The sequence below is a fragment of the Ranitomeya variabilis genome, chromosome 3 (genome assembly GCF_051348905.1).
Source record: "Ranitomeya variabilis isolate aRanVar5 chromosome 3, aRanVar5.hap1, whole genome shotgun sequence".
NCBI classification, from domain to species: Eukaryota; Metazoa; Chordata; class Amphibia; order Anura; family Dendrobatidae; genus Ranitomeya; species Ranitomeya variabilis.
In genome coordinates, this window is record NC_135234.1 from 750,587,916 (window position 1) to 750,732,094 (window position 144,179).

Sequence of the window (144,179 nt, forward strand, 5' to 3'; positions counted from 1 at the left end):
CATCATGCTTACTACCCTTTGTAAGGGTGCGTTCATACTGCGTTTTGGCACCCATTCGTTGGCCCCATTGTTGCTTACATCCGAACCCCCGACCCCTGCAAAACGGGATTTGGGTGTAGAATATAATGGTTCCGAAAGTGAGTGTGTCTTTTGCTGTTCATCATTTTCAGGTGTGTACACCTACAGGAGACGAACACCCAAATGCAATCTCCTACGTCTGAGTGTCGGCCTCCAGTAGGCGTACATGTCCGAAAGTGATTCATGACAGAGCGCACGTTCACGCTGTCCACACCATTATAGTCCATAACCCTGTCAGCACAAACGACCAAATCCCGTTCTGTGGGGGTTTCGGACGTAAGCCCTGACAGGACGAATGCCAAAATGTAGTGTGAAAGAACCCTATTTGGAAGATGTCCAGCAGTGCCATCAGTTCAGAACTGGCAGTAATCAGTGGGACCCAACTACACCCATCTACAGTTCGGAGAAGTCTGGCCAGAAATGGTGTTAATGAGAAAATTGCAGCCAAAAAGCCATACCTTCCACATGGAAACAAGACCAAGCGACACAACAATATACGAAAACATAGGAGCTGGGCTGCAGAAAAATGGCAGCAGGTGCTCTGGACTGATGAGTCAGAATGTGAAATATTTGGTTATAACAGGAGACAGTTTGTTCACCAAAGGGCTGGAGAGCGGCACAATAATGAGGGTCTGCAGGCAACATTGAGGCACAGTGGAGCGTCCTACAAATATGGGGATGCATTTCAGCAACTGGAGTTGGAGATTTGGTCAGGCTTAATGGTGTCCTCAATGCTGAGAAATACAGGCAGATACTTAGCCACCATGTAATACCATCAGGGAGGCTTCTGATTGGCGGCTCCAAATGTGTTCTGCAGCTGTACAAAGACCCCAAACATTCAGCCAATGTCATTAAGAAATATCCTCAGCGTAAAAAAAGAACAAGCAGTCCTGGAAGTGATGATCCGGGCCACAGAGCCCTGATCTCACATCATCCAGTCTGTCTGGGATCACATGAACAGACAGAAGGATCCGCACAAGCCTCATAGTAGTAGTAAATCCTTTTTCTTTTATCCACTGGTATGGCAGATACATCGACGATACGTTGATTATCTGGAAGGGCGATGTATCTGCCATACAAAAATGTGTGGATTACATTAATAATAACGATTTCAACATAAAATTTACGTTTGTGCATGCAGTTTCCAAAATTTCATTTCTTGATTTGGAATTGACAGGGATTCCTGATGAGTTGGTATCTACACGTACGTTTACAAATCCAATGGCAGGGAATACGGTGCTCCATGCAGCCATCCTAGGCATACAATCAAAGCCATCCCCGTGGGGGAATTTACCAGATGGAAGCGTAATTGCAACAACAATAGTAATTTTAATAATTATTTATTTCAAGCAGGGAATAAATTTAGAAAGCGGGGGTACCCTAACTGGATGCTCAATAGAGCATTAAATGTTGCCAAACAGAAGAATCAGTCAGATCTTTTAGATGTGGAATCTAGCCGTAAGAAAAATAAAAACAAAAATGACATCCATAAAAATGTGGCAACTAAGCCATATGTCTGTCTACAATTTAGCCCGCAATTTAATGAGATCAAAACAATTATTAATCGGGCTATTCCAATTCTTTTTGAAGATCCCACTCTTGCTGTATTGTTAAATAATGGTTGCAACGTTGTAGCAAGAAGGGCACCTACGCTAGGTAACATATTATCCCCTAATTGCTTTATGTCCAAACAACCTAATAGCACCTGGCTTAGTTGTACGGGTTGCTATAAATGCAATATCACTAATTGTACTACCTGTAAGCATTTAATAGTTACAAAATTGATTGGTACTAGGGGTATGGAAAATAAATATAAAATTAAAACTTTTATTAATTGTAACACACGATTTGTAGTATACAAAATAGATTGCATTTCCTGCGACAAATCATACATTGGTTGCACAATCAGAAAACTAAAAAACCGCATCTCTGAACATTTGTACGATATCAAATGTACAACTAACAGCAATCGTACCGTTTCCTCAGCAGCGAGACATTTCATTGAAATGCATTCACGCAGTACTGATTCCTTAAGAGTAACGGGCATTGAAAAAATAAAAAAACCTCCGCGGGGAGGAGACATGCATAGGTCTTTACTCACACGGGAAGCCTTTTGGATGTTTAATTTGGGTACTAGATTTCCGCATGGTTTAAATAAAAAAAGTGAACTTATGTTTCACTATTAGAGACGGTAAATTGCAGTGCAGGCATAGATTCATGTATTTATAAATTGCATGTTTTTTAGCCCTTTTTTTGTGTTTTTTCTGTCTTTTTTTTTTTTTTTGTATATATGGGATTTATTGTATCTTACCATTGTATATGTATATATATATTGTTTATATTTTTTAGAATATCTGGCAATGATCTATATGTGTTTGTGATTCAAAGTACTGTTGGTCAGGCGAGCTCCTTTTTTTTTTCTTTTTTTTTTGCTTTACCTTTCCATTGGTAGGTCAGTCCTTCTTATACCGGATGGACTGCTAAGTAGATCAGCTGTGACAAAGGCCATATGGTCGAAACGCGTAGCTTTCTTCACTTGTGATATGGCATTGTCCCAGGAGTGTGTCCTCTACTATTTTATATGATGGATTAAAGTTTTACATTTTATCTAAGAAGCTGGAACATTTTTCTCTTTTACTTGGATTTGCATTACGTCGAGTCAGGACGAAGTTCCGTGCTTCTTGCATATATCGGTGAGCTGGCTTTTTTTCTTTCTTTGTACTTAATCTCATACACAGAAGACCTGGGGTCAGTTCTTCAAGATGTTTGGAACAACCTCCTATGGAGTTTCTTCCAAAACTGTGCAAGTACAAGTGACTGAGAAGACCTGATGAGGCTGGGGAATTCACTGTGACAATCCATGTCAGAATGGCAGTACATTCCTGATGTCAGGATAAGCATTTTGTGAGGTCAGTTCATAAGTCTAAGTGTATTCAGTATCTGCTCGCCCAGTCTAAATGACAGAGCTTGTACTGAACAGTGTGAGTTCTCGGATCAGCCAGAAGGAGGGACACTGAGGAGCAGTCAATCCAGGTAGGTGGCTGGAGATTCCGCAGGGAGGAGGGACACTGAGGAGCAGTCAATCCAGGTAGGTGGCTGGAGATTCCGCAGGGAGGAGGGACACTGAGGCGCAGTCAATCCAGGTAGGTGGCTGGAGATTCAGCAGGGAGGAGGGACACTGAGGAGCCATTAAGTCAGCTATGTGGCTGGAGTTTCAGTAGCAGCAGGGAGGATGATAAATCAGGGTATGTAGGTAGCGATTCAGCAGCAGGGAGGAAGTGACACTGAGGAGCCATTAAGTCGGCTAGTTGGTTGGAGTTTCAGTAGCAGCAGGGAGGATTATTAAAGTATGAAGATAGATATTCAACAGCAGGGATGAGGGACACTGTGGAGCAGTCAATCCAGGTAGGTGGCTAAAGATTCAGCAGGGAGGAGGGACACTGAGGAGCCATTAAGTCATCTAGGTGGTTGGAGTTTCAGTAACAGCAGGGAGGAGGATTAATCAGGGTATGTAGGTAGAGGTTCAGCAGCAGGGATGAGGACACTGAGGAGCTGTCAATCAGGCTAAGTGGGTGAAGAATCAGCAGCAGTAGGGAAGAGGAAAGCTAAGGATAAGGAGCGGTCAGTTAGGCTAGGTAGGTAGAGATCTAGCAGTGGGGACAAGGGACACCAAGGAGCTGTCAATCAAATAAATAATTGAACAAGCATTTTGATGTGGATTTTCAAATTAATTACACCAGTCTCTTCATATCTACCAGATCTTTTTTTTAATGAGGTATGCAGTTTATATTGTCAAATCTGGTGACAGATCCGTTTTGAAGTTACATATACTATAAAGTCAGTCCATGCCATTGTGGTGTAGGTCACTGGGCAATAAAATTGCACATTTCACATTTTGATGAAAAACAAAGTGGACACATACGGCGGACACCTTGATGAATTTTGAGCTACTGCCTTATAATAGGTGCTGGTACACTAAATCGATACGTCCCAGCATTGCAAGTGATAAAACCAACAAAACCTGCAGTGAATTGTTTCCTGAGCGTCCTCTACAGACAAAATGCAGTACTGCATGCTGGACATTCAAATAAAAGCGCAATTATACTGTACTAGATTGTGGCCCGATTCTAACGCATCGGGTATTCTAGAATATGCATGTCCCCGTAGTATATGGACAATGATGATTCCAGAATTCGCGGCAGACTGTGCCCGTCGCTGATTGGTTGAGGCAACCTTTATGACATCACCGTCGCCATGGCAACCATTATGACATCTACGTTGATACTGTGCCCGTCGCTGATTGGTCGAGGCCTGGCGGCCTCGACCAATCAGAAACGCGGGATTTCCATTATGACATCATCGTCGCCATGCTATGCCCGTCGCTGATTGGTCGAGGCCTGGCGGCCTCGACCAATCAGAGACGTGGGATTTCCAGGACAGACAGACAGAAAGACAGACAGAAAGACAGACAGACGGAAAAACCCTTAGACAATTATATATATAGATAATACACGTACTGGTTGTGTCCAACAGATTGAGAGCTACTCTTATCGAAAGGACCACCAAGTAGTGGACCCCCTTTATTGCATCAATATGCATTGGGGCACAGGGTCCCTTTAATGCCAATTTTCCAAATTTGCCAAATTCGCGGTTTGTATAAACAGCGGCTACTATAACTTTAGGAATTCTCTCAATGTTTGTATCAATCTCTACATCCAAGTTAACAAATGCAAAAGGGATAAAAAAAAAAAGAAAAAACACTTTAAAAGGCTCATAAATTCGAAATCTGCCTGAATGCACAAAGGGACAGCGTCAGATGTTAAATATATGCAGGGAATGAGTGTTTGGTGTCTCATTGCCATGCAAAAAGCTTCTTTTCCACCGGGGATAAATGGAAAATTGTTGCTGTAATTTGCATACGTCAGTAATTATGTTGACAAAGTAACAAACACGTCATCTCTAAATCCCAAACCTGTCACAACCTACCTCTTATATCACTCTGAGGTACACACCGGCTATTTGTGCTATAAATCTGCCCAAAGATCCAAAGAGGAGAAAGCTACGAGTGCGGCAGACATTTCCGGAAAAAATTTCTGTATCCAGCTTAAAGCGCTGTCCCATAGACAGGAAGGGCCGGCTGTAGACAAAGTGTGGACCTGAACAAAAAAAAAAAGGTGCGCCCCAAATTCTGCACTCACATTGTGATATTAACAGTATGTCCACTAACCGATAGCCTCTATAATAAGACATACCGGAAGATCATACGTACCACCAGGAATGTGGAGATGTGAGTCCAAAAAATAGGTAAGCGCTAAGCACCAAACACTAACATCAGTGTGAAAATAAGATCTGCCCAATAAAGGAGGATAAAGCGGGCGCGGTGCTCCGGAGCAGATATAGACAAAGTGTAATAATGAGAGAAGAAATAGATAAATACATGGATAGATACATAGAAATATAGATAGATAATGGATTGATAGATAGATCTTACCCTATCCCTAAATAGGTAGCCAGCAAGAAAATTAACATTCATTATACACTGCTCAAAAAAATATAGGGGACACTAAAATACCACATCCTAGATATCACTGAATGAAATATTTCAGTTGCAAATTTTTATTCATTGCATAGTGGAATGTGTTCAGAACAATAAAACCTAAAAATGATCAATGTAAATCAAAATGAATATCCCATGGAGGTCTGGATTTGGAAATATACTCAAAATCAAAGTGGAAAATCAAATTACAGGCTGATCCAACTTCAGTGAAAATGCCTCATGACAAGGAAAAGATGCTCAGTATTGTGTGTGGCCTCCACGTGCCTGTATGACCTCCCTATTGTACAATGCCTGGGCATGCTCCTGATGAGGCGGGGGATGGTCTCCTGAGGGATCTCCTCCCAGACCTGGGCTAAAGCATCTGCCAACTCCTGGACAGTCTGTGGTGCAACGTGATGTTGGTGGATGGAGTGAGACATGAGGTCTCATATGTGTTCAATCAGATTCAGGTCTGAGGAATGGGTGGGCCAGTCCATAGCTTTAATGCCTTCATCTTGCAGGAACTGCTGACACACTCCAGCCACATGAGGTCTGGCATTGTCCTGCATTAGGAGGAACCCAGGGCCAACCGCACCAGCATATGGTCTCTCAAGGATTGCATCTCGGTACCTAATGGCAGTCAGGCTACCTCTGGCGAGCACATGGAGGGCTGTGCGGCCCTCCAATGAAATGCCACCCTACACCATTACTGACCTACGGCCAAACTGGTCATGTCGAAGGATGTTGCAGGCAGCAGATCACTCTCCACGGCGTTTCCAGACTCTGTCACGTCTGTCACATGTGCTCAGTGTCAACCTGCCTTCAACTGTGAAGAGCACAGAGCGCCAATGGCAAATTTGCCAATCCTGGTGTTCTGTGGCAAATGCCAAGCGTCCTGCGCCGTATTGGGCTGTCAGCCCAACCCCCATCTGTGGACGTTGGGCACTCAGACATCCTCATGGAGTCAGTTTCTAACCATTTGTGCAGACACATGCACATTTGTGTCCTGCTGGAGGTCATTTTGCAGGGCTCTGGCAGTGCTCTTTCTGTTCCTCCTTGCACAAAGGCCGAGGTTGTGGTCCTGCTGCTGGGTTGTTGCCCTCCTATGGCCCCCTCCACATCTCCTGGTGTACTGGCCTTTCTCCTTGTAGCGCCTCCAGCCTCTGGACACTACGCTGACAGACACATCAATCTTCTTTCCACAGTTCGCATTGATGTGCCATCCTAGATGAGGTGCACTACCTGAGCCACTTCTGTGGGTTGTAAAGTCCGTCTCATGCCACCACGAGTGTGAAAGCACAACCAACATTCAAAAGTGACCAAAACATCAGCCAGAAAGCATTGGTACTGAGATGTGGTCTGTGGTCCCCACCTGCAGAACCACTCGTTTATTGAGGGTGTCTTGATAATTGCCAATAATTTCCATCTGTTGTCTATTCCATTTGCACAACAGCATGTGAAATTGATTGTCAATCAGTGTTGCTTCCTAAGTGGACAGTTTGATTTCACAGACGTTTGATTTACTTGGAGTTAGATTCTGTTATTTAAGTGTTCCCTTTATTTTTTTGAGCAGTGTATATACAAGTGATTCTCACTAAATTATAATATCATGAAAATGTTAATTTATTTCAGTTCTTCAATACAAAAAGTGAATCTCATAGATTATATAGAGTCATTACAAACAGAGTTATCTATTTCACGTGTTTATTTCTGTTAATATTGATGATTATGGCTTACAGCTAGTGTTGAGCGATACCGTCCGATACTTGAAAGTATCGGTATCGGAAAGTATCGGCCGATACCGGCAAAGTATCGGATCTAATCCGATACCGATACCCGATACCAATACAAGTCAATGGGACTCAAGTATCGGACGGTATTCCTGATGGTTCCCAGGGTCTGAAGGAGAGGAAACTCTCCTTCAGGCCCTGGGAACCATATTAATGTGTAAAATAAAGAATTAAAATAAAAAATATTGCTATACTCACCTCACCGAGGGAACCGGCAGCGTTGTTTGCTTAAAATGCGCGCTTTTCCTTCCTTCTTTGACGTCACGGCTTCTGATTGGTCGCGTGCCGCCCATGTGGCCGCGACGCGACCAATCACAGCAAGCCGTGACGTAATTTTCAGGTCCTTCTAGGCATTCAGTATTTTAAAATTACGTTCCGGCTTTGTGATTGGTCGCGTCGCGGTCACATGGGCGACGCGACCAATCACAGCAAGCCGTGACGTAATTTCAGGTCCTTCAGGATTTTAAAACTACGTTCTGGCTTGTGATTGGTCGCGTCGCGGTCACATGAGCGACGCGACCAATCACAAGCCGTGACGTCACGGGAGGCTGGACACGCGCGCATTTTAAAATGCGCGCGTCTCCTGCCTCCCGTGACGTCACGGCTTGTGATTGGTCGCGTCGCCCATGTGACCGCGACGCGACCAATCACAAAGCCGGGACGTAATTTTAAAATACTGAATGCCTAGAAGGACCTGAAATTACGTCACGGCTTGCTGTGATTGGTCGCGTCGCGGCCACATGGGCGGCACGCGACCAATCAGAAGCCGTGACGTCACGGAAGGAAGGAAAAGCGCGCATTTTAAGCAAACAACGCTGCCGGTTCCCTCGGTGAGGTCCAGGCTGCGTCGGAGAGGTGAGTATAGCAATATTTTTTATTTTAATTCTTTCTTTTACACATTAATGTTGTTTCGATACCAATACCCGATACCACAAAAGTATCGGATCTCGGTATCGGAATTCCGATGCAGCAAATATCGGCCGATACCCGATACTTGCGATATCGGAATGCTCAACACTACTTACAGCCAATGAAAACCCAAAATTCATTATCTCAGTACATTAGAATAGTTAACACCAAACACCTGCAAAGGCTTCCTAAGCCTTTAAAAAGGTCCCTTAGGCTGCTTTCACACTAGCGTCGGTACGGGCACTGTTGTGAACTCTGTTTTCGGGCTCCCTCTTCTGGTCACAGGTGGTATTGTGTGATTTTTTATTTTTGGGCTCCCCCTGGTGGCTTTGTTTGTTATCCTGCGGGTCTTGGCTGGATCAGCTGCCTCGTTATTCTCTAGGGAGGTTCCTATTTAGCTCTGCTACACCTTCACTTTTTGCCGGCTGTCGATGTATTCAGTGCTATTCTGATTACTCCTGACTATCTTCGTTTTCAGTCTCTTCATGAGAAGCTAAGTTTCTGTTTGATTATTTTTTGCTCATCAGTCTGCAATATGATTTCTGTGTATGATGAGTTTAGTCCAGCTTGCTAATATGGGATTTCTTTCTGCTGGTAAGCTCTGGGGTACGGAGTTGCTTCCCCCGCACCGTTAGTTGGTGCGGGGGCTCAAGCAATCTCTGCGTGGATATTTTGTATAGGGTTTTCTATTGACCGCACAGCTCCCTTCCTATTTTCTGCTATCTAGTGTTAGCGGGCCTCATTTGCTAAATCTATTTCATCTCTGCGTTTGTGCCTTCCCCTTAACTCACCGTTAATATTTGTGGGGGGCTTTTCTATATCTTTGGGGTCATTTCTCTGAGGCAAGTGAGGACTTTACTTTCCCTCTAGGAATAGTCAGTTTCTCAGGCCGTGAAGAGACGTCTAGGATTTCCAGGTAACGTTCCACGGCTACCTTTAGTTGTGTGCGGATAGGATCAGGTTGCGGTCAATCTAGTTACCACTTCCCCAGAGCTAGTCATCTGTTTAGTTACTTAGCTAGTCAGATTTGCGATCCTTGCCACTAGGATCATAACAGTACAGCCGGCCCATAAAGTGTTAATTGCATGGCAGAAGCAGGAGAAGAGAAGCCTTGAGAAATATTTTTTTTTTCTTTTTGTTGCCGTGTGTCTAGCTGCTGTGTGTCTAGCTTCTCTCCTCCTCTTAATCTTGGTGTGGCTCTGAGTTCAGCTGCTAACATGGATATCCAGAGTTTGGCCTCCAGTGTAGATCATCTTGCTGCAAGGGTACAAAGTATTCAGGATTTTGTTGTGCACAGTCCTATGTCAGAGCCTAGAATACCTATTCCGGAGTTGTTTTCTGGAGATAGATCTAGGTTCCTGAATTTTAAGAACAATTGCAAATTGTTTCTTTCTTTGAAACCTTGTTCCTCTGGTGATTCCGTTTAGCAAGTTAAAATTATTATTTCTTTCTTGCGTGGCGACCCTCAAGATTGGGCCTTCTCATTGGCGCCAGGGGATCCTGCATTGCTCAGTGTGGATGCGTTTTTTCTGGCCCTTGGATTGCTCTATGAGGAACCTAATCTTGAGAACCAGGCTGAAAAAGCCTTGCTGGCCCTCTCTCAGGGGCAAGATGAAGCAGAGGTGTATTGCCAGAAATTTCAGAAATGGTCGGTGCTTACTCAATGGAATGAGTGTGCCCTGGCTGCAAATTTCAGAAAAGGTCTTTCTGAAGCCATTAAGAATGTCATGGTGGGGTTCCCTACGCCTGCAGGTCTGAATGAGTCAATGACTCTGGCCATTCAGATTGATCGGCGTTTGCGGGAGCGCAAACCTGCGCACCATTTGGCGGTGTCTTCTGGACAGACACCCGAGTCTATGCAATGTGATAGAATTCTGACCAGAAGTGAACGGCAAAATTATAGACGGCAAAATGGGTTGTGCTTTTACTGTGGTGACTGAGCTCATGTTATCTCAGCATGCTCTAAGCGCACAAAAAAGATTGATAAATCCGTCACCATCGGTACTTTACAGCCTAAGTTCATTTTGTCTGTTACCCTGATTTGTTCCCTGTCATCTTACCCGGTTATGGCTTTTGTAGATTCAGGTGCTGCCCTGAGTCTGATGGATTTGTCATTTGCCAGGCGCTGTGGTTTTGTTTTGGAGCCTTTAAAATTCCCTATTCCACTAAGGGGAATTGATACTACACCATTGGCTATGAATAAACCTCAGTACTGGACGCAAGTGACCATGTGCATGACTCCTGTTCATCAGGAGGTGATTCGCTTTCTTGTACTGCATAATTTGCATGATGTTGTCGTGTTGGGTCTGCCATGGTTGCAGACTCATAATCCAGTCCTGGATTGGAAAGCAATGTCTGTGTCAAGTTGGGGTTGCCAGGGAATTCATGGCGACGCTCCTGTGGTGTCAATTGCTTCGTCCACTCCTTCTGAAGTCCCTGCGTTTTTGTCGGACTACCAGGATGTATTTGATGAGCCCAAACTCAGTTCTCTACCTCCTCATAGGGATTGTGATTGTGCTATAAATTTGATTCCTGGTAGTAAGTTTCCTAAGGGACGACTTTTCAATTTGTCAGTGCCGGAGCATGCTGCTATGCGGAGTTATATAAAGGAGTCTTTGGAGAAAGGACTTATTCGCCCCTCCTCCTCCCCTCTTGGTGCGGGGTTCTTTTTTGTGGCTAAGAAGGATGGTTCCCTGAGACCTTGTATTGATTATCGCCTTCTAAATAAAATCACGGTCAAATTTCAGTATCCTTTGCCATTGTTATCTGATCTGTTTGCTCGCATTAGGGGGTCTAGTTGGTTCACCAAGATAGATCTTCGTGGTGCGTATAACCTTGTGCGTATTAAGCAGGGTGATGAATGGAAAACTGCATTTAATACGCCCGAAGGCCATTTTGAGTACTTGGTGATGCCTTTTGGACTTTCTAACGCTCCTTCTGTCTTTCAGTCCTTCATGCACGACATCTTCCACGAATATCTGGATAAATTTATGATTGTGTATCTGGATGATATTCTGTTTTTTTCTGATGATTGGGAGTCCCATGTTAAGCAGGTCAGGATGGTGTTTCAGGTCCTGCGTGCCAATGCTTTATTTGTGAAGGGCTCAAAATGTCTTTTTGGAGTCCAGAAGGTTTCTTTTTTGGGTTTCATTTTTTCTCCTTCTACTATTGAGATGGACCCAGTCAAGGTTCAGGCTATTCATGACTGGACTCAGCCTACATCTGTTAAGAGTCTTCAGAAGTTCTTGGGTTTTGCTAATTTTTACTGTCGCTTCATCGCTAATTTTTCTGGTGTTGTTAAGCCTTTGACGGATTTGACCAAGAAGGGTTCTGATGTTACTAATTGGTCTCCTGCGGCTGTGGAAGCCTTTCGGGAGCTGAAGCGCCGGTTTTCTTCGGCTCCGGTCTTATGTCAGCCAGATGTCTCTCTTCCTTTCCAGGTCGAGGTTGATGCTTCTGAGATTGGAGCCGGGGCTGTTTTGTCGCAGAGAAGTTCTGATGGCTCTGTGATGAAGCCATGTGCTTTCTTTTCAAGAAAGTTTTCACCTGCCGAGCGAAATTATGATGTTGGTAATCGGGAGTTGTTGGCTATGAAGTGGGCATTTGAGGAGTGGCGACATTGGCTCGAGGGAGCTAAGCATCGTGTGGTGGTCTTGACTGATCACAAAAATCTGATTTATCTCAAGTCTGCCAAGCGGCTGAATCCTAGACAGGCTCGTTGGTCGTTGTTTTTCTCTCGTTTTGATTTCGTGGTCTCGTACCTGCCTGGTTTGAAGAATGTGAAAGCTGATGCTCTTTCTAGGAGTTTTGTGCCTGACTCTCCTGGAGATTCAGAGCCGGCTGGTATTCTCAGAGAGGGGGTGATTTTGTCTGCCATCTCCCCAGATTTGCGACGAGTGCTGCAAAAATTTCAGGCGGATAGACCTGATCGTTGTCCTCCAGAGAGACTGTTTGTCCCAGATAGATGGACCAGCAGAGTTATTTCCGAGGTTCATTCTTCGGTGTTGGCGGGCCATCCTGGAATATTTGGTACCAGAGATTTGGTGGCCAGGTCCTTTTGGTGGCCTTCCTTGTCGCGGGATGTGCGTTCCTTTGTGCAGTCTTGTGGAATTTGTGCTCGGGCTAAGCCTTGCTGTTCTCGTGCCAGTGGTTTGCTGTTACCTTTGCCTGTTCCGAAGAGGCCTTGGACGCACATTTCCATGGATTTTATTTCAGATCTCCCTGTCTCTCAGAGAATGTCTGTCATCTGGATGGTTTGTGATCGTTTTTCTAAGATGGTCCATTTGGTGCCCTTGCCTAAGTTGCCTTCCTCCTCTGAGTTGGTTCCGCTGTTTTTTCAAAATGTGGTTCGTTTGCACGGGATCCCTGAAAATATTGTTTCCGACAGAGGATCCCAGTTTGTGTCTAGATTTTGGCGGACCTTTTGTGCTAAGATGGGCATTGATTTGTCTTTTTCGTCGGCCTTCCATCCTCAGACGAATGGCCAAACCGAACGAACTAATCAGACCTTGGAAACCTATTTAAGATGTTTTGTTTCTGCTGATCAGGACGACTGGGTGACTTTCTTGCCATTGGCCGAGTTTGCCCTTAATAATCGGGCTAGTTCTGCTACTTTGGTTTCGCCTTTTTTTTTGTAATTCGGGGTTTCATCCTCGTTTTTCCTCGGGTCAGGTGGAGCCTTCTGACTGTCCTGGAGTGGATCTTGTGGTGGATAGGTTGCATCAGATTTGGAATCATGTGGTGGACAATTTGAAGCTGTCACAAGAGAAGGCTCAGCGCTTTGCCAACCGTCGTCACTGTGTGGGTCCCCGACTTCGCGTTGGGGACTTGGTGTGGTTGTCTTCTCGCTTTGTTCCTATGAAGGTCTCCTCTCCTAAGTTCAAGCCTCGGTTTATTGGTCCTTATAATATTTTGGAAGTCCTTAACCCTGTGTCATTTCGTTTGGACCTCCCAACATCGTTCGCTATTCATAATGTGTTCCATCGGTCGTTGTTGCGGAGGTATGTGGTGCCTGTGGTTCCTTCGGTTGAGCCTCCTGCCCCTGTGCTGGTTGAGGGAGAATTGGAATACGTGGTGGAGAAGATCTTGGATTCTCGTATTTCTAGACGGAGGCTTCAGTATCTGGTTAAGTGGAAGGGCTATGGTCAGGAGGATAATTCCTGGGTTGTCGCCTCTGATGTTCATGCGGGCGATTTGGTTCGTGCCTTCCATGTGGCTCACCCTGATCGCCCTGGGGGTTTTGATGAGTGTTCGGTGACCCCTCCTCAAGGGGAGGGTACTGTTGTGAACTCTGTTTTCGGCCTCCCTCTTGTGGTCACAGGTGGTATTGTGTGAGTTTTGTTTTTGGGCTCCCCCTGGTGGCTTTGTTTGTTATTCTGCGGGTCTTGGCTGGATCAGCTGCCTCGTTATTCTCTAGGGAGGTTCCTACTTAGCTCTGCTACACCTTCACTTGTTGCCGGCTGTCGATGTATTCAGTGCTATTCTGATTACTCCTGACTATCTTCGTTTTCAGTCTCTTCATGAGAAGCTAAGTTTCTGTTTGATTATTTTTTGCTCATCAGTCTGCAATATGATTTCTGTGTATGATGAGTTTAGTCCAGCTTGCTAATATGTGATTTCTTTCTGCTGGTAAGCTCTGGGGTACGGAGTTGCTTCCCCCGCACCGTTAGTTGGTGCGGGGGCTCGAGCAATCTCTGCGTGGATATTTTGTATAGGGTTTTCTATTGACCGCACAGCTCCCTTCCTATTTTCTGCTATCTAGTGTTAGCGGGCCTCATTTGCTAAATCTATTTCATCTCTGCGTTTGTGCCTTCCCCTTAACTCACCGTTAATATTTGTGGGGGGCTTTTCTATATCTTTGGGGTCATTTCTCTGAGGCAAGTGAGGACTTTACTTTCCCTCTAGGAATAGTCAGTTTCTCAGGCCGTGAAGAGACGTCTAGGATTTCCAGGTAACGTTCCACGGCTACCTTTAGTTGTGTGCGGATAGGATCAGGTTGCGGTCAATCTAGTTACCACTTCCCCAGAGCTAGTCGTCTGTTTAGTTACTTAGCTAGTCAGATTTGCGATCCTTGCCACTAGGATCATAACAGGGCACGTCGCAGTGCGTCGGGCCGACGTACCGACACATGCTGTGAAAGAAATGCCCGACGTGGGCATCGGAAGCAGTCTTACGATGCTTCCGCTGCCCCATTGCAAGGTCCGGGGAGGAGGGGGTGGAGTTTCGGCCACGCATGCGCGGTCGAAAATGGTGGACTCGATGCACAAAAAAAATTACATGTAACTTTTTTGTGGCGGCGGTCCACCGAAACACGACGCAACCATCGCAGGACGGTTGCAACGTGTGGCACTGCATCGCAATGCGTCGCTAATAAAAGTCTATGGAGAAAAAACGCATCCTGCGGGAAACTTTGCAGGATGCGTTTTGTCTCCACAACGACGCATTGCGACGTGCAGTGCCCGACGCTAGTGTGAAAGTAGCCTTTGTCTGTTTCAGTAGCTCCACAATCATTGGGAAGACTGCTGACCTGACAGATGTACAGAAGGCAGTGACTGACACACTCCACAAGGAGGGTAAGCCACAAAAGGTCATTGCTAAAGAAGCTGGCTGTTCACAGAGTGCTGTATCCAAGCATATTAATGGAAAGTTAAGTGGAAGTAAAATGTGTGGTAGAAAAAGGTGCACAAGCAACAGGGATAACCGCAGCCTGGAAAGGATTGTTAAGAAAAGGCCATTCAAAAATTTTGGGGAGCTTCACAAGGAGTGGACTGCTGCTGGAGTCATTGCTTCAATGGCCACCACACACAGACGTATCTAGGACTTGGGCTACAAGTATCCCATTCCTTGTGTCAGCCACTCATGACAAATAGACAATACCAGAAGCGTCTTACCTGGGCCAAGGAGAAAAAGACCCGGACTGTTGCTCGGTGGTCCAAGAGTCTGGAGGAAGAGTGGAGAGGCCACAATCCAATCTGCTTGAGATCTAGTGTGAAGTTTCCAGAATCAGTGATGGTTTGGGGAGCCATGTCATCTGCTGGTGTAGGTCCACTGTGTTTTATCAAAACCAAAGTCAGCACAGCCGTCTACCAGGAAATTTTAGAGCACTTCATGCTTCCCTCTGCTGACAAGCTTTTTGGAGATGGAAATGTCATTCTCCAGTAGGACTTAGCCCCTGTCCACACGGCCAAAAGACTGTATCACTGTGCTTGATTGGCCAGCAAACTCGCCTGACCTTAACCCCATAAAGAATCTATGGGGTATTGCCAAGAGGAAGATGACACCAGACCCAGCAATGCAGATGAGCTGAAGGCTGCTATCAAAGCAACCTGGGCTTCCATAACACCTCAGCAGTGCCACAGGCTGATCACCTCCATGCCATGCCGCATTCATGCAGTAATTGATGCAAAAGGAGCCCCGATAAAGTATTGAGTACTTTTACAGAACATACATTTCAGTAGGCCAATATTTCAGATTTTATACAGTTCAACTACCTTTTCCCATAGATTCTTTGACAATTCTTTTGCTTTCCCAATGACTCACAATCCAGAAATGTCAGTGGCTGATGAAAGATGCAAGAGTCTGTCTGGATCCCAGAAACTCACTCAGCTTTTAAGCACACTCACTGACTACAAGAAAACAGGTCACAGGTGAGGATGTTACATTTAGGAGCCATTCACACCCATTTGTGTCAACTTCTGTGCATGTCATCAGGCCAAAATCACCAGGGGATGTGAACTTTTGATCAGGGTCATTTGGATGTTACAGAAATAGAAACAAATATTAAAATGTGTTCCAGTACTCCCTTGAGGTCATAATAAAAAAAGAGGTGTAAAACAGACAAGTACTTTATTTTTCCACTGACATTGCCTGACATAGGCCAAAAGATGAAAACATGAATAAAAGATGCAAAAACTATTTGAATATTTGAATGAGGAAACATGTGCCCACGGTCAGTAATTGGCAGCGCTTTGGGCGCAGCACGCGTCCGCTGCATCCAAAGCGCTGTCGACTTTTGAATGCAGGTGAATCGGCATGTGATCATTGAATCGTGTGGATTCACCGCGTCCAATACATTGGACGGGTGAGATTTATCTTGCGAAGGCTCGTGTCTCCGCAAGATAAATAGACATGCTGCGGTCTGGAGAGAAGAGCTGTATGTCCGTCTCTGCAGATAAGCTGCCGGCGTTTGTGCCCGCATAGTAGGCATAAGATTTGAAGAAATCCCATCCACTATGCTGTAACATCTGGATGCTGCACAATTACGCAGCGTCCAACCCGCAGCATTTACTGACCGCGTGCACCTACCGTTACAGTTCTCTTAACCGCATGTACCAAAAAAATAAAATAAAATGTGCCTGGGGCTAAATTCCCAGTCCTGGTCTAGTTGAATCTGTATTGTAAATATGAACACAACTTTTTGGTAAAAGAAATAAAAAAATGTTGTTTTACATGACCCAACATCATGTGAACCAGAGAGATCTCGATCTACAACTTATCTTGATGCAATGATGCCACACAAGCTTCCGTTTTCTCTGATCTCTCTGCATTTGTCTGCACATTTGTGATAATTTGAGAACCTCCTCGACTCTTTTCCTGACTTTTCGACAGTTGCTTTTTTTTTCCCTTTCAGTATCCCTTGTATTCCATCAGTGCTGTTCCTTCATCCCTCCCCCTTTCCATCCTCATGACCCTGGCAAGAATTTGCTACAGAGCATGGGATTAGTCTTTTGGGAGTTTGGGAATCAAGATGCACAGCCATAACACGGAACATCTCTACAAGATCCTGGTCATTGGGGACCTGGGTGTTGGCAAGACGAGTATCATCAAACGCTATGTCCACCAGAACTTCTCGCCACATTACCGTGCTACCATCGGGGTAGATTTCGCTTTAAAGGTGCTCAGCTGGGACTCCGATACCGTGGTCCGTCTACAGCTATGGGACATTGCAGGTTAGTGGAGCAATAACAGGTTTTGAAATTCTGGAATTGTCACCTGGTTGAGATTCGACACTTTAGCGGGGTTTTGATCCCACGTGAGCATCCGTACGGCAGTGCCGGGAAATCCAACTTGTCGCTCTCCGGGTTTGTAAAACTACAACCTCCAGTGTGGTGCAAGCTTTCGTTTCCTAAAAACTGGACAGTGACAGGTTGATGACCATTGTAGTATTGTAAATCAATCAGGAAAACGGGCCAAGATACAATTTTTAAGAAATATCAGTTTTGGAATTCCAGAGATCCCAGTCTTTTGACATGTAGTGAAAGGGTGATTCCAGGTAACAAGAATAGAGGTGTTGGGGGACGGCTGAGAGCCTCAAAAAGGGAACTTGATCATTATTTTTTATTTTATTTCATGACCCACAATTTTTCATGAGCCGAAAAACCTTTTTTAATTTTCAGCTTTTGGGGTTTTTTTGGACTGGTTTCTATACATCCGGCGATTCGTTGCCTTTTCTCTACTCCACGGTAGCAAAACATCGGAGAAACCGATGGCTGAAGTGATCATACATTTTTCATTCTGAGTATATGGCTCATCAGGTTTGTAGCCGAATTAAAACATTTTTTGTGTGCATCGTTTATTTTTTTGGGCTACGGACACCAGATCAATGCACATCGGGGTGACTGGATGTAAGAGATCAGTTCTGTCCCGCGCTGGTACAAACTGGGACAGTACATGGGAGCCAAGCCTCATGCCATGTTTTCACGACGTGGACAAGTTGTTGTTTTTTTAGTGAAAATTTCCAAAATTGTGGTAAAACTACGTCGCATTTTGCAGCAATTTTTAAAAATCTATGCAGAAACCTATTTTAACCGAAATTTAAAAAAAAAAAATACTACGTGAGTGCATTGTATGAATATATTGTGACTCAGCAAATCCTATACAAAAATGTTAACTGTTTCTTATAACAATATTAATAGAAAATTCTTTACAAATATTTGATTATTTTTCATATTATTCGACTTTTAAACTGCCGTTGCAGTAAATCAAATTTTCAGATGAGGTTTGCGAGAAAGTTCTGTCCTAAATTTTACCCGTTAAAAGAGGTATTAATGCAATGTCCCTTTAATAATTTACAGTAACATTTTGTCAATGTAGCAGAGCTGGAATTGTAATTAGCTCCGCATCATTATCCAGAAAAATGGATTATGCCGTTTTAATGATTCATTAGGAAATCCTTCAGGCTCCATGATGAATCCGTTATTTGACCCCTTTATTAAGGCATCAGGACAATTCATATCACGGTGACTCGTGCCTAGTGTGAAACTCAGCTCTGCTACATACGAATGAAGCTAGTGCAGAACTCCCGCTAGTAAATGTATTAACATGGGTATGCCAAATGTCACACAGCAAGGATAAAATGCAGTGCAGTTCCTGAATTTACTTTAATCTGCAGTAATTACTAGTATGGAAAGTTAAAATGTCTTTGATCGGATGTAGCAGAGTGGAATTTGCTTTCGGTTCATCATCAGTTTTTCTGAGTTTAGGATGTGCAAGATTTATATTTATATTAACTACATAATCAACTCAGCTCTGCTACATCTGCAGCCTAGGGAAAAGAGAATAGCAACTATTTTTAGAGATAGTCCATGCAACTACTGTGGGGCCCATCAGAGGTATAGCTTGAAGGTCAGGGGCCCCAATGCAAAAAATCTGTAAAAGAACCCGTACCTAGAGTCCTATACGCCATTTCTAATCCCGCCAAGCTGTTGCTGCACCTTTTATGGTATACTTAGCATCAATATAATGCCCCAAATGGGACATTTAAACCTCAACCCTGAGATCACCCCTAAAAGGCTCGAAAGGAAGAGTTTGCAAGGCCCTATACGGTAAAATAGCCAGGGTCGCACCGGTGTTTCCTAACTTTTAAGGGATTTGACCCCTGAGTGTTCATGGTTATGAATGGAAGTTGGATTGCGACTTTTAGCATTTTGTGTATACAGCTTCTATGCAGATATATGTGTCTCCATGGTTACAGACTACAAACAAACTCTGTGTAGTCAGTGGTCTCACCCTACTGTACTTCCTGTGCTGCCATGATGTCGATCCTACCGAGGTTATCCGTTTTCGCTATGAAAAAAAAAAGCAGGGTGGAGGGGGCAGAAAAAAAAAGCAGGGTGGAGGGGGCAATGGTAGCTGTGAACATGCAACCCGGCACTAGAACGGGTCCCCATTTTGATACCGACACAAAAAAGAAGGTAGAATAAATGTTACACGGGGACATTAACTTGAAAAAGTAACCCACCCTGTGCTGTGTTGTTGCCACCATTTTGTGAAGTGTTTAAGTCCCCAACACCAGTCATTTTGAGAAAGCCTCTAACCTACCCCCAGAACACACATTTTGGGGCAGGATTGTAATAAACCTCGTCCCCTTTGAACCATGAGCCCCAGAAGATCCAGGACAGGTGGAAGCTAAGTAATAATATATTTTGGAAACTGTGCATTTCTGTCAAGTTGCCGTACTATAATGATGTAATGGTGGAGTGGGCCGAGGAGCCATGATTGTGCCATCATTTGTGGGGCAGGTTGTACTGCAACACTGACATTCTGCTCTAATAGCTTTGATTAAGACCACTGAACCCCTTAGATGCCCAGGACACAATCAGAACTGTGAGGAGCCATTGGTTGCTATGGTATACAGACACCTAACGACGGCCCACAGGTCAGCCATTTTGGAAGGCCTTGCCAGAGGCCGTACCTGATAGGCCGCAGTGCTCGTCAGGGTTACATGTGATGATTTCAGTGCAAGTCACAAGCAACTTGCGTTTGACTTATTATTATTATTGTACATTTTTATAGCGCCATTTATTCCATGGCGCTTTACATGTGAAAAGGGGGCAAATATAGACAAATACAATTAAACGTGAGCAAAAAACAAGGCACACAGGTACATAAGGAGGGAGGACCCTGCCCGCAAGGGCTCACAGTCTGCAGAGGATGAGGATACACCAGGACAGGGTAGAGCTGGTTGTGCGGCGGTTCAGTAGGTTGAGGATCACTGCAGACTGCAGGCTTGTCGGAAGTGGTGGGTCTTCAGGTTCTTTTTGAAGGTTTCTATGGTAGGCGAGAGTCTGATGTGTTGTGGTAGAGAGTTCCAGAATATGGAGGAAGCAAGGGAGAAGTCTTGGATGCGGTTGTGGGAAGAAGAGATGAGAGGCAAGAAAAGAAGGAGATCTTGAGAGGATCGGAGGTTGCGTGTAGGTAAGTACCGGGAGACCATGTCACAGATGTATGGAGGGAACAGGTTGTGGATGGCTTTGTATGTCATTGTAAGGGTTTTGAACTGGAGTCTCTGGGTGATAGGAAGCCACTGAAGGTCTTGGCATAGGGGAGAGGCTGGGGAATAGCTGGGAGACAGGTAGATTAGTCGGGCAGCAGCGTGTAGGATGGATTGGAGTGGTGCCAGAGTGCTAGAGGGGAGGCCATAGAGTAGGAGGTTGCAGTAGTCAAGGTGGGAGATGATAAGGGCATGCACTAGTGTTTTTGTGGTGTCGCGGTCAAGGAATGCGCGGATCCGGGAGATATTTTTGAGTTTGAGATGGTAGGAGGAGGCAAGGGCTTGCATATGTGGCTTGAAGGAGAGGGCAGAGTCGAGGATCACCCCGAGGCGTATGGGACTGGGGAAAGTGAGCAGCCACTGACATTGATAGATAGGTCTAGTGGAGGGGTAGAGTGAGATGGAGGAAATATGATGAATTCTGTTTTGTCCATGTTCAGTTTTAGAAAGCGAGCAGAAAAGAAGGCCGAGATAGCAGACAGACAGTGTGGGATTTTGGTAAGTAAGGAGGTGAGGTCAGGTCCGGATAGGTAGATCTGCGTGTCATCGGCGTAGGGATGATACTGCATACCATGGGATTCTATGAGCTGTCCTAGGCCGAAGGTGTAGATGGAGAAGAGTAGGGGTCCTAGAACAGAGCCTTGAGGAACACCGACGGACAAGGGGCGGAGTGAGGAGGTGGTGTGGGGAAGGGAGACACTGAATGTTCGGTCTGTCACATATGACGTTATCCAGGATAGGGCCAAGTCTGTGATGCCAAGAGATGAGAGGATCTGTAGGGAGAAGGGAGTGGTCCACAGTGTCATAGGCAGAAGACAGGTCCAGGAGAAGGAGGACAGAGTAGTGTCGCTTGCTCTTGGCAGTTAGTAGGTCATTGGTGACTTTAGTTAGGGCAGTTTCGGTTGAGTGATGGGGTCGGAAGCCAGATTGTAACTGGTCAAAGAGGGAGCAGGAGGAGAGGTGGGAGGACAGTTCAAGATGGACATGTTTTTCCAGTAATTTTGAGGCATAAGGGAAAAGAGATATCGGGCGATAGCTAGACACAGAGGATGGGTCGAGGGAGGGCTTTTTGAGGATGGGTGTGATCTTGGCATGTTTGAAGGATGAGGGGAAGACACCTGACTTATCTGTGATTTGGACATTTTTTATACATTAAAACCACAGTTCTAAAATAGACACACGACAGAAAGTCAAAGATAAGATGTACGGATGATGGTTTTCAGTCACGCGACTTGTTTGAGAATTGCCGTCACGCAACCCATGATGCTGTGTAGTCGGGACACACATAACTACAGTATTACCTGAGGAATCAGAAGATTAGACATGCAAAACCCCTAGTGGGACTAAGAAAAAAAATAGATTAAAAAGTTTTTGAAAAATAAAAACAAAAGAATAGTAAAAAACACAAAAAAAAGTCTTACAAAAAGTCCTTTACTAAGTAACATGTTAATAAAATAAATGCATTGGCCGCAATTCATCAAGACTGGAGATTTTTTTCTCTCGAGTGTGATGAGGGGCCGGGTCTCCTGATTCATGAAGAGAAGCCTCCGTGGGACACGGCACAAATCTTACCTTTAGCGAATGACACAGTTCGTCATGAATTAGACCAGCTGCGACATCGCGCCCCTGCCACGGTATTTTGGCGTAGCTGGGAAAAACTGGTGCGGAAATACCAAAAGTTGCAAAATGTTTGTGCCATAATTTTACGACTTTTCAAACCAATTTAGGGCAAAAAATAATTTCTTTGCTGAATAAGGGCCATTATTTATCAGGCACTTTTTAAAAAAATCATGTTTTTTTTTTTTTTTGTCCATCCAAACTCCCCTCCCCCCAAGAAAAAAACCCTGAATAAAAAGTGTTAAAAAAATAAAATGAAACCCAAAATGGCACTCAAGTAAGAGTCGTTTCATAGGAAACAAATACGTCAAACGAAAAATAAAATTTCTTATGGGACTTGAAATGTATCAGTGCAAAAACAAGTTTTTTAAGGAATTACCAGGGGACACAAGGAATTGTAAGAAATTACCATGCTGAAGGTTTTCCGTAAATTTTATAAAGTCATTCATAATCGTGCGACATGATAAAAATTGTGCAATTACAATTATCCCTACGCGTTTTTCTCCTCTGACCAAATTCCATGGTGTCTTGAATCGTTACCATTTTTGTCTGATTTTTTTCGTCTATGTCACATTCATAACTGCTGTATAGTTGTTAAAAAAAAACTGTCACCAGGCCAAAAGTGGTCATATTTTGCTCTTATTTTATTCCCGCTGTTCTTCTGAGTATTCTGTTGTTTGTTTGTTTTTAATCCGCCATATGGTTCCAGAGATACAAGTCTTTTTATTTGGTCCTAATTTTTAAGGCCTTTACCAGAGGGGCGTGGCTCACATGATCCTCTGGGGCGTGTCTTTAGGCTGCTCTTCATAGGTAGTCTGTGAGCCACGCCTCCTATGTAAAGACCATACAAATCTGCACTAAATTTAAAGGCCCATGTCTCTAGGATCGTAAGGAGATTTGAAAAAAAAAAAAGAATATTCAGGGGAGAAGTGGAAATAAAATAAGAGAAAAACTGCCAACTTTTAACCTTGCGACAGGTATGCTTTAAAGGGGTCCAAAATGAGAAAAAAATAGCTTCTGTGAGTGCTGTGTGTGCAATTTTGACAACGCTTTTTTGATGTGACGCCTTCATCAGGGTTCTTTTCATTTTATTTCCCACCCCCTGAATATGAAATTGGGCATCGAGACAGCTGGTAGGCCTTGGACAGCTGAATTCTCTAAAGATCTCCAAGACCACTTGCCTGTAGCTGGTTTTTCTGCCTCTCTCCACCCAGCAATTTCTAATTTCACCCCTGGTGGCTCAGTGGTTAGCACTGTTGTTTTGCAGCTTTGGGGTCCTGGGTTCAAATCCATCCCACCAAGGACAACATCTGCATGGATTTGGAGTGGGTTTTCTCTGGGAATTCCAATTTCATCCCAAGATATACTGACAAGAATGTGAGTTGTGAGCCTAATGGGGGCAGTGATGACAATGTCTGCAAGGTGCTGTGGTATATGTTGGTGGTATATAAGAAATAGAGGATACGCTGCCCATCTTTGAGACAACCAAGGATGACAGGAGTCACCTGGATGCCAATTAATGACACTTTCTGCTGAAGATACTGCTCCATAAACTTCAACCCCATGGCCATATCTTCCATATATTTCTATAAGGGGTCCAAATTTAGAAGTTGGTATGCCACCCCCTACTCCCAGATGTTTCACCCTTGAGAGGGAGAGTCCTCTATATAGTCACAAATAACATGATTTTTGCCAAATAATTCAGGTTTGCTACATCTTTAGCTATAAGAAATGATGGGATTAGGAGGGTAGGGGGGATATGTGGCTGCACAATAATGGGTTTGTTACATTTATTTACTCACAAATATTCTAAATATCCCGTAAATGTTTCAGCTGATTTTGCCTCTCCAGCTTCGTGCGGCCGCGCAGTGACACAGGAGCGGGCGCAGATCGGAACGTAATGAGAGATAACATCTTACACAATGCGAGCTTGTGTAAGATGCTGCAGGTCATGTGTTGGCAGATCATATGATGCCGCTTCCTGCAGAAGAAACCAGAAAATGAGCTGAAATTCTCAGCATTTCCAGAGCATTTCACTGAGAGCACCGTGGAGGGAACATTCCGCCATCCCAGAAAAATCACAATGATAGACGGGGTTCAGAACACAAAACAAAAGCTTTTAAAAGAGTAACTAAACTTTCTTCTTTTTTTTTCACCAATTTGTCTAATTCCCCAGACTTAATGACACAAGTGCTGAGTTGGCCCATCACTGCCATCATCGGTACTCCAGCTAAAGGCAGGCAAATAAACGGGAGGAAACGCAGAGATTTAGAAGCCGCTTACATGCTATTTGTGTACAGGAATGAAGAAAAATCCCCTAATTTTCTCTAAATTTATGCTTGAACCTCTCAATTTTTCTAAAATCTAATTTGATTCCACTGACACCATGCACACTCTTCTATGCCCCTCACACACATTGCACACATACTAATTTTTCATTTTTTTTTTTTAGCGTCCTTCACCTCGATTTCAACCCATGTCGACTTGATTGATGAACAATCGTTAAGAAGATTGATCTTGTGCAAGACATACTCAAATTAAACAAATGTACACGTACGGTGCACTAACATTAATACATTACACAGGTGGCGTTATTGAGATCCTTATACCCCAACCACACGTATCTATCTATATAATCGTCTAAGGTCCACTTCCATCTGTTTGTCTGTCTTTTTGTCTGTCACGGAAATCCCGCGTCGCTGATTGGTTGTGGCCGGCTGGGCGCGACCAATCAGCGACAGGCACAGTCTGGCCACAAATTGGCCCCTCCATACTCCCCTCCAGGCGGGGCCCTCTCCATACTCCCCTCCAGTCAGCGCCCACATATCGTTTTAGCACTCCGTTAACGCTGCTATTAACCCTGTGTGACCAACTTTTTACTGTTGATGCTGCCTATGCAGCATCAATAGTAAAAACATATAATGTTAAAAATAATAAAACAAAAAAAAATCATTATATTCTCACCTTCTGGCATCCGCGGCAGCCTTTCCAGCTCTTCGTGACGCTCTGGTCCCAAGAATCCATTGCGGCAACGACCCGTGATGACGTAGTGGTCTCACGAGATGATGACGTAGCGGTCTTACGAGATGACGACGTAGCGGTCTCACGAGACCGCTACATCATCAGGGGTTATTGCCAGAAGGCATTACTGGGAACGGAGTGTCGCGAGGAGCATCGCTAAAGGCCTGGGCTGGATCCAGGGGTTGCCGGAAGGTGAGTATATAACTATTTTTTATTTTAATTCTTTTTTTTTAACAGGGATATGGTGCCCACATTGCTATATACTACATGGGCTGTGTTATATACTATGTGGGCTGTGTTATATACTACGTGGGTTGTGCTATATACTACGTGGGCTGTGTTACATACTGCATGGGCTGTGCTATATACTACGTGGGCTGTGCTATATACTACGTGGGCTGTGCTATATACTACGTGGGCTGTGTTACATACTGCATGGGCTGTGTTATATACTGCGTGGGCTGTGTTATACACTACGTCACTGTGCTCTACACTACATGGGCTGTGCTATATACTACGTGGCTGTGCAATATACTACGTGGCTGTGCTATATACTACGTAGGCTGTGCTATATACTACGTGGCTGTGTTACATACTACGTGGCCTGTGTTATATACTACGTAGGCTGTGCTACGAATCAGCGACAGGCGCAGTCCGGCCACGAATTTGAACCCCGCTTCGCTAATTGGTCGCGCTCGGCTGGCCGAATCCTGTGTATTCATTGCATTATTCTGAAATCTTCATAAATAAACTACATACATATTCTAGAATACCCGATGCGCTAGAATCGGGCAACCATCTAGTAGTAGTATAAGAAAGCACTGATGTTATCCTAATGCTACGTTCACAATTCCGTATGTTCTGTTCATTCTGTTTAGAAGAACAAATGGAATTTCTGTGCAAAAGTATCCATTTATATCAGTAATGCACATGGAAGGAGCAGGAGCACCCCACTCATTGTTATAGGGTTCATTTTGGTTATGTTTTGTGACATATTTTTTTTGTACAGAAAATATTTCCTCTCCTAGAAACCAGCAACTCATTTTTAGTGTTGTCCTATACAGGCCACATGGTTTCAAGTGCAGAACCTACAAGGATTGTATCCAAACTACTCCAGGCTCCTAACTGACAAATGTGCCTTTTTGGACAAGAATTGTTTCTCATATTAGAATTAAAAAATATACCTTATTTTTCTGGATTATAAGACGCACCCCAAATTTTGAGAAGAAAAATAGTAAAAAAAAGTTTTTTTGAATAAAATGGTGGTTCTTATAATCCATGCGCCTTAAGCTTAATGGGGGTGGTGGCTGTGGTGAAGTGGGGTCTCAGGGTCTCTGGTGCTGCGGGGGACCTGCCGACATTTTGTCAAAGACCAGAGCCCCCCACAGTTCCATGGTTTCAAGTGCGGTGGACTTCGGGAAAATGGCCGCCGGGGGGCGGCGCATGCACAGATGGAGATCTCGGCACCAAGATCTCAGGAGATGAGATCTCAGTGCTGAAATCTCATCTGCTGAGACTGGTCAAAATGGGGGTAGGGCGTCCAAGGTCCAAAAGGGCATGGGAGGTGGTGTCCAAGGTCCCTACGGGTGATGTTTGCTGAAGGTGCCACGGCGCAGGCCATATAGCCGCCTGTTGTCTTCTGATCCCTGAGCAGATGGACTGCAGCATAGAATGCTGATGTTCATATAATGCGTATCCGGCCTGCAGTGTGAACTGTCCCGCCAGCACCGGGCCTCAAGTGTGTCCCATGAAGGTGAACAGGAGGGAGGTAACAGCACTGCTAGACTCCGGAAGTTTAGTGACCCTTGTGAGAGCCACCCTTCCTCTCCAACTGATCCTGGGGAAAAAGTCGGTGTTCAGTGCATACATGGTGATGCTAAGGACTACCAGATTGGACATTGAAACGGCCCACAGTACTGAGTCCTATGAGGTCGCCATAGTTCGGGACTTGGTGCACCTTATTATTATAGGCCGGGACATTTGTCTGTTTTGGGATCTGTGGGGGAAGGGTTATGAGTTCGCTGGCACAAAGAGGGTATCACCACACCCAGAGTCAGATGGAATTCCCTTTTGTGTCCTTGTGGGGGATGAGGAGGAAGTGTCCCCTGAGTCTGACGTTGCGGAGTTAGGGGTGACCAGTGAGAATTTTGGGTCTGCCCAACATAGGGACCTAACTTTGATGGAAGCCTTTAATAATGTCACCTTCATAAATGGGGCTGCACAGGAGCCTGAGGCTGACACAAGGTTTTCCTATTTTATGATGAGTGGGGAGTTGTTGTATCAGGTCACGAAAGTGAGGGAGGAGCTGGTGGGACAGTTGATATTGCCGGATCCCTATAGAAAGAGGGTGTTGGATATGACCCATTCACACATCTTGGTGGGACATCTGGGAGAGGAAAAAATGCACAAACGGTTAGTGCAGAGGTTCTATTGGCATGGTTGTCACTGGAAAATATTAAACTATTGCAGGTCCTGCCATAGGTGTCTGTTAACCTCTCACTTTCGGAGTCCCCTTGTGACATTGCCCATTTTTGAAGGGCCATTCGAGAGAATTGCTATGGACTTAGTCGGTCCCCTGGTTAAATCTGCTCATGGGCATCAATACATATTGGTCATCCTGGACTATGCCACACGCTATCCTGATCAATTCCCCTGAAAAACTCCTCCGCAAAGAGTATAGCCAGCGAATTGGTCCATTTTATTTCCCGGACAGGTTTACCAATGGAGATCCTGACCGACCAGGGAACACCTTTTATGGGTAAGGTGATGAGGGAGTTATGCAAGGTCCTGCAAATCTCCCAGTTGAGGACTTCAGTGTACCATCCTCAGATAGATGGCCTTGTCAAAAGGTTTAATAAAATGCTGAAGACTATGCTGAAGAAAGCCGTAGAAAAGGACGGCAGAGACTGGGACTGTCTCTTATCATATCTGTTGTTCTCCATCCGTGAGGTTCTACAGGCCTTTACGGGTTTCTCGCCATTCAAACTTCTGTATGGCTGACATCCGCGAACTCTCCTGGATATAGCCAAGGAAACCTGGGAAGCCTAATTCATGCCCCACAGAAGCATCATCGAGCATGTGGCACTGATGTAGCAGAGGTAATGCCCATCGTAAAAGGACATATCCTCCAGTCACAAGAAGCATAGGACAGGGTCTGCAACCGATCAGCCAGAGTAAGGCAGTTCAATCCAGGAGACCGAGTCCTTATGCTAATTCCTACTGTGGAGAACAAGTTCTTGGCCAAATGGCAAGGGCCATATGAGGTGGCGGAGAAGCTTGGTGATGTAAACTATAACATTCATCAACCGGGAAGACGGAAACCATATCAGGTCTACCATGTCAACCTCATCAAGCCATGGCAAGACAGAGAGTCGGCTGCAACTCCATGCTTGCTGGACCAGCCAGAAGGCGAGGTTGGAGGTGTCACCATAGCGGAGACGCTGTCGAAGGCCCAAAAACAGCAGTTCCGGGAGTTGCTCCAGAAGATTAGGGACCTGTTCTCAGAATTGCCGGGGTGCACAAAGGTCATAGAACATGAAGTTCTGACGGAGTCACATGTGCGTGTAAACGTGAAGACTTATCGAATTCCGGAGGCCCGTTGAGAAGTGATCTCCAAGGAGATGCAGATGGAAAAGGTCCAGAAGGTGTATGATGCTCTAAGGTAGGTGTGCTTTTCAATAAACTCGAAGAAATGTGCCTTGGGGAAAGAAGCCAAATACATGGGATACGTAGTGGGTAGAGGCGAGATTAAACCCCAAATCAGTAAAGTGGAGGCAATCTAAACATGGCAGAGACCGCTGCCAAAAAAACTAGTTAAAGCCTTCCTGGGGATTGTGGGATACTACAGGAGGTTCATCCCGATCTTCGCCATGATGGCCATTCCCCTGACTAACCTCCTTAAGGGGACGAAATCGGTAAGGGTCAAATGGTCTGAAGAAGCAGGGACGGCGTTTCAAAAAATGAAAGGGGCTCTGTGTAAGCAACCGGTTCTGGTGGCCGCCAAGTTTAAGAAAGAGTTTATACTCCAAACGGATGCCTCAGATGTTGGTTTAGAAGCAGTCCTTTCCCAAGAGATACACAGGGAGGAGCACCCTTTTCTCTACCTGAGTAGGAAGCCATAAAGGGGGCGGTGGACACATTACGGTACTATCTGGTAGGATGTAAGTTTAGATTGGTATCCGACCGTGCCCCACTCAGATGGATGAGGGAAACAAAGGGTAAAAATGCTAGGGTCACCCTCTGGTTCTTAGCCCTACAAGATTTCAACTTCCATGTAGAGCATAGAGCAGGGAAGCTACATGGTAATGCTGATGACCTCTCGAGAATCCCTTGTCTGGTAGTAGAAAGTGCCAAGCCCAAAGGCAGATGGGGGAGGTATGTAGTGTGGCTAATGATCGCATACTCGATGGGAGATATGTGTTGCAGAAATGGCTTGTCTCTGCGATGTAACCCAGAGTATTTTCTCTAGTGCATGAAAGCACTAAAAGGTTTGTTTGTTGCACTTGGGAACAAGTTACGGGTAGCTGTTGGAGGTGAACTGGTCTGGCTACCCATATACCTCACCTCTGGGTGTGGTTAACAGCCTATATAATGGAGGCTGTTTGGCACATGGTCTGTATATTGGGAGGGAGAATGTTTCCTGTGTGTTTTTGGCTCCTAACCAAGCCTGAATACTAGATGCTACCCCAGCCTGTTTGCCCACAGGCCTGGCAAAGCAGAGCCTTGCTGTGGAGATTTGTATTTTTTATGCCTGATCTGAAGGATTTTTGTTTTCTATTTGGCTTCTGGGTTGATGAAGCAATAAACCCATATGAACTTTTACTGGAACAAGCCTCCTGTCTTCCTTCTGACGCACGCAAGTGAGTACAACACCTACAATATATATATATATATATATATATATATATATATATATATTCCTCTCTGTGTCTTAGAAGATCAGCTATGTCCATGTTGCCTTCCTCCTCACCCTCACTGTCCATCGTCTGGCTGTAAGACGACAACTTTCTGCAGCAGGAGCCTCTCCCCGTCTGCTTAAACCCCGCCCCTTCAGCAGTTCCCAAGCTAAGAAGAGAAGATATTAGTAGGGAATCAACTTCTGCGGGGGATTTACCAAACTGTATTCTACCGTATACCTCCATATAAAATTGCTGAGCGAACGACTAAAGTAGTCACCCAGCTTTCCGCAGCTCCTAAACATCATTAAATCTTCATGTTTTATTTGTACTCTCTCTTTAAGAAATAGTATCCAGCATAATCCCAAGTGTGATAAATCCCCTATAAACACAATAGTGCAGTGTTGTACAGTGGCCGAATAACCTTCCTTATAAAACTAAATCTACAATTACAAAAATGGCAGATTTCCACTACTAGAGGTCAGGAAAACTTGTGAATGGAGGCGGCTGCCGGTCAGACAGATTAGCACAGGTTTTTCTTTTTCTTTCCAGACTTTGAGACATTTTTTTGATGGATTATATTAGTTTAAGCAAAGAGCTAAAAGTGCGTTACACATTTGTTTTGCTACAATGAGTTACTATTGGGAGAGAGATTACAGGGCTCTAAACTGATTGTAGGTACCAGTTACTATAAGAAAGTGCTGTTCGGTTGATGTGATCTGCCTTTTTACTAAGCCACAATTTTCAGTTTGTTATTACTTTTTAGTTATATATATATATATATATATATATATATATATATATATATATATATATATATATATATATATATATATATATATATATATTCATACATAAAGTGATCTAGATCATGTATTACAATTATTAAAGACACAGGCCCCAAATAATACTGGCTTATAGTGACCTAATAATATTTCCATACAGTGCTCAAATACTACCTCCATACAGTATTTAAATACTAAAATATATGGAAACGTGATTCCAGCTCACCTAGTAGCTCTATGCTCATCCACCTGGGGCTCAGACACCGGCCTCGCCCTGGCCTCACATCAAGGAAAATAGAAAAAAATTGCAGTCCGGCTCAACAGGACTGGATTTTCCTTTTCTTTTTATTTTTCAAAAGAAAATATAGTGCGTACAAAAGAAAAATTTACGTGGTCGACATGACCCAGTCGACTGCACTAGGCAGTCTTACTCATGAGTACTGCCATGCAGTATTTAAAAAAATACTAAAATACCTTGCTCAAATATTACTGCCATACAGTAGTCAAATATTACTGTCGTACTATACCCAAATAATATGGCCATAAGTTATTTAAGCCATACTGCGATTCAGTGCTCACGTAATACTACCATGCGGTACTCAAATAATACTGTTGTAACCAAATAATACTGCCATATAGTACTCACATAATACTACCATGCAGTGCTTAGACATGATTGTTTTACAGTGCTCAAAAAATACTGCCTTACTGTGACAGAATAATACTGCCATACAGTATTTAAAGGGAATCTGTCACCCCAAAAATCGTATATGAGCTAAGCCCACCGGCATCAGGGGCTTATCTACAGCATTCTGGAATGCTGTAGATAAGCCCCCGATGTATCCTAAAAGATGAGACAAAGAGGTTAGATTATACTCACCCATGGGCGGTCCCGGTATGATGGGTGTTACGGTCCGGTCTGGGGCCTCCCATCTTCTTACAATGACGTCCTCTTCTTGTCTTCCTGCCGCGGCTCCTGTGCAGGCGTACTTTATCTGTCCTGTTGAGGGCAGAGCATGGTACTACAGTGCGTAGGCGCCGGGAAAGGTCAGAGAGGCCCAGCACCTGCGCACTGCAGTACTTTGCTCTGCCCTCAACGGGGCAAATCAGTACGCCTGCGCAGGAGCCGCGGCAGGAAGACAAGAAGAGGACGTCATTGTAAGAAGATGGGAGGCCCCAGACCGGACCGTGACACCCATCGGGCCGGCCCGCATCGGGACCACCCCTGGGTGAGTATAATCTAACCTGATTTTCTTACCTTTCAGGTTAATCCGGGGGATTATCTACAGCATTACAGAATGCTGTAGTTAAGCCCCTGATGCCGGTGGCCGCAGCTCATATACGATTTTTGGAGTGACAGATTCCCTTTAAATAATACAGCTGTGCTCAATTTAGTGCCATACAATGCCCCAAATTACTGCCATAGATTGATGAGAGATGAGTTAATTGATTTTGAGAACCTTTGTCTAATGGCCCGGTTAGTACTCACACCGCCTGCACACCGCGTCCTGCTGGCATCTTCAGCCGTTCTCTTGAAAAGCCCTCTCGATGTCATCATTGCCATGTGATGCACACACAACGTCGTGCCAGGGCGCCCAATCAAAAGAGGAGCCAGGGACGTTGGCAGGTAGGAGGCGCTTCACAGGGCTCGCGTCCTGCGGTCGGGTAATACTGACCTGGCAACTGGACCTGGGTTCTGCGAATGTATTCTTTCATTAGTGACCAACTGATACTACTATACAGTGCTTAAATATTATTGCCATACAGTACTGAAATAATCAGAGACTAAATAATACCGCCATATGCAAGATTAAAGAATACTACCATACAGTACTCAAAATATGACTGCCATTCTAATGCCGATAAAATACTGCCAATGTATAAACAAACAACAATTATACGAGAATTAAGCAGCCAAAACCCAAATAATAGTGTCATATAACTCACAAACATCTGCGTTCAATAAACTACCACATAGTGCCTATGTAATGTGCCGCTATACACTGGCACACACAGTCCCTATAGTGTGGCACCATATGGGATACCTGCTCGTGGTTCTCTTTATTAGAGAGGTAACAGACTTTTGGCCTTTTTTGACCATCGCTGACTGACGTCACTGCTGCAGCCAATACACAGAGACTGAAGCAGCCGCGGAGAGCCGGCGTTGGAACGAAGGAGAGTGAGCACTATCTGATTATTATGTTAACACAGCCCTGTTCACGCACCCTTAGTCCAATGGTGACACTCCACCGCCGCTCCAGTCTCTGCGCACTGACTACAGCATTGACATCACAATACAATACTGGCGGACGGTGATGGAAACCTTAGCTGCCACCTGTGGTGGTGGAAGCCCCGATGACTGATGGTTACCAGTGGCGTTAAAGGCCCTGGCTGTTATCAGTGAAAGTTCTGGTTGTTATCTTTGGTGAAGTGGCTGCTATTAGTGTTGGTGAAGGCCTTGACTCTTATCAGTGGAGTAGTTGTTACCTATGATGGTGCAGACCCGGCTGCTAAAGCCCCCGTCTCACTAAGCGAGATTGCTAGCGAGATCGCTGCTGAGTCACAAGTTTTGTGATGCAACGGCGACCTCAGTAGCGATCTCGCTATGTGTGACACGTAGCAGCGACCAGGCCCCTGCTGTGAGATCGCTGGTCATGTCGGAATGGCCTGGCCTTTTTTTTGATTGTTGAGGTCCCGCTGGGTAGCACACATCGCTGTGTTTGACACCTTACCAACGACCTCGTTGACGACTCAGACACTGAATCGTCATAATAGCTCCCATGTGACATCGTTGTACAGGTCGCTACAGGTCGCTGGTGAGATGTCAAACAGTGAGATCGCAGCTGCGATCGTTGGAAGATCTCACTGTTTGACATCTCACCAGCGACCACATAGCGACGCAGCAACGATCCCTGACAGGTCGTATCGTTGTCGGGATCGCTTTAGCGTCGCTAAGTGAGACGGGGCCTTTACTGTGGTGGTGGAGACCCCAACTGTTTTCTGTTGTGGTGGAGACACCAGTTGTTATCTGTGATGGTAGAGACCCCGGCAGTTGCCTGTGGTGGTGGAGACCCTAGCTATTACTTATGGTGGTGGTGGGGACCCTGGCTGTTAGGTTGTTTCCTGTGGTAGTGGAGACCCCAGTTGTTATCGGTGATGGTGGAGATCCTAGGTGTTAATTGTGGTGGTGGAGACCCGGGCTGTTACCTGTGATGGTAGAGACGCTGGCTTTTTGGCTGTTACCTGTGGTGGTGTAGATCCCATCTGTTATCTGTGATGGTGGAGACCCCGGCTGTTTCCTGTGGTGGTGGAGACCGAAACAGTTACCTGTGGTGGTATAGACTCTAGATGTTATCTGTGATGTTCGAGACACCAGCTCTTTCTTGTGGTGGAGACCCCAGCTTTTTTGTGTGGTAGTCGAGACCACAACTGTTACCTGTGGTGGTGGAGATGCCTGCTGCTTGTTTCTTGTTGTGGTGGAGATCTCCGCTATTTCTTGTGATGGAGGAGACCCCAGCTGTTACCTGTGATGGTGTAGACCCCCAACTGTTACCTTTGGTGGTGGAGACGCCAAAACATTATCCTGCCACCACCATGTTTCATTGTGGGGATGGTGCTCTTGTGGTGATGATCTGTGTTGGTTTGGCGCCAGAAATAGTGTTTACCTTGGAGGCCAAAAAGTTACATTTTGGTCTCATCTGACCACAGCGCCTTCCTCCATATATTTAGCGAGTCTCCCACATGTCTTTTGGCAAACTCAAAACGAGCCTTACAATTTTTGTATATAAGCAAATAATTTTTTCTTCCCACTCTTCCATAAAGGCCACCTCTATGGAGTCTACGGCATACTGTGATCATATGGACAGATACTCCAGTCTGTGCTTGGGAACCCTGTTGCTCCTTCAGGGTTACCTTTGGTCTCTTTACTCTCTGATTAATGCCCTCCTTGCCCAGGCTAAGAGTGTTGGTGGGTGTTGCTCTTTTGGCAGGTTCGTTGGGGTACCATGTTCTTTCCATTTGACAATAATGGATTTGATGGTGCTCCAGGGATCATCAGAGATTGGGATTTTTTTCATAACCTACCCTGACTTTTCAGCAACTGTGTCCCTGACATGTTTGGAGATCTCCTTGGTCTTCATGGTGTTGTTTGGTTAGTGGTGCGTCTTGATAATGGTGTTGCAGCCTCTGTGGCCTTTCAGAGAAGGTAAAGTATATATACTGACAGACCATGTAACACTTAGATTTCACACAGATGGAATTCCTTGCACTAAGCATGTGACTTATGAAGGCAACTGCTTGCATCAGACTTTTTTTGGGGAGCTTCGTAGCAAAAGGGGTGAATATACACTCACCGGCCACTTTATTAGGTACACCATGCTAGTAACGGGTTGGACCCCCTTTTGCCTTCAGAACTGCCTCAATTCTTCGTGGCATAGATTCAACAAGGTGCTGGAAGCATTCCTCAGAGATTTTGGTCCATATTGACATGATGGCATCACACAGTTGCCGCAGATTTGTCGGCTGCACATCCCAAAGATGCTCCATACAAGGCAGGATGGATCCATGCTTTCATGTTGTTTACGCCAAATTCTGACCCTACCATCCGAATGTCGCAGCAGAAATCGAGACTCATCAGACCAAGCAACGTTTTTCCAATCTTCTACTGTCCAATTTCGATGAGCTTGTACAAATTGTAGCCTCAGTTTCCTGTTCTTAGCTGAAAGGAGTGGTACCCGGTGTGGTCTTCTGCTGCTGTAGCCCATCTGCCTCAAAGTTCGACGCACTGTGCGTTCAGAGATGCTCTTAGGCCTACCTTGGTTGTAACGGGTGGCGATTTGAGTCACTGTTGCCTTTCTATCAGCTCGAACCAGTCTGCCCATTCTCCTCTGACCTCTGGCATCAACAAGGCATTTCCGCCCACAGAACTGCCGCTCACTGGATTTTTTTTCTTTTTCGGACCATTCTCAGTAAACCCTAGAGATGGTTGTGCGTGAAAATCCCAGTAGATCAGCAGTTTCTGAAATACTCAGACCAGCCCTTCTGGCACCAACAACCATGCCACGTTCAAAGGCACTCAAATCACCTTTCTTCCCCATACTGATGCTCGGTTTGAACTGCAGGAGATTGTCTTGACCATGTCTACATGCCTAAATGCACTGAGTTGCCGCCATGTGATTGGCTGATTAGAAATTAAGTGTTAACAAGAAGTTGGACAGGTGTACCTAATAAAGTGGCCAGTGAGTGTACATGCATATGTAATTTTTTAGTTATTTTATCCCATAAACTTAATTTTTGCCTATATTTTTCTCACTTCACGAACTTAAACTATTTACTGCTAATACACACAAATCGGGTTCCGAACATATTTAAACACAGGTTGTAATGTAACAAAACAGGTACAAAGCCATGGGGATAAATACTTTCTCAAACCACTATACAGTATGAGCTCCCACATGACCTCTTATATACAGTATAACATGAGCCCCCACATAGCCACTACATATAGTATGAGCCTACACACACACAGTGCCCTACATACAGGATGAGTTCACACACCCTCCTATATACAGTATGAGACCTCACATAACCCCCCATTATACAACATGAGCCCTGACACAGGCCCTATATTCAGTTTGAGTCCTCACATAGCCCCCTATATACAGTATGAGCCTTAAATAACCCCCCATTATACATGAGCCCTGACATAGCCCCCTATATACACTTTGAGTCCTCACATAGCCCCCTACATACAGTATGAGCCCTTACATAATCCCCCATTATACAATACTAGATTGTGGCCCGATTCTAATGCATCGGGTATTCTAGAATATGCATGTCCCCGTAGTATATGGTCAATGATGATTCCAGAATTCGCGGCAGACTGTGCCTGTTGCTGATTGGTCGAGGCAACCTTTATGACATCATCGTCGCCATGGCAACCATTATGACATCTACGTCGATACTGTGCCCGTCGCTGATTGGTCGAGGCGAATTCGCGGCAGACTGTGCCCGTCGCTGATTGGTCGAGGCAACCTTTATGACATCATTGTCGCCATGCTGTGCTCGTCGCCTGGCGGCCTCGACCAATCAGAGACGCGGGATTTCCAGGACAGACAGACAGACAGACGGAAAAACCCTTAGACAATTATATATATAGATGAGCTCTGACATAGCTCCCTATATACACTTTGAGTCCTCACATAGCCCCCTACATACAGTATGAGCCCTCAAGTAGCCCCTTATATACATATCAATTGACTGCCCATCACTTCCAAACAGAAAAACAAATGTAAACAGGTACAAGCTAAGAGAGCCACTTTATATATAACTAATAAATTAAAGCTGCACTTAATTCAACATTGAATATATGAAATTGTTAGCCCCCAATATACAGCTTGAGACCTCACAAAACCCCTATATACATTATGAGCGTTCACATAGCTCTCTATATACAGAATCGCTGGCAGTGGATCCAGGATAGTTACCTGTCCAAAGATGTGCACCACCGGTGGAAGTGCACAAAATATTATAGTAGGGGCGTTTTGACCATGGGCTCCTCCGGAGCCTTGGGCCCTGCACGGTAGCCTACATTGCCCTCATTATAATCCTCATATGTCTATGGTGGTAGAGACCCCAGCTGTTACCTGTGGTGGTGGAGACACCGGCTGTTATCTGTGGTGGTGGAGACCCTCGCTTTTACCTGTCATGGTTGAGACACAACTGTTACTTGTGGTGGTGGAGATGCTGGCTGTTTGGCTGTTATCTGTGATGGTGGAGCCATCAGCTGTTACCTTTGCTGATGGAGACCCCATTTGTTTTTCTGTTACCTGTGGAGATGGAGACATTGGCTATTACCTGTGATGACTGTTTTTCTGTTACCTGTGGAGATGGAGACACTGGCTATTACCTGTGGTGGTGGAGACCCAGGCTGTTTTTCTGTAACCGGTGTAGGTGGAGAAATCCCAGCTGCTATCTGTGGTGTTGGAGACCTCGGCTGTTACCTGTGGTGGTGGAGACTCCTGCTGTTTTTCTGTTACCTGTGGTGGTGGTGGTGGAGACCTTGGCTGTTACACGTGGTGGTGGAGACCTTGGCTGTTACCTGTGGTGGTGGTGGTGGAGACCTTGGCTGTTACACGTGGTGGTGGAGACCTTGGCTGTTACCTGTGGTGGTGACGGTCCTTTCTGCTACCTATTTTGTGGAAGTCTCTGCTCTTTCCTATAGTAGTGGAGGTCCCACCTGTTACCAGTGATGGTGGAGACTCCTGCTGTTATCAGTGGAGACCCCAGCTCTTACTGGTATTGATGGAGGTCCTGGCTATTGGTAAAGTCCCTCAGTCTTTTTTACGACTTAAAATAAAATTGCTGAGTTTAGTAGTCTTGAATCATATTGTAATAATCCGGTCATCTAGCTGCATCTACTTTCTATTACATAATATTCATGTTGCCTGAACTAATGAAAAATTTTATGCTGCTCCTATGACCCCCATTATTTTTTGGAAACTGTCCAGTCTCGTGATTTCTACAAATGTTTTCTTGTAGTCAAATTTTTGGAAACAGAAACGCATAGTATTAGAACGAGAGATTAACGGTTCACGAGTTCACTCTGTTGCCTATTGGCCAATTCACTTTATTCCATATCAAGGACCTGGATTGTCACTTTACAACACAATGGAGAGGGCAACAAAAATCTGCATTTCAACCTCCTTTATATTAAAAGTGTAAAATACTGCCCCAAAACATGAGACTGAATTGTCTAATTGTTCAGTCAAACCACAAAAATTACAGTAGTAGGAAAACAGCACAGATCCCCAATTTAAGAGTAGATCCACATATGAAGTATAAAGTCTACATAGAAAGTTAGATCACTTTATAAATGCATACATTATATGTCTTATCCTGTCCTGGTCCTGGTTACATCCTGTATTATACTCCAGAGCTGCACTCACTATTCTGCTGGTGCAGTCACAGTGTACATGGATCGCCCCCACGCAGTAGGGCAATGGGGTACTCGGCACCGGGTCCTTTGGTTCGGGGGATGTCACGGTGGCCTGACCCGGTCCATGGCCCTTAGAGGGGCGTCCAATAATGGGAATAGTTTTTATGGTTTTGGGAAAGGTCTTTAAAGGGGAAGTGTTCGTGACGCCACCTGTGGTATTCGGTCAGGGTGACCGACGCTGCTTAGGGGTCCGCTGGGGTGATGTTATGGCAGCAAGATGGTATACCTTCCCACAGGTGAAGTGTATCTCCAGGGCTTCCCAGAGGTGTAGATGGTGATGGTGGATGATGTAAGACGCAATGAATAACGAGGACACAAGGTTGCAGTCTCTTTACTTTTTACTGGAGGCTTCAGCATCCACAGTCCAGGGTACAGACCACAGGGTAGGCAGAGTCCGGCCGGTCCGAAGGCACATCCAGAGTCCCCTTATCCAGGTGGAAATCAGTAGCCTTCCTACTAGCGCCTGTGTGTTGTAGTACCTCCCTGCTGAGCAACTCGGTAAGGTCCTCACAACTTTCGTAGATGTTCTAGATGTCTTACTCTCTGTCCCCCAGATGGTGTGGATAGGACAAACCCGTTTGACTGATGGCCTGAGGCTTGTTTATAGGGACCCTAGAGACGCCCCAACCCTCACAAGCTGCCACTGTGTCTTCTTAGGTATTTAGGTCGGGCAGCCAACTTGGAATTGACTGTCCTGCCGGTCTCTGAAGTAATGCGACAATTACTCCCTCGGTGTTCCGGCCAGCGGCTACGCGCCTCAGAAGGAGGCAGCCTTTACAGGGCAGAAATCCTTCTGGTGTTTTCTCCTTGTGCTGTGACTTTGTTTCTCACCCTCTACAACACAGTTCGCTTCGTGTCCTTTCTTAGGATGCTGCCGCACGTGAGGCAGGCGCAGCTCCGTAGCTTTCTATCCCGCTAGGCCTCTGTCAGGATCCCACCCCTGACAGGGACCCTCTGTCTGCAGCTCCGATGTTCCTCCTTTTCCCCCCTGTCTGCCTGACAGGAACTCACTGGGTCAAACCCAGGCAGCGTCTCCCTCACTTTCTATCCAAACCACCAGTTTTACCCTTCTGTGAGGAGTGCCCTACGAGATAGGAGCATGGCTCCCCCTGGTGGATTGGAGTGTGAAGTGTGGTGTATGGTTTGTGATACCTGGTAGGAAGATCTCCTTTATTACCTTCAGACGTAATATCACTTCCCCTGGTGGGAAAATGACATTAGTGCAACGACCAGGACTCTGGGGCGCTGCATACATACATTACATTACTGATCCTGAGTTACATCCTGTATTATACCCCAGAGCTGCACTCACTATTCTGCTGGTGCAGTCACTGTGTACATACATTACATTACTGATCCTGAGTTACATCCTGTATTATACTCCAGAGCTGCACGCACTATTCTGCTGGTGCAGTCACTGTGTACATACATTACATTACTGATCCTGAGTTACATCCTGTATTATACCCCAGAGCTGCACTCACTATTCTGCTGGTGCAGTCACTGTGTACATACATTACATTACTGATCCTGAGTTACATCCTGTATTATACTCCAGAGCTGCACTCACTATTCTGCTGGTGCAGTCACTGTGTACATACATTACATTACTGATCCTGAGTTACATCCTGTATTATACCCCAGAGCTGCACTCACTATTCTGCTGGTGCAGTCACTGTGTACATACATTACATTACTGATCCTGAGTTACATCCTGTATTATACCCCAGAGCTGCACTCACTATTCTGCTGGTGCAGTCACTGTGTACATACATTACATTACTGATCCTGTACTGATCCTGAGTTACATCCTGTATTACACTCCAGAGCTGCACTCACTATTCTGCTGGTGCAGTCACTGTGTACATACATTACATTACTGATCCTGAGTTCCATCCTGTATTATACCCCAGAGCTGCACTCACTATTCTGCTGGTGCAGTCACTGTGTACATACATTACATTACTGATCCTGAGTTCCATCCTGTATTATACTCCAGAGCTGCACTCACTATTCTGCTGGTGCAGTCACTGTGTACATACATTACATTACTGATCCTGAGTTCCATCCTGTATTATACTCCAGAGCTGCACTCACTATTCTGCTGGTGGAACACTGGGTGGATTTAGGAATATAGATGTTAATTTGAGAAGAACATTTTGCTGTATTTGTAGCCAGTAATTCTATGATATTCTACAGCTGATATCAGACCCTCGGATAATGTGACTCGGGACGACCTTTCACAATTCTCCTCTTGCAACTTGAAAAGACCGTACACGCCTGGATCCATGTCCTCGCAGACCGGCTGACACTTCACAAGCAGCACTGATCCTGTCTGTGATTCTTTTGAACGTAGCTTCTCAGATTTTCCCCATAGATGGTTTGGTTCATGCAGAATGCAAAGTCTTATAGATAATAATGACACGTCCGGTCCCCTAGATACAAATACTGCATTATAGACACGTGCCTGGTGCCGCAGATTGTCCAGGACTTTTGTGATGAAAATCGTCCTACTGCAACTGAGCTGCAGTACCCAAAAACCGCCTCTTCACTTTGAGGGGCGCTGTGGTTATGTGCCCTGATTCAGTAGTCAGCTAAATCTAAAGTAATCAGTGGTGCTGATACAGCCCACAGTTGGTCGGGTATTTCCACCCAGCGCAGTCGTTTTCCACAGCAGTGCATCCAATCTTATTTTATTACGTATTTTCCTATCTGATCGCTCGGCAATAAATCAGAAATGTGTTTTCGGCATAAAATCGTCATGTCACTTTAAAATGCCAGCAGTCAATAATATCATCACAAATCATGTGAAGGTAATTTCTCAGTGGGAGTTCCCCGTGATTGAAGTGATCACATTATCCCTACAGGCCGCCGCTTTTCGAGCTCGAAGGAACATTCACGTAATTGCGACATTTGATTCATAAAGGTTATAATTTACCGTGTCCCATAAAAATGCCGTTTAGGGATAAATTTGACCTAGAACTTGTCGAGGAGTAACTTTTTTTCTTTATAGAGCTTCTCACCCTAAAATGGGATAAGGATTAGGAGATTTTTTTATTTATTAATATTATTTTTATTATTTATTTTATTTTGACTTATTACGTTTTGGTGTTTTTATGTCGATGTCAATGAAAAAAAAGTTGGTGTTTTCATAATTAAGGAAAAAAAATAAAAACTAACATTTCCAGCTTTTGGAATCTCACTTGTGAGCTTTTCTGTATAGACTTTGGCGAAATGCGCAGAGTCATTTCATTATTATTTGAATTATTGTAATGATTGGCTGGGTGAGTTAAAGGGAATCAGTCAGCAGGTTTCTTTGCTACTTAATCTGAGATCGGAACCTAAAATTGGCTGTTTTCTGATGGTTTACACAGAAAGAAGAGAGTAAAGGGAGAGAGGGGGAGAGAGAGTTCCAGACGTCAGTGCTGCGCGGCTCAGGGACCCGAGCGCTTGAGCACCATGCTCAGCACGCTTGCCCATCACTAAGAAAAATTGGAGTTAAAAAAAAATAAGGCACCGTAACATGTTTAGGCTTTGAGTCAAGATAAAGCATATATATCAGAATGTAAAACCTACTTTCCAAATTCCCTACAAGGGAATTGTGAACTATGGAGAACAGGTACCTCTCTCTCTCTGGAGGACCCAGCATGTCCGTGCAATACACACCCTGTCTACTAATTTTAACGGAAGATATGCACTACTTCATCCCACCTGCGGGGGAGCTGTAGGAAAGTTAAACATGTGATATTTAGATTTCTGACAGGTCACAGTTTAGTTCCCAAGAATTTGACACTTTGTCAACAGGGGAGATCCCCTTTAGGATAACTAATCACTAAGAGTAGCCGAACCAAAACTATCATATATATTGTCTTGGTGAGATTTCGGTTTGCAGCTTTAATTTTCTTTCCATTTTGTGTCCTGTTAGGAGATGATGGGTCAGAAAGCTTCTGCTGAGGGACACATGACTTTATGTCTAATCTGATAAGTGCACTCGCTGCAATCACGGGACACATTTTAGTTACACTGTATGTAAGGGCTCCCCAGGCAAGCTGATGAGAATCCGGCACATATCCCTCCTCCACAATGGAGTCCAGTGTGCAGTTCACTTTATATACATCAAATGTAAATACCAAAGGCGGCTCTGACGTTAAATGAGGGGCAGTGAGGGACGTTACACGAGGGGCGGCGAGGCTCCGCACCTTCATATATCATACATGCCTAGAATTAAGAAGATATAGTACTTCATGAAGATGACATTTTCACCAACATGCCCAACTCTTTACCTACAGGCCATACAAAGAATACACTATGTATATCCTAGTGCTCTCATAATAGTGACAGCCATAGTGCCATCATATCAGTGACAACCATAGTGCCATCATATCAGTGACAACCATAGTGCCATCATATCAGTGACAGCCACAGTGCCATCATATCAGTGACAACCATAGTGCCATCATATCAGTGACAGCCACAGTGCCATCATATCAGTGACAGCCACACTGCCATCATATCAGTGACAACCATAGTGCCATCATATCAGTGACAACCATAGTGCCATCATATCAGTGACAGCCACAGTGCCATCATATCAGTGACAGCCACAGTGCCATCATATCAGTGACAGCCACAGTGCCATCATATCAGTGACAGCCATAGTGCCATCATATCAGTGACAACCATAGTGCCATCATATCAGTGACAACCATAGTGCCATCATATCAGTGACAGCCATAGTGCCATCATATCAGTGACAGCCACAGTGCCATCATATCAGTGACAACCATAGTGCCATCATATCAGTGACAGCCATAGTGCCATCATATCAGTGACAGCCATAGTGCCATCATATCAGTGACAGCCATAGTGCCATCATATCAGTGACAGCCACAGTGCCATCATATCAGTGACAGCCATAGTGCCATCATATCAGTGACAGCCATAGTGCCATCATATCAGTGACAACCATAGTGCCATCATATCAGTGACAGCCATAGTGCCATCATATCAGTGACAACCATAGTGCCATCATATCAGTGACAACCATAGTGCCATCATATCAGTGACAGCCACAGTGCCATCATATCAGTGACAGCCACAGTGCCATCATATCAGTGACAACCACACTGCCATCATATCAGTGACAACCATAGTGCCATCATATCAGTGACAACCATAGTGCCATCATATCAGTGGCAGCCATAGTGCCATCATATCAGTGACAGCCACAGTGCCATCATATCAGTGACAGCCACAGTGCCATCATATCAGTGACAGCCACAGTGCCATCATATCAGTGACAGCCACAGTGCCATCATATCAGTGACAGCCACAGTGCCATCATATCAGTGACAGCCATAGTGCCATCATATCAGTGACAACCATAGTGCCATCATATCAGTGACAGCCATAGTGCCATCATATCAGTGACAACCATAGTGCCATCATATCAGTGACAACTATAGTGCCATCATATCAGTGACAGCCACAGTGCCATCATATCAGTGACAGCCACAGTGCCATCATATCAGTGACAACCACACTGCCATCATATCAGTGACAACCATAGTGCCATCATATCAGTGACAACCATAGTGCCATCATATCAGTGACAACCATAGTGCCATCATATCAGTGACAGCCACAGTGCCATCATATCAGTGGCAGCCATAGTGCCATCATATCAGTGACAACCATAGTGCCATCATATCAGTGGCAGCCATAGTGCCATCATATCAGTGACAACCATAGTGCCATCATATCAGTGACAGCAATAGTGCCATCATATCAGTGACAGCCCTAGTGCCATCATATCAGTGACAGCCACAGTGCCATCATATCAGTGACAGCCCTAGTGCCATCATATCAGTGACAGCCACAGTGCCATCATATCAGTGACAACCATAGTGCCATCATATCAGTGACAACCATAGTGCCATCATATCAGTGACAGCCACAGTGCCATCATATCAGTGGCAGCCATAGTGCCATCATATCAGTGACAACCATAGTGCCATCATATCAGTGACAGCCACAGTGCCATCATATCAGTGACAGCCACACTGCCATCATATCAGTGACAACCATAGTGCCATCATATCAGTGACAACCATAGTGCCATCATATCAGTGGCAGCCATAGTGCCATCATATCAGTGACAGCCACAGTGCCATCATATCAGTGACAGCCACAGTTCCATCATATCAGTGACAACCACAGTGCCATCATATCAGTGACAGCCATAGTGCCATCATATCAGTGAAAGCCACAGTGCCATCATATCAGTGACAGCCACAGTGCCATCATATCAGTGACAGCCACAGTGCCATCATATCAGTGACAGCCACAGTGCCATCATATCAGTGACAGCCACAGTGCCATCATATCAGTGACAGCCACAGTGCCATCATATCAGTGACAGCCACAGTGCCATCATATCAGTGACAGCCACAGTGCCATCATATCAGTGACAGCCATAGTGCCATCATATCAGTGACAACCATAGTGCCATCATATCAGTGACAGCCATAGTGCCATCATATCAGTGACAACCATAGTGCCATCATATCAGTGACAGCCACAGTGCCATCATATCAGTGACAGCCACAGTGCCATCATATCAGTGACAACCACACTGCCATCATATCAGTGACAACCATAGTGCCATCATATCAGTGACAACCATAGTGCCATCATATCAGTGGCAGCCATAGTGCCATCATATCAGTGACAGCCACAGTGCCATCATATCAGTGACAGCCACAGTTCCATCATATCAGTGACAACCACAGTGCCATCATATCAGTGATAGCCATAGTGCCATCATATCAGTGACAACCATAGTGCCATCATATCAGTGACAGCCACAGTGCCATCATATCAGTGACAGCCACAGTGCCATCATATCAGTGACAGCCACAGTGCCATCATATCAGTGACAACCACAGTGCCATCATATCAGTGACAGCCACAGTGCCATCATATCAGTGACAGCCACAGTGCCATCATATCAGTGACAGCCACAGTGCCATCATATCAGTGACAGCCACAGTGCCATCATATCAGTGACAACCATAGTGCCATCATATCAGTGACAGCCACAGTGCCATCATATCAGTGACAGCCACAGTGCCATCATATCAGTGACAACCATAGTGCCATCATATCAGTGATAATCATAGTGCCATCATATCAGTGACAACCATAGTGCCATCATATCAGTGACAGCCACAGTGCCATCATATCAGTGACAGCCACAGTGCCATCATATCAGTGACAGCCACAGTGCCATCATATCAGTGACAACCACAGTGCCATCATATCAGTGACAGCCACAGTGCCATCATATCAGTGACAGCCACAGTGCCATCATATCAGTGACAGCCACAGTGCCATCATATCAGTGACAGCCACAGTGCCATCATATCAGTGACAACCATAGTGCCATCATATCAGTGACAGCCACAGTGCCATCATATCAGTGACAGCCACACTGCCATCATATCAGTGACAACCATAGTGCCATCATATCAGTGACAACCATAGTGCCATCATATCAGTGGCAGCCATAGTGCCATCATATCAGTGAAAGCCACAGTGCCATCATATCAGTGACAGCCACAGTGCCATCATATCAGTGACAGCCACAGTGCCATCATATCAGTGACAGCCACAGTGCCATCATATCAGTGACAGCCACAGTGCCATCATATCAGTGACAGCCACAGTGCCATCATATCAGTGACAGCCACAGTGCCATCATATCAGTGACAGCCACAGTGCCATCATATCAGTGACAGCCATAGTGCCATCATATCAGTGACAACCATAGTGCCATCATATCAGTGACAGCCATAGTGCCATCATATCAGTGACAACCATAGTGCCATCATATCAGTGACAGCCACAGTGCCATCATATCAGTGACAGCCACAGTGCCATCATATCAGTGACAACCACACTGCCATCATATCAGTGACAACCATAGTGCCATCATATCAGTGACAACCATAGTGCCATCATATCAGTGGCAGCCATAGTGCCATCATATCAGTGACAGCCACAGTGCCATCATATCAGTGACAGCCACAGTTCCATCATATCAGTGACAACCACAGTGCCATCATATCAGTGATAGCCATAGTGCCATCATATCAGTGACAACCATAGTGCCATCATATCAGTGACAGCCACAGTGCCATCATATCAGTGACAGCCACAGTGCCATCATATCAGTGACAGCCACAGTGCCATCATATCAGTGACAACCACAGTGCCATCATATCAGTGACAGCCACAGTGCCATCATATCAGTGACAGCCACAGTGCCATCATATCAGTGACAGCCACAGTGCCATCATATCAGTGACAGCCACAGTGCCATCATATCAGTGACAACCATAGTGCCATCATATCAGTGACAGCCACAGTGCCATCATATCAGTGACAGCCACAGTGCCATCATATCAGTGACAGCCACAGTGCCATCATATCAGTGACAGCCACAGTGCCATCATATCAATGACAACCATAGTGCCATCATATCAGTGACAGCCCTAGTGCCATCATATCAGTGACAGCCACAGTGCCATCATATCAGTGACAACCATAGTGCCATCATATCAGTGACAACCATAGTGCCATCATATCAGTGACAGCCACAGTGCCATCATATCAGTGACAGCCATAGTGCCATCATATCAGTGACAACCATAGTGCCATCATATCAGTGACCGCCGTAGTGCGGTCATATCAGTGTTAACCACAGTGCCATCATATCAGTGACAGCCATAGTGCCATCATATCAGTGTTAACCACAGTGCCATCTGTGAGGCAGTGTCACATGTAGGTGTCGCTGTGTGTTCCCCCCAGGATGCGGACGGAGCCCTATTAGACCCGCTGGAGTGCCTTGTGGTCACAGCAGGACGCCTGTGAGTCACAGGGCAAACTAAAAGTTAGCGTGGACCTGGTCAAGCTATCTGGCCTGGAATTGTTCAGGAAAAGCCGGTATGGGCTTTTATTTTTTAAACGGACTGCAGGAAGGAAGTGGGGCCTGTCCGTTTCCTCCAGGTCGGGTCTTACAGGTGGCCTAAGTCCACAGATTCTATTTTAAAAATCCCTGCAGTAAAGGGTTTGGGTGTGTCAGTATCAGAGTGGAGTTTGCAGCAAGCAAAGCAGACGGCTCTGCAAAAGCTCAGATCAGTGTGAGAGTAGAGCTCAGCAGAGCAAACTCCTGGCACCCACAGCGTACACAGCGGTGCAGTAGCCCACGGTAAAAGGTCAGAGGAGGACCGGCATATTTAGGAACTGTAATCTGGAGGATGTGGTTCCCGGCTGCGATCCAGAGGATATCGTTTACTATGTAGAGCTGTGAGTTGGACATTTAATGCTGTGAAGTAAACGCATTAAAGAGACTTTTTGTTTGGAACAGTGCTGGGTCACTGCCTCATCACTGTGTAAGTGTGCTACCGCGGCACTACAGGTGGCTGGAGAATGCGGGGCAGTGTGAACTGAGGCATACCCCAAAGCGTGCTGCATATCCATGAAAAAGCCGCCATTGCTAGAGCTCAAGACTGCTGAAAATATGGAGGAGCTTTTGGAACAAGTGGTCCTCCTTCGGCAGCAGCAGGAGCAAGATGTACTGCAGTTCCAGCATAAGCAGCAAGAGGCGTGGCAGCTGCAGTTCCAGCAGCAGCAAGAGGCGCACCAGCAGCAACAATCGGAGCATCAGCAGTGTTTAGAAGAGTCCCCTAAGGTATGGGGCGATCAGAGGGTGTACCAGTGGTCATTTGCAGTGTCTCGTCTTGCCAGGTCTCAGGCGAATGACTTATTGCAGTTGGTGGAGGAATGGCTCCAGCCTGAGACTTTAACCCCGGCACAGATGGTAGAGAGAGGTGGTCGACCAGCTGGTGAGAGCTCTGCCGGCCGCCATGCATTGTCATGTGGGTCAAGGGGACCTGGGCACTCTGGACCAGCTGGTAAAATGGATTGAGTGGTATACAGCCACTCAGGACGTCGGCTCCACGTCGGCTGACATCGCTGACTCGCCAGCCAAGGAGCAGGAGAAGGGTCCACAAACCATTGTTAGGGCTAACAAGGACCGAGCCCGTGATGATGGGGTAACCCGAAGTGAGGGTGACAGGGGTCTCGTTTCCCCTAGAGCAGTTCCAAGGTGTAATCGTGTTGCAGTAATTAAGTGTTGGCAGTGCCGAGGGCCCGGACATGTGGCAGTCAACTGTCCCCTGATATCTGAACCCATGAACTGCAGGTATGCTCGACGGGTGTCTATGTATGCCCAGCCTGTCTGCACTGCCACTATTTTCTCTGCTGACAGCGAACCCCAGCGGTGCCAGGTACGCGTGAACGGGCCCCAAACAGAGGTTCTCCTGGACTTGGGGAGTGTAGTGACTTTGGTCCGTGCGTCCCTTGTTGCCAGGGACAACCCCAGAGGATGAAAAATGGAGGTGATGGGTGTCCATGGTGAAATTTGGGAGTACCAGACCACGGATGTAAATTTTTCCACACCGTGTGGGGACATTAAACATGTGGTGGGAGTGGTGAAGTCGCTCCCATGTGGGACTATGTTGGGTAGAGACTTGCCCCTGTTCTGGTCCCTGTGGGAGACCAGGGTCAACCCTCCCAAGGTGAATGGTGTTCCGGGCGCAGAAACCGAAGATCCCGAGTTAGGGATACCTGCCATAGGGGTCGCCAACCTAGGGAGATAGTGTAACCCCGATAGGTTCTCCCTAGAGGTTGTGGCAGGAGAGGTTGAGGAGACCCCACCAAACACTGAGCTGGAAATGTCCCCTGATAAGTTCAGGACAGTTCAGTTGCAGGGTCCAACGCAAAGACGTGCATGTAAAAAGGGAGTCCGGAGGAACCGGGAATGTGTGGTCATGAAGTCAACTAGGGTCGTACTCACGAGGAACCCTCTGGCACCGCCCAAAGATGTGGCCAAGGGTCAGGGAAAAATAGATAGAGCTCTCACTAATCAGCAGCGATGGGAGGCTCGGGTTTGGGTGCAACGTGGTATGGAGGGGTGCCCGGAGTTGCTGGGATGGACTTTGGTGATCCAGCATGACATAGACACCAAGGCACGAGAAGAGTGAAACGGTACCAAACACCCGAAGGCAGGTACTTAGGTTACGGGATGAGCTGCGGGGTTAGTAAACCCCAAATAAGCAGTGACAGGGCCACTCGAAACTAGTACAAATCGACTGTCAGTCATGAAGGGGGCTGTTGTGAATTCCGTTCTTGGGCTCCATCCTGTGGTTATGAATGGTATTTTTGGGAGTTCTGCTCTTGGGCTCCCTCTGGTGGTTTCGAGTGGAACTTAGCAGCTGCATTTGCGGCGCCCCCACTGCCGCAGGGCCGAGGGGTACCCGGTACCGGGCCTCTGAGTCTCTGCTCTGGGGTTGTCACGGTGGCTAGACCCGGTCCGTGACCCTGCTGAGGGGCGTCCAATGAAAAGTGTAAATGGTGGTGAGGTTGTGGTGCAGCGTAGGTCGCAGTAAATAACAAGGACACCAGGTTGCAGTCTCTTTTCCTCTTTACTGAAGGTTCCAGGATCCTCAGTCCGGAATACGGTTAACCGAGCTGCGCAAGTCCGGCCGGTCCGATGGCACCTCCAGAGTTCCCTTTGCAGGTGGAAATCTGTGCCTACCTTCTAGCGCTTGTGTTGTGGTCCTCCCCTGCTGTGCTTACGGGATAGTCCCCACAACTGTTGTGTCTGTTTCTCGTGTTCCCTCACAACTCGATTATGATGTTCTTCTTCGTCCCCCAGATGCTATGGCTAGGACGCACCCGTATGACGGGTAGGCTCGGAGTTCTTCCGGGACCCTAGAGTCGCCCCTCTCCAAATGTTGCCCCCTATGTCTTCTTAGGTGATTTGGGTGAGACAGCCCGCCTATAACTGACTGTCCTGCCGTAGGTTTGAAGTATTGCTTGGAGCCTAATACTTCCTCGGCGTTCCGGCCACCGGCTACGCGCCTCAGTAGGATGTTGCCTCATCTTACAGCACGACTCCTACTGGTGATTCTCCTTGTTGCGTTGATCTCGTTTCTCACTCAGCACAATAAACCTCGCTTCTTGTCCTTTCTTGGGGTACCACCGCAATGTCGTGCAGGCGCGGTCCCGTAACGTTCTATCTGTTCGCTAGGCCTCTGTCAGGATCCCACCCCTGACAGGGACCCCCCTGAGTCTCTCCCCGCAACACCCTCTGCCACAGGATGTTGCCTGTTCGATTCCCAGTCAGCTTCTCTCTAACTTCCTATCCAACCCCCAGTTTTACCAGACTGTGAGGAGTGGCCTAATACATAGCGCCCTTAGCTCCCCCTGGAGGCCAGACTGTGAAATGTATTGGTGTCTGTGATACCTGGTCAGGTGAACTCCTTCAGTGCCATCAGACGTACCATAGCCCCCCTTAGCGGCGGAGCAACAGTACTGCAACGACCAGGACTCTGGGGCGCTGCACATTCAGTAATCGGTTCCCTGGTCTTGTTATTTAACTGGGCTCTAGTCTGTAGTCAATGCCAGCTGTCAATGTTTTTCCTGTGGATTCAGTCCTCTCCTGGAAGTACTCTGTTGGCCAGTCCATTTCAGCTTAAAGGGAACCTGTCACCACGTTTTTGGAAGATGGGATAAAAATAGCGTTAAATAGGGGCAGAGGTGGGCGTTACATTAGTGTGTGTGTTATGCGTTTATTACCCACCTAAGTTGCCGAAATAACTTTGCAAAGTCTCCGTTTTCGCCTGTCAATCAGGCTGGTCAGGTCGCATGGGCGTTGTCTTCCCCCAGATTTGGCGTAGTTTTCCGTTGGTGGCGTAGTGGTGTGCGCATGCCCAAAGTCCGGAATCCTCTTCCAGGGGATTTAAAATAGCGCGGTGTTCGTTATTGCATTGGTGATCGGTGGGCGCGGCCATCTTCCTTTGGCCGCGCGTGCGCAGAAGCGGCGCTCTGCTGGCCGCGGCTTCAGGAAAATGGCCGCCGCGATATCCATCTGCGCACGCGCGGCATCCCGCGGCCATTTTCCTGAAGCCGCGGCCAGCAGAGCGCCGCTTCTGCGCACGCGCGGCCAAAGGAAGATGGCCGCGCCCACCGATCACCAATGCAATAACGAACACCGCGCTATTTTAAATCCCCTGGAAGAGGATTCCGGACTTTGGGCATGCGCACACCACTACGCCACCAACGGAAAACTACGCCAAATCTGGGGGAAGACACCACGCCCATGTGACCTGACCAGCCTGATTGACAGGCGAAAACGGAGACTTTGCAAAGTTATTTCGGCAACTTAGGTGGGTAATAAACGCATAACACACACACTAATGTAACGCCCACCTCTGCCCCTATTTAACGCTATTTTTATCCCATCTTCCAAAAACGTGGTGACAGGTTCCCTTTAAGATAAGTTCTGCTAGTTCTTGGGTGTGTCCCTGCTGTTGACCTTCTGTTCAGGTTTAAGTTATGTCTCTTTTTGTCCAGCTTGTCATTATGAATTATTCAGGCTAGTTGGAAGCTCTGGGGTAGCAGATTTGCCCCTCCACACCGTGAGTCGGTGTGGAGGTTATTTTTTGTAAACTCTGCGTGGACTTTTTAGTTTTTATACTGACCGCACAGTAGCCTTTTCTATCTCTGTCTATTTAGATAGTAATGGCCTCCTTTGCTAAAATCCTAAAATCTAGTTTCATTTCTGAGTTTGTCATTTCCCTCTCCACTCACCGTCAATATTTGTGGGGGGCTATCTTTCCTTTGGGGGTTTCTCTGAGGCGAGATAGTTTTCCGTTTCCATCTTCAGGGGTAGTTAGTTCTTAGGCTGTGAAGAGGCGTCTAGGCAGAGATAAGAACGCTCCATGGCTATTTCTAGTGTTTGTGTTAGGATTAGGGATTGCGGTCAGTAAAGCTACCACCTCCTCAGAGCTTGTACATTATTTGTTTTACCCACTAGGTCATTTCAGTGCTGCTCCGTAATCACCAGGTCATCATAGTGATTACTGTCGGTGGAGCTGCCACCTCCTCTGAGCTTGTCCGTGATTGGTTTTTTCCACCAGGTCATCTCAGTACTGCTCCGTAACCACCAGGTCATAACAGGGGGCGTGTCGTCTGCAATGGAGAATGGGGAGGTGGTTGGTTGGGTTATAAGGTATGAAGGAGAAATGCAAAGGGGAGGGAGGTTTGCGTCAACCGATGGTTCCGGTCCCTATTTTGGTTTTTCAGTTCAGTGTCGGACGAGTGTGTCATAGTGATATACGGATGCCCTGTCACGCGTCCCTGTGGGATGCAAAGTGTTCAACCCCACAGGTTTGAACAGAGGGGGGGAATATGTGAGGCAGTGACCGGTATCACATGCTTGAGTCGCTGTGTGTTCCCCCCAGGATGCGGGCGGAGTCCTATTAGACTTGGTGGAGTGCCTTGTGGTCACAGCAGGACGCCTGTGAGTCACAGGGCAAAATAAAAGTAAGTGTGGAACTGGTCAAACTATCTGGCTTGGGATTGTTCAGGAGAAGCCGGTATGGGATTTTATTTTTTAAACTGACTACAGGAAGGAAGAGATCCCCTTGATAAAGCTGGCAGACTAAATAGCGATACATGCGTTGGGGCGCTCTTGGATGCGATCTTAGGCCACCTCCCCATCTACTCTTGGTAAGTGCGGCTCCAGTTGCAGATTTTGCACATGTAGACCACTTGGTCTTGATACAGATAGATTACATTTTGGAGCCGGTTCTTCCTTTGTACTTGCAAGATATGTATAATGCACTTGTGGGGTAGAGGTGTTGCCATTGATCTAGTACATCACCCGATTTTAGTCTTATTTTGTGTGTAATATATTTTGACTTGGTTTTGTAATAAAATTTACTACTTTTATCCCTAAAATACTCCTGCCTCCTCCGATTTTTCAAGGAAGGAAGTGGGGCAGGTCCGATTCCTCCAGGCCGAGTCTTACAGGTGGCCTAAGGCTACAGATTGTAGTTTAAAGGGAATCTGTCAACTAATTTTTTATATAAGCTGCGACCACCGCCATCAGGGGCTTATCTACAGCATTATGTAATGCTGTAGATAAGCCCCGATGTAAACTGAAAGATAAGAAAAACAATTTAGATTATACTCACCTGTGGGGGCAGTCCGGTCTGATGGGCGTTACAGTTCAGGTCTGGAACCTCCCATCTTCATGTGATGACGTCCTCTTCCTTGCTTCCTGTTGCGGCTCCTGCGCAGGCGTACTTTATCTGCCCTGTTGAGGGCTGAGGAAAGTTCTGTAGTGCGCAGGCGCCAGGAAAGGTCAGAGAGGCCCGGCACCTGCGCACTGCAGTACTTTATGCTGCCCTCAACAGGACAGACAAAGTGCGCCTGCGCAGGAGCCACGACAGGAAGCAAGGAAGATGACGTCATCGCATGAAGATGGGAGGCGCTGGACCCAGACCGTGACGCCCATCGGACCGGACCGCAGCGGGACCGCCCCTGGTTGAGTATAATCTACCTTGTTTTTCTTATATTTCAGGTTACATCAGGGGGCTTATCTACAGCATTACAGAATGCTGTAGCTAAGCCCCTGATGGCAGTGGCCACAAAATGGGGTGACAGATTCCCTTTAAAAATCCCTGAGTAAAGCGTTTGGGTGTGTCAGTATCAGAGTGGAGTTTGCAGCGGTACAGTCGCCCACATCAACTGATCAGAGGGGGAACGGCATATTTAGGGACTGTAATCTGGAGGATATGGTTCCCCACTGCAAACCAGAGGATATCATTTATTATGTAGAGCTGTGAGTTGGACATTTAATGCTGTGAAGTAAACGTATTAAAGAGACTTTTTGTTTGGAACTGTGCTGGGTCACTGCCTCATCACTGCGTAAGTGTGCTACCGCGGCACTACACATCATATCAGTGACAGCCACAGTGCCTTCATATTAGTGACAGCCACAGTGCCATCATACCAGTGATAACCACAGTGCCATCATATCAGTGACAGGCACAGTGCCATCATATCAGTGACAGCCTTAGATGATGACAACAGTGACTCTAGAGCTCTTCTACACTGAGTATTTGAGTTCTCCGGAATTCACCTCCTGCCTTCTGTGATATCCCAGGATCATGGGGGTTTCTCTCTTCTTTTGTGTCTCCATCCCCAATGCTGTATACTGCATCCCTGCCCCGTGATCCTACAGTCTGATGCATTCTTCCTACACTGACAAATTGTAGCAAACTATCAGGAGTGAGCAGAGGTTTAAATTGCTGATGTATTTGGCTGCAATTGTAACAAGAGTTAAAGTGTTAACAGCAGCACAGAGGATGTCAGTAAGGTATTATCCCGCTTTCGTATTTAACATCAGCTTTCATCCCCAGGCCAAGAGCGATTTGGGAACATGACCAGGGTCTACTACAGAGAAGCCGTAGGGGCGTTTATCGTCTTCGATGTTACGAGGCCGGCGACCTTTGAGGCTGTAACAAAGTGGAAAGAGGATTTAGACTCAAAATTGACTCTCTCTAATGGCTTGCCAGTTTCTGCGGTTCTGCTAGCCAACAAGTGTGACCAGGGCAAAGATGGCTTTAAAAACAACTGCAGCAAAATGGACCAGTTCTGCAAGGAGCACGGCTTTGTCGGATGGTTCGAAACTTCAGCAAAGGTACGTGCCTTCGATAAGGGGCTTCATAAAATTACAGGAGGCAACAGCTGCGTCCATCGTCTAAGTCGTTGTATCATTCCGTGCACCAAACAGAATTTGCAGAATTGACCACTTTCCATAGCTGTTTTAATTTGGGGGCTGGTCTGCTAGTGGGGGTGGTCCTCTCCTAGAAGAGCCCCATATACATGGGTTATAAGCAAAGGCCAGGCTGGCCATTCAGAGGTTCCCACAAACCCTTGATCAATTAGAGCAAAAGTTAAAGTTTAAGGAGGTTTTCCAGTGCCAAAATAAAACCCTGTAGTGCTGCTTTAAATAACCGCCTAATGACCCCTGGTGTATTTGTTTTGGAAGGTCCTTAACCAAAGTGGTGTAACTAGAGTCCCATGGGCCCAAGTGAAAAATTTGAATCTGAGCCCCCACCTCCATGTTGGTCAGATGTAAGGGTCTTTGTAACGTTCTAGATCCTATATCTGTCCTGGGCCCTTTCATGTAATAATGCCCCTCATCCTGGGCCTCTTTATGTAACAAAGTCCCACATCCGGGTGTAATGTCACCCATTCTGGACCCCTTCCTGGTATAATGCCCCCCCATCCCGGGCCCCTTTATGTAACAAAGTCCCCCATCCTGGTATAATGTCACCCAACCTGGGCACCATTCTTATATAACAACCCCCATCCTGGACCCCATTTTTGCAAAATGACCCCCATCCTAGACCCCTTTCCTGGTTTAATGATCCCCATCCTGTTCTGAACCTCTTTTTGGTATAACGAACCCCATCCTGGGCCCCTTTCCTGGTAGAATGCCAGGATTGCATACTGGTATAATGACTCCCATCCTGAGCCACTGATAATGACCCCAATCGTAGACCCCCATTCTGGTATAATGACCCCAATTCTGGACCCCATTCTTATATAATGACCCCTATCTGGGTTTCTTCCTTGTATAATGATCCCCCTTCCAGAATTCCATACTGGTATAAAGACCGCCATCCTGGACCCAATTCTGGTACAATAACACCCATTCTGGACCCCTTTCTCATATAATAACCCCATCCTTGACCCCAGACTTGTAAAATGACCTCCATCCTGGGCCCCTTTATGTTATAATGATGGGCCCATTCATTGAATAATGACCCCCATGCTGGATCCCATCATCCTCCTGGATCCCATCATAATGACAACCCAAAACATCCAAGGTCATTATGATTTAACAAGAGAAAACACAGTAGTTTGACAATCAATGGCTTCACCCAACCACTAACCATGAGTGGAGAAAAAGATTTGGTGTTGTCATTCATATTCTCTGAAAAAAGGCCAAGAAATCAAAAATTCTGCCGGGGTATGTAAACTTTTGAGCACAACTGTAGATCAGGAGAAAGAACTGTCAGTTATAACATGTCTCACACTGGTAACTCCCCTTTTCATTTAAAATAAGCTCTGGAGGAGGAGTCTCAGAGAGATCTATGTCCGGCCCATAGATCTTAACAGCTCATTTACATATTATTACATATTAAGAAACACTTGAATTTCTCTGGAATAAGACATCGGATCACAGATATTAAGGTATCGTTTTATTCAGCTTTTTATGACCTTCATACCGATATAGACGGCTTAGGAGGGTTGATCCTACTGACAGATTCCCTTTAAGACAAGCATTGCTATTTTCCCTAGAAATGACAACAATGAACACAGGTTCACTTACTTTTTCTCCATGTTCTTTGGATTTTGACTCAATAGAAGACAAGAACCATACAACAGTAGTTTAGTTCGATTGTTTGTTCATAGTTTAGTAATCAATGCAAAAATATAGGTCATTCCCAGGGGTTCACTTACTTTTTCTTGCAACTATAGATATAATAATTTAAAAAAAAAATAAAAAATTAAGTAAACTATGACAAATATGGATCCGTCCTGAATTTTTGAGCTTTTATTTTATCCGTCGTACTGATTTCTGATGAGCAGAAACTTTTTCACCCTCTTACCCTGACCCCTTTCACTGCATCCAAAATTGCTTTGTCCCAAATTTTCCGCCCAATTTACTATTTTAGTTACCATGGTTGAATTAATTTAGTATTAACAAAGTTCCAAACATATTTTTAGGCATCAATTAGTTCAGCGCCAGTAACTGGAATAGTCAATTACCAGCTCCGCTCAGAATCGGGGAGGAGGGCTCCGTGTTAAAGGTTCTGCTTATAGATCATGCACAACAAAAACATAAAATTAGCACAAATGTCTCCTTGTCAGATGGATCTTGAGCATCGAACGATTCTCCATGGGGTGTATAATACACTTTTTCATACGCTGGAGAGCGTGCTGATTTTATGCTTTTGCTCCTATACACATTGCTTAGATCACGAGACTAAAAAATGAATAAAGTTCATAAAAAAACTTAAAAAGATGAAACACTTTAAACAATATCAACGAGGGATTAATTAAGCAAATTGACAAAAAAATTGACATCTGTCAAATTTGCATTTTCGAGGCTTTACCTGCCTACCTACGAGACAAAACAAATGTATTTTTTATAAATGTTTTCTCCTAAGTAGACATATAAAATAAAAAATATAAAATATTTTTTAATGTAGCATTTCTATAGTGCACATGATGGCTGATTTAATCAGCTATCATGTGCCTTTAACAGCCATCGGTGGATCAGAGATCCACCTTCGGCTGTTAACCAGTTAAATCTCGCTGCTTATCTCTGATAACGGGATATAACATCATTCCAGCACCCCGTCACATGATCGTGGGGCACCGATGGGTTATCATGACAGCTGTGGCTCTGCAGAAGACCCCCGTGGCTGTCATTATGATACTCCTGTGAACGCTGGCTTGTGGCCGGCGTTCATAAGGGATCGGGATTTCTGCTATATATAATAGTGCTGAAGCCCTGCTATGTGTAGCACAGGCGATGGGACAATCGCAGCTTCAAGTCCCCTAAGGGGACTATTAAAAGCAGTAAAAAGTGAAGAAAAAAAGTTTTAAAAAATATGGAAAAAACAAAACAAAAAAACAATCACATTTTGCCCCATTGAAAATAAAAGATAAAAAATTACACATTTGGTATTGCTGCATTCAGAAATGTCCCATCTATCAAAATATAAAGTAATTTAATCCGATCAGTAAACTGAGTAACGAGAAAAAGATCAAATGCCAAAATTACGATATTTTGGTCACCACTATATTGCAATAAAATGCAATAACAGGCGATCAAAAGATCATATCTACACCAAAATGGGATCAATAAAAACATCAGCTGGAGGCGCAAAACATAAGCCCTCACCCAGCCCCAGATACTGAAAAGTGGAGACACTATGGGTCTCGGAAAATGGCAACAAGGGCAAACTTTATTATCATACAAATTTCAGATTTTTTTTTTTCACCGCTTAAATAAAAAAATAAATTCTCCACGTTTGGTATCTGCAAACTCAAACTGACCTGGAGAATCATAACGACGGGTCAGTTTTATTATATAGTGAACATGATAAATAAATGTAAAAAAAAAAACAATTGTGGAATTGCACTTTTTTTGCAATTTCACCCCATTTGGAATTTTTTTCCCCATTTTCCAATACACCATATGATAAAATAAATGGTGTCATTCAAAAGTACAACTCGTCCCACAAAAATCAAGTACTTTTGCTCTGTCGACGGCCTTGTCTGTCGACATCACGCTGATTGACCTTCCACTCCCCGCTGTTAGGCAGCGGGGAGCCAACTATCAATCAGCACATAGAATCGGCAGTCAAGCCTAGTCGACAGAGGAGAACAGAAGAGAAGCCGCTGCTCTTTCGACGTTACGTCAGCGTAAGCCGCAGAATTGTCGGAAGGAGCGGTCTGTTACTAGTCTGTGCAGGCAAAGGTCGGCACCGAGCACAACAGGCAGGTAGTTAGGCTTATGGGTGTCTGTTTCCTGTAGGTGCACACACCCGAAAATCATACACAACAGCACACACGTTCACTCTGCCGGCACCATTATAGTCTTTGGCCCCATCGGTGCATAAGTCCGAATCCTTTTTTGTGGGGAGTTAGGAAACAAGCTCTGGCGCGACCAATGAACAGGTGCCAAAACACAGTGTGAAAGCACTCTTCTCCTCACGGGAGAGATTTGTCAACAATCTTTTTTTTTTTTAAAGAGTAGGTATGCAAGTAGCCTCTTCAGAGAGGAAGAGGACAGGTACTCCAGTGCCACCTAATAAAAGTAGCAATCTTAAAAGTCAACATTGACCCCTTAAAGATCCTTCTCACTTGTCTTAGGATAAGAAGCCAAACTAGAAACTCCATGTGCAGACACGTGTTCCTGATCAGGTTGGCTGGGTGAGAGTTCTCTGACGGGGGGGGTGTAAGGGACAAAGTTTCTTCTTGCAGTGAGTGTCAAGTCGATGTAAGGAGACATAAAAGTCAAGCAATGCTCCTCTATATGACTCTTCACTCCGGGAGCGCAAGTATGTGATTGCCTCATTACGACTAGACGTGTCCGGTCTCGCTCAAGTCGTGCACATCTAGTTGGCATGTGACCAGATGTATGCAAAGCCCATACTTATGGTCACACTCCCGCCAGCACAGGAGAATCCTGACAGCATGCACTGTGCGCTTTGAGGTTTCACAAGTCTGCAGTCCCTTAGAGTGACTACATGTGCTATACAATAACGCCCCCTCTTACATTCCAGCATTGGACTAGTATTAGCGTCCTTTATTCGCAGCCTCTCGTCCGTGGAGCCGGTTGTCATGTTTCTGCTCGCAGTAGTCTACCAATAAATAGGCCCAGCGTTTATGAAGCTCGGGGCTATTGATTTCACATTCAGCCGCTCTGATTACAATGTACTGTAAATTTAGCCATGAATTACAGCAGTTATTTACCAGCGAGCGGGATTCATGAGAAGAAAGAGCCGGAAAACAATGGTTGCTATAAAAATCCTCGCTATTGTTCCATGTAACGAGGTGACGGAAGTATTTCTGGTTCAACAGATGGCACAGAACTCCCAAAGGTGTAAGTTTAAAGCCCAAGAATGAGCCAAAAGCTGTCACATCGAGGCTCGATTTTCATAAATCTCGACCCTTTTCAGCTCAGATGAAGGGATTGTCCTAGCAAAATGGAATAATTACCATGTGATCTAATTCCCCTCATTATTACAGCCCCAATTCATCGTTTATATATTTTTTAAAGTCACTTTCCTATTTAGCTTATTTGTTATTAGTTTCCATTTTTGGTGCCAAATTCATCAAAATGGCGCCCTCGATTCATCAATTTGTAAAAAGTCGTAAATTAACTTTTTTTTTCCTGCTTTAAAGTCACACTTCAACACCAAAAAGTTGCACAATTTGCGCCAAAAATTTGGCATACTCAAAAATACACCAGTGAGGGGGACTGGAGTGGAGTAAGAAATTTTACAACATTTTTAAAAATAAAAAAATCATAATGTTTCCCCTATTATGGTGTTCATTCTGCTACTTTTCACATTCGATGACCCCAATACTTATAATTTAGCTGTTCTCTCTGCCCAATAGGAAAGGAGAGATTACTGCTTAGGGCTGGACCCTCCCCTGAGGAGCCTGATAATCAGGGGCATGACAATAATGGATGCAGGGGTTGTGTTGCCCCCGAGCTATGTAGTCTAAAATAAAACTAAAGACCAATGATATTTGTGGGCCGTGCTGAATAGTTTACAGTGGCATAAATCAGCTTCACGATATGTCACTGGCCGTAGCAGATACCCGAGTATCCTCTGGTACACTAAATACACATTTGGCAGTAGGTTAAAATCTCCTACTGTTTTGTCTATACAGCTCCTAGGCAGATCAAAGTGTCTCCATGGTTACAGACTACAAACAGACCCTTAGTAGGCTGATACTGTAGTCATGTGATCCTCCCTCCTCTTCTACTGCCTGTAGGTTAACAAGAAATGCCTGTGGAGCGCCCCCAGATGCAGGGCCGCGGGGTACTCGGTACCGGGCCTCTCGGTCTCGGTCTTGGGGTTGTCACGGTGGCCTGACCCGGTCCGTCATCCTGCTAAGGGGCGTCCAATTAAAGGTGGTGGTGTGTGGTGCGATGAATAACGAGGACACAGGCTTGCAGTATCTTTACCTCTTTACTGAAGGCTTCGGCATCCACAATCCAGAGCACTGCTAACAGGGCTGGCTGAGACCGGCCGGTCCAAAGGCACATCCAGAGTTCCCTTTGCAGGTGGAAATCTGTGCCTACCTACTAGCGCCTGGGTGTTGTAGTACTTCCCTGCTGAGCACCACGGGATAGTCCTCACAACTGTCGTGTATGTTTCTGTTCTTTATCTCCGTCCCCCAGATGATATGGATAGGACGCACCCGTATGACGGGGTAGGCCTGGAGTTATTTCATAGGGACCCTAGAGTCGCCCCTCTCCCACAATTGCCTCCGTTGTCTTCATTAGGTGAATTAGGTGAGACAGCCAACCTATAATTAACTGCCCTGCCATTGGTTTGAAGTAATGCGTAGAGCCTATTACTTCCTCGGCGTTCCGGCCACCGGCTACGCGCCTCAGTAGGATGTTGCCGATCTCGGGGCACGACTCCTACTGGTTCTATCGCCTTTGTGCTGTGATCTCGATTCTCACTTCTCCACAATATGCTTTGCTTCGTGTCCTTTCTTAAGATGCCACCGCAATGAAGTGCAGGTGCGGCTCCGTAACGATCTGTCCTTTTCGCTAGGCCTCTGCCAAGATCCCACCCCTGACAGGGACCCCCCTGGATCTTCCCAAGTAACGCTCTCCTCTCACTAGATGTTACCTGGGCAAAACCCAGTCAGCTTCTCTCTAACTTTCTATCCAGCCCCCAGTTTTACCCAAGTGTGAGGAGTGGCCTAATACATAGAACCCTTTTCTCCCCATGGAGGCCGGAGTGTGAAGTGTAATGTGTGACTGTGATACCTGGTCAGGTGAACTCCTTTAGTGCAATCAGACGTAACATCACTCCCCTTAGTGGCGGAGCGACGTTACTGCAACGACCTGGTCTCTGGGGCGCTGCACCTGCACAGGAAATGCAATGTTGTGATGCATTGTGGGAGATATAAACTGTATATAACGTATACAGTGTAATATCGACAGGAGCCGCATCTCCTACAATGCAACAAAGCAAAATGCAGCCCATCGATTCGAATAGATTTCCAGAAACATCTCGTATAATTCTGAATGCAGCTTTAGATGTGACTAGAGCAGAAGATACATGAGATGTAGATGATTGCAGAAGACAGGAGGCCACATCGGCTCATGCCGAACACCTGCACCAGATCAGGGACCTCGCACCGGGAACATAGACATCCCCACGCTAATCTCTGAGGTCTACCTAAACCCTTGTGATATTTCGGGAGCCAGAACTATTTTCAGCTGCGCATTCCTAATCTCCCGTTAGCCATGTAACACGTTGTGAAGCACCGGCTTCTGATTGGCTCGTTGCATTAATTCGATTTTCACAGAGCTCTGAAAGTGATATGTTATAGAGCTGTGGAATCTGGGAACTCGGCCTCAGAGTGCCTCCTGTGATGTTCATGGAGCCCAGGACATTGGCTATATTCAGTTGAATTTATCTTGCATCATGTATTATGGTTAGATGCAGTCCTATATAAAGCCATAGATGATGTAATAAATTTGCATGCAAACCTACAGGACAGACCAAAAGTTTGGACACACCTTCTCATTTAAAGATTTTTCTGTATTTTCATGACTATGAAAATTGTACATTCACACTGAAGGCATCAAAACTATGAATTAACATATGTGGAATTATATACTTAACAAACAAGTGTGAAACAACTGAAAATATGTCTTATATTCTAGGTTCTTCAAAGTAGCCACCTTTTGCTTTGATGACTGCTTTGCACCCTCTTGGCATTCTCTTGATGAGCTTCAAGATACAGTCACCGGGAATGGTCTTCCAACAATCTTGAAGGAGTTCCCAGAGATGCTTGACACTTTTTGGCCCATTTGCTTTCACTCTGCGGTCCAGCTCACCCATCTCGATTGGGTTCAGGTCTGGTTACTGTGGAGGCCAGGTCATCTGGCGTAGCACCCCATCACTCTCCTTCTTGGTCAAATAGCCCTTACACAGCCTGGAGGTGTGTTTGGGGTCATTGTCCTGTTGAAAAATAAATGATGGTCCAACTAAACGCAAACCGGATGGAATAGCATGCCGCTGCAAGATGCTGTGGTAGCCATGCTGGTTCAGTATACCTTCAATTTTGATTAAATCCCCAACAGTGTCACCAGCAAAGCACCCCCACACCATCACACCTCCTCCTCCATGCTTCACGGTGGGAACCAGGCATGTAGAGTCCATCCTTTCACCTTTTCTGCGTCGCACAAAGACTCGGTGGTTGGAACCAAAGATCTCAAATTTGGACTCCTCAGAGCAAAGCACAGATTTCCACTGGTCTAATGTCCATTCCTTGTGTTCTTTAGCCCAAACAAGTCTCTTCTGCTTGTTGCCTGTCCTTAGCAGTGGTTTCCTAGCAGCTATTTTACCATGAAGGCCTGCTGCACAAAGTTTCCTCTTAACAGTTGTTGTAGAGATGTGTCTGCTGCTAGAACTCTGTGTGGCATTGACCTGGTCTCTAATCTGAGCTGCTGTTAACCTGCAATTTTTGAGGCTGGTGACTCGGATAAACTTATCCTCAGAAGCAGAGGTGACTCTTGGTCTTCCTTTCCTGGGGCAGTCCTCATGTGAGCCAGTTTCTTTGTAGCTCTTGATGGTTTTTGCAACTACACTTGAGGACACTTTCAAAGTTTTCCCAATTTTTCGGACTGACTGACCTTCATTTCTTAAAGTAATGATGGCCACTCGTTTTTCTTTACTTAGCTGCTTTTTTCTTGCCATAATACAAATTCTAACAGTCTATTCAGTAGGACTATCAGCTGTGTATCCACCAGACTTCTGCACAACACAACTGATGGTCCCAACCCCATTTATAAGGCAATAAATCCCACTTATTAAACCTGACAGGGCACACCTGTGAAGTGAAAACCATTCCCGGTGACTACCTCTTAAAGCTCATCAAGAGAATGCCAAGAGTGTGCAAAGCAGTCATCAAAGCAAAAGGTGGCTACTTTGAAGAACCTACAATATAAGATATATTTTCAGTTGTTTCACACTTTTTTGTTAAGTATATAATTCCACATGTGTTAATTCATAGTTTTGATGCCTTCAGTGTGAATGTGCAATTTTCATAGTCATGAAAATACAGAAAAATCTTTAAAGGAGAAGGTGTGTCCAAACTTTTGGTCTGTACTGTAGTTAACGTTGATGAGTTTTGGCAAATTACAAACTCCAACTGATCCATTCAGCTCCGCGTCATTTGCAAAAACAGCTCTGCTAGGTGTCATCTGTATTTCAGAACAGGTATTATGATTCTTGTAAAGGACAGAAACGAAATATCTGTTCCCAAAGTGGACTCTAATATCACTTCTATACGGTGCCCACTAATATCACTTCTATACGATGCCCACTAATGTCTCTTCTATATGGTGCCCACGAATATCACTTATATACAGTGCTCACTGCTCACTAATATCACTTCTATACGGTGCCCACTAATGTCACTTCTATACGGTGCCCACTAATGTCACTGCCAAGCAGTGCCCCACAATAAAACTACGCAATACATTACTCACTAATATCCCTTCCATACGGTGCCCACTAATATCACTTTTATACGATGCCCACTAATATCACTTCTATACGGTGCCCACTAATGTCTCTTCTATATGGTGCCCACGAATATCACTTATATACAGTGCTCACTGCTCACTAATATCACTTCTATACGGTGCCCACTAATATCACTTCTATACGGTGCCCACTAATGTCACTGCCAAGCAGTGCCCAACAATAAAACTACGCAATACATTACTCACTAATATCCCTTCCATACAGTGCCCACTAATATCACTTCTATACGGTGCCCACTAATATCACTTCTATACGGTGCCCACTAATATCACTTCTATACGGTGCCCACTAATGTCACTGCCAAGCAGTGCCCAACAATAAAACTACACAATACATTACTCACTAATATCCCTTCCATACGGTGCCCACTAATATCACTTCTATACGGTGCCCACTAATATCACTTCTATACGGTGCCCACTAATGTCACTGCCAAGCAGTGCCCAACAATAAAACTACACAATACATTACTCACTAATGTCCCTTCCATACGGTGCCCACTAATATCACTTCTATACGGTGCCCACTAATATCACTTCTATACGGTGGCCACTAATATGACTTTTATACGGTGCCCACTAATATTACTTCTATATGGTGCCCAATAATATCATTGCCAAGCAGTGGCCAACAATAACTACGCAATGCAGTACTCACTAATATCACTTCTATACGGTGCCCACTAATATGACTTTTATACAGTGCCAACTAATATCACTTCCATATGGCGCCCACTAATATCCCTTCCATACGGTGCCCACTAATATCACTTCTATACGGTGCCCACTAATGTCACTGCCAAGCAGTGCCCAACAATAAAACTACACAATACATTACTCACTAATATCCCTTCCATACGGTGCCCACTAATATCACTTCTATACGGTGCCCACTAATATCACTTCTATACGGTGCCCACTAATATCACTTCTATACGGTGCCCACTAATGTCACTGCCAAGCAGTGCCCAACAATAAAACTACACAATACATTACTCACTAATATCCCTTCCATACGGTGCCCACTAATATCACTTCTATACGGTGCCCACTAATATCACTTCTATACGGTGCCCACTAATGTCACTGCCAAGCAGTGCCCAACAATAAAACTACACAATACATTACTCACTAATATCCCTTCCATACGGTGCCCACTAATATCACTTCTATACGGTGCCCACTAATATCACTTCTATACGGTGGCCACTAATATGACTTTTATACGGTGCCCACTAATATTACTTCTATATGGTGCCCAATAATATCATTGCCAAGCAGTGGCCAACAATAACTACGCAATGCAGTACTCACTAATATCACTTCTATACGGTGCCCACTAATATGACTTTTATACAGTGCCAACTAATATCACTTCCATATGGCGCCCACTAATATCCCTTCCATACGGTGCCCACTAATATCACGTCTATACGGTGCCCACTAATATCACTTCTATATGGTGCCCACTAATATCACTTCTACACAGTGCCCAGTAACATCACTTCTATACGGTGCCCACTAATATCACGTCTATACGGTGCCCACTAATATCACTTCTATGCGGTGCCCACTAAAATCACTTCTATATGGTGCCCACTAGTATCAGTGCCAAACAATAACTGTGCAAAACAGTGCCCACTATTATCACAACCACACAATTACAATAATAATGCTCCCAATAATAACTGTACATATACTATAATACTTTGCCTTATAATACCGCTGTATATGGTGTGTAAAAATATTGCCCTGCTCTCCCAAATGCGACAATACCTTATTGTAAAAAGAGGAAAATATATTGTAACAAACTGCAAATAAACGACAGAATACAAGCAATACCGACACACCATGTCCAATAAATAGTGCCATATACTGCAAAAAGGACAATGCAAACTGAAGTCACAGCGCAGTATAGTGCCCAATAATAATAGTGTCAGTATACAGTGCTGCGAATAAAAAATAGCGCTATACCATATCTATTACTGCTATATAGTGCCTCATTAAATATTTCTTTTAATGACAACCTCAGCTCTACTCTTGAGAATGTGCTTTTAATATTTTATGTTCCAATACCTTAATAATGATTATTCTTTTTCAAACCTGTCAATATTTGGAAAGATATCTTAATTTTATTTTATTTTTTATTAATTTTTTTGTTTTTGTTTCTGCAGGAAAACATAAACATTGACGAGGCCTCGCGGTGTCTGGTGAAGCACATTATCGCCAGCGAAAGCGACCTAATGCAATCCGTGGAGCCGGACGTCGTAAAACCGCAGATGAATTCCTCCAAAATGGCGAGCTGTTCTGCTTGCTTTAAGTTCTAATTTGTATTATTATTATTATTTTATCTTCTTTTGTTGCTTTTGGCTCCGTTGTTAAATAAAATCCAACAAGCGCGTTGTGGTGCCCGAAACGAATCCTTCTGATGACTCATTTCTCGTAGGGAATGTTACACCACGTAGCAAGGTCGCCTCTTGTCATTTCTCGAGACGCCGAGCACCAGTCTGTAAGAGTTTTATATTTACACGTCGAAATAAAAAAAAAGTCTCGGGACGTAATAAACTTTATAGTAAGGATTGATTAACGAAAAGTCCAAAAACCAAACAGAAAATGGTTCTTCAAGCGCCATCTACAGGATAAAATGAGGTATTGCACTGTATGATTAAAGTTATCTACGCGGGGTATTATCACACATCTCTAACAAAAAGCACTTATTCATACTTAAAGGGGTTGTCTATTCTTCCAAAATGGGTAAAATTGTAAAAAAACAAGCAACTCTGTAATTTACCTTTTAGGTAAAATTTTTACTCTTCTCAAAAATAGGAATTTTTAATTTTATACTTTACTGTCCATTTACTAAGTTACCGGCCTCCTCTGCACTCTAGCAGAGGTAGCTTATTTTCTAGGCAAGTAACGTAGCGCTTACAAGCTCTTTTTTATAGAGCTTGCAAGCGCGTCTTTGAAGTTGGCCAGATCCCTGTGCAATCATGAGCAGCTCCTGAAAATAGAAGTAGTGAATAACCCTTTAAAGAGTCCTTAGGATAGGGCATCAATGTCTGATTGATGCGGGTGCGACACCTGTCACCCCCGCCAATCAGTTGTACCTGCTGTTGGCAGTGACCAGAACTGCTCAGTTGTGGAGCTGTGAGCGAACTTGGAGATGAATGTGGATATAAAACCCGCGCTGCCGAGAAACCAATATACGACAGATGCGGTATGGCACGAGTACGTCTTATCCTGTGTTAATAATCTCCTGCTGACCATTCAAGAATTGTATTGAAACAGCCAAACCCAGCCTAATAAGTGACACATCACCAAAATCAGTGTCCCTACATGATGCTGCTCTCGGATTACATAGCAAAAGCCTGCTGACAGATTCCCTTTAATTTTTTTTTTTCACAGTTTCAAATGCAGTATGACACAGAATTGGACAAAAGAAGAGGATGATGTTAGGCTATGTTCACACAGGAGGTCAAAAAGCAAGAGTTTTTCAGCTGGAAACCACTTTTCAAGAAGTGTTTTTGAGAAGTTTTGAAAGTTTTTCTTTTTTCCTGTGGTATTCTTTCCAGCCCCTCTGTTGAGCAGTGCCTACTTTGGAGGGTCTGCTTCCAACCGGTGACATGCATTTTTTTTTTTAGCTTCAGAATTTTTAAAATCTTTTCAGGAGCAAAAGCTCAAAACAAAACGCTCCTCGTGTGAACAGCAAAATGGATTTCCCATAGAAAGGAATTGGGAGAATTTTTAAGACTTTTTGAAGCAATTTTTAAAGGAGCATTTTGGAAATTATTCTCTCCAAGAAACTCTTTAAAAATTTTGACTCATCATTAGTGGGGGCTTTTTAAAGATAGTTTTCTCACGTTATTAAAGTGCTTTAGTTAGGCGGTATGAAAATAATCAAGTTTGAAATTAAGATGCCTTTTCTATCTGCTATCATTCTAATGCAATGAGAGCTTTTATATTTGATAGTGAACAGCTCGTTTCCATGGAGCTCAGCATCCAGTGCCTGCCAAGACCCTAGCTGAGTGTGCACAGTAGTTGCATTCCAGGAGTTAACTCCTAACATACCAGTCACTATTTTCCAGCCTATCCTCTATTCCACTCACTCGGCTCCTGACAAGCTGCTGTTATAAATCTTGCAAAATCATCAGCCCACAGCTTTCACAGCAGATCTCCTAATTACCACTCTGGACTCACCCTATCCAAAACTGTGTGCTTGTTCAAAAGCCCTGTTATCTCTATGTGTAAAGACACTGATAACAGTGTAGATTCCACAACAAACCACGGATAACTTGTGCTGAGCTTTACAGTTCTACTAACACTACAGCTTTGCTACTAACCAGAACTATCACTGAAGGAGGAGCTCCCGCCTTGCCAGAAATCAAGAAGTAAGGAGACTGTTAGAACTGCATTGCTTTGAGCTGCTCAAGAGATAACTTGAGATTACCCCTTTAATTCACTTTTCTTTCTTTTTTTTCTTGCGCTATACATTTAATTGTTTCAGCGCCAAATTGATCAAAATGGTTCGCAATATTAACGAATATTGAACAAAATAAAAAATGCTCTATATTTTTGTCTCAAATTTTTTTGTCCAACTTTTCAGCCCCAAAATTTGCATGTTCTGCTAAAATATTGCAAAATTTGGGCAAAATTTTTGACGCACAATAAAGAAGCAGACTGGAGACATTTCCATTAAAATTTTGCAACTTTTTAAGAAGTCATAATTGATGAATCAGAAGAAAATATTTGAAAACCCCAAATCCCAGCCACAATGATGGACATAAAAATACAAACAAGCAAACACATATCAGGTAGAATTAAAAAAGGTGCATTTTCCAGATAAAGCAAAGAAGAAAAAAAAAGAAAAAAACCCTAAAATGAGCATATAACCTGTAGTAAGCAAATAAGTAATTAGTAATGGTACATATAAATAACATAGGGTACTTCGTTATCACTATGTTAATAAAAAAGCATAAAAATCATAAAAGCCATTTCACCACGACAAGGTGTACCTAATCGGGGAGGTCCTAACCCATCTCTAGTATTAAAACCTCACCTTGTGTCAGCCGACCTCAATGTGACTAAAGGCTGAGCAGGACAGGGGACTGACTGTGCAAACACCTGTCCTTGGGAAGTTATAGAAATGAAATGACTAGCTCAAAGGAAGAACCACACCCCTGTTTATATAAAGCACAAGAAACTACAGCAAAAACAAAGAAAGGAGCCGGAGCTTCAGTTGGTCTTACACATTGCATGTTTACCAGCTTATGCTCCAGCTCTTTTCTTTGGTTTTGCTGCTGCTGTCTGCACAGTCCATCCTGGCTTCTGATCTGTCCTTATTAACACTGAGGTCATCTGAGTTTTTAATACTAGAGACAGGTTAGGACCATCCTGACTGGGTACACCTTGTCGCGGTGGGATGGCTTTTACGCTTTTTTGATTAAAATAATATGAACCAAGTATCCATTGTTATTTATATGTACTATTACTATTTACTTATATACTTACTACAGGGTATATCCTCATTTTGTTTTTTTGGGGTTCTGTCTGTGAAATGGCCGCAGTGTGAATAAACTCTTACAATTTGCACGCATACCAATTTATGCTCCGGCTCTTTTCTTTGGTTTGCTGTAGAATTACGCAATAATATTCTGGACATTAGGAGCAGGGCAATGACATTTCCGATCAATCTTTCTGTATGAAACAGATAAATAATTTTGCGGTAAAAACTTAGCATGACCATTGGACAAAAAAAAAGTCTAAGAAATTTGAAGTTAAAAAAAAAATATTTGAAAAATTTCACTTTTCTATAACTTTTCTTTTATTCGAAAGGAAAGGCAAAGTAATCAAAAGATGTGAACAGGGAAAGTCTCATTTATACAGAAATGATATTAGAGATCCGGCTGAATTGCCCACCGGGTGATGACAGTTTCCATTTGCAGGCGCTGACACATATTCATACCCAGTGGGGAGACCGCAGAAATTGTAACAGGTTCTTTCTGATTTTATCAGCAATTCTCCAACTTTAATTTCTTTTAAGACACTATTGAAGTTGCAATTGCTGCATTAGGTCCATTGCCTAAAAACCACAAGAAAATAATAAGCTTTAAAAAAAAAAGTTCAATATAAAATTGAGGGATTTAATTAAATGTGTCAATTATGCCTATAAATTTAAATAATAAGAACCTTAACCCCCTTCATGATCAGACAATTTTACATTTTTGCGCATTAGTGATTTTTTTTTTACTTTTCCCTTTTTCCAAGAGCCATGACTTTTTTTTTTTTTTTTCATTCACACACCCTCACATGGGCTTGTTCTTTGTTGGACGAGATGTAGTTTTGCAGGACATTATTCACTTTACCATACAATGTACTGAAAAGCAGGAACAAAATTCCAAGTGGGGTTAAAAAATGTTGAAAAAAATGCAACTTCACCATTGTTTTTTGGCTTTTGTTTTAATAGCGTTTATTGGGAAAAAAAAAAAATGACCTGGTAATATAATTATTTAGGTGGTGGGGATAATAAATGTATGTCTTTTTTTAACATTTAAAAAAATATTTGAACTTTACAAAAAAAAATTGGTTTGTGTTACTGTTTGCGGAGACCAGCAACTTTTTTTTATTTTGGTGCATCAAGCTGACATTTTCAAGAATACCAATTTGGAATACACTTTATGTTTTGATCACTTTTTATTATATTTTTGGATGAAATCCGGCAACTGAAATGTGTCAATTTTTGCATTTAATTTATTTTCCTTTTTGGCATTTAACATACTGTGATAGAGTCACTGGCGAACTGATAGAGGGGAGATACATGTCACTGCGCATGATGGCGTCAGTGATGTAAAACCAGAGTAGTTTCCTCCAGTACACTACATGTTGAGAAGTTGAAATGAGAGTTATGTTTCGGGCCTCTTTTAGTGGACCTCCATAGAGCGTGTGGGAGGGGGTCCACCATATCTCCACATGCAGAGTCCTGACAGGACCTGTGTGATATCAGGATCATGTGATCAGTCATGTGATAAAGGAGTCTCAATGTCTGGGCTTAAATGGCTGAAGGCCATAGCTTTCAGTGTTCAGTATGTGCCTGGAGAGGGAGAACTCCAGGAAAGCGTGGCTGTGACTGGTAAACCTGAACAGTGTGTGTTCTGCAAGCTGTGAGCGGGAGGCACCCTGCTCACAGAAGGACTGTGTTTGTTCTGCCATCATTTTGTTTTGTTTTCCTGTGTTGCCCAGAGGGCTGTATTTTCTTTTCTACACCTTGGTTTATGCTGCCTACAATAAACCAAAGGAAGTTCTTAAAGGCGAAGTACCCATGTCTACCTCTGTGTGCAGCCGAGTGAGCCATTCTACCACAATACTTTTAGATTTTGCCATATTGGACTTTCACAGACAAGATAACAAATATATATTTTAACTTTGGAGGGGGATTACATTTTTTACTTTTTTTTTTACATTTTTTTCCTTATTTTTTTGTTCCCAAAAGGTATTGAAGCTGTAATCTTTTTATAGCTTATACTGTATACTGCATTACTACATCTGCCATTAGGGAAGAATCGGGACACCCTCATACAGGTTAGATGGACGCTTGATGCAGAAAAAATTGCAGATTCAACTCACATTTTGGTCATTTTACAAGAGCCAATGATCATAGGATCGTAAAAATGACCACCACATGTCAAAGAGTCTATTGTAATTTTTGTAGAAGGTACATGAACTTGAGAACATCTTACTTAAAGAGACTACAATACCCTTGTAAACCCTCTTTAAAAGTCTTACTTAAACTGTATTATGCTCCTCTATAACTTTTAGAAATTATTTTATCAATAACTCCAGTTTGTATGTTCCCTAAAGTAAAGGACCTTTATTGAGTATGAGAACAGTGGAGGTGACCAAGGTTGGAGCACATGATGATCACTAGAATTAAACATTTCCACTTTTTTAAGCAGTTCCTTAATCTGGAGAGTAAGGTCATCATTGATCAAAGAATAGGTCAGGTGGGTCAATGCACTAATTTTAGCCTGGAGATTAAGAGCAGTCAATTGTGTTCTACTTGAAGGTTGTGAGGAGAAACACAAATTCCACCGTCTTCATCTTTTCATGTAGTTATATTATATAATACCTTTGTATTCCCACTAGCTCTCAAGGATGACCACAGAGAGAATTAGAGGTCATAGCCTTGCCCATAAATTCTTGGCAGTACTTAAATTGGAAGCGGTCCTGAAGTTCAGGCTTTCACCCCTGTTGACCTTCCAGTATGTTTTCTGGAAGAAGGAACCAAAGTACCTAGAAAAACCCCACAAAAACAATCATAGGGTAAACATACAAAACTACATGTAGATATTATCCTTAGTTAAACCCTTGACCCCATGTGCGCTCAAGAGACATTGCTGTCTGCTGCTGTAAGCATAAGTGTTCTCTGGACTTGTTCACACGTCAAAAGCTGCTGTAAGTCCCGAACCTAAAAAACATCTTCAATTACTGTATGTGTCACTCCTGGCTCTGTGTCCTCTTGTGTTCTCTGCTCATCTTGTCTACCTAGTGTCTTGGTTCTCGCTGTTCCACTTGCCATCCAGCAAGCTTCCTTCCTGCCATCACCTTTGGTCCGTGTTGTTCCCCTTAAACTTCAAGTCAGAGAATCCTCTTCACAGGGTGAGCCCTTAACAATAAGGCTAGTGTCTTGGTAGAAAGTCCTGCTACCCCTGCACACAATATAACTATGTGCCTGAGGGTATGTCCTTGGCCTATGCTTGAAGTTTCCTAAATTACTTTACCTCCCCATGTCAACTACTCCCCAATCTGAACGCCCATGTTAAGCTTGCAATACTAACGAATATTGATGTTGGCAATGTAGGGATGTATAAGTCACTCGCCAGTCCTGGCCCTGGAAAATTCTTAAATCTGCCGAGTAATGCCATAAAATCATGTGTGAACAAGACATCCTGGAATTTGCCAAGATTGCTTTACAAAAATTAGAACACTCCCGGGACTGTAAACAACTACATTTAAGGCTACGTTCACATTTGCGTTGTGCGCCGCAGCGTTGGCACCGCAACGCACAACGCAAACAAAAACGCAGCAAAACGCATGCACAACGCTGCGTTTTGCGCCGCATGCGTCCTTTTTTTCATTGATTTTGGACGCAGCAAAAATGCAACTTGCTGCGTCCTCTGCGCCCGGACGCGGGCGCCGCAGGGACGCATGCGGCGCAAAACGCAAGTGCGACGCATGTCCATGCGCCCCCATGTTAAATATAGGGGCGCATGACGCATGCGGCGACGCTGCGGCGCCCGACGCTGCGGCGCCGACCGCAAATGTGAACGTAGCCTAAGGTAGCTTTCTGCATGGGATTTTTTTTTATCATATTGTAATCCAGTCTTATTTGGCACTTTACCATCCAACAGCCATTGGAAAAACAAAGGCTACTGTTTTTTAAAAGATTATTCCCTATGTTAAATGTTATCCAACTGAGAGGTGATAATTGGCAGATTTTTGAGAGTCCGACTGCTGGAACCTTCATCGATCCAGAGAATGGGACTCTGACTTCCCCATTGGACTCCCAATCGTGCCTTATTTGAGAATCAATAAGATCTAGTAGATTATTTCTAAATTATCCTATAAGAAGATGATCTGAGCAGTGAGTGATTGTGTGTCGCCCAGCAGGGCAGGGTACTCGGTACCGGGTCCGGTCGGCTATTAAAGGGGATGTCATGGTGGTTGCGACCCGGTCCGTGGCCCTGGGACTCACTGTAAGGGTATGTGCACACGTTGCGGATTTTGCTGCGGATCCGCAGCGTTTCTGCAGCTGCGGGTCCGCAGCAGTTTCCCATGAGTTTACAGTTCAATGTAAACCTATGGGAAACCGAAAACGCTGTGCACATGCTGCGGAAAAAAACGCGCGGTTTTCAATCCGCAGCATGTCACTTCTTTGTGCGGAATCGCGGCGATTCTGCACACATAGGAGTGCATTGATCAGCTTACTTCCCGCATGGGGCTATGCCCACCATGCGGGAAGTAAGCGGATCATGTGCGGATGGTTCAAGAAGGTGGAGGAGAGGAGACTTTTTTGTGTAAAAAAAAAGAATTAAAATAAAAAATAATGATATACTCACCTCTCAGCGCTGCACGCGGCCGTCTGGTCGCAGGGTTGCTATGCGAGCAGGACCTGCGATGACGTCGTAGTCACATGACCGTTACGTCATGAAGGTCCTTCTCGCGTAGCATCTTTGGAACCGGACCATGCAGATTTATCAAATCCGTTGCGGGAGAACCCGCAGAGGACCCTTCCTACGTGTGCACAAAGCCTAAAAGGGAACGGTCTTTAACCCATTTACCTTCAAGGGTGGTTTACACGTTAATGACCGGGCCAATTTTTACAATTCTGACCACTGTCCCTTTATGAGGTTATAATTCTGGAACGCTTCAACGGATCCTGGTGATTCTGACACTGTTTTCTCGTGACATATTGTACTTCATGATAGTGGTAAAATTTCTTTGCTATTATTGCTTTGCGTTTATTTGTGAAAAAAACAAATTTGGCGAAAATTTTGAAAATTTTGCAATTTTTCAACTTTGAATTTTTATGCAATTAAATCACAGAGATATGTCACACAAAATACTTAATAAGTAACATTTCCCACATGCCTACTTTACATCAGCACAATTTTGGAACCAAAATTTTTTTTTGTTAGGGAGTTATAAGGGTTAAAAGTTGACCAGCAATTTCTCATTTTTACAACACCATTTTTTTTAGGGACCACATCTCATTTGAAGTCATTTTGAGGGGTCTATATGATAGAAAATAACCAAGTGTGACACCATTATAAAAAATGCACCCCTCAAGGTGCTCAAAACCACATTCAAGAAGTTTATTAACCCTTCAGGTATTTCACAGGAATTTTTGGAATGTTTAAATATAAATGAACATTTAACTTTTTTTCACAAAAAATTTACTTCAGCTCCAATTAGTTTTATTTTACCAAGGGTACCAGGAGAAAATGGACACCAAAAGTTGTTGTACAATTTGTCCTGAGTACGCTGATACCCCATATGTGGGGGGTAAACCACTGTTTGGGCGCATGGGAGAGCTCGGAAGGGAAGGAGCGCCGTTTGACTTTTCAATGCAAAATTGACTGAAATTGAGATGGGACGCCATGTTGCGTTTGGAGAGCCACTGATGTGCCTAAACACTGAAACCCCCCACAAGTGACACCATTTTGGAAAGAAGACCCCCTAAGGAACTATCTAGATGTGTGGTGAGCACTTTGACCCATTAAGTGATTCACAGAAGTTTATAATGCAGAGCCGTAAAAATAAAAAATCATATTTTTTCACAAAAATGATCTTTTCACCCCAATTTTTTATTTTCCCAAGGGTAAGAGAAGAAATTGGACCCCAAAAGTTGTTGTACAATTTGTCCTAAGTACGCTGATACCCCATATGTGGTGGTAAACCACTGTTTGGACACATGGGAGAGCTCGGAAGGGAAGGAGCGCCGTTTGACTTTTCAATGCAAAATTGACAGGAATTGAGATGGGACGCCATGTTGCGTTTGGAGAGCCACTGATGTGCCTAAACAATGAAACCCCCCACAAGTGACACCATATTGGAAACTAGACCCCCCAAGGAACTTATCTAGATGTGTTGTGAGAACTTTGAACCCCCAAGTGTTTCACTACAGTTTATAACGCAGAGCCGTGAAAATAAAAAATCCTTTTTTTTTCCACAAAAATTATTTTTTAGCCCCCAGTTTTGTATTTTCCCAAGGGTAACAGGAGAAATTGGACCCCAAAAGTTGTTGTCCAATGTGTCCTGAGTACGCTGATACCCCATATGTTGGGGTAAACCCCTGTTTGGGCGCATGGAAGAGCTCGGAAGGGAAGGAGCACTGTTTTACTTTTTCAACGCAGAATTGGCTGGAATTGAGATCGGACGCCATGTCGCGTTTGGAGAGCCCCTGATGTGCCTAAACAGTGGAAACCCCCCAATTATAACTGAAACCCTAATCCAATCACATCCCTAACCCTAATCCCAACGATAACCCTAACCACACCCCTAACCCTGACACACCCCTAACCCTAATCCCAACCCTATTCCCAACCGTAAATGTAATCCAAACCCTAACCCTAGCTTTAGCCCCAACCGTAACCCTAACTTTAGCCCCAACCCTAACTGTAGTCTTAACCCTAGCCCTAACCCTATCCCTAACCCTAGCCCTAACCCTAGCCCTAACCCTTGCCCTAACCCTAACCCTAGACCTAACCCTAACCCTAGCCCTAACCCTAATGCTAGCCCTAACCCTAATGGGAAAATGGAAAGAAATACATTTTTTTAATTTTTTAATTTTTCGCTAACTAAGGGGGTGATGAAGGGGGGTTTATTTACTTTTATAGCGGGTTTTTTAGCGGATTTTTATGATTGGCAGCCAACACACACTGAAAGACGCTTTTTATTGCAAAAAATATTTTTTGCGTTACCACATTTTGAGAGCTATAATTTTTCCATATTTTGGTCCACAGAGTCATGTGAGGTCTTGTTTTTTGTGGGACAAGTTGACGTTTTTATTGGTAACATTTTCGGGCACATGACATTTTTTAATCGCTTTTTATTCTGATTTTTGTGAGGCAGAATGACCAAAAACCAGCTATTCATGAATTTCTTTTGGGGGAGGCGTTTATACCGTTCCGCGTTTGGTAAAATGGATAAAGCAGTTTTATTCTTTGGGTCAGTACGATTACAGCGATACCTCATTTATATCATTTTTTAATGTTTTGGCGCTTTTATTCGATAAAAACTATTTTATAGAAAAATAATTATTTTTGCATCGCTTTATTCTGAGGACTATAAGTTTTTTCTTTTTTCTTTGATGATGCTGTATGGTGGCTCGTTTTTTGCGGGATAAGATGACGTTTTCAGCGGTACCATGGCTATTTATATCTGTCTTTTTGATCGCGTGTTATTCCACTTTTTGTTTGGCTGTATGATAATAAAGCGTTTTTTGGCTCGTTTTTTTGTTTTTTTTACGGTCTTCACTGAAGGGGTTAACTAGTGGGATAATTTTATAGGTTGGGTCGTTACGGACCCGGCGATACTAAATATGTGTACTTTTATTGTTTTTTTTTATTATTTAGATAAAGAAATGTATAGGAACAAAAAAATTTGGGGGGGGGGAATTTTGGGGGGGAATTTTTTTTATATTTTTTTTACACATGTGAATATTTATTTATTTTTTTGCACTATAACATTGCCCCAGGGGGGGGCATCATGTTATAGTGTAAGATCGCTGATCTGACACTTTGCTTTGTACTGTGTCAAATCGGCGATCTGACGTGCACAGCTCCAGGCTTCCCAGCGCCTGCTCTGAGCAGGCGCTGTGAAGCCACCTCCCTGCAGGACCCGGATGCCGCGGCCATTTTGGATCCAGGCCTGCTGCAGCGAGGAGGAGGTAAGAGACCCTCAGAGCAACGCAATCACATCGCGTTGCTCCGGGGGTCTCAGGGAAGCCCGCAGGGAGCCCCCTCCCTGCGCGATGCTTCCCTATACCGCCGGAACACTGCGATCATGTTTGATCCCAGTGTGCCGGGGGTTAATGTGCTGGGGGCGGTCCGTGACCGCTCCTGGCACATAGTGCCAGATGTCAGTTGCGATAGTCAGCTGACACCCGTCAGCGATCGGCCGCGCTCCCCCTGTGAGCGCGGCCGATCGCATATGACGTACTATCCCGTCGGTGGTCATATGGGCCCACCCCACCTCAACGGGATAGTACGTCCAATGTCAGAAAGGGGTTAAAGGGGAATTGTGAATAAGTCTGTCGTGACGCCACATCCTCTGATCCTTTCCTGTCTGCTCTCCAGACTGTCTGATCCAGACTGAATTTGTCTCTCTTAGACATCTGTTCTCCCTGGTCTCCTGGGACCAACTGTCTCTGTCCACTGTCTCTCTCAGACTGGCTGACTCCTCCTCCAAACCAGAATCTTTATCCAGGGAAGCTGCCCTAAAACAGGGTTTTGAGCTCCCCCTTCTGGCCTGGATTCAGTATGTGTTGTGTGTGTGATTTACCAACCAAAGAGATCCCTCTTGTTTCCAGGCATAGCACTACCTTCACCTAGAGGAAGGCAGCACTACTGTGGTACCCGAACTACTGGGGTGCCAAAATTGTCTCCAAGGTCACGTCCTCATGGGTTTGTCTTCTGCTGGACCTTCAAAGCTCATTATTTTATGAGAGTTTGGTCCCACTAGAGCAGGGGTGGAGAATCTTTTTCTGCCAAGGGCCATTTGGATATTTATACCATCCTTGGGGGCCACACAAACTCCGCCCACAAAGTACATCCTGATTCTGGCACTGGGTGTCAGGACGTAATCTTTCATTGCATGCCCTTCGATGTTCAGTAGTGAACACTGCGTGTATGTGCTAACGGTGCAAGAAGAAATTAATTTATTTGTAATCAAAATACAGCTCCCTGCCCAAGAATGCAGTCCCTGAGAATCTGCTCAGGAGCCTGATAAAAGGTCATCGAGACCTGTAAATGGCCCTGGGGCCGGAGGTTCCCAACCCCTGCACTAGAGGATATTTTAGCACTTTACTGGACCAATTAGAGCCTGCCGTGGAAGATCTGAAATGACGATTGACATCAATGGATGGCTCTTTAACCAGATTCATTTCTTGGTAAGAATTTATTGATATTGGTCTTTCCACCTGTGGATCTATAAACTAGTTTCCTGGAGACCTGAAGAGAAAATTCACAGAAATGTTTTGCAAAAGAGAAATCTTCTATGTAATTATCGTTAATCATAGTAATTTTTTAGTATGAAAAAAAGGATCATTGTGTCAAAAAACTTTCCAGAAGATATTCTGCAAAACACAGTAATTAATTCTGTCTCCGAATATATAGTAGAAGAGCACTTCAGTACATAAAGCGGGAAACAAAAGAAATCAAAGAATTGTCTGGTTAAAAAAAAAATCTAATTTCAAATACCTTGAATAATTTTACAAGCCACCTTCAATATGCTCTGAATTTTCCAAATTTCTGAATAAATTTGATTTAAAACTACATCAGATTTTCACAAAAGTCCTAAAAGTACATAAATAGAACCAAATCTAACAAAACAGTCAAAAATATTAGACAAGTGATCCAATATCACGTCTGTGAGTGGCAAAAGTACAGTATGTCTTGTACTGAGGAGAGGCTTCCGTCGGGCCACTCTGCCATAAAGGCCCGACTGGTGGAGGCTGCAGTGATAGATGACTTTGTGGAATTTTCTCCCATCTCCCTACTGCATCTCTGGAGCTCAGCCACAGTGAACTTGGGGTTCTTCTTTACCTCTCATCAAGGCTCTTCTCCCATTATTGCTCAGTTTGGCTGGATGGCCAGGTCTAGGAAGACTTCTGGTGGTCCCAAACTTCTTCCCTTTAAGGATTATGGAGGCCACTGTGCTCTTAGGAACCTTGAGTACTGCAGAAATTCTGTTGTAACCTTGGCCAGATCTGTGCCTTGCCACAATTCTGTCTCTGAGCTCCTTGGCCAGCTCCTTTGACCTCATGATTCTCATTTGGTCTGACATGCACTGTGAGCTGTGAGGTCTTATATAGACAGGTGTGCGCCTTCCCAAATCAAGTCCTATCAGTTTAATTAAGCACAGCTGGACTCCAATGAAGGAGTAGAACCATCTCAAGGGCGATCACAAGGAAATGGACAGCATGTGACTGAAATACGAGTGTCGGAGCAAAGGTTCTGATTATTTATGACCATGTGATATTTCAGTTTTTCTACAATAAATTTGCAAAAATTTCTACATTTCTGTTTTTTTTCAGTCAAGATGGGGTGCAAGTGTACATTAATGAGAAAAAAATGAACTTTTTTGAATTTACCAAATGGCTGCAATGAAACAAAGGGTGAAAAATGTAAAGGGGTCTGAATACTTTCCGTACACACTGTATGTGATCTCTAAAACTGAGAAAAAGCTTTTAAAAATTTTGTAAGCTTCCATTTCTCAGCCATATAGTGTTTTATGGTCTGTGAACATTTCTGTGATCTTTAAAACTGAAAAAAGCAATAAAACAAGTTTCTGGATTGAATTTAAATGTCATCCATACACTTTTGTCAACATATAACCCACACCCATTACCACCTACTAGGGATGGGTAACACTTTGAACAACTATTTAAACATACTAATCCGCTCCACAATTATTAAATTGTCCACAGAAAAAAGTGTTTTTATATTTTTTTGATAAAAACAGTTATAACTTTATTTAAAGACCAACAATACATACATATAAAACAATGCCTCGAACCATATAGTTATAAATAGCAGATAGGCGTAGAAATAATTCTTGGGATAATGGAAAGCACAAGGTAATACAAATAATTGTTTGTGTACTGAATCAACCAGTAGTGCATGCTGGGATAAAATCTTAAATATTTAAAGTCATGATAATAAATGCTGCATTCAGCTAATAAACTCCGTATGGTACAGCTTGCCTACTGAGTGGAGACAGTGCACAAAACCATCATAATAGATACTGATAATCAAGACTGAACATATAACTGCGTTCAGCTGTATACCATAATATGGCTCAGCTTACCTACTAGGGAGAAATAATACAAGAAACATTGCTGCAAATAATGCTAGTCAGGACTGAAAATATCACCATATATAAACCAAATAAATTAGAGTAAAAGTTTATGGCGTCCCAACTATATTAGATAAATAGTAACCCCGGACAATTAAGGTAGCTATGACCAGTCTTCACACAGTTTTCTCAACACACTAGTAAAAGAATGTAATACATATGTTGGTTTGATAAGGAGTCACAGCCAAATGCTCCAATCAATGTTCACAATGTGAGACGGCAAATCAGCGCAGTACTCACTGTGTGCCTGTGCAATGCACCTAACTTACAATAAACACACAGACCCCATGATCATGTGCGACCATGCAACAATCTCTCAAATTCAATAACCTCTTGAGACAAAAAAACTGTGATGTACGTATTACCTGACAGAGTAATGCTCCCTGCTCCCAACCGCACGTGGCACGCCAGACTCCGCAAACCCCGACGCGCGTTTCGCTATGGCTTCTTCCTGGGGGCGTGACACTTTTGTGTTTTTTCTGTTACATTACGGTGAAATCAACTCCGAAAAACTGCTGTGATTGCTGAGAGTGACCAATTTTTTTTTCTTTTATAAAAAATAAACTTAGTTTGAAGAGACCTAGTAATTACAGTAACAAAATGAGACTAACAAAATGGCCATTTGGAACCTATGCCATGCCGAGATCAGAAGGGGCATGACAACTTAGAACCTCACCAGCATGATCAGGCACATGTCATCTAAGCACCCGACTCATAGTAGCATAGTAACATAGTTAGCAAGGCCGAAAAAAGACAGTTGTCCACCCAGTTCAGCCTAGATTCCATCAGAATAAATCCCCAGATCTACGTCATTCTACAGAACCTAATAACTGTAAGATACAATATTGTTCTGCTCCAGGAAGACATCCAGGCCTCTCTTGAACCCCTTGACTGAGATCGCTATCACCACCTCCTCAGGCGAGGAATTCCAGATTCTCACTGCCCTAACAGTAAAGAATCCTCTTCTATGTTGGTGGAAAAACCTTCTCTCCTTCAGACGCAGAGAATGCCCCCTTGTGCCCGTCACCTTCCTTGGTATAAACAGATCCTCAGAGAAATATTTGTATTGTCCCCTAATATACTTATACATGGTTATTAGATCGCTCCTCAGTCGTCTTTTTTCTAGACTAAATAATCCTAATTTGGCTAATCTCTCTGGGTATTGTAGTTCCCCCATCCCCTTTATTAATTTTGTTACCCTCCTTTATACTCTCTCTAGTTCCATTATATCCTTCCTGAGCACCAGTGCCCCAAACTGTACACAGTACTCCATGTGCGGTCTAACCAGGGATTTGTACACAGGCAGTATAATGCTCTCATCTGCCCCAGGTAAGTGAATCATTAACTAGGATCCCCAAGTCCTTCTCCCTGTCAGATTTACCCAGTGGTTTCCCGTTCAGTGTGTAATGGTGATATTGATTCCTTCTTCCCATGTGTATAACCTTACATTTATCATTGTTAAACCTCATCTGCCAACTTTCGGCCCAAGTTTCCAACTTATCCAGATCCATCTGTAGCAGAATACTATCTTCTCTTGTATTAACTGCTTTACATAGTTTTGTATCATCTGCAAATATCAATATTTTACTGTGTAAACCTTCTACCAAATCGTTAATAAACATGTTGAAGAGAATAGGTCCCAATACCGACCCCTGCGGTACCCCACTGGTCACAGCGACCCAGTTAGAGACTATACCATTTATAACCACCCTCTGCTTTCTATCACTAAGCCAGTTACTAACCCATTTACACACATTTTCCCCCAGACCAAGCATTCTCATTTTGTGTACCAACCTCTTGTGCGGCACGGTATCAAACGCTTTGGAAAAATCGAGATATACCACGTCCAATGACTCACCGTGGTCCAGCCTATAGCTTACCTCTTCATAAAAACTGATTAGATTGGTTTGACAGGAGCGATTTCTCATAAACCCATGCTGATATGGAGTTAAACAGTTATTCTCATTGAGATAATCCAGAATAACATCCTTCAGAAACCCTTCAAATATTTTACCAACAGTAGAGGTTAGACTTACTGGCTATAATTTCCAGGTTCACTTTTAGAGCCCTTTTTGAATATTGGCACCACATCTGCTATGCGCCAGTCCTGCGGAACAGACCCTGTCGCTATAAAGTCCCTAAATATAAGAAATAATGTCTTGTCTATTACATTACTTAGTTCTCTTAGTACTCGTGGGCAGGGGCGCCGCTATCATGGGGCAAGTTGAGCCCTTTGCTTCAGGCAGCAGTCGTCACTGAAAGACGGGGCGGCAGAGTGGCAGTCAGAACACCTGGTGCCGACTCTCCATAATCCCTGACATTTGCTGTCACTAGTGCGCCCCTGCTCACAACCCACAGTGTGCAATATCGGCCGGTCATCCCTGCACCTTGGCTGCTCTGTGCAAACAGGACCTGCGATGAGGTCACAGGAGGGGAGGCGTCACGGGGTCACATGATCGGGACCTCCATAGATTGCAGGACTCTGCTGTGCTGGTTGCCATGGTAAGTGTGTGTATGAGGTGTATAGAGCGGAGCCGTGTGTGTATGAGGTGTACGGAGCGGAGCCGTGTGTAGGAGGTGTACGGAGCCGTCTGTGTATGAGGTGTACGGAGCGGAGCCGTGTGTGTATGAGGTGTACGGAGCGGAGCCGTGTGTGTATGAGGTGTGCGAAGCCGTGTGTATGAGGTGTACGGAGCGGAGCCGTGTGTGTATGAGGTGTACAGAGCGGAGCCGTGTGTGTATGAGGTGTACGGAGCGGAGCTGAATGTGTATGAGGTGTACGGAGCGGAGCCATGTGTGTATGAGGTGTACGGAGCAGAGCAGCGTGTGTATGAGGTGTACGGAGCAGAGCAGCGTGTGTATGAGGTGTACGGAGCCATCTGTGTATGAGGTGTACGGAGCGGAGCCGTGTGTATGAGTAGTGCGGAGCCGTGAGTGTTTGAGGTGTACAGAGCGGAGCCGTGTGTGTATGAGGTGTGCGAAGCCGTGTGTATGAGGTGTACGGAGCGGAGCCGTGTGTGTATGAGGTGTACAGAGCAGAGCCGTGTGTGTATGAGGTGTACGGAGCGGAGCTGAATGTGTACGAGGTGTACGGAGCGGAGCCGTGTGTGTATGAGGTGTACGGAGTAGAGCCATGTGTGTATGAGGTGTACGGAGCGGAGCCATGTGTGTATGAGGTGTACGGAGCGGAGCCGTGTGTGTATGAGGTGTACGGAGCGGAGCCGTGTGTGTATGAGGTGTACGGAGCGGAGCCATTTGTGTATGAGGTGTACGGAGCTGAGCCATGTGTGTATGAGGTGTACGGAGCGGAGCCATTTGTGTATGAGGTGTACGGAGCGGAGCCATTTGTGTATGAGGTGTACGGAGCGGAGCCATTTGTGTATGAGGTGTACGGAGCGGAGCCATGTGTGTATGAGGTGTACTGAGCAGAGCAGCGTGTGTATGAGGTGTACGGAGCTGAGCAGCGTGTGTATGAGGTGTACGGAGCAGAGCAGTGTGTGTATGAGGTGTACGGAGCGGAGCAGCGTGTGTATGAGGTTTACGGATCGGAGCCGGGTGTGTATTCAGTGTACGGAGCTGAGCTGCATGTGTATAAGGTGTACGGAGCGGAGCCGGGTGTGTATAAGGTGTATGGAGCGGAGCCAGGTGTGTATGAGGTGTATGGAGCAGAGCCGGGTGTGTGCGAGGTGTATGGAGCAGAGCCGCGTGAGTACGGAGTAGAGCCGTGAGTGCAAGGTGTACAGAGCGCAGCCGCGTGTGTAGGAGTAACTATGTGTCGCCATTATACAGTATGGAGCATCATGTGGGGCCATTATACAGTATGGAGCATCATGTGTGGTCATTATACAGTATGGGGCATCATGTGTGGCCATTATACAGTATGGAGCATCATGTGTGGCCATTATACAGTATGGAGCATCATGTGTGGCCATTATACAGTATGGAGCATCATGTGGGGCTCATTATACTGTATGGAGCAATATATGGGGCTCATTATACTGTATGGAGCAATATATGGGCCTCATTATACTGTATGGAGCAATATATCGGGCATATTATTCTGTATGGGGCGCTGTGCGGTGCCCACAATACTGTATGGAGCAATATATGGGGCTCATTATACTGTAAGGAGCACTGTGGTGCCCAGAATACTGTATACTGGACTATACTGTCTGATTTATGACCTATTGTAGAATGTACAATAGTTATCACTCATGTAATGTATGGGGGGACTGTATATGAGATGGGAGCCCTATAGGGGGGCTGTACTGTATATGTGTTTGGGGGGGCGCCGTTTTGAAGTTCGCCTCAGGCAGCAGTGTGGCTAGGTTCACCCCTGCTCGTGGGTGTATGTGTGGAGCCCCAGGGTCCTGGTTGTCACAGTAGCATTGCTTTCCTCACAGGGAGAGTGATGTTACGTTTGGAGGCAAGGAAGGATAACTGTCACCAGGTAAGCACAAGCATGCAACACATTCACACTCCAGGCCACCAGGGGAGCTTTTGATCCTATTTACTAGGTGACTCCCCATATATATGGTAGTTTGGAGGGAAAGTTAGACAGTTAGTGCCAGGAAGCAGACTGGAGCAGTCTGAGGCAGAAGAAGGTGCACGGAGCTGTGTAGCTGCAGTGCTGCAGCTCCTGGACAGAGATTATACAAAAGTCGAATATACTGCAGTGAGCGTGTAGGGGAGAAGAGCACAGGAGAGGAACACCAGTGGGAGACCAGCCACGAGCAGGCTGCCTCCTTCTGAGGCACAGACACCGGTAGCCGGAACACCGATGATTGTAAGGGACTCCACAACTTACATCAGAGAACGGCAGGACAGCTGAACTGCAAGTTACCTGTCCGCCACACACACCTGAGACAGAGTAACACATAGAGCCTGGGGCGTGCTAGAGTCCCTATAAACAGGCTCGATTTACCTGTCATGCAAGTATTGTCCTATCCTATATGACGCCATAGGCAGTAAGGGACTACAACACCACCGTGCTAGAGGAAGGCTTTGATCTCCACCTGGAAAAGGGGACTCCTAACTTGCCTCCAAGCTGGCCGGACCCTGCCTGCCCTGTGATCTGGTACCCTGGACTGTGGCTGCCTGAAGTCTTCAGTAAACCAGGTAAAGAGACTGCAAACCTGTGTCCTCGTTCTTTACCGCGCCATGCACCATCTTCCATCTACACACCGGGAGCCCTGGGGACACACTTCACCTGTGGGAAGTTATATCATCTAGCTGCCATAACATCACCCCAGAGAACCCCTTAAAGCAGCATCGGTTCCCCACTGACCGAATACCACAGGTGGCGTCACGAACATAAACTCTATTCAAATTTCCCCCTTTTTACATAGGCGCCCAGGACCACGGACCGGGTCGCTGCTGTGACACATCCCCTTAAGTACTGGACCCGGTACTGAGCACCTCACGGCCCTGGAGGGCGACTCATGCCATCCGGACCCGGAGATTTATCTATTTTAATCTTATTTAGCCGTTTTCGCACCTCATCTTGGGTTAGATTGGTGACCCTTAATATAGAGTTTCTTTGTCTCTCGGCATTTCACTAAGCATTTTATTTTCCACCGTGAATACCGTGGAGAAGAAGGCGTTTAATATATTAGCTTTTTCCTCGTCATCTACATCCATCCATTCCTCACAATTTTGTAAAGTGCCTACACTTTCACGTTTGATTCTTTTACTGATGATATAGTTGAAGAACAGTTTTGGATTAGTTTTACTCTCCTTAATAATGTGCTTCTCTTTTTCCTTTTTTGCAGCTTTTATTAGTTTTTTAGACTCAGGTCCATGATTGGTTCCATCGGGTGACACCACTGCCTCTTCCCCTGTGCTAGGTGCTTCCTAATCCTCTGTCCAAAACACTGGTGCAGACTCCTCCTGCTCTGCACCTATCCTTGCACATTCTGACTTACAATCATCAGGCACTTCCAAATACTTGTACCAGCACAGCGTTCAGCTGTCCCTACCCCAGGACTTCGAATGAAAAAGAAAGTTCTCAGCCACTCACACCCACAATATTTCCAGGCTGCCTGCCGTTTAAACTGGTAGACACAGAGGATTTCCGCTGACTAATGACGGCAGCCGTCCCTTGGTACTTGGTCCCCAACCAACACTTTTTCTCCCAGTGTGGTGTCCCCTCCTTGTACCAGCACATGTCCAGGATTATCACCCGTGCCCTTACCAACGCACTTACTGGCATTGTCCACTTAATGACGGACACGTGAACAAGCGCTTGTGGACAGGGATGCTACATTTCCCTGCCCTGAAGGCACACTGGGGGAACATTCTTGAGGCTTTGGCCTAGTCACACCCCGGCACGGAGCATGTGCTCCCGACACCGAGGATTGCTGGCCCTATATCTATCAGTGTTTTCTCCACCACCTACAGTAGTTTCTGCACCCCCTTCTGCTCCTCCTCATCCTCCATCTCCAATGTGGTATTTCAGAGCATGTCATCCATATCAGCCAGAAGCTGGAAGCTCTGCAGCACTGCTTCAGCAAAGCAGCAACATGCTCTGCTGAAGATAGATTATGTACGAGACAAACTACACACCGCGGCAGCGTTACTTAAAGAAATAACAGACCAGACAGATCTGTGATTTTTCCGTTGAACCTCCAACCAGGCATGGTCAATTGTCATAATGGGTCGTAACCCGGTGGCAGCAGTGAAGCTTAGCAAGCTAACACATGTAACATGCTTGGCACATATGCTCAACTTGGTAGTTCAGTGGTTTCTGATAACATACCCAGATTTGCCAGAGTTGCTGCTCACAATTAAAAAGGAAGTTTTGCATGCATAGAAGGTGGGGATGGAGGAAGATATAAATCAGAGGGATTGTATCCAGGTCAGTCTCTTCTCATCTGCTCAGCGCAGATTGGGTATCAATGAGGAGGTGGATGCTGAGGAGGAGGAAGAGGAGGAACAGGAGCTAGTGGCTAGCGCAACAGAAGCTAATAGCCAAACAACCTTCATCCTGACTCTTCTATGTGGATGGGATGAGGATGGGAATGAGGAGGAAGAGAGTGAGGAGGAGATAGAGAGTCATCATCATGGTGGAGACAGGGAAGTGTTGGCTTATTGATCTTGGCACATATGGCTGACTTTATATACGGCTGCATTTCTCGTGAACTTCGCAGTACATTCATCTTGGCCAGAAAAGTATAATGGTTGTTCATCCTACTAGACCCATGCTACAAGGAGAACTTTACATCTCTTCTTCCTGAGGTGGAGAGGTCTTCTAAAATGGTGCTATACCAAAAGGCCATTGTGGAAAATATGTTGAAAAAATTCCCATTAGACAATGCTAGTGGCAGGGGGCAAGCTTCCTTGTCCAGCCAAGGAGCAGAGGCCAGGGAAAACACAGAGCAGAGGTAGGCGTACACTGTCAAAAGCGTGGGCCAATTTCGTGACACCAGCCCAGCGCCTCATGACCAGATATTTTTGACAAGTATGGAAAAGTTTTTAAAGATGGTAAGGCATTTCCTGTCCAACCAAACCAAATTACACCCTAATTTCTTTGCGACTTTCAACTATTGGTTCTCAAAGCTGGACACCTGCCTTGAGCTGACCCTCTATGTCTTGGCAGGGTTGTGCTGCCCTGCCACTAGTGGCTTGTCTGAGCGGGTTTTTACTGCTGCTGGTGAGGTCGTAACAGACAGGTGCTTTCACCTGTCAACAGGGAATGCAGAAAGGCTCACTATCATAAAAATGAACAAAGCCTGGATTAGCCCACACTTTTCAACACCACAAGATAACAGCAGCACATAAAGTGTTTGCAATATTCAATATTTTAATGCAGTCCACCAGTTGTTTTCTTTCAGTAGTGCATGGATGACCCTCCTCATAATTTTCGTCTGGGTTTGCACTTGCTGCAACGCGTTTATGACTATATAAGTACATCAACTAGACTTTTAAAGTATTTTCGTTAATTTTTTTTTTATGGATTCAATGACTCATCCATACAATACATGATTATTGTTGCATTACTGTGTTATATAAAACTCACAAAAACCATGGAAAAATATTTTACGATTAGATTACTCATCTATAGAGTATTACGTGCTTTCAGTCACATTTTAGTGGTATATGACAGTACAAAAAAAGTTTGAAAATTTTGTTTGTAGGTTCACATATCTTACTCATACACTATTCCAGGTTCTGGGGTACATTTTTGTGATATATAACACTAAAAAAAATGTAAAATTTTTTTTGCTGGGTTACATTCCTTGGCCATACAGTATTAAGTGTTCTTGTGTACATTTTATTGGTATATTACCCTCAAAAAAAATGCTAGCATTATTATATTGCTCATCCATCTTCTTGAGTACAGATCGTTGCTATATAACTAAACCAAAATCCACCAGTTACAATCAATTCATATTAATGGGATCAAGCAAAGAGCAATGTGATGTCTTAACTGATCCTTAAAGCAACTCCATGGAATAGTATATTGAAAACAGGATACAAACACTTGGGAGTTTTAATGCTTAAAACATTACAACTTTATTTTCACAAATACATTAAAAAATATTCCAAACAAATATTACAAAGATAGTGACAACAAGAATAAGGGTTGACGCCGCTATACAGTGCAAATGAACAGAGCTTTAAAACTTGTTCAAAGGATTTGGTGCATTTTTGTTGCATTTTTTTCACACGGATTTGTCACAAAACCTGATGCCAGGAAAGCGAATGAGAAACCTGAGGTGTCATCCACATCTTAAGTATTTTTGGCTTGCAGATTTGGTACAGAAAGTAATCTGCAGCATGTCAATTCTCTGTGTGTTTTTGCCCTGCATTTTTCACCATTGACTTCGTGCTTTTTTGCCGCTGCGTTTTTCCAAGTGATGGAGAAATGGTGCAGAAATTTAAGTCAACATGTGCACATCCCCTTTTCAGTATTGCTACTCTGTAGTGCTGTAGTATGTAAACATGAAATATATGACATTTTTATTGCATTACTGCTCTAGATAATAAGAAAAATAGGAGATGCTTAGCATATAATTAGTCAAATTCATGCATGCCCAGCAGCCATCGACAAGGCGATCTACTGTTGCTGGGAATCTATCCAAATGTGAATCCTCTCCTAGGCTGAAGCCTGCATTTTATGAGTAGAAAGGATTCTGCTGGATTTAAAACCACCACGGGTTGATGGGCAGAATGCTCGGTCAGAAAGCCAATATACAAATAACAAAAGACTGTCACTTTCAAACAGAAAACTTGTGTGTACAGGTGCAAACTAAGAGTAGCCATCTCTATACATAACTAACAAATAATATAGTGTACACACCAGTTTTCTGTTTGGAAATGACAGTCAGTCTTTTGGTATTAATTAGTACCTATAGCTGATCCAGCTATATTGCCCCAAAATCAGAGACAAAGTGCCCTTACGACATTACCATAAGTCACTTTTAACCTCACAACAAAGGAAGCTAACGTAATAATTCCACGCCCCTCCTCACAGGCCGATCACCAAGGTAAATTGCATTGCAATGAATATGAAAACATTCACAAATGGCACTCACACTATGATGCGTTTTCTTGTCAGAATCCAGAAACCTATTTATGTCCTTGGTCCGAGATTAAAAATGTGACTGCGTCTAAAAAGTTAATTAGAGGAAGATTGTGCTTATTCCACCCGTAGGAGCACCGCATCCCAGGACAATATTTACGGCTTTATTACTAGGAATATGGAAATTAGACATCTCATTAATTCTGGGAAAAAATAAAACTCTGCAGTGTCTGTAATTCTTATGGTATTTGCTATATATACTCTCTATGTACAGTGGCATGTAAAAGTTTGGTCACCCCTGGTCAAAATTACTGTTATTGTGAACAGTTAAGCAAGTTGGAGATGAAATAATCTCTAAAAGGCCTAAAGTTAAAGATGACATTTCCTTTGTATTTCAAGTAAAAAATATATAGTGTTTCATCCTTTACATTTTAAAAATTACTAAAAGGAAAATGGGGGATACAAATGTTTTGGCACCCTTGGAGATTTGCGTGCTCAGATAATTTTGACCAAGGTTTCAGACCTTAATTAGTCTGTTAGGGTTATGGCTTGTTCACTATCATTGTTGGGAAAGGCCAGGTGATGTAAATTTCCCAGCTTTATAAAAACCCAGCCTCCTCTAACCCTGTGTCACAAAACAGCAGCCATGGGTTCTTCTAAGCAGCTGTCTAGCACCCTGAAAATGAAAAATAGTGGAGGCCCACAAAGCAGGAGAAGGCTATAAGAAGATAACAAAGCGTTTTCAAGTTGCCTTTTCCTCAGTTTGAAATGTAATTAAGAAATAGCAGTTAACAGGAACAGTGGAGGTCAAGATAAGGTCTGGAAGACCAAGCAAAATGTCAGTGAGAGCTGCTCGTAGGATTGCTATAGAGGTAAATCAGAACCCCTGCTTGACTGCAAAAGACATCCAGAAATATTTAGCATACTCTGAAGTTGTGGTACATTGTCCTACAGTTCAGAGAAACTTGCAGACAGGCTTGGACTGGGCCATAGGGTAACGGGAATACCCTGGTGGGCCCCTCTGCAAAGCTGGAACCCCAACCCCACTGTATGGGCAGTACATGGCATAATTCACTTTATTCACTCTGTATAGAAAAAAGAAGCATCTTATTCATTAACCAAACTATCCAGTTTATTACTACTATATAGAGATATAGGTAAATTTGTGAACACGGGTAATGTAATATTTGTATACAGGTGAAAGTAGGCCCCCAAAGTCAATGTTACTGGTGGGCCCTTGACACTGCTTGCAGATATATGGCCTTCATGGAAGAATCATCAGAAGAAAACCTCTCCTGCATCCTCACCATAAAATTCTGAGTCAGAAGTATACAATATAACATCAAACCAAGCCTAATTCATTTTGGAAACAAGTCCTGTGGACCGATGAGGTTAAAATAGATCTCTTTGGCCACAATGATCAAAGGTATGTGTGGAGAAAAAAGGGCACAGAATTTCAGGAAAATAACATCTCGCCAACCACTAAGCATGGGGATGGATCAATCATGCTTTGGAGTTGTGTTGCAGCCAATGGCACAGGGAATATTTCACGGGTAGAGGGAAGAATGGATTCAATGAAATTTCAACAAATTCTTGATGCAAACATATAACATCATCTGTAAAAAGCTGAAGCTGAAAAGAGGAAGAGAATAGCTTCTACAAATGAATAATGATCCTAAACACATGTCAAAATCCACAATTGACGACCTCAAAAGGTGCAAGCTGAAGGTTTTACAATGGCCCTCACAGTCCCCTGATCTGAACATCATTGAAGATCTGTGGCAAAACCTCAAAGTAGCAGAGGATTCAAGACGGCCCAGGAATCTCACAGAACTGGAAGAATTGTCCAAGGAAGAATGGATGAAAATCCCTCAAGCAAGAACTGAAAGACTATTATCTGGCTACAAAAAGCGTTTACAAGCTGTGATACTTGCAAACAGGTGTGCTACTAGGTATTAAGCATGCAGGGTGCCAAACTTTTGCATCAGCCCATTATCTTTTTTGTAATTTTTAAAATGTAAAATATGAAAAAATGTATATTTTTTGTCTAAAATACAAAGGAAATGTGTCAGCTTTAATTTGAGGCCTTGTAGAGATCATTTAATCTTCAACTTAATTGTTCACAATAAAAGTAATTTTGACCATGCGGTGCCCAAACTTTTACATGCCACTGTATAATGTCTCATGGTCATCCTTGCTTGTATTACGCATGTTATGACTAAGCGTGTCTTGTGGTCGAAATGCATCAACATGGTGGTACTTTTCTCCTTTGGATGTATATATGACATTTTAATGAAGATTCAATAAATGATTTATACTTTTTTTTTATGAAAGAAAATCCATCAGCTCTTTTTTCACTACTATTGGATTACTGACTGGTGGAAGCGGGTGAGTTGGTTATGGATTCTTAGTTTGTATGCTGAGTGGATATATCTGATCAGTAGGGATGAACATACTAGTTGTGTTCAGACACAACAAGACATTTTTAGCTACATTCGAAATGATTTCCGTTTCCTATTGTTACGGTTGGAAGCAATCTAATATGGGGGATGTTTTCATCTTTGACCTGAACCCTCTTAGGTTGGGCGTGTGAGGACCAGGATCTTCTACAGACAGATGAACAAAAGAGAGTGGATGAAAAGAAGAAAACCTGTCATTACATTTCATTGTGAGTGTTCCTCATTAAGTCACTGACGTACTCGAGGAGAAAAGAAAGAATATGACTCTGAGGAGATAAAAAAAAATGTTGTACTGTCCCTGCACTCATAAACTATAAAGATAAGATGCCCAGTGCACTTCCATTATCTTTATAACACTTGTTTTTACGTGTTTTGGGAGCTGCTCCTCACTGCTCCCCCCTCCTGTCTGGGACAATACATCATACAGCAGTGTGAAGCTCTCCACTATGAGAAACTGTCACTCCGATAAGAGGGGGCATGGTGATGGCGTGGCCTTCTCCTGGCTTTTGGTAGTAGCAGTCAGCCCCCTGATAATGTCCCCTTCACTGCGGGGCGTGGCCTCCTCGCCACCCCCAGCTTCTAGTATTCGTTAGCCCCATGATCATGTCTAGCTATCTGCAGGGATACTAGCAAGGAGCAGACCATGCCCCCTCACCTCGAACTGCGTGGAGCTAAACACTGCTGTATGGCATATTGTCCAGACAGAAGGGGGAGCAGTGAGGATCAGCTGCTGTCGCACAAAATTACAAGGATCATAGAAGTGCACTGGGCATCACATTTTTATAGTTTATGAGGGCAGGGACAGTACAGCAAATTTTTATTTCCCTTTTTAATGTATCTTTAATAAATGTCCTCTTTTGCCATCTTCCTGTCAGTCTTTTCTGTCATTGTGATCACCAGGGCTAATCGATTTATTATGGCAGCAAGGGGATGGGTAAAAGCCAACAGAGTGGTCCAGTTTTAGTCTCTGTTAGGACACACCTTAGATATGTTCTCACAGATTCCTTTACATGTAGGAATCGTGCTAGCTGAGTTATGCCCTCATGGGTGGATCTCAAACCTTTACCTCATGGGTGGATGCCAAACCATTACCTCCTGGGTGAATCCCAAACCATTACCTCTTGGGTGGAACACAAACCATTCCGTCATAGGTGGAACCCAAATCATTACTTCCTGGTGGATCCCAAACCATTACCTTTTTGGGTGGAACCCAAACCATTAACTTCTAAATTCTGGGTGGATCTTAACTCATCACCTCTTGGGTGGATCCCAAACCATTACCTCCATGGGGAATCCCAAACCATTACCTCCTGGGTGCATCTCAATCTGTTACTTCGAAGGTGGATCCCAAACCATTACTTCCTTGGTGGACGCCCAAACCATTACCTCCTTTTTGGAACCTAAACCATTACATCCTGCATGGAACTCAAACCATTACTTCCTCCGTGGATCCCAAACCATTACCAGCACCCAGGGGTATGAAGATAAATAGAACCGCTAGTAGAAACCAGATTTGACCCATAGCAGGAGCCTGGCCACTGTATATGTATAACCATCCTGTATATAGTGTATTGTCTAGTGTGCCCTTAAGGCGGTTAACTATATAATGTAAACTTGGGCTACACTTTTATTTCAATCCACGAATCCACACATCCATTTCTCGGTTTAACTCTCATGCTACCAGGGCTGGTTTCTGGCCTGATATAATCCCGGTAGTTGACCAGGCTTTGTGCTTGACAAAGGACTATTCATGTCTTAAACATGTTTCCTGGGAGCGCAGCGGATATTTATTTTTTGCCTTCTTAATTTATGCACTGTTGTTTTCAACCATTTTGGGGCCTTTTTATACTACCGGATCAATAAAGCAATTCTTTTAAGAAGATGTGAGTGCCGGCTATCGTTTGGACTGCTGCTATTACTGGAGTATTTTGCCGTGCACCTGGACAGGTGAGCTGATTGCTCCTTTTTCACATTTTCTATTGTCTATGGGACATATCTTCAGCAGTCCCATAGATAATGAATTAAGTAGTGGTGCACATGCGCTGCTACTGCTATTTTTTAACAGGTCATTTCAGTTTTCGAGATCGATAGGGGTCCCAGCTGTTTTATCTTTTCTGATCAGCAAGTTATCACGTATCATGTAGCTAGCTGATAACTTGCCTAGCGGAGTCAATCCCCTTCAAGTAACAAAGCTGCAATACCAGACACAGCCTGTGGACAAGAGCGGCGCTGTTTTGGGAAAATAAGCAGATTTTTTGCTCCCAATCTTAGAAACACTTAATTATTGTAGTCTCTTTATTTCATGCTGAAGGGTAAAATTTTCTTTCTATGTCCATCCAAAAATGCTAAATATTCCCACAGGGATAAGAAGCAGAAGCATGTAAGATATTAGACCGTGGCCAACCTCAAATTCCTTTAGAATTCCAAATACGACCCATGTAGTGAAGGGTAATTGGAAACCCAAAACTAATGAGCTGTTGGATCAGCCGTTACCATCTCCTTCCATTTATGTGATCAGAAGGAATGTTATACGAGCTGCCGTCTTCCCTGATAGTTGCCTTTCATGAGACAGCTGATTTTACTGCTAAAATTGTCATAGTGATGGTGAAGTAACAGGGGAAATACAATTATAATGTCATGTCCAAAACCTTTTTTTTATATATAGAAACAGCGCCACCTTTGTCCATTGGCTATCGCTGGTATTGCAGCTCTTAATTCACTTCAATAATTATGAGCAGCAATACTATGGACAAGGGGGGGCGCTGTTAGTACTTTAACGAGTGACTAAACTTGTTAAAGTTTGGACTCATTAGGTGCCAAATACTTTGACTGCTAATATCAGAAAGGACACAATAATATAATAATAATAATTAAAAAAAAGTTTTACTCCACTATTATATTATGTGTTCAGCTCAACATGAACATTTGGGGAAAAGTCCTCTTTAAGGGGCTACATACAGTTTGGTGTTAAAATAATTGGATTCAAAAGGTCTAATATTAAAAAAATAAGTTTTTACAGGGTTATTCCCCCCCCCACACACACACACATAAAAAAAAAAGAAGTTATGGACGGTGAATACCTTTCTGATCACAGGGTGTCCGAATACTGGGACCCAAAACAATCCCAAGATTGGGGCTTGAAAACTCTGAGAAAGGGACTCTGCCACCCCATCTTCTTCATTTTTCGTCTGAGCCCAATTTGTATTTTTTTTTGCTTCTATGGTAGAAATCCAGTTTGATATTGCGTCCCTATAAATTCCCAAGGAGACCTGTGGTTCTCCACCGCAGTCAAGTGACCTAATATCATATGGACGTTATGTCACTATATAATAATTTTAAGGGCACAGATAAGGAGTCACTTCTGATAATGATACATTATCCAAACTTTCCCCTTGATCTTGCGTGGGGGCATCATACTGTGTGGGGCATCAGTGTGTCTCAGGACTCTATGAGGACATCATACTGTGTATGTTGGGAGCTCTGTGGGGGCATCATAGTGTGAGAAAGAGCACTGGGGGCATCGTACTGTGTAATGGGATCGTCTGTGGGGGCATCATACCGTGTGGGGCATCAGTGTGTCTCAGGACTCTATGAGGACATCATACTGTGTATGTTGGGAGCTCTGTGGGGGCATCATAGTGTGAGAAAGAGCACTGGGGGCATCGTACTGTGTAATGGGATCGTCTGTGGGGGCATCATACCATGTGGAGCATCAGTGTGTCTCAGGACTCTATGAGGACATCATACTGTGTATGTTGGGAGCTCTGTGGGGGCATCATAGTGTGAGAACAAGCACTGGGGGCATCGTACTGTGTAATGGGATCGTCTGTGGGGGCATCATACCATGTGGAGCATCAGTGTGTCTCAGGACTCTATGAGGACATCATACTGTGTATGTTGGGAGCTCTGTGGGGGCATCATAGTGTGAGAACAAGCACTGGGGGCATCGTACTGTGTAATGGGATCGTCTGTGGGGGCATCATACTGTGTGGGGCATCAGTGTGTCTCAGGACTCTATGAGGACATCATACTGTGTATGTTGGGAGCTCTGTGGGGGCATCATAGTGTGAGAACAAGCACTGGGGGCATCGTACTGTGTAATGGGATCGTCTGTGGGGGCATCATACCGTGTGGAGCATCAGTGTGTCTCAGGACTCTATGAGGACATCATACTGTGTATGTTGGGAGCTCTGTGGGGGCATCATAGTGTGAGAAAGAGCACTGGGGGCATCGTACTGTGTAATGGGATCGTCTGTGGGGGCATCATACCGTGTGGAGCATCAGTGTGTCTCAGGACTCTATGAGGACATCATACTGTGTATGTTGGGAGCTCTGTGGGGGCATCATAGTGTGAGAAAGAGCACTGGGGGCATCGTACTGTGTAATGGGATCGTCTGTGGGGGCATCATACCGTGTGGAGCATCAGTGTGTCTCAGGACTCTATGAGGACATCATACTGTCATACTCTGTGGGGGCATCATAGTGTGAGAAAGAGCACTGGGGGCATCGTACTGTGTAATGGGATCGTCTGTGGGGGCATCATACCATGTGGAGCATCAGTGTGTCTCAGGACTCTATGAGGACATCATACTGTGTATGTTGGGAGCTCTGTGGGGGCATCGTAGTGTGAGAACAAGCACTGGGGGCATCGTACTGTGTAATGGGATCGTCTGTGGGGGCATCATACTGTGTGGGGCATCAGTGTGTCTCAGGACTCTATGAGGACATCTGTCAGGACTCTGAACATTTTTTATTACCTTTTTGTGCATTACTGCCCTTTTCCAAGATGGCGTCTTTGGTCTCATGTGCACTGTGTCTTCCTGCTATAAAACTCCACCCCAGCCTTCAGTCTGTGCTAGAGTATTCTGCCTTGCATCCAGCTCCCGACCTCTGATGACTCCCTGTCTATATACCTGCTCCTGTGAACCTGTGGGGTTATCCTGCTACTCTGCTCTGAGTTCCTGCTGCATACACCAGTTCCAGTAATCCTCCTTCATCTGCTGCTCATGTTTACTTCCATCTGCATTTGCTGGACATGTAAGCTTTTGCTGCTTTGCAAGAACCTGAGACTATTACCCAGACCTCCCTGGTTGAGCTAAGATATTGTTTGAACTGCCTTATAAGCATATCTATCTGTGTTTTGGACTAAGCAAGGACTTATTCGTGTCAAGTATCCTCAAGAATAATTGTGCTTCATAGACTTTCTGCGTGATTGCATTTCCCTCTGAAGTTTCTTATAGACTGCTGAGCTGCATTTGATATTTGCACCAAGTGTTGTGGACTTGAGTTTCTCTCTGCACCTGTTTGAATCACCGTGTGATAATATAGACTTTACCACTTATAAAACTGTGTCCTGTAGTTGTCTTGTTCCATGCAAAGAGTCTCCTGAGTTATCCCCTATAATTATTACAACATCATACTGTGTATGTTGGGAGCTCTGTGGGGGCATCATAGTGTGAGAACGAGCACTGGGGCATCGTACTGTGTAATTGGATCATCTATGTGGGCACTATGGAGACATCATATTGTGTGGAGGCAGCAGTATGTCTGAAGGCTCTGTGGGAACATCATACTGTGTGTGGGGCACTGTATGAGAAGCATAGTGGAGGTCACTAGGGGCCCCATACTGAGGAAGAGAAACATGTGGGGGCACTCTGGAGGAATCATACTGTTTGGGGGCATCAGTGCATCTATAGACATAATAATGTGTGCGTGGGGAACTGTGGGGGCCTAATCCTGTGTATGCTACATTGTAAAAGCAACATACTGTGTGGGGATGTTGTGAGACAATACATTGTGGGGGCACTACACTACTGGAATGCACTGAGGGGCAACATACTGTGTGGGGCATAATTTTGTGTGGAGGGCTCAAAGATGTGTAAGTGCACTGAGGGGGCTTTGTACTGTGTATGATGGCACCATGGTAAATAATTGTGTGTGGAAGGCTCATTACATTGTGTTGTGGAACTGTAGGAGCATCACACTGTGTGGGGAATTACACTGTGTGTGATAGGACTATAGGGGTCCCATAGTTTGTGTGGGGGGGCTCTGTGGGGACCTCATTGTGTGTGGAGGTATTATTCCGAATTTAGTGTTGCGCTGTTTGGAGTGAGACTTGCACATCTTGGGAGGTATGTCTGTGGGAGATTTTTTTTTTGGGGGGGAGGGGGGGGGCATGTTCCCAGTCATTTATTTTGCTAATTTTAAGCAGAAGCCTAAAAATCACTAATGAAGTGCGTCCGTACCCAATCTGCGATGCCGCAGTGAAACCATTGTCATCTGCCACATAAGGAAAACAACTCCGACATCTCAAGACAAAGGGAGCCGTAGGAGGTCGGCTGATTCTTCGAGTCGAACAATCAATGTTATTTCGAGAAACGTTCAATTGCATAGTATGAATCCACACGGAATCTGATCTGTCTTTCTTGCATCGGCCCACATAGAAAAGAACAACAGCAAAACAATAGTTACGCAACCTTTACAATCCCGTTTGGTGAAGGCAGTTACCATGGAAACACTTCTTATGTTCCTTGCAGGCAGCACGGATGATTCATGAGAATGTGAACCCTGGTATTAGCTGGGTGCCGTGTTTTGCAATTAATAAAATCCATTGGGGCTTGTTCACATTACGCGAAATGCCAAAAATTGCATTACGTTCATTCGTGAAGAAAGAAAAAAATAGAAAAATAGGAAACACCCTGTGCCAACGCTTCCTCCTGGTGGTGTTAGCTGTCCCCATAGAATGAAACACAAAATTCTAGCCACCACTAGGGGGAGCTCACTGCATACTGCCTCGTGTTATTATTGAGGATAATGGAAGGTTATAATAGGGTGTAAAGCCAGTAACTGTACTGGGCAAACCTAGATCCCCAAAGGGGGGACAGAATGTTATCCTTTTTACCTTTGTTACCATATAACGTAAATATATACACTCACTGGCCACTTTATTAGGTACACCTGTCCAACTTCTTGTTAACACTTAATTTCTAATCAGCCAATCACATGGCGGCAACTCAGTGCATTTAGGCATGTAGACATGGTCAAGACAATCTCCTGCAGTTCAAACCGAGCATCAGTATGGGGAAGAAAGGTGATTTGAGTGCCTTTGAACGTGGCATGGTTGTTGGTGCCAGAAGGGCTGGTCTGAGTATTTCAGAAACTGCTGATCTACTGGGATTTTCACGCACAACCATCTCTAGGGTTTACAGAGAATGGTCCGAAAAAGAAAAAAAATCCAGTGAGCGGCAGTTCTGTGGGCGGAAATGCCTTGTTGATGCCAGAGGTCAGAGGAGAATGGGCAGACTGGTTCGAGCTGATAGAAAGGCAACAGTGACTCAAATCGCCACCCGTTACAACCAAGGTAGGCCTAAGAGCATCTCTGAACGCACAGTGCGTCGAACTTTGAGGCAGATGGGCTACAGCAGCAGAAGACCACACCGGGTACCACTCCTTTCAGCTAAGAACAGGAAACTGAGGCTACAATTTGCACAAGCTCATCGAAATTGGACAGTAGAAGATTGGAAAAACGTTGCTTGGTCTGATGAGTCTCGATTTCTGCTGCGACATTCGGATGGTAGGGTCAGAATTTGGCGTAAACAACATGAAAGCATGGATCCATCCTGCCTTGTATGGAGCATCTTTGGGATGTGCAGCCGACAAATCTGCGGCAACTGTGTGATGCCATCATGTCAATATGGACCAAAATCTCTGAGGAATGCTTCCAGCACCTTGTTGAATCTATGCCACGAAGAATTGAGGCAGTTCTGAAGGCAAAAGGGGGTCCAACCCGTTACTAGCATGGTGTACCTAATAAAGTGGCCGGTGAGTGTATATTATGGGATGTTAGGAACGGGCTCAGGAGGTGAGCCTGCACTACAAACAGAGGATACAAGCACCTTCCTTGGCTCGGCACGGCTCCACTACCTTCCCCTATGGCCGCTGCCCTTTACTTTGCTCCACGTGAAATTTTGTAAGTGTGCCTCCATGACATGGTCTGCCTAGCCCTATTTAAGGCCTACTAAGATACACACCTATGTCTTGGTTTGTTGGACACCTCCATCAGCCTCACATGCCTTCCTGCCTCATATACCAATGGCAAGGCTATGTGTGACCACCCAGACCTGAGGCTTAGTGGATCCACCTCAGTAGGTGAGCCTTGTAACTGCTGGCTCCATTTACTGGAGATCAACCCTTAGATGCTCTGGTCAATGGCCATTGTGGCATCTAAGGGGTTACATAGAGAGATTGAAAAAATAAAAAATACTACAATGCAAAAGTGCGTAATCAAGAGATCACATGCTTAAATCTCCAAAGAAGACAAAAAAATTGCAAAAAAAAATAAAAAAAGTTTTAAAAAAATATTTATATAAATGATCAAAAAATAATCTAGAAATTGTCAATTTTCGTAGAAGTCCCCACTAGCATAATTTATCCCGCCTAGTCTGTACCATGAAAAAAAACAAAAAAACATTTGTTTTCTTGGCAGTGGAGGTTAGGTTATCACTTCACCTTTCAGAAGAAAATACAATTAAAAATTATCTAAAGATATATACTGCTAAACGTAACTGTAGCTCACGCCGCTAAAAGCCCTTCACTAACTCCATTGACAGAAAAATAAAAAGTTATGGCTTCCCAAATATAGCGACACAGAGAAAATATTTATTTGTGGAAAATTTTTTTTTAATTTTTCTAAAAGTAGTGCGATATAAAAAATATATACGTTTTATATAAATTCATATCATTTTTATTGTAATTAAATGACGTAAAAAAAAAAATTACGCCACGTTTGCCCACTTTTCGAAAAGTTGGTGTGACTGATATAAAAAAAACACAAGGTCAAAAAATATTTGAGCAACAACATTTTAGAGTTTTATGGCCATAAAATAATAATATAAAAATAATAATACTAGTGGCCATTCTGGGGTACTGCAGCTCAGATCACAGTCCCTATAGTTGGTGCTGGACCCCTTGTTTTTTTTTTTTTTTTTTTATTTATATACATAAAAAGATCTCATTCCACAATCGATTACTACTACCGTAATTCTAGATTTATTGTATAATTTCCAGCTGGTATTTTCCTACATGAAAGATGAAGAAAGGTTCTGATAATTATTACTAAACACAATCATCCGCTTTACACCTTCGCGTTAATTTGCTCTATTAATTTTTACTTCCATATTGTATTTCCATCCAATAAAAGGAATCCGCATTCGGAAGGTTTGATTAAACGCTAATGGCTGCATAGAATTTGCGGTTCAGTGACGCAGTTCTCTGCCGGTTATAGAGATTTCTTAGAAAATGTCGCCCTTGAAAGAGAAATTCTGTTTGTTGTTAAAAGGGGGGACACATGACGCCTCTTCCCAAATTAGGGTGGTTTAGGGGTTAATAATGATATTTCTAGTGGCTCGTGTGAGACACAAAGAAATCCTCCTAAAAGCACTACTGGGTACCGGTACTTGTGCCAGTAATGTCTGCCTTCTCCCTAAAACAGCGCCACACCTGGCTAAAGGTTGTGTGTGGTATTGCAACGCAACATCATTGATTTCAAAGGAGCTCAGCTGCAATATCAGACATAACATTGCAACCCTACCAGGATTGACACATTTCAAGACCTCTGCTTGTTGTCATTGAATGGACGCATTTTTGCCAAAATTCGGAGACTTAAATCCTGTACAGACGTAATATTAACAGCTGAGGGTTTGCTACAAGTGAATTCAGTCTGTGCAATCCTTTGTGAGCAGAGTTACTGAAGACTGCAGGTAGATAGCAGAGTTGCTGAATACCGCAGGCAAATTGCAGAGTTACTGAAGATTGCATGTTCTTTTGCATACTTCTTGAGTTCAATTTTACAGTAAGGATGCAGGAGAGGTTTTCTTCTGATGACTCTTCCATAAAGGCCATATTTGTGTACTTGTCTCTGAACAGTAGAACAATGTAGCACAACTCCAGAGTCTGCTAAATCTTTCTGAAGGTCATTTACAGTCAAGCGGGGGTTCTGATTTGCCTCTCTAGCAATCCTACGAGCAGCTCTCACTGAAAATTTTGCTTGGTCTTCCAGACCTTATCTTGACCTCCACTATTCCTGCTAACTGCCATTACTTAATTACCATATTTTGTGGATTAGAAGACTCATCTCAAATTTTGGGGTGGAAAATAGGAAAAAAATTTTTTTTAAATAAAATGGTGGTGGGTCTTAAAATCTATTTTAACAAAAGCTTACCTGGGGGTGTGGGCAGTGGGGTTGGGTTACAGGAGCCAGGGTTGCTGCTTCAGGAGGCCTGCTGTGGCAGGAGTGGGACAATACTGTGGGCCCCGTCCTCTCAGAAGATGTCAGCGCCGGTGAGCGGAGGTCCTCACTCCGGTACATATCCTTGGGGTGGGCTTTGGGAAAATGGACGCCGGAGGTGACGCATGCGCAGATTGAGATCTCGACAGATGAAAAAAAGTGCATCTAATAATCCGAAAGATACGGTACATTTCGATCTGAGCAAAATGCAACTTGAAAACACTTTGCTATCTTCTTGTAGCCTTCTCCTGCTTTGTGGGCCTCCACCATTTTCATTTTCAGAGGGCTAGGCAGCTGCTTAGAAGAACCCATGGATGCTGGTCTTGGCACAAGGCTAGAGGAGGCTGGGTTTATAAATCTGGGAAATTTGCATCACCTGGCCTTTCCTAACGATGATAGTGAACAAGCCATAACCCTAACAGGCTAATTAAGGTCTGAAACCTTGGCCAAAGTTATCTGAGCACACAAATCTCCAAGGGTGGCCAGACTTTTCCATTGAGCCATTTTCCTTTTTGTCATTCTTAGCATGTAAAAATTACAATTGTTTTTGCCTAAAATACAAATGAAGCGTGTCATCTTTACCTTTAGGCCTTTTAGAGATCATTTCATCTTCAACTTGCTTAACTGGTCACAATAACAGTAATTTTGACCAGGGGTGCCCACACTTTTACATGCCACTGTACTTCTCTTTTACATTGCTGCTATTTATCATTTCCCTGCTGGAAGATACCAGAATTCATTTACTTGTTGGTCTACTCATCCATTTAATAATTGCCTTGCCAGAAGATACTAGTATGAATTAGGTGATTAACGCTTTCCCTGCCAGAAGATACCTGTTCCATTTACTGCTACTGATCCTGTGTGTATTCTCACACCTTCATCTGTGCTATCTGCTGTACTTATTTGTCGGCTGTCCTGCATACCCTGCTGTACTGGCCTTGATCCACGTGTCATCTGATAAGACTCGCTCTGCTGCGCTGTCCCATCTCATCTGAGCTCTTCACCTATGTTGCATTTACTACTCCAGTACATCGCTGCTATTAACTATTACCCTGCTGGAAAACACCAGACTGCATTTACATTGCTGCTATTAACTATTACCCTGCTGGAAAACACCAGACTGCATTTATTTCTCTGTTACATTGCTGCTATTTATCATTGCCCTGCTGCAGGAAACTAGACTGGATTTACTTTTTGGGTTACTCCTACATTTAATCATTGCCCTGCCAGAAGATAGCAGTATGAATTCTGTGATTAACTGCTTCCCTGCCAGAAGATACCTTTATTGCTACCGATCCTGTGTATATCCCAGCACCTTCATCTGTGATAAACTGCTTTACTCATCCTCCCTGATCCACATGTCGTCCATCAAGACTTACTACTCTGGACTGTTGCATCTCATCGGAGTTCTTCACCCATATTGCATTTACCACTCCATTAGATCGCTGCTATTAACCATTACTCTGCTGGAAAACACCAGACTGCATTTACTTCTCTGTTACATTGCTGCTATTTATCATTGCCCTGCTGTAAGAAACTAGACTGTATTTACTTTTTGGGTTAATCATTGTCCTGCTAGAAGATACCAGATTCCTTTACAGCTACTGATCCTGGGTATATCCAAGCACCTTCACCTTTGATAACCTGCTTTAGTCATCCTCGCTGATCCACATGTCATCCGCCATGTCCGAGCTGCTCATCCAGACCTGCAACTTAAAATATTTCACCTCACTAGGTGAGCCCATAATAATAGTTTTGTCAATGCGTTGATTCTATATTTGTAATGATCCAGAGACGAAAAGAAGGTAGTCAGAAAGTTTCCCTCCTGCAGTGCCTTCAGGGATCAGCCTTAATGTGTTGGAAAACCTGGAAGCGGGTGTTTTATTTCCCTGCAGTGCCACCACATGGAGAGAAGAAGTATTGCATATTACCTATTCAAATTAATGGGCTGTCTGCTCAACGGAGGACTGGACAAGTCCTCCAAAGTGAGAGACGTTCTTTGCACCTGCTCTCCAATTTGGTCAAGGATACTGTGCAGAAGACCCCTCCTCTATCAACTCAGCATTTATAAAGTGTTTTTCGAAACTAAAGAACCCCTTTAATTACTTTCATATATTGTCATATTTTTTACTTGCCTATACATGAAATTGTTTTTGATGATCGTTTTGTCGATGTTGTGCCCAAAAGTGATGCAAAACTTTGCTGTTGGAAATTTTGCTAAAATATGTCATTTAATGAAAACGAATAAATGGATAAAATAGAAGTAAAATATTGTTTTCATGTAGAGGTAATTTATATTAATGTATTCAGAGTGAAAGGATCGAGAAGCAGCAGATTATCGGTTAGGCAGAAGGGGAGTGGGAGGATGTGGCGTCATTCTGCTAAAACGAGATCCTAATAATTTTAGAGCATTTATGTCAAATGTAAATAAAGCTTATTTTAGAGGGGTCATGGAACAAGCGGGGATGACTCCGACTGCTACACGCCGATTACTCTTAAAGAAAAAATGTCCTGAAAAATGCTTAGAACTGACTGTGATCAGGGAGTAAGGATTGTGATTAGTGATGAGCTAGCGTACTGCGATAAGGTATTATCTGAGCATGCTCGAGTCCTAATCGAGTATTGTTGGCGTGCTCTAAAAAAACGCTGTGTTTTTGCAAACTGCAGCATGTCACTTCTTTTAGCGTTTTTTCAGCTTGATTTGCGACTTTTTTCACCCATAGGAAACAATGGGTACATACAAAAATGCAGCAAGAACCAAAGAAAATTGAATAATTTTTGGGGGGAGAAAAAAATGCAACAAAACTCAGCAAAACCTGCTTTTTTGTAAGCGGCTTTTTTACTGCCAAGAGAGCAGGTTTTGCCTGCAGGAAAACATGTGAATATAGAGCCTAAGGCCGGCCTCACACTCAGCGTATAAAAATACGGTCCGTTTTTTACGGACGTAATACGCAAAAAGGTCCCCAAAATAGTGATCTGTATGTCATCAGTAGGCAGGGTGTGTCAGCGTATTTTGCGCATGCCATCCTCCATATGTGATCCGTATGGCATCCGTACTGCGATATTTTCTCGCAGGCTTGCAAAACTGACATCTAATGGATTTATGGCCTCAAATGTTCGTTAAAACATATATACAGTATATATACACTCACCGGCCACTTTATTAGGTACACCATGCTAGTAACGGGTTGGACCCCCTTTTGCCTTCAGAACTGCCTCAATTCTTCGTGGCATAGATTCAACAAGGTGCTGGAAGCATTCCTCAGAGATTTTGGTCCATATTGACATGATGGCATCACACAGTTGCCGCAGATTTGTCGGCTGCACATCCCAAAGATGCTCCATACAAGGCAGGATGGATCCATGCTTTCATGTTGTTTACGCCAAATTCTGACCCTACCATCCGAATGTCGCAGCAGAAATCGAGACTCATCAGACCAAGCAACGTTTTTCCAATCTTCTACTGTCCAATTTCGATGAGCTTGTACAAATTGTAGCCTCAGTTTCCTGTTCTTAGCTGAAAGGAGTGGTACCCGGTGTGGTCTTCTGCTGCTGTAGCCCATCTGTCTCAAAGTTCGACGCACTGTGCGTTCAGAGATGCTCTTAGGCCTACCTTGGTTGTAACGGGTGGCGATTTGAGTCACTGTTGCCTTTCTATCAGCTCGAACCAGTCTGCCCATTCTCCTCTGACCTCTGGCATCAACAAGGCATTTCCGCCCACAGAACTGCCGCTCACTGGATTTTTTTTCTTTTTCGGACCATTCTCTGTAAACCCTAGAGATGGTTGTGCGTGAAAATCCCAGTAGATCAGCAGTTTCTGAAATACTCAGACCAGCCCTTCTGGCACCAACAACCATGCCACGTTCAAAGGCACTCAAATCACCTTTCTTCCCCATACTGATGCTCAGTTTGAACTGCAGGAGATTGTCTTGACCATGTCTACATGCCTAAATGCACTGAGTTGCCGCCATGTGATTGGCTGATTAGAAATTAAGTGTTAACAAGAAGTTGGACAGGTGTACCTAATAAAGTGGCCAGTGAGTGTATATATACATATATATGTCATTGAGACACATATATATATATATATTATGTATGTATATTTAATTCAGCGCGAGATATGTGAAAAGCCGGTAATTCAATTACCGGCTTTTCACTAACACCGCTGCGTATTTCTCGCAAGTCACACTGCTGGTCCGTGTGTAATCCGTATTTTTCTCGCCCCCATAGACTTTCATTGGCGATTTTTTTGCGCAATACGGTGACAAACGCAGCATGCTGCGATTTTCTACGGCTGTACAAGACCGTATAATACGGATGCGTAAAATACGGCAGATAGGAGCGGGGACATAGGGAATCATTGGGCCGTGTGTAATGCGAATTTTACGGACGTAGTTTATGCGCTCATACGTCTGTAAAAGTCACTAGTGTGAGGCCGGCCTAACTGGGATAGTGCCTTACAGGGCTATCTGTCCATGACCAGAGATTCTCTGCAGATAAGTGAAGTTAATCACCAAATTAGCATATCTATGTATTCGGCTATGTGAACACGTTGCAGATTAGGCTTAGGAATTTCTGGTGCGGATTCTGCATCTCTTGGCACAAAACGTAGGTGCGGATTTGACGCATTTTTTGTGCGGATTTGCTGCGGATTTTTTGCGGATTTAGGGTAAGTTCACACAGGACTTTTTTGCTGCGTATTTTATGCCAATTTTCAGCTGCTTATAATAGATGCGTTTTTTTGTGCGGTTTTGGTGCATTTTTTTGTCTATCTGTGCATGATAATAAAGTTGAGTGACCCCAGTGGAGCTTAGCATCGCCTTCATCCCAGCGGGGGAACAATTTACGGCGAATTACATGCCATGCATCGGCCTTTTTTTGACGATCACTGTAGTTTGGGCAAGCTACATCCCAAATTACAGGCATTGCTTCCACCTTGGAAAAATAAATGAAAAAGTAATTACCAAATGCAAGATGAAATGAAGCCAACATTCATGACAAGGAAGATACAAACATACACATGCAGAACACATGAACGTGTACATAACAGCACATGAGCATCGCAAAGTGTACCATTGCAAACAATCGGGTAGATAAATATATCGCAAATTAAAAAAAAAATTACCTCCATGATTAGTTGGGAAACATTAATGCTCATCCTCCTATACCAAGACATGGCTAACACCTTACTACCAGAAACTCCCTCACAATAGATCACAATCAGGACACCTCACAATGGCTCTTCACACCTCACAATGGCTCACAATGGTTCTTCACACCTCACTAACCACACCCCTAAGCTCTTGGCTGTGAGATCACTTCCTGCTGGCCATGATTTTTCTGCACAAAAAACACAGCAAATAATGCTACATGCGTTTTTGCTGCATTTTTGCAGCCTTTTTTCCATCACCCATTCAAGTCAATGGGTGAAAAAACGCTGCAAAAACGCTGCAAAAACGCTGAAAGAAGTGACATGCCCTATGTCCAAAAAACGCAGCAAAGCAGAAAATACTGATCAAACAAAAACCAACGTGTGTGCATGAGATTTCTGAAATCTCATAGGCTTTGCTGGTACTGTAAAAAGCAGCTGAAAATTAGCATAAAAAAACGCAGCAAAAATACGCAGCAAAAAAGTCCTGTGTGAACGTACCCTTACTGCGTTTTTTTACCTCTGCGGATTTCTATAATGGAATGGGTACAAAAACACTGCAGATCCGCAAAAAAGAAGTGACATGCTACTTCTTTTGATCCTCAGCGTTTCCGCACTGAATTGTCCGCACCATCTGCACAGCATTTTTTTTTTACCATTGATTTAGATTGTACTGTACATCACTTGCGGATCTGCAGCGTTTCTACACCGCAAAAAAATGCTGCGGATGGAAATCTGCAACGTGTGCACATACCCCTAAGCTCATCTGGCCAGGTGGACTCTCTAAGCCTCAGGTCAGCGTGAGAAACACAGACTGAAGACTATGGCACAGTGGGCAGGACTTGTGGGGTAGACCAAGGATCAGCAAGAATCAGAACAGCAGGTTATGCTGGATTGCAGGAAGACAAGCAGAGCGGAAAACACCAGAAGACACAGAGTCAGGAGTATCTAGACTCACACAACAACTGTAGATCTATAGAAAGTCCAGGACTTGCAGCAATCAAATAGTTAAAGACAGCGTTGTATGCTATAAGCAGTCAGATGGTCCCTGGCAGGGACATAGGATGGAGTAATAATAAACAAGCAAACTGAAAACGTGCTTGTTGAGAAGATGCAGCAGCGTTTCCAGCTTGAGAGGCAAGCAGAGAAAAAATTTGTTATGCTTGCAGTAGATGAAGGGTTAATCAGCAAACACATGATAAGCTGCAGGTAGCTTGAAGAGAAGATACACTGTAGCAGCAGTATTTATAGTGTGAACAGCACCAGAGAAGAGTTTATTATACTTACAGCAGAAGAAGGGTTAATCAGCAGGACTAAGCCAGGCAGTAAATACAGAAAGTAGAGAAATAAACAGGAGTTATCTGAACCGATGACTAACCTCCTAGGAGAAATGGATGATGAGGCAAACTCCAAAAGCACATGGTAACTGAAAACAAAGCTTCATGAATATTCAGAAATACTGTAGTTTCAAAGTTTAAAGATTTTTAAGACGTCTCGGTGTCTTGTCAGGAAGCCAGATTTATCCTCCAGCAACCGTTTTGGATTGTTTTCCTGCATTAACACTGTGCACACAAGAAATTAAAGGATTATTCCCATCTTCGTAGATGGATGTTTTCAGATAGTGCTATTTTGCAATTTACTGATTATTAAGACTTGCAGCTTTTTTAAAATGTTAAAACTTTTATGTACAGCTCATTGCCGAGGAGACCGACCACCAAAGCAGCTTTTGTGCAACTTTCATGTTTCTGCTGCTGGAACAGCCCAGGAACATAGGTTTGGTCTTCAAAAAACTAAAGATAAGCTATAGAGTTGGTAAATGGTCACATCGGACTGCAGTAGAAGAAAGACTGAGCTAGTCTCACATCCTCAAATCCCTTGGTTGTACAGCATGGACAGAAGAAAGTGCAGCAGAATTTTCTGGATGGAACAATGGAGACTGTGGTGGCAGAACGGCTACAGGAGCACGCAGGAACCAAAGGATCTGATGAAGCAGAATAACTCTTAGTAATAAGAAACCAGAAAAGAAGAGCTGAGTAGCACAAGAATAAAACAGAGTTGACTCAGCAATATAGCAAAGCTAAGTTTGTCACTGAGTCCAATACAGAAATGGAAAACAGAATAGCCGTGCTACTGATCAATATAACAGAGCTAGATTTGTCACAAAGTTCAAAGCAACCTAACATAGCTAGCCAGCAATGTAGCAGGACTGGGATTGACCCAATGTTTAAGGTCAGAACTGACCAGTGATATAGAATAATTACCAAGCATTAGAGCAGAGTTGGATTTGTCACAAGGTCCAAGGCAAGTATAGCACAGTTTGGCACAGGGAAACAGTAAACATTAGTTCAACTACCTGAATACTCCAGGAGTGCCTCCTCTGCCTGAGCTAGACTTGAAGATCAGAGAAAGAGATGTCAGAGGAGTATTACATGGGGACGAGCAGATGGCTACGACCGAGGCAGGTGGAAGATGCTGTCTTGTTGCTGGAACCAGGATAAGTGGGTGGCAAACTCAGAGTCATAGCAAAAAGACTAAGCCAAGAGCAGAATACACAGTCAGAGAAAAGGACAAGTCAGAAACCCAGAAGGATGCCACAAAATGGGATACAAGGAACAGCAGCATACTTTCATAGGTAGTTAGGGAATTATTTTTAAAAGGTTCCCTCTGAATATCAATCTCAGAAACCTCACAGTAGGTAATAGGAAGAGTAAAGAAGACAGAGCATTTATCGAAGGCCTAGGACTCAGTCATGGTCATGTGTGGCAGCCCTGGGTTCTGGTGGTCAGAGTGACATTGCTTTCCTCACGGCCAGAGTGATGTTACGCTTGGAAGCGATGAAGGATATCTCTTTATCAGGTACCACAGCACACACAACATGTTCACACTCCAGGCCACAAGGGATAGCTTTTTATGCTATTCCTAGGTGACTCCCCTATATATATTGCGGCTTGAGTGAAAGTCAGTGAGTTCCTGTCAGAGAGAGACAGAGGAGAGTGCAGACCGATATAGAGTGTCAGAAGGTCTGAAGGGACCCTGTAGTCTGAAGTACTACAGCCCATGGAGAAAGAGACATACAGAAGGAAAGAACATTGCTCAGTGAGCGTGAAGGAGAGCGAAGCACAGGAGAGTGATATCAGGGGACACCAGCTGCGAATGTGCTGCCTACCTCTGAAGCGTAGATAACCGGTAGCCGGAATACCGAGGTTGTAAGGGACTCTACAACTTACAGCAGAGACCGGCAGGAAAGCTGAACTGCAAGTTACCTGTCCGCCTCAATATCCAGGAGGCACAGTGACGCATAGAGCCCGGGTCATGATAGAGATCCTATAAAAAGGCTCGAGTCACCTGTCATACGGGTTTGTGTCCTATCCTATATGGGGGACAGAGAAGAACTGTGAGGACCTTATCAGAAGCCATAGGCATTAAGGGACTACAACACCAGAGGAAGGCTTTCATCTCCACCTGGTAAAGGGGAACTTTGGATTCGCTTCCAAGGCGGCCGGACCCTGCCTGCCCTGTGATCTGGTACCGTGGACTGTGGCTGCCTGAAGACTTCAGTAAACCAGGTAAAGAAACTGCAAACCTGTGTCCTCGGTCTTTACTGCGCCATTCACCATCTTCCATCTACACACCAGGAGCCCTGGGGATATACTTCACCTGTGGGAAGTTATACCATCTAGCTGCCATAACATCACCCCAGTGGACCCCTCTAAGCAGCATCAGTCCCCACTGACCGAATACCACAGGTGGCGTCACAAACATAAACTTTATTCAATTTCCCTTTTACATGGGCGCCCAGGGCCACGGACCGCGTTGCCACCGTGACATCCCCCTGTGAACATCGGACCCAGTACCGGGTACCCCACGGCCCTGGCGGGCGACTCACATGTCACGGCCCATCTGCAGTATTATGATCCACATACCCTGGAGGCAGGTGGTCTAGGTGAAAAGAGCTCTGATAGATCCATTTATCGATCTAAACACCCATCAGGCCCTCGCACGTATATCCTATTTATTAGTTTGTTCAGGTAATGTTATCGTACCATAAAAATGTTTCTCACACAACAAACGCTTGATTTCTTCCTCGAATTTTTAACAGAATGACAATTCTCCTCATGAGAGCACTCAAATTGATTTTTGAGAACCACTTCGGTATATTATCAACCCCTATTGTGTGTTTCCTCTAATTAAAAAAGCTAAATATTTACAAGCGCTTGTTAATTAGTAGAATGGGTAGTGTCAATACGCGATGGAACTGCTCATTATGAGATCATGCAAAATGAGTAAATCCATAATATTAAGCCTACTCTCTATGCTCGCTATAGAATATTTAGTCTGTCATCTATATACCTATCACATACTGGAATGGAGACTTTATAGGGTTGATAATGGCTTAATTAGGGCAGAGCCCTTAAGACCTGTTCTATACTCATATACTTAACATAGACAGCATGGACTCTCTACAGGCATGTAGCTTAATGGAGACAGAAATGAGAGGGCCCAAGAGCCTTCTGCTCCCTACCTGCAGCTTCCATAATCAAAACAAAAGCTACCGGTAGAGGACGGCTCTTAGGGCTTCTGTCCACCAGCCACGGAAAACTAACCTGGCCTCTGGACCAGAGTCCTGCAAACGTATTCAGTCATCCCAATCATTTCTATATCTCTGTTGACACTAGCGTCACAGGGTCCATTCATCAGGAAGAATAGGAATATTATTTCCATCCAAAGCAACGGAGACTATGATAGTATCATGACAGACCCCATTATAAGGCAATGGGGCTCATCAAAGGCTGTTCGATAGATTCCACACTGTGTCATTCATATGTCTACAGACTCCAGTCTCCTTTTCAGATTCTAGAACAGATTCTATAAAAATTTCTGGTGCAGTGGCATGCCAGCCAGCTAAACCATACCTGACCATATTGAGTTTTTTTGGCCTGGTGGCCCACGTCACCCAGTAGGAAAGAAGTACATTCTATCTTTGGAGTAGTGTTCCCAAGTGTTTGCTGGTCATGAGCACACCGCCCAGAATTAGGAGAATTACCTTTCCCTCTACTGTCAGCATCGTCCCCGGAACAGACTGTTGATGGTTGGAACATGGGCAAATCTGCCCACCACTACCTATAATCGGAGGAGTAGCAGGACACAGTCAGTACTGGAAGTATTCGAGGGGGAAAGCTACCAGATCTGGGCGAGCTGCTTCCCCTATAAGCACCTCAGATCACGAGTCAATGTCTTTGCCACCAGCACAGACACTTTTTTTTATTACTCTTGGTTTAATCCATGGAGCTGCATTGCATGCCCCTATTGGGATGGGATTGAAGACTGAAGACCACTGGTATAGATCCTATAGCTTCAAGAGGTTGTCGTAGCACTGGGATATGCCATCGATATCCATTCCCGTAGGGTCTTCTCTGTTGTTGCAGGAAGGTGACATGATCGGCAGTTGACTATAAGCAGAAAAGGTGCAATGTTTTACTTGCATCCTGGTACTTCTTTTTAGTGCTCAGCATTGGTCACAGTGGTCAGGGCCTCAACGATATTGTAGAGAAATGTGGAAAAATATAACCCACTATTTAAGATTTCTGCGTCCTGTAGGTCAGTAGAACAATTTTTGATAGAGAAGAACAAATTGATTCATAACAAATCGAATTCACTACAAATTTCCTGAATTTTTTTATATAAAAATTTATATTTTTAAGTGGGCACCATCAAACAATATTCAAATAGTGACTCCAGTGGGATCACTACCATGCATGTAAAGAATAACATACCATGAGTATTGAAGAAGAATAGTACGTGCAAACAAGAGTAGGATCACCACAGAGATTTAGACAAAATGCAAAAAGTTTATTTCCACACCAAAGACACTACACACAATTAAAAACATCTAAAAACCGTTCCACAATGGAACATACAGTACATGTTAGATCCAATGTTCAAAATATAGTATTCATTTAGGATATACATATATATAGTTCCTGGCTGTAGTCAAATTTGCACCAACACCATGAACTGCTGATGTCGTATTTTCAAGTGTGTTCAGTATATAAGGCCCATATGGTAGCGACAATGTGAACAGTGTATGCAATAAATATGCACTCAGTGTACAAGCAAAAGATGGTTTAGACTTGGTATACATTCAGTATATAGGCCCATATGGTAACAACATGAACAGTATATGCAGTAAGTGTGCACTCAGTGGACAAATCATAAGTAGTATGGAATTGGTTTACATACATCATACCAGGCCCATATGGCAGCAACAATGTAAATAATATATACAGTAAATATACACTCAGTGTGCAGGCAATAGATAGTTTGGACTTGGTCTACAAAAATGCATGTGCCGAAATCTGGCACTCCATATCATCAACATGTATAACTTGACAAAATGCACAGGTGGGCAACCAGCGTTAAATGCACTCAATACTTCACCCTAGCCAGTCCACTAGTCCACTAGTGTCGCCCCTTGGTCCTATAAGCAGCGGTGCAGCCAGGATAAGGAAGAATGGAGGACCCATGCGTTCCGACACTCAAGGTGTCTTTTTCAAGGTGAGTGTGCCTGGTGTGAATGATCTTGTCTGTTTATGGATATCTTAATTACATTACCGTTTTCACAGCTGTAGGAAAGCGGTTTTCGGCCAGCGTCGCTAGCGTGTCTGAAAGTGACCCGGAATTAGAGTTACAGGGTCATATGTTGCAATGCGCCTGCGCGAGTATTCGCGTCTCTCGTCCCTCTGATCCATATATTCGCTTGCGCAGCCGATGCTCAAGTTTTTGTTTACATGCGCATTGTGTATAGTTAGTAGCAATACTTCGTGCGAACAATTTGCGCCTGCGCATTACATGCTTCAAAGTCGACTACACATTTTGTATACATGGGGGCTGTGCTAGATAACCCGGGCAAAGATTTAAATGCCCTGGCGCATGTTCCTATTGTAGGTCCATATGTCAGGCCCACTCAGCGGTGGAAATTGTTGGGGCGCTTGGATTCTTATCGATATGCACTTGTGCATATAATATTATTTGGAGAGCCCGAATACTATATTTGGACAAGAACCAGTGCACTTGGGTCTCGTCCAAACACAGGATGCATTTACTTGGCTCATAAAAATAGAGGATTGTCACATAAGGAAAAGAGGGGGAGGGGGAGAGGAAGGGATTTTGTTGAAGAAAATGCACGGATTCCTTCGAGATGGGCAGAAACTATGTATGTCCATACTGGTGAATGAGGAAAAAAAAGGAAAAAAGAACCTCTGAGGACCTCTGAGTGTTTTTAGGCCCATAGATTAAATGGACATTTTATGCCCTGCTCGGCCTTTTCTGGAGAAACGTGTGCTGAAAGTCCATGTGCTATAACTAGCACAGGTAGTTGGAAAAATTCTTAACATTTCCGTTTCAAGGAAACAGGCTCCAAGGCTCTTGTGTCCATTGGTCCTTTTTGTTGGACAATCTCCGCTGCAGTTAAGGAGCTGAAAAAATGGGGAGAAAAATATGCATAAAAGTATATGTAAAGGGAAAGTATATTGGGATATGGTAGAAAGGGGAGGGGGGGGAGAGAAAAGAGAAAACTGGGAATAGAAAGGCAATATCCAGACCCCCCTGTGTACATATATGGGTGTAGGATGGCCACTAAATGAGGGTTACTTCTTTTTGTAAAAACCAGAGTATAGCAACTCCTCATTGAGGCCATCTGGTGCAAGACTACCCAGCTCGTATATCCATCTGGCTTCTCGACGGAGAAGCTCCTCTGATATATCCCCCCCTCTTATGTTTTTATTAACCCCTTCCAAGCCCATTACCCTTAGAGAATCCGCTGAACCACCATGAGCCACTAAAAAATGTGTCGCCACTGAGCTAATCGCTTTACCTTTGGCTCTATCAGATTTAGCTGTGGCAATATTTGATAGGTGCTGTTGGGTTCTGCGTCCTAACTCTTGTGTTGTTTATCCCACCTAGATTTTGTCACAAGCACAGATAAACCACATAACGTGATCGACAGTTAAAGTATGCTCTTGATTGTATCTGTGTGGACAAATGTTGGACTGAAACACCCCTACTCGCAATCATATGTGGGAAAATTGAGCATTTGCCACAGGGGAAAGATCCCTTGTTGGAGTGGCCTGTCCTTAATTTTGTAGTGGGGCGTCTAAAGTGGCTGTTGGATAAATAATCCGTTAGGTTCTTTGCCCTTCTTGCCACCATCTTGGGCTGATCCCCAATAAAAGATCTTAATCTTGGCTTACTCCTCAGTATCCCCCAATTGGCATTCAAAATACGATATACATCATTCCATTAATTGTTGAATTTAGTGATCAAATTGATTTTGTTTGATACTGTTCTTACCCGGGGTTTTAAAGCCTCCTCTCTTGTTTTTTCTTTTGAGAATTCAAAGGCTCCCGAAATAATTTTCCGAGGATATCCACGTTCACGGAATCTGTTGGTCAGTTGGCAGGACTCTCTGATAAAGTCTTCTGTGCGGCTGCAGTTTCTTCTGAGTCTAAGGAATTGTCCTTTTGGAATTCCCTTTCTCAAGTGTGCTGGATGGAAACTCTTAAAATGCAAGAGATTGTTTGAGGCCGTCTGTTTCCGAAATACCTTGGTAATAATGCGATTCTGGTCGATTGACAGTTTTAGATCCAAAAATTCAACTGAAACAGTGGAAAAAGAAGATGTAAGTTTAATGTTCCAACAATTGTTGTTAAGCTCTCCAATGAAGGTGCATAGTTCTTCAGAAGACCCAGACCAGATTATAATGATGTCGTCTATATAACGCAAATATTTTACCACGTGAGTGGAAAAGCTGTTAAGTTTCTGTACATGGGTCTCCTCCCACCACCCCATAAAGAGGTTGGCGTATGAGGGTGCGCATTTTGCCCCCATGGCCGTGCCCGAGACTTGTTTGTAAAAAGTCCTGTCAAACACAAAGTAATTTTTCTCAAGTACAAACTTGAGTAGCTCCAAAATAAAGGTATCATGACCCCTGTCATCTGTAGATTGCTTGTTTAAGAAATAGGAGGTTGTTGTCATACCTAGTTTATGTTTGATATTCATATATAAGGCCTCCACATCAAGGGTTGCTAAGATTGCATTGTCCGGTACTTCCAAAGTCTCACAAAATTCTATAAGATGGGATGAGTCTCGTACATAAGAGTCCAGAGATTTCACCATTGGCTGCAAAAAATAATAGAGATAAGAACATGGGTTTTCATATAGCCCCCCAGCCCAGAGATAATAGGTCTACCTGGTGGCATATTGGTGGATTTGTGAATTTTTGGCACTAGGTAAAAGGTTGGAATAACTGGATGGGTTGTTGTTAAAAATTCTCGTTCCTTTTTATCTATGATGCCACATTGCATCTTAAAGGTTAATGTCGGATCTGTTGGTAATTTTTGATAGTATTGGGTGTTTTTCAATTGACGTCTTGCTTCCTGGCAATACATGTCCTTGGGCCACAGTGCAATATTTCCACCTTTGTCTGCTTCTTTGATTTCTAATAAATCATTATTTCTCAACTTGGATAGTGCTAGTTTTCCCTCTTTTGTTAGATTATTTTGGCCGTTCTTGTCCAATTGGAGTCTTTTTATATCCCTACATGTTGTTTCGAAGAATATCTGTATGGCTGGAAACATTGAGAAGTTTGGAGTTGCCTGGGACGGTAGTCTACCGTTGAATTTTCTTCTACCCTGTGTATTGTCATTTTCACTTGTCTGTCCTGATCTGGAAGCTCGTCTATTAGTGATGGTTGATGGTTTCGGGATTCGATTTGCATGAATTCAGTCTAGGAGAGGTGAACATAATCTTTTATTAGTTTAACCCTTTCCCTCACCTGCAATTATTATGGGGTTGGCAAAGTCCTCAGAAGATGATAAATGTCTTTTAAGGTCGTTTTAGATTTTGACTGAATAAGACCAATTCTGCCTACCCAAGCGAATCTGCCCTAGACTCCTGATTCTAGATTAATGTTATCTAATCTAAACCCTGAATAACAGAATCGAAAATTCTACTACTAAGATGATTAGCTCATAAAGGGTTTGTTCCTGTTCAGTGACAGCTATCAGAGATCTTGTAAAAAAAACACCCACAAATGTTTAAAAAATGTCAGATCTTTTTATGTAATAATTTTTTAAATTTTTTTACACTGAAACAGAAAATGTAACAGCCCATGGCTGCTTGATTTTGCTTAATGTCATGTAAAGTCCATAGTAAAAGAATTTCTGAATGGCCAAATCTCAAATACCATCATTGCCCGGTGTCTCCTGATAAAGCTCAGCAATGCTATGTCTCTATCCCTAAAATAAACAAAAACATATTTTCTTTCAAAGACTTCCTTTATTTGCAGACCCAGGGTACTGCCATGGGGGCTGCATGTGCTCCAGCCTATGCCAATCTTTTCTTTGGTGCATGAGAAAGGGAGATATTTGGAACAGATCCTACCTCGGATAAGGAGAAAGCCCAAAACCATATTTGTCACATCGACGATATATGGTTTATCTGGTATGACACACCAATGGATAATGAAAAACTAATGTCTCATCTAAACAATAATGCCATCAATAACAAGCTCAGTAATAACAGAAGCAGACAACTTGGTTTTTAGACATCAAAACCAGCACATTAAATAATGGGAGAATTGTCACTGGTGTCCATTGTACATCAACTCTCTTCTCCACGCAGAATGAAAACATCTACCATCCACCATACGGGGGATTCCTGTTATGATCCTAGTGGCAGAGGATCACAAAATGGACTAGCTAAGTATATGAACATAGACACGAGCTCTAGGGAGGTGGTAACTGGACTGACCGCAAACCTGATCCTAACCAACACACTAAAGGCAGCCGGTGAACGTGCCTAAAATCCTGGACGTCTCGACGCAGCCTGAGAAACTATCTACTCCTGGAGGGAAAGTAAGACCTCACTTGCCTCAAGAGAAATCACCCCAAAGATATAGGAAGCCCCCAACAAATAATAACGGTGAGGTAAGGGGAAAACACAAATGTAGAAATGAAAACAGATTCAGCAAATGAGGCCCGCTAATACTAGATAGCAGAAGACAGATAGGGAACTGTGCGGTCAGTAAAAAACCCTATGCAAAATATCCACGCTGAGAATACAAGAACCCTCACACCAACTAACGGTGTGAGGGGAGAAACTCAGCCCCCTAGAGCTACCAGCAAGCAAGGAAATCACATATTTAGCAAGCTGGACAAGAAACATAAATAAACCAAGAAACAAATGACCACTGATGGTCAAAAAATGAACCAAGCAAAACTTAGCTTCTCTTGAAGAGACTGATAACGAAGGACTGCAGGAGAGCTCCAAAATAGCACTGAAGACATTGACAGCAGGCAACAACTGAGAGTCCAGGTGAACTAAATAGGAACCAGCTAACAGATAACGAGACAGCTGATCAGCCTCAGACCTGCAGAATGACCCAAAGAACCACCAGAGGGAGCCCAAAAACAGCACTCACACAGTACCAGTTGTGACCACAAGAGGGAGCCCAAAAACAGAGTTCACAACAGATTCCCATGGGTCAATTCTTGTGAATCAGAAGAATCTATTCGACAGATGATACTTTTAAAAGCCAAGATGTCAATGATAAATTCAAAGATAGAGGGTAGAGTCATCAAATCATTAAAAGAGGCTATAAAAGAGCGAAATTCACCTCCAGAAATATCTGGAAGAAAAAAATCAAAGGGCACAACCCAATCAAGTATTTTATCACTACAATAAACAATTGAGTGAGATACCTAATGTCATACATGCAGGACATGCAGCCTTGACATTCCCCCTCTAAATCAAATTCATCGAGACATAGTTACCACCATGGGTTTTTTCACCCTGAGGAATAGCAAGGCATGCTCCAATATAGACCAGAAAAAAGTGCTTTGGAAATACTAGCAGCACCAGAACTTACATCAGTAGACAATACATCACCTGTGTTTCTAAAGCCGTCATCTATCGTGCTGAATGTCCATGTGGCACAGTGTATGTAAGAATGACAAATAGAGAATTGAGGTTGAGAATAAAACAACATGAAGCTGCTTTCGAGACACTTCTAAGCCTTGCATCAATCTGACTCTTCCTACTCCTTCTTTGACACCCCCTCCTGATGAAGCTGGGTGAAACGCGCGTTGGGGCACTGGGCTATACAATGGCAGGGCTGTACATGTAAACTGTGTAAGCCTATATTCATATTTTTTCACTTATCTAGTTACTTGTCCATTCTGGACTACATTGTATGGATGCACTTGTACATATTCCCTGTGTAATTTTTGACTATATACTTTCTGCAGCCTCCATTGTGATCTTTTTTAGCCCTGTTTTGATCTGCTGTCTTTTTTAAATTTTGCTTAGGCGCTTTTTTCTTTTGGATTACTACATCACATATAGGTGTGTCTCGGGTATTTTGTATTCTACATCGGATTTAGGAAACTAGCTGGTCTTAATACGGCTATATTTCTGAGCATCCTTCAATGTCCGCCCTGTAAATGCATCAAGAGCTGAATTAATAATTGAGGACATTGATAATTTATCTGTTCTCCGCTGATAATTCTCACAGTTTTTTTCCATTAGTACCAAGATTAATATATTTTAATGAACTGAGCGGTGGATTTTTGGTAAGTCAACAAGCTCAGTTTTCATTCATCAGAGCAGAATTAAAGGGTGTATATATTTTTGCAACTATGTTTTTATTGATCCAATGCGACTAACTGAAGCAAAACAACTTTGTAAATAGTTTTTATTTAATATGTTACTGTTTATAAACCTCTATGCAGTCCGGAGAATTGTCTTCTCCCTTCCATCTGTCCTCCACCTTCTTGATGACATCCTATTGTAAGTAAGGAAGAAACAGGCATGACTTGATGTTCTTGGGCCACAATACAAATAATCAAGCTATCCTCCCACATCTACTATATAATTGTCTAAGGGTCACATCCGTCTGTCTGTCCTTCTGTCTGTCACGGATATTCATTGGTCGCGGCCTCTGTCTGTCATGGAATCCAAGTCGCTGATTGGTTGTGGCAAAACGCCCACGACCATTGCCACGACCAAACAGCGACGCGCACAATCCGGAAGAAAATGGCCACTTCTTACTCCCCACACTCAGTGCCCGGCGCCCGCATACACCCCACCGGTCACCGCTCACACAGGGTTAATGCCGGTGGTAATGGACCGCGTTATGCCGTGAGTAACGCACTCCGTTACCGCCGCTATTAACCCTGTGTGACCAAGTTTTTACTATTGACGCAGCCTATGCAGCGTCAATAGTAAAAACATCTAATGTTCAAAATAACAACAACAAAAAAAAAAATCATTAGATACTCACCTTCCGCCGCCTTTCCCGCTCCTCGCGATGCTCTGGCCGGTCCATGCAAGCGGCACGTTCCGGTGGCAAGGATGGTCTCGGAGAAGGACCTGCCATGACGTCACGGTCATGTAACCGCGACGTCATCACAAGTCCTGCGCGCCTGCGCGAGAAGGACCTGCCGTGACGTCACGGTCATGTGACCGCGACACGGTCATGTGACCGCGACGTCATCACAGGTCCTGCGCGAAAAGGACCTGCCATGACGTCACGGTCACGTGACCGCGACGTCATCACACCCTGCGACCGGAAGCTGCGAATTACAACGCGCCTGCGGAAGGTGAGTATATGTTTATTTTTTATTTTTTTAACCTGTGACATACGTAGCTGGGCAATATACTACGTGACTGCCCAATATACTACGTGGCTGGGCAATATACTACGTGGCTCTGTGCTGTATACTACGTTGCTGTGCAATATGCTACGTGGCGCTGTGCTATATACTATGTCACTTGGCAATATACTACGTCGCTGGGCAATATACTACGTGGCTGGGCAATATACTACGTGGCTGGGCAATATACTGCATGGCTGGGCAATATACTATGTGGCTGGGCAATATACTACGTGGACATACATATTCTAGAATACCCGATGCGTTAGAATCGGGCCACCATCTAGTTTATAATAATACTTGCCAACTTTTCAAAGTGGTCATATGGGAGACAGATGACCACATGGTGAGAAATGTCATTTTCCGGTGGACCACGCAATATCCGCACTCTTTACTCAACCCCCTTAATTTGCCTTTAGATGATGGGACTCTGCAGTTAAAAAGGTTTAGAGGGGGGCTCTTCCTTTTCTGAGGTTCTGGGAAATTTTGGCAACTTTTCTGGAGAGTGGAAGGTTTCCCCTTTTTCCAGGAGAGTTCACAAGTAGTCTTTGACAAAGCGGTTTTGGGACAAATCCGGCATTGCAAGCCAAGTGTAATATTCACCCCTAACATTACTTCCCTGGGAAACAAATGGAAAGGAAGTTAATTATTTACTTCCCTGCAGAGATCATGTGCCGCCTACCCGTGTGACTGCTGCAGCCAATCACTGGCTTCGATGCAGATGCTGAGGTTTATGGCACAAGATTGACTAAAGCAGTCACGTGGGTCAACAGGACCTCAAAGGTCGGCCATAGACTCACACCCCTAAATCCTACCTTGCATGAATGTGCTCTATACATGCACCTCATTTTAGGATTACAGCCCCTTTAAGAATTAAAACTGTATCCAAAAGTTCATACTCGGAGATATTTCTATGTCAATTCTACAAACTTATTTTAGAGACACGCTGATGCTCCTATCACTACCTTTGTTCTCCAGCAATCACAACTCCATGATTTCTCGTCTTCCATTATAATCCAGACTACAGGGAAGTGCTCTCAGCAGAAAACTCTTCACTGTTCCCTCTTGCTAGATTGGTAAATTGTATCTCTCCTCCCGGTGTTTACTTCAAAAACTCGTTAATCCACCGCGGCTTAGCAGTTCCCCTGGTTGTCGGTCTCTTCGGGATGATGAGAACAGATTACATGATTTACCTATTAAAAAGATAGCTTTGATGCAATGTGCTGGGGGGGACAGCATAATCTTAGGTATTAATCGTATTTCACAGTTTACCACCACAACTTACGTAGAAATGGTGTCTAGTTGAATGTATCTTCAAATGCAGAGGTTGTCTGCTCTTTTATTAGTACAGCCAAATTCCTTCAGTCTGGTGATAATTCAGACAGGCACCAAATCCACAATGTATGCAGAAACTGAATGTGAGGCTCACTAGGTGAGGTGGTTCCTCAAAGCCCAAGGTCCGGGTGGACACACGGGCTACTTGTGTCAGAAACAGTTGAGGCACACAGGAGACAGGTAGCGGAGGGCACACACAGAGACAGGAGATATCTGAAAGACCACAGACAGTTCACAAAGGTACAGGAGACCACAGACAGACTGGAGTCTCAAAACAGGTATGAGATGTCCTGGATCCCACAGACAAGTAGCACACATTCCAGAAGCCGCAGATGGACAGGAGACCAGGAACAGGTAGAAGAGGTTCTTGAAGACTGGGAACAGGTAGCAGAGGTCCTTGAAGCCACAGTCAGACAGAAGACGTACTAGAAACTGTAGGTGGACATGGAGGAGAGGTCCCGAAAGATGAGGAACAGGCAGCAGAGGTCCTGGAAGCCACAAGAGGACAGGACACATCCTGGAAGTCACAGGAGAACAGGTAGCAGAAGTCCTGTGTGAGATGGTGGTAAATAGACTTGCAGTATCACACTCCAGCTACAAGAGGTCACTATTTTCTCTGAAGTAGACTCTATTGTAGACCTCATGGTGTTTTCCAGAACTAGGAGAGAGCTGATTGCAAGAGGACAAGTGAGAAGGAGATCCATTGCCATCCTTGGAGTTTCTAGTGTTCCAGAAACTGGCTAGGGTACTGGAGAAACATGTACCTGTTTGCATGTCACCTGTTAGAGGGAGAAAATTAATTTGGGGGATGACTATGGTTGGATGCAGCGTTGTATTCCCCCCAAGCCATCTGCTGTGATTTGGAGGTCCCCCTGCTTGTTTATTGGACTAAAGCCACGTTCCAAGTGTCAAGTCCACCAGCCACTCCTCGGCATCCCAACTAACGTCCGAACAGATGATCAGTCACCCTCCTCCGCGTCTAGGTTACAGTCGGTAAGTCCTGAGCTCAGGACTCACAACTGTGAACACAAGGAGAGTGTGCATCCTGACCTATACAGAGAGTTTGGCACCAAAACGTAGGTTCTCAGGCAGAGATTGTTTCCTAGCAGAATTATATGAGCTCCAGCTGATTGCCCATAGTGTCAGAGAGACTCGTATATATACACTATGGACAAAACCCTCCCCACGGACAATCACCTGTGGGTGGCAGAAAAATTGGGATTAGAAAATCGTTAAGTTTGTGAACCGCTGTAACACCATATGGATATATGGTTAAAAAAAAAAGTTATAGCTCTTGGAAGGAGGGAAGGAAAAAAAAAAAAAGGAAAATTACCAGGTAGTGAAGGGGTTGAATGTAAATCCAAGATAATTTTTGGGGTTTTGCTCTTACAGCATTCATTGTGCAGTAAAAATGACCCGGTGACATGTTTCTCTATGTCAGATTACAATGATGCTGAACATATATAGTTTATTATTATTTTATCAGCTCGAATACATTGTGAACTTTGCAAAAAAAATACTTTGTTTCTCTATTTTCCTGAGATCAATAACTTTATTTTTCCATTAATGGAGCGGTGTGAGGGCTCGATTCTTAGGGACTGAGCTGTAGTTTTTATTGGCATCATTTTGGCCATGTATGATGTTTTGATCCCATTGCATTTGAGTGGGACGGGGGAACATAATGTTTATAATTTTTTCCTATATGGCATTTACCTTATGGGTAAAATTATTTTTATATTTTAAAAGATCAAATTTTTGCAGACAAGGTGATATAGAATTTTTTTTAATGTCCTTATTTTTGGATGGGTGAAAGTGGGGTGATTCAGATTTTCATGACTTTTGACATTTGTTTTTTTAGATTTTGTTTTATTACTCTTTGCTTTTTTTATTGGCCCCCAATGGGACGTGAACCTCCGATTGTTTGTGCTGTAACGTGCAATGCTTCATTAAATGTAGACTGGTGCCAGTTGGCAGCATTCCATGGAAATGGCCAATATAGCTGCTGTGGGTCCCTTGAAGGTCCAGCACTGCTATTTGATGGCAAGGGCATGTGCAAAACTCACTCCTCCATAGGAACTGCATTTTTACCAAACAAGGTGTCACAGGTTTACTGCGACAGAGAAGAGCCAGAAGACCACAGCGTCTGATTTCTCCTACTCCTGCACTAGTTAGAAGTACTTCACCTTCATATTAAACTGTGTAAATTTCTTTTAGCAATGCAGGGGTTAATATGCTCAGTTGAGAGCTCCTGGAAGCTTTCCTGCATTAAGGCTCTCAGCTGTGCATTGCTAGCTGCTCCCATCTCCTTTATAATCTGGGCCCTGGCTAGCACTCAGGGCCGGCTCCAGGTTTTTGAGGGTCCCAGGTGAAAGAGTCTCAGTGGTCCCCCCTTTAACACATACCATGATTCATGATGCACAGATACAGCAGAGAAATATAGCACAGCCATGTAGCATATAACACAGCCCCCGTAGCATATAGAACAGCCACGTAGTATATAACACAGCCCATGTAGTATATAGCAGAGTGTTGTGAAATTGGATTTTGGGCTCCCCCGGTGGCCACTGGTGGAATTGAACTGGTGTGCATCATCCTCTCTGTTCACCTGTTTCCATCAGGATGTGGTAGTCGCTATTTAGCCTTGCTCCTCTGTCACTTCCATGCCGGTCAACATTGTAATCAGAAGCCTTTCTGTGCATGTTCCTGCTGCTAGACAACTCCCAGCTAAGTTGGACTTTAGTCCTTGTTTGTTTTTGCATTTTGTTCCAGTTCACAGCTGTAGTTTCGTTTCTGTGTCTGGAAAGCTCTTGTGATCTGAAATTGCCACTCTGATGTTATGAGTTAATACTAGAGTCTTAAAGTAATTTCAGGATGGTGTTTTGATAGGGTTTTCAGCTGACCATGAAAGTGCCCTTTCTGTCTTCCTGCTATCTAGTAAGCGGACCTCAATTTTGCTAAACCTATTTTCATACTACGTTTGTCATTTCATCTAAAATCACCGCCAATATTTGTGGGGGCCTCTGTCTGCCTTTCGGGGAAATTTCTCTAGAGGTGAGCCAGGACTATATTTTCCTCTGCCAGGATTAGTTAGTCCTCCGGCCGGCGCTGGGCGTCTAGGGATAAAACGCAGGCTACGCTACCCGGCTACTGTTAGTTGTGCGGCAGGTTTAGTTCATGGTCAGTTTAGTTTCCATCCTTCCAAGAGCTAGTTCTTATGTTTGCTGGGCTATGTTCTCTTGCCATTGAGAACCATAACAGTTTGACCGGCCCAAAAGGGTTAAATTAATTGACAGAGAAAGGAGAGAAAAGAGGAGTCTGCTGAAGATTTTTTTTTTTTTTTTTTTCAGTTCTGAGTGTGCTTGTAATTGAATCTCTTGCAAGTCTGCCTATATTGCAGCCTTTCTCTCTCTCTCTCCTTCTAATCCTGGAATGGCTCTGTGTTCACCTGTTTAAAATGGATATTCAGAGTTTAGCTGCAGGTTTGAATAATCTCACCACGAAAGTTCAAAATTTACAAGATTTTGTTGTTCATGTTCCTATATCTGAACCTAGAATTCCTTTGCCTGAATTTTTCTCGGGGAATAGATCTTGCTTTCAAAATTTCAAAAATAATTGCAAGTTGTTTTTGTCCCTGAAATCTCGCTCTGCTGGAGATCCTGCTCAGCAGGTCAGGATTGTGATTTCCTTGCTCCGGGGCGACCCTCAGGATTGGGCTTTTGCATTGGCTCCAGGGGATCCTGCGTTGCTCAATGTGGATGCGTTTTTTCTGGCCTTGGGGTTGCTTTATGAGGAACCTCAGTTAGAACTTCAGGCGGAAAAGGCCTTGATGTCCCTATCTCAGGGGCAAGACGAAGCTGAAATATACTGCCAGAAATTCCGTAAATGGGCTGTGCTTACTCAGTGGAATGAGTGCGCCCTGGCGGCGAATTTCAGAGAGGGTCTCTCTGATGCCATTAAGGATGTTATGGTGGGGTTCCCTGTGCCTGCGGGTCTGAATGAGTCCATGACAATGGCTATCCAGATCGATAGGCGTCTGCGGGAGCGCAAACCTGTGCACCATTTGGCGGTGTCTACTGAGAAGACGCCAGAGGATATGCAATGTGATAGAATTCTGTCCAGAAGTGAACGGCAGAATTTTAGACGAAAAAATGGGTTGTGCTTCTATTGCGGTGATTCAACTCATGTTATATCAGCATGCTCTAAGCGTACTAAGAAGCTTGATAAGTCTGTTTCAATTGGCACTTTACAGTCTAAGTTTATTCTATCTGTGACCCTGATTTGTTCTTTATCATCTATTACTGCGGATGCCTATGTCGACTCTGGCGCCGCTTTGAGTCTTATGGATTGGTCCTTTGCCAAACTCTGTGGGTATGATTTGGAGCCTCTTGAAACTCCTATACCCCTGAAGGGGATTGACTCCACCCCATTGGCTAGCAATAAACCACAATACTGGACACAAGTAACTATGCGGATTAATCCGGATCACCAGGAGATTATTCGCTTTCTTGTGCTGTATAACCTACATGATGTGTAGGTGCTTGGATTGCCATGGCTGCAATCTCATAACCCAGTCCTTGACTGGAAAGCTATGTCTGTGTTAAGCTGGGGATGTAAGGGGACGCATGGGGACGTACCTGTGGTTTCCATTTCATCATCTATTCCCTCTGAGATTCCTGAATTCTTGACTGAATATCGTGACGTTTTTGAAGAACCTAAGCTTGGTTCATTACCTCCGCACCGGGAGTGCGATTGTGCCATAGATTTGATTCCGGGTAGTAAATACCCTAAGGGTCATTTATTTAATCTGTCTGTGCCTGAACATGCTGCTATGCGAGAATATATAAAGGAGTCCTTGGAAAAGGGACATATTCGTCCTTCGTCATCTCCCTTAGGAGCCGGTTTTTTCTTTGTGGCTAAGAAAGATGGCTCTTTGAGGCCGTGCATTGATTATCGGCTTTTGAATAAAATCACGGTTAAATATCAATATCCGTTGCCACTGCTGACTGATTTGTTTGCTCGCATAAAGGGGGCCAAGTGGTTCTCTAAGATAGATCTCCGTGGGGCGTATAATTTGGTGCGAATTAAGCAGGGGGATGAGTGGAAAACCGCATTTAATACGCCCGAGGGCCACTTTGAGTATTTGGTGATGCCTTTTGGTCTTTCAAATGCCCCTTCAGTCTTTCAGTCCTTTATGCATGACATTTTCCGTGATTATTTGGATAAATTTATGATTGTGTATCTGGATGATATTTTGATTTTTTCGGATGACTGGGACTCTCATGTCCAGCAGGTCAGGAGGGTTTTTCAGGTTTTGCGGTCTAATTCCTTGTGTGTGAAGGGTTCTAAGTGCGTTTTTGGGGTTCAAAAGATTTCCTTTTTGGGATATATTTTTTCCCCCTCTTCCATCGAGATGGATCCTGTCAAGGTTCAGGCTATTTGTGATTGGACGCAACCCTCTTCTCTTAAGAGTCTTCAGAAATTTTTGGGCTTTGCTAACTTTTATCGTCGATTTATTGCTGGTTTTTCTGATGTTGTTAAACCATTGACTGATTTGACTAAGAAGGGTGCTGATGTTGCTGATTGGTCCCCTGCTGCTGTGGAGGCCTTTCGGGAGCTTAAGCGCCGCTTTTCTTCCGCCCCTGTGTTGCGTCAGCCTGATGTTGCCCTTCCTTTTCAGGTTGAGGTCGACGCTTCTGAAATCGGAGCTGGGGCGGTTTTGTCGCAGAGAAGTTCCGATTGCTCCGTGATGAGACCTTGTGCTTTTTTCTCGCGTAAATTTTCGCCCGCCGAGCGGAATTATGATGTTGGGAATCGGGAGCTTTTGGCCATGAAGTGGGCTTTTGAGGAGTGGCGTCATTGGCTTGAGGGGGCTAGACATCAGGTGGTGGTATTGACTGACCACAAGAATCTAATTTATCTTGAGTCCGCCAGACGCCTGAATCCTAGACAGGCGCGCTGGTCGTTGTTTTTCTCTCGGTTTAATTTTGTGGTGTCCTACCTGCCGGGTTCTAAGAATGTTAAGGCGGATGCCCTTTCTAGGAGTTTTGAGCCTGACTCCCCTGGTAATTCTGAACCTACAGGTATCCTTAAGGATGGAGTGATATTGTCTGCCGTTTCTCCAGACCTGCGGCGGGCCTTGCAGGAGTTTCAGGCGGATAGACCTGATCGTTGCCCACCTGGTAGACTGTTTGTTCCTGATGATTGGACCAGTAAAGTCATTTCTGAGGTTCATTCTTCTGCGTTGGCAGGTCATCCTGGAATCTTTGGTACCAGGGATTTGGTGGCAAGGTCCTTCTGGTGGCCTTCCCTGTCTCGAGATGTGCGAGGCTTCGTGCAGTCTTGTGACGTTTGTGCTCGGGCCAAGCCTTGTTGTTCTCGGGCTAGTGGATTGTTGTTGCCCTTGCCTATCCCGAAGAGGCCCTGGACGCACATCTCGATGGATTTTATTTCGGATCTTCCTGTTTCTCAGAAGATGTCTGTCATCTGGGTGGTGTGTGATCGTTTCTCTAAGATGGTCCATTTGGTTCCCCTGCCTAAGTTGCCTTCTTCTTCCGAGTTGGTTCCTCTGTTTTTTCAAAATGTGGTCCGTTTGCATGGTATTCCGGAGAATATCGTTTCTGACAGAGGTACCCAATTCGTGTCTAGATTTTGGCGAGCATTCTGTGCTAGGATGGGCATAGATTTGTCTTTCTCATCTGCTTTCCATCCTCAGACTAATGGCCAGACCGAGCGGACGAATCAGACCTTGGAGACATATTTGAGGTGTTTTGTGTCTGCAGATCAGGATGATTGGGTTGCTTTTTTGCCTTTAGCGGAGTTTGCCCTCAACAATCGGGCCAGCTCTGCCACCTTGGTGTCTCCCTTTTTTTGTAATTCGGGGTTTCATCCTCGATTTTCTTCTGGTCAGGTGGAATCTTCGGATTGTCCTGGAGTGGATGCTGTGGTGGAGAGGTTGCATCAGATTTGGGGGCAGGTAGTGGACAATTTGAAGTTGTCCCAGGAGAAGACTCAGCTTTTTGCCAACCGCCGGCGTCGGGTTGGTCCTCGGCTTTGTGTTGGGGACTTGGTGTGGTTGTCTTCTCGTTTTGTCCCTATGAGGGTTTCTTCTCCCAAGTTTAAGCCTCGGTTCATCGGCCCGTACAAGATATTGGAGATTCTTAACCCTGTGTCCTTCCGTTTGGACCTCCCTGCATCTTTTTCTATTCATAATGTTTTTCATCGGTCATTATTGCGCAGGTATGAGGTACCGGTTGTGCCTTCCGTTGAGCCTCCTGCTCCGGTGTTGGTTGAGGGCGAGTTGGAGTACGTTGTGGAAAAAATCTTGGACTCCCGTGTTTCCAGACGGAAACTCCAGTATCTGGTCAAATGGAAGGGATACGGTCAGGAGGATAATTCTTGGGTGACTGCCTCTGATGTTCATGCCTCCGATTTGGTCCGTGCCTTTCATAGGGCTCATCCTGATCGCCCTGGTGGTTCTGGTGAGGGTTCGGTGCCCCCTCCTTGAGGGGGGGGTACTGTTGTGAAATTGGATTTTGGGCTCCCCCGGTGGCCACTGGTGGAATTGAACTGGTGTGAATCATCCTCTCTGTTCACCTGTTTCCATCAGGATGTGGGAGTCGCTATTTAGCCTTGCTCCTCTGTCACTTCCATGCCGGTCAACATTGTAATCAGAAGCCTTTCTGTGCATGTTCCTGCTGCTAGACAACTCCCAGCTAAGTTGGACTTTAGTCCTTGTTTGTTTTTGCATTTTGTTCCAGTTCACAGCTGTAGTTTCGTTTCTGTGTCTGGAAAGCTCTTGTGATCTGAAATTGCCACTCTGATGTTATGAGTTAATACTAGAGTCTTAAAGTAATTTCAGGATGGTGTTTTGATAGGGTTTTCAGCTGACCATGAAAGTGCCCTTTCTGTCTTCCTGCTATCTAGTAAGCGGACCTCAATTTTGCTAAACCTATTTTCATACTACGTTTGTCATTTCATCTAAAATCACCGCCAATATTTGTGGGGGCCTCTGTCTGCCTTTCGGGGAAATTTCTCTAGAGGTGAGCCAGGACTATATTTTCCTCTGCCAGGATTAGTTAGTCCTCCGGCCGGCGCTGGGCGTCTAGGGATAAAACGCAGGCTACGCTACCCGGCTACTGTTAGTTGTGCGGCAGGTTTAGTTCATGGTCAGTTTAGTTTCCATCCTTCCAAGAGCTAGTTCTTATGTTTGCTGGGCTATGTTCTCTTGCCATTGAGAACCATAACAGCAGAGCCACAAAGCATATAGCAGAGCCACGTAGCATATAACACAGCCCACGTAGTATATTGCACAGCCCACGTAGCATATAACACAGCCCACGTAATATATAACACAGCTCAGGTAGTATATAGCACAGCCACATAGTATTTAACAGCCCATGTAGCATATAACACAGCCCATGTAGCATATAGCAGAGCCACGTAGTATATAGCACAGCCACATAGTATATAGCACAGCCACGTAGTATATAACACAGCCACATAGTATATAACACAGCCCAGGTAGTATATAGCACAGCCACATAGTAAATAACAGCCCATGTAGCATATGACACAGCCCATGTAGTATATAGCACAGCCACGTAGTATATAGCACAGCCACATAGTATATAACACAGCCACGTAGTATATAGCACAGCCAGCCATGTAGTATATAGTCTACAAGTCCCAGCATCACTCAGATGCCACACTGTAGGTCTGTGTAGTGTCGGTCTACAAGTCCCAGGCAGGCTGCATCTCCCCGCAATGCTTTGGGACCAGGAAGGAAGACTCACTGCTTCACTTTCACCGTCATGAGTCATGACTCACACCATCGCCGTCACCCCGACCGTTGTGGACACAGGGTGCACGTGCACTGACTGCTGCTCGTCTTTCTGCTGCTCGCTGCCGCACTGGACCCGGACCGTGTCGCAACGATCTGTGTGTGAGCTCTTAGGATGATGAGCTTGTCCTCACTCTCACCTGGAAGTGACGACCGCCGACCTGGAAGTGACTCTTCGTATCCCCATGGAGAGTATTCCTGCAGCTGCACAGCGTCAGTCCCAGAGAGCTCTGTGTGCTGCGTCTCCTGCTGCCGGGGATGTCAGCTCCAGCTCCGCCTTCAAGTCCTGGCTGGGAGTTGACTGTGTAGTGACAGTCACACAGCACACTAGCACAGGGAGGGATGTAGTTCGGCTTCGGGGGCCCCCCAGGAGCGCATGATGTGCATCAGTGTCAGCATCAGTGTCTTATCTTTATGGGCCCCCGTCTCGCCAGGGCCCAGGAACTTGCCCAGGTATGCCGGGTGCTGACTCCGGCCCTGCTAACACTCATTGCCAGAGTTAGCTTATGCTGCATAGTTAGGAGATGGTGGTTGTAGTTTGAGAAGGCAGTTGATGGATTTATCTGAGACTGTTGCTAGACTTTGGGTGTGTGCTAATTCCCCTGCTTCTCCTAGTTTGGTTTTACCCCATCCTCCACTTCCCTGTATTTACCTCTGTTATTTGTGTGAGTATATTTGTATGATTGGTATTTTATTTTATCCCTATTTCTATTACCTTGTTAGTTTGGTTGGTGTATTACGGTACACTACTACTCCTCTCTTCCCTTGGTAGGGAAAGGGTACAGACTGAGGGTGGATTCAGGAGCTAAGGCAAGGTACGTGGCCCGGGAGTCTTCACCATCAGAAGTAATCCGGGAAACAGAGCAAGCTCGGGCGCCTCCTAGCGATAGGGACCGGAAAGGACCCCCTGGTCCTGGGACACCTGACAACAGAGTCGTGACACAAGGGATTAGTCCGAAAGTTATGGAAAAGAGTTGGTGCAAAACACTAACTGAAAAAATGGCCAAATAATAGGAAAAAACCAAACAAATCATTCCATATAAGGCCAGAAACAACAAAATAACCATATACATGAGACAGTACTCATTCTCCATCTGTTCCTTTAATTCTATTTTGAATAGACGCAAAAACCCTTGTACAGACCTGTACAGAAGACTAAAGCTCCAATGATTAATTCCGCTCATCACTTTCCCTTGCAATTTTCTACGGCAAGACAAGTCAAGTGTAAGTATTATTGTTCTTTTTCACTTAGAAGACGTACGATTTCATCAGTGATTATTTACATCAGTGAGAATACTTTCCCCTCTCACGATGTAATAGTTGCTGTCACTGAACTGTTATTATCTGCAAAATCTTCCCTTCAGTACCAGCTGACTTGTCAAGTGGATCTCAAAACTAGAAAATAAAATAAAACTATTTTTGGGATATCATTTATTGAAAAAAAAAATGGCTGACATGGCTTTATTCAGTATGGTAATTGGTATAATATAAATTAAGGTCACCATCATAATGAACATTTCTCTACAATTTTTATTTTCAGGAGGTTTCCACACTATCTCATTCATTCAGAAAGGAAGGAAACCAGGGGTCTATCTAATCTAATATTGGAGATGCCAGAAATGTTGAGGTAAGAAGAAGCTGCTCATGCTGCTGTCCACCCTGTCTATCTGGTCTAATACTGAAGATATCAGGGGTGCTGAGTTAAGAAGAGGCTGCTCACACTGCTGTCCACCCTGTCTATCTGGTCTAATACTGGAGATATCAGGGGTGCTGAGGTAAGAAGAGGCTGCTCACACTGCTGTCCACCGTGTCTGTCTGATCTAATACTGGAGATATCAGAGGTGCTGAGGTAAGGAGAGGCTGCTCACACTGCTGTCCACCCTGTCTATCTGATCTAATACTGGAGGGTGCTGCGTTAAGAAGAGGCTGCTCACATTGCTGTCCAACCTGTCTATCTAATCTAATTATTATTATTATTATTATTATTATTCATTTTTATAGCGCCATTTATTCCATGGCGCTGTACATGTGAAATACGGGGCAAATATAGACAAATACATTAGACATGAGCAAAAAAAAAAACAAAACAAGGCACACGGGTACATCTAATGCTGGAGATGTCAGGGGTGATGAGGTAAGAAGAGGCTGCTCACACTGCTGTCCACCCTGTCTATCTGATCTAATACTGGAGATATCTGGAGTGCTGAGGTAAGAAGAGGCTGCTCACACTGCTGTCCACCCTGTCTATCTGATCTAATACTGGAGGGCGCTGAGGTAAGAAGAGGCTGCTCACATTGCTGTCCAGCCTGTCTATCTAATCTAATACTGGAGATATCAGGGATGCTGAGGTAAGGAGAGGCTGCTCACACTGCTGTCCACCCTGTCTATCTGATCTAATACTGGAGGGTGCTGAGGTAAGGAGAGGCTGCTCACACTGCTGTCCACCCTGTCTATCTGATCTAATACTGGAGGGTGCTGAGGTAAGACGAGGCTACTCACATTGCTGTCCACCCTGTCTATCTAATCTAATGCTGGAGATATCAGGGGCACTGAGGTAAGGAGAAGATGCTTCCCCTTCATGTACACAGTAAAGAGCTTTTGAGATAATTGTCCAATTACTTTTGGTCACTTTAAAAAGAGGCAGCTACATACCAAAAAGCTGTAATTGCTAAACGCTTACTCTGATTAGGATGTGAATGCCCTCAAATTAAAGCTGAGAGCCTTCACTTTAAGCCCATGTGTTGAATATAAAACTGTATCTTGGATATGTTTTGGATATGTGACTGTCCAAACATTTCTGGACCTAAATGTAGATAGGGATATAGAAAATAAAATAAAATAAAAAATCTGATTTTTTTTGTTAAATATAGTTAACATTAAAAACCTGATTTAAAAAGTAAGTAATTATTTTGAAGATACATGAGATGCAGGACTTTTGTATACACCCTGAAAAGTATAACGCAAAACACACTAGGGTCATGGAATACGTGGAATATAGGGCTTTTTCAGACTGAATACACTCGCTGAAGAGAAATCTGCCAAAAATGAGACCCAACCGCCATGATTTCATAATGTGAGGGTGTTTAGAAACACAAAATGCTAATAAGCTTTTACTTGGAAGATTAATTTAATTGGAAATCATTTTGTAACGAGTGAAATGGCCAAGATTACTAGACAGGAAAATCTCATTTCCATTCGCACATAGTTATACAATAGCAGAGATGGAGCCGTGCCGACGACTAAATGTCACATCTGAGAAAACTAAGGTACAAAAGTAGGAGGGGAAGTGAATGAAAACATCCTTGTTCTCATAATTTTAGGACCTGTTCTTGTTTTACAAGTTCCCCCAGGGTTCACATATTAAAAAACTAATTACAAGATGAAATTAACCTTTTGTCAATTCCAAAAAACATAAATGTTAAATTTTAGGAACTGGCAAGATGGCTGTTTATGGATTGAAGGTATTGTCCATGTAGTATTAAGCCCTTTCCCTACAGCAATTTTTCTTTTTTTCACTTTTGTTTCTATCTCCCATCTTCCAAGAATCCAACCTTTTTTTAATCTACCATGGACACAGGTATACGAGAGTTTGTTTTTTTGTGGGACGAATTTGAATGATACCGTTCACTTTACTATATAATATGGAAAAATGGAAAAAAAAATACTTCAAGTGGGGCAAATTGGTGGGAAAAAAAGCAATTCTGACATCGTTTTTTGGGTTTTATTTTTATAGCATTCATTCTATGGTAAAAATTATCTGGAAATAGGATTCTCCAGGTTAGTATTATTATGTCAATACCAAATGTATAGTTTTTAATATCTTTTAGAAGATAAACAATTCCAAACTTTATAAAAAAAAATTGGTTTATGTCCTCATCCATTTTCTGAGACCTGTAACTTTGCTGGCTGTATAATGTCTTGTTTATTGCATGGTGAGCTTTAGTTTTCATTGGTGTTATTTTGAGGTACATATGATGTTTTTAATTTTTTGAAGAAAGTTGAAAACATTTCTGGTCCTTCAATACTTTTATTAACGTCTTTTAAAATGAATCTGTCAGTAGGAACACCCCTCCTAAGCCGTCTATATCACCATGCAGGTCATAGGAAGCTGAATAAAATGATACCTTGTGTCACGGGGTCCTTCTCCGGTATCACACTATCAACAGAGCAAGAGAAGAGTGAACAATTCCAAGACCTTTATTTAGGCAAAAATATGAAAAGTTCATATACGATCCACCACACAGAGGATAACATAGTCCAGAATCCGAATGCAGTTCAGTAACAGGATAAAAGTCCAACAATCCAGCAGACAGAGGATATCATAGTCCATATACTCTTCTTTCTCTCTGAGGTGCTGTGTCCACATCATAGTTCCACACAGAACTGATCTGTGTCTCACCTCCCTGATATTTTAAAAGTCCCCCTCCTCATTCACAGGTCAGGAGGGGGAAGGTCGCAGGGGCTTATTGTTTCAACAAGCTAGTTCAATATGTCAGTAACATATTAGCAAACAGGATTATTCACTGACCCTGTGAGAAGACAACAATACAGTACTGTGGGGGCTGATATCAGATGGCAACCACAGCCATTCATCAATTAGTAAATAACTCATACTAGAAGAGAACACCATGATAATCAGTAAAATATTAATACAAATAAAATTATATCCACATACCATATCCCACAATCACACCTTAATATCTGCGATACGATGTCTTATTCCTGAGAAATACGCATTTTTCTTAATCTCTAAATTACTGTATATACTCGTGTATAAGCCAAGTTTTTCAGCACATTTTTATGAGCGGGGGAGGGGGAGCGGCGGAGCCGCTGCTCACAGAGGCAGGAGCCAGTGGCTGCGGCTGTAACTGTGCCCGCTGCTAAAGAGAAATGAATATTCACTGCACTGACAGTGAATATTCATTTCTCTTATAGCGTGCACAGTTACAGCCGCAGCCACCGGCTTCCAACACACATCCTACTTACCTTCCCTGAGCGCCCTCACTGCATCTCATTCCAGCGCCAGCAGCTCTTCTGGCCGAGTGATCATGTGGCCTCACTCACTAAGGTAAAAAAATATTCATGCCTCTCCACTCCCATAGGCGTGGAGTGATTTTTCACATGGGACATGTGATCGCTCGGCCAGAAGAACTGCTGGCGCCGGAATGAAATTCAGCGAGGGCACGCAGGGAAGGTAAGTAGGATGGGTTTTTTTTATAGGAACCATGCGTACAAGGATAGGGGATAAGGGATAAGGAGTCATGCATACAGGGAAGGGGAGCCATGCATACAAGGACGAGGAGAGGGAGCCATGCATACAAGGACAGGGATCGGGAGCCATGTATACAAGGACAGGGATAGGGAGCCATGCATACCAGGATAGGGATGTAGGGACAATGCATACCCGGCTTATGCTCGAGTCAATAAGTTTTCCCAGTTTTTTGTGGCAAAATGAGGTGCCTTGGCTTATACTCGGGTTGACTTATAATCGAGTATATACGGTAGCTAAGATCTATGGGCCGGACATAGATCTCCCAAGAACGTGGATTTCCCTGGAATAAGACATCAGATTGCAAATTTCAAGATATCATTTTATTCAGCTTCCCATGACTTGCATGGTCATATAGACAGCTTAGGATGGTTGATTCTACTGACAGATACACTTTAACATATAAGTAAATTTATTTTATATTTTCATGCATTGGAATTTTAGAGATACAACAAAATGTGCTTTATTTTTTTCTAAATTTTTAATTTTTCGAATGGGAAGTAGGGAAATTAATGAGTTTTTATGTATTTTTACTTTTGTTTTTTAAATATTTTATATAATTTTAAATTACATTTCACTTATTTTTTAGTACAAGTGGAAGCGCAGCACCAGCGTACCTGCACGTGTCCCCATCCTCCCCTGCAGGAACGCGGGTGTGTTCCCTTACCCATTCATGCTCCCTCAGCATCTGTTTCCTCCCAGGAGCGGCGCACGTCTCCTAGGAGTGTGCTTAAGGCGCACACACACTTCCAACCTCTTATAAGGCCAGCACACTGTTTAAAACGTCCCCAGCCAATAGCTGGGAGATGTCTGATATTTAAGGCACCATCCCCTATTGGGAGGTGCCTTAGCAACTTCAGTTATCAGTCTATATCCTGTTACCTAGTTGTAATGTCCTGCTTACCTGATCCTGACTGCCATGTCTGCATCTGATCCTGCCCGTTCTTCTGTACCTATACCTGAACCTGTCCTGCCTGTGCCTAGTCCTGTTCCTGATCTGTCTGAACCTGCTCCTGTGTAGCAGCACCAGGGATCCCATACCCGTGGCCATCCCTTTTTCCTGTACCAGTCCTGCTTGTGCCTGATCCTGCATCTGTCTACCTGCCTATTACATCCTGCTAACCAGTTTCTTGCCAGTCCTACTTCGCTGCCCCCTTGGGGGTCAGCTGCCATGGCTCCAGGGTCTGTCCTGGAGTAACACTTGACATCTGCCTGGGTTCAAGTCTAACTCCACCATCAGGGGCTCTAGTGAAAAACCATGTGTTTGCTTAGTTACGCCCCTCCAGGCCCCGGACCGTGACACAGTGGTTCTGTAACCACATGCGTAACACCAAGAGGACTTGAACCTATGATTGATTGCTTGCACAATATACTGCAATAATCTACGATAACGGCAAAGGGGACCATGAAGTGACATGGACACCAGAAGAGTAAAGCAATATTTAATGCTGCTGTCAATGTTGAATTGGTTAAACAGTAGGGATTGTTGCTGTTATAGGCAGGCACTGGCTGTATAATACAGCCAGCACTTGTCCTGTATGAAGCAGATCAGTTCCTGAGCTCCTGAGTCCTGACTCCTCTCCATACACACAATGATATGGTTACTTTATTCTTTGTTCCGTAGGTCAGAACATTTACTTTAAATCTACATTTTTGTAGTTTCTTATTTTATACCAAGTTTGCCCAATGAGAACTGTAAAAAAAACAAACAAACTTTGCGATGCCACATTGAAAGATTTTTATTCTTATTCTTTTGTTGTCTTTGTTCTTCTTTTGCTGAAGCTGTATACGTGCATTTTTGTACCAGAAAACTAATTTTTTTAAGGATATCATTGTGAAATAAATAGAACTTTTTTATCACTTTTTATTCCATTTTATGAGTAAAAACCAGTAGAGATGAGCGAATATTTCAATATTCGGTTCGATTTACGATTGCCGTATTTGCGATATTCGACGAACATAGCCGAAAGCCATTGAAGTCAATGGGAGTACAGATGAGCGAATATGTTCGGAAATGATCATCAAACATAAATTCGGCACGAATATGGCACATTCGATTTCAGCGATCGTTTCCCGAACATATTCACTCATCTCTAAAAACCAGCAATTTTGTCATTATTTTTTATTTATTTATGTATTTTTAAGAGTTCACCATGCTGGTAAACTATTGCAGCCATTTTATTGTGCAGGCTGCTATAGTCGAGTTAATACTAATATTAGATGTCTGTCTATCTATCTTTCTATCTATCTACTTCTTATTTTTTTAACATAAAACATTTTTAATTGGAAAAATCTTTTTTCTTTCTTTTGTTCTTGAATTTTCTAACGTTTTATCATTGTTTGTTTAGTCCTACCGTGTGATCCTTTGATCACTAGTATACTGAAGTGGAAGAAGTTTTAATGATATATCTTCCTTTTGCACTCAGAGTGCTTTGGCTTGGAAACTAAAAGTTAGAGACAACAGAGCTGTCGTCATAGCCGACAATTGAAAAGATTGTTATGGTGGAGGAGAAGGAATGGGCAGAACACTTACCCAAGCTGATGGTGTCACTGTCAGAGGTAACATTCTGCTGTAAGATGAGAAATGTGCCAGCTGGAGGCAAAGGAGACCTATTATAATCTGTGTTTGATAGCACTACTTCCCAGATGGCTGAGGCTAGTACTTGTGGTGCTGCTGCTCCTTGCGACTTCCATATTCTTATTGCCAGATACCTGTTGTTTGTTTCTTCTTTATTTCACATTTCACAGAGTCCTCTTTCACACTGGATGGCATCTTTACATATTGCTTGTACAGCTAAGTGCACCTTTTAGGATACAAATTAATTTTGGGGGTTTGTCGCATGAGGTCCAAATTATTTTTTGAGATATATAGGGTTATAAATTAAGTTAAGGGTCTATAGTCGAAGTTCAAAATAGATTTTTTTGACCTGATGAAGTGGTCCTATTCACTAATCACACATCACATTGGGCGAAGCTGTGGACTTTGTGGTCTTTACGAAAGGGCACAGCACGTCTGGAAAATGTCCAAACCCACGATCTGGATTTCCACAGAGATAACGTTACTATGAACATGATATCGGTACATTTGGTGAATGGGTTTGGGCTCTACAGTAGGGTTCAGAGATCATAAAGTAAGCCCACCCATGCTGTAACGAGAGCAAAATGCAACAAGTGTGCACTACTCCGCCCAGTCATCCACTCCAATGGTGAATTCATACGCTTCCATTAATAAACGTGGCTTGAAAAGTGATCATTTTATAGTATATAGAACGGAACGTAGAAGGTTGCAAAATCGGAACTATCTCTTTAAAATGAAAAGAAAAAAACACCTAATTTCCAGTCTATTTGGACTGAACGGATTTGACATCTAATCTTTTTGGCACAATGAAAATTCTCCAAATTATTCAACTCACGACAAATTGTTTCACAAAATTCTGCTCTTTCGTATCAGCCATAACAGAGGAAAACTCCAGCACTTGCCAGGCTTTGATCTGGCACCAGCAGCAGCTTGGCAATGAAGTGCAGAGCTCAGATTAAAACTCCAAATAATAAGAATTCTACTTATAGCTAAAGTGTTAGTGGAAATCAAAGAGTAACCATCGGTATATTCATTTTTTTTTTTTTCATATAAAGCAATAGTACAAATAAAAGTAAGACATTTTGTAATATATCTTATCAGAGAAATCTGCTTATTTCTCCTCCTGGATCGATCTTTCATTCTTAAAATTTCTAATTCACAGGTAAAATGTGTCTTCAGTGAATACAGTTTTTCCCATTACTGAGATAAGAGATGACGGTTGGTGCTCGTAAAGTTCTATGAACAACTTTAAGGGCATGTGCACACGTTGCGGATTTTGATGCGTTTCCGCAGCATTTTTGGACTTGCAGAATTGCCACAAATCGTCAGTACAGAGAGCACACAATGTTAATGAATGGGAAATGCAAAAACGCTGTGCACATGCTGCGGAAAATTCCACGCGGAATCGCAGAGGTTTATTTTCCGCAGCATGTCAATTCTTTTTGCGTATCCGTAGTTGCCGTTTCCTTTCTGGCATATGAAAATACTCTCTCTCTCAGCACAAGAGAAAAAGAAAACGCACTAGAATCCGCATCTATTCTGCAGAAAAAAAAGCAAGAAATCCGCATCAATTCCGCAGGAAAACCACAAGAGGCAGATTCTCTGCAGAAAAATCCGCAGGCTAATCCTCAATGTGTGTACATAACCTAAGGATATGTGCCCACGTTGCAGATTTGCCTGCAGAATTTTCTGCACAGAATCTGCATCTCTTGCCAGAAAACGCGCGTAAAAATCCGCACAGATTTGATGCGTTTTTGGTGCGGATTTTCGTGCGTTTTTAAAAGCTAAATAAAGATCAATTATTGAGCAAAAAAAAAAAGAATTGTGATGTCATTTCTTGTCCAGCCTCTTCATTTACATACTCCATTGAAGAATAATGTTTAAGGTACACACACACACACACACAGACAGACAGACAGACAGACAGATAGATGATAGGTAGATAGATAGATAGATAGATAGATAGATAGATAGATAGATAGATAGATAGATAGATAATAAATAGATAGATAATAGATAGATATACTGTAGATAAATAAATGATAGATAGATAGATACAGTAGATAGATAGATAGATGGATAGATCTATATATCTGTCTATTATCTATCTATATATAGATCTATCTATCATCTATCTATCTATCTATAGATCTATCTATGCATACAGTCATTTGAAAAAGTTTGGGCACCCCTATTAATCTTAAGCTTAATGTTTTATAAAAATTGTTTTTTCTGCAACAGCTATTTCAGTTTCATATATCTAATAACTGTTGGACACAGTAATGTTTCTGCCTTGAAATGAGGTTTATTGTACTAACAGAAAATGTGCAATCTGCATTCAAACAAAATTTGACAGGTGCATAAGTATGGGCACCCTTATCATTTTCTTGTTTTAAATACTCCTACCTACTTTTTACTGACTTACTAAAGCACTTTTTTTGGTTTTGTAACCTCATTGAGCTTTGAGCTTCATAGTTAGGTGTATGCAATCATGAGAAAAGCTACTTAAAGTGGCCACTTGCAAGTTGTTCTCCTGTTTGAATCTCTTCTGAAGAGTGGCATCATGGGCTCCTCAAAACAACTGTCAAATGATCTGAAAACAAAGATTATTCAACATAGTTGTTCAGGGGAAGGATACAAAAGGCTGTCTCAGAGGTTTAACCTGTCAATTTCCACTGTGAGGAACATAGTAAGGAAATGGAAGAACACAGGTACAGTTCTTGTTAAGGCCAGAAGTGGCAGGCCAAGAAAAACATCAGAAAGGCAGAGAAGAAGAATGGTGAGATCAGTCAAGGACAATCCTCAGACCATCTCCAGAGAGCTGCAGCATCAACTTGCTGCAGATGGTGTCACTGTGCATCGGTCAACTATACAACGCACTGTGTTTTTTTGCCGCCATGCATAATGCCTTTTTGTATTACCAAACAACTCAATCTTGGTTTCATCAGTCCACAGGACCTTCTTCCAAAAAGAAATTGGCTTCTCCAAATGTGCTTTTGCATACCTCAGCCGACTCTGTTTGTGGCGTGCTTGCAGAAACGGCTTCTTTCGCATCACTCTCCCATACAGCTTCTCCTTGTGCAAAGTGCGTTGTACAGTTGACTGATGCACAGTGACACCATCTGCAGCAAGTTGATGCTGCAGCTCTCTGGAGGTGGTCTGAGGATTGTCCTTGACTGATCTCACCAT

At 43.9% G+C, this 144,179-nt stretch overlaps 1 protein-coding gene and 1 long non-coding RNA gene across 2 annotated transcripts; one reads left to right on the forward strand and one right to left on the reverse strand.

The window, feature by feature from the left end:
* Positions 1-16,990: 16,990 nt before the first annotated feature.
* RAB38 (RAB38, member RAS oncogene family) lies at positions 16,991-67,629 on the forward strand. The gene is made up of 3 exons (XM_077298572.1): positions 16,991-17,261; positions 55,236-55,516; positions 67,384-67,629. Exons 1-3 carry the CDS (start codon positions 17,060-17,062, stop codon positions 67,534-67,536), a joined length of 636 nt encoding a protein of 211 aa, XP_077154687.1. The 5' UTR covers positions 16,991-17,059; the 3' UTR covers positions 67,537-67,629.
* Positions 67,630-105,403: 37,774 nt separating this feature from the next.
* LOC143818594 (uncharacterized) lies at positions 105,404-109,312 on the reverse strand. The gene is made up of 3 exons (XR_013224628.1): positions 109,234-109,312; positions 105,661-105,820; positions 105,404-105,574 (listed from the first exon to the last, which is right to left on the reverse strand). It is a non-coding gene; the product is annotated as an uncharacterized LOC143818594 (long non-coding RNA).
* Positions 109,313-144,179: the final 34,867 nt, after the last annotated feature.

Bases quoted from the DNA above. Each gene is read 5' to 3' on its own strand.
- RAB38 (XM_077298572.1), top strand. From the start codon at position 17,060: ATGCACAGCCATAACACGGAACATCTCTACAAGATCCTGGTCATTGGG. The intron at 17,262-55,235 runs GTTAGTGGAGCA...TTTCATCCCCAG, and splicing joins ACAGCTATGGGACATTGCAG to GCCAAGAGCGATTTGGGAAC. The intron at 55,517-67,383 runs GTACGTGCCTTC...TTGTTTCTGCAG, and splicing joins GGTTCGAAACTTCAGCAAAG to GAAAACATAAACATTGACGA.